Raw genomic sequence first — 144,179 nt, forward strand, 5'->3', positions numbered from 1 at the left:
CTTACAGTAACGTTAATAGTGGCGCACAAAATTTAGCGCTGACTACCTACTTAAGTAAAGATAGTGTTGCGGCGTCGCCGCTTCTCTTTATTTGGCATCAGCTTGAGTAATCCGATTTAACGAAGATAGTACTCCATTCGCGAGCTGCTAATGATACAGTATGACTACAGAGATCATCGTGCGGGAATTACATTAATTCTGCAGTGAATTGCTTAACAAATGTTACCCTCATCTATATAGCTGGAATGACTCATTACACAGGTACTCTATGTCGCACTTGGTTAAGTGATCGGTTCGCTGCAATCTTGCTTCTACTGTTCGTAAATTCTTGTATACTGACCATTCGTTATTTGACTAAATATGCACTACAATCTGATTGGGTTAGCGCCGTTACAAAGCAATGACTAAGGGCTGTATGCCGTTGAATTCCCGTTAATTGATGGCAAAACAAATGTTCGCAAATCCCCTCTATTGCATCAAAAAACAATTGAATCTTAAATATCAAAGGACCGAAGTCCACACTGTCACAGCGCGTTGAAATACAGCAACAACGGCACATGAAAATTTGTGACTGACTGGGCTTTGAACCTGGACCTCCTGCTTACTAGACAGACGTGCTGACCCACCAGGTAGGCGGAGGTAAGGAGGGCAGGGGTCGAAAATCCGAGGCCTGGCCACAATGACTTCCCCCATGCCTGTCATTAAGTGGCTGCATTATTCACATGTATTCCATGTTCGTTCCCATATATGCCTTAAATTGTAGAACAAAACTGAAGTAGTAGTTAAGGTAAAATAAATTACAGATTGCCGCCTCTAATGGCGTGCGTTCCTTGTAGAACATAACTTATAACAGTGAAAAGGGTGACGGAAAAATACATAACAAACATTCATTCAGAAATATATTAACAATTTAAGTTATTATGTACTGGATGCATATGAGGTCCGTAAGGAAGCCTTATGTTTTTCAACAAATGAAAGAAATTTCGGAGCCGGAGGAGTTTTCACAAATTAGAACAGTTCTGATTTTAGAGCCAACATAAAAGAAGATTCCAGGAATCAAAAAAAAAAGTGAATGAATAGAATTCTGCTTCTAATCAATAAAACTGCCCACCTCTTTGTAGCCCACAGAAAGCAATAGATAAAAACAATTTGAATCCATTCCTTATATTTGTTATTCTTTTTTATCTTAAAATGTTCTTCTGCAAAAACACAAACTGTCCCAGAAGCCACGAATAACTGTTATTCTTTGCGGAAGGGTAACATTTCCTGTCAGGTTGTAGAGCTCCAGTTATCGGTATAAGACTTTCTGCGGTTCTGTTGATAGTGTTAATTTCTTCCTAGTCCAGTTCCAAATTCTGATTCTATTCTCACATAAGATGATGTGCGCTACAGTTTCTACAAGCCGACATTTGCCGCAGTATGGAGATGGTGTCAATTTGATTTTCATAATCGTTCCGGTGTGGGTATGGTTTCGTTTACAAGTCATACCACACGGTACTGACTCTAGTTGTTAGAATTTTACTGTTGATAGTTTTACAGACGTTCATCCAGTTTTTAGTAGGTTAATATACCGGAATTAGGTTGTGAAGACGATGTCTGGTAATACAATCTTGAATGAGAATTTCACTCTGCAGCGGAGTGTGCGCTGATATGAAACTTCCTGGCAGATTAAAACTGTGTGCCCGACCGAGACTCGAACTCGGGACCTTTGCCTTTCGCGGGCAGGTGCTCTACCAACTGAGCTACCGAAGCACGACTCACGCCCGGTACTCACAGCTTTACTTCTGCCAGTACCTCGTCTCCTACCTTCCAAACTTTACAGAAGCTCTCCTGCGAACCTTGCAGAACTAGCACTCCTGAAAGAAAGGATATTGCGGAGACATGGCTTAGCCACAGCCTGGGGGATGTTTCCAGAATGAGAATTTCACTCTGCAGCGGAGTGTGCGCTGATATGAAACTTCCTGGCAGATTAAAACTGTGTGCCCGACCGAGACTCGAACTCGGGACCTTTGCCCCCCCCCCCCCCCCGTCGCCCACGTTGCCACGTTGTCGTCCATTGTCCATTATTCCACTCTGTCGTGGCCAAACTGTATTCCCGCAAGGGTTCGGACGATGACGTGCGGCTAGCACTGAAAACTTTCGATGACCCATCGAGACCCGAATAATTATACAGGATGTTTCAGGAAGAATAGTAAATATTGTAGGAGGTGGCAGTATAGACAAATTGCAGAAAAAATGCCATATAACATATGTCCAATTTTTATGGCGTACGTATAGCTGGGTTCAACGCATTTTCGTTTCGTATGTTGGTACTTACAGGACCCAGTTGTCTACACTTGCTTGAAAATGAGCTTCCAGCGTTATTGGAAGAGGTTCATTTTGCTACAAGAATGCTTATGTTCCTCCAGCATGACGGTGCTCCTGCACATTCTAGTCGTCAGGTGACACATTATCCAAACCTAACATTTCCCTGAAGATGGATCAGTAGATACGGGCACTTTTCTTGGCATTCAAGGTCCCTAGACCTTATCTCTTTGGATTTTTGCCTGCGGGGATGGTTAAAGGCGAAGTCTACAAAGAAAAAGTAAGCCCAAGTGCCGATTTGATCATTCGGATTATGAATAATGCAACCCTCACAAAAGAACGCAAAGACTACATCAAAGAGCTACACATGGTGTTATCAAGAGAAGTCAAATGTGCTTCGAAGTTGGTGGGGGAATTTTTGAAAATCAACTTTTAACGTCCTCATTTGCCTTTGCTTTCAGTTTGTTAGGGTTACGTACTAACAGCTGTATCTCTGTGCTCAATTAAAAGTGGACGCGTATATATGGATTTTCTTTAATGCAATTCGTCTGTACTACCACCTGCTAAAATGTATTCTATTCCTCCTGAAACACCCTGAATATGGATATATGTGTTGTGTCTGTTCTTTCGGACATGTCTGAAAGAAAAGACACTACGAATCCTGGTTCGAACCTGGTCAGGTACAAATTTTCATCTGACGCCGTTGTTCTATTTTAACGCCCATGACAGCCTGGACATCTGTCCTTCGATATTCAATTGATTAACAAGGCTGTGTATTTCGATTCGTAGTGTCTGTTCTTTCGGAAATGTCCGAAAGAACACACACACACACACACACACACACACACACACACATATTTTTATCTTAAGTGCTATTCGGAAAATGTGATTGTGCCGGACTGGAGCTGCAGCAACCTACTCATTTCACTAGATATAGTTGTAATTTTCTGAACAATTCCTGTTCAATAACTGACAGCGACAGTGTCTCTCATCGTTTAATTTGTTGGAAACCTGCGTCTTTCTGCCCTAGCCTATGCTATAGCAATGAGTGATTGCTCACATTCTTGATACCTCACTGGACGTGCTACTGCAACTGTATCCAAACATTCAAATCCCGCTGGAAAAGTATGTTTCAAGTCAGATGGTTTTGGTCCTCCCCTACTGTCATTGAAAACGATCGCAACGAAATTAACTATAGGAATCCTATGAAACCCATGAGTTCATACTGCGGTGATGTGCTGCATTATCAGATGACAGATGGAATTTGTCAGGTTCCACTAATTATGACTGCATTATTAATTGTTTGTTCACGGGCGCTTTTCTGCCGCTTATTGTAATTGTTTTTTGAATGTTAGAGCTGGAAGAATAGAAACATCAAATTTTCGCCATATGGAATGTTCGAATTCACCTTAAGTCTCCACGTTTCGAGCAAAGTCAGAGTATCCGTCAGAAAAGCTGACAACAATAAGCCAGGAAATGCCTGCCTTCTGGCGGATGTGCCAATGACAGTGATCTCAATAACAATATTGTACAACAAAGATATATTGCTAACTCAACCACTAGAGAAGCTCCAAAATTGTGAATCGCGTCTGGTGAATACGCTTTCAAGGTTTCGGTCCGATTAAGACAGAATAACACAAATTATTGTCGCAGTTATTAATTTATGACATTTAGTATGCATTCAGTGCATCGGTGTATTACAAGTAATTGCACTCTAGCACCTAAACCTAGTTACAGAAATGCGAATAAGGCTCTTTGACATATAATGAGGATCTTGCGGCCCTTGCCACCTGCTACTTTGAAACGAAGCTGTAGTCACTTCCGAGGTCACTCACAGAACACATCAGCTGGTATCCTTCGTGGCAGTATAACTAAAACTTGGCAACAGCGCAGAGTATGTTTGGCAACTCTGTGACCGACGAGTTACTTCCTTGATGTCACAGAACTATCCTGCTAAATTCACTTGATATCATCGTGTCATTTCAATTGAATACTGTGAGTGATTTTCTCTTGAGATATGACATAAATATATCAGTTAATGCCTTTGAGTCAACGAAAGTCGTTCCACACGTGAGATACAACTACTCTCGTCTCTTATGTTGCGATTTATCTGCCATAGCGGCTACTGAGCTAATAAGTACGCCAAAAACACCGCACCTGTTTGTTATCTCCTAGGTAACGTTCTTGCCTGTAGGCGCGCGCTGTGGTTGTTCGCCTTTCGAGACTCGCTAAATGTTAGATTTTTAATTCTTTTGTAGCAGAGCTATAAGCAGGCAGACACAAACTCAATACGGCAATCTTAAGACAACGTTCGATCAAATTCGTCTTGCTACTTTTAGTAACCCTAAGTGTCGAAGCGAAAACCTTACAGTACTGCGAAATTCATAAAGCCACTTTTGTTTTCTGCCGACATATTTTTTTGTTGTTGTGAATACGTAATTTTATCTATGATCTGCCACATTTTCATAATACTTACGAATGATACAGTAAATGAAGTAAATACAGAACTTTTTGAAGTCAAAAGTCGGTAATATACTAGTAATTCGTGTTCAAATAGGTTCAATCGTCTTACAAATGGCTCTGAGCACTATGGGACTTAACTTTTGAGGTCATCAGTCCCCTAGAACGTAGAACTACTTAAACCTAACTAACCTAAGAACATCACACAGATCCATGCCCGAGGCAGTATTCGAACCTGCGACTGTAGCGGTCGCGCGGTTCCAGACTGTAGCGCCTAGAACCGCTCTGACGGCACAGTCGTCTTACAGACACTTGAAGCTTTATTAAGATAGACTGCCGTCGTGACGTGTTTGTAGTAAGCTGAATTTAATTTGTATTAGAGAAGTGTATATTTTAATTGCATTTTCCATTAGTTTACTGAACGCAACAATAATCATCAAGGAGAAATTAATCAGAAGCAGAATTTTCTTTCACGATATCTAAAACAACCTAACAATGCTAAAGTAGTTTACAAATTCTATGCCCGTAGAAACCTACTGGTTCTAACGATGTCATTAAACCAATGTAGTTTTAAGAGTATTTTCATCTAGAAATGAATTGCATGACGGTTGATCGATCAAGAGCAGGAAAGGTAAATTTTTACGAGTATATGACGAGAGGGACATGTACTTGAGAGAGGACTTCCATATCAACACACATTCCTATCAATCTCCTGGATAATTTTGTTTCTCAAATCAACAGAGTGCGTTATCATGCAGTAGCACAGGCGATGTAGTTTTGTTGCTCGATTTTCTTACACTGCGACCGAAAGGTGTCTCAGCTGTTGGCAACAAATTCCAGCTGTGATGCACACACCCGTTGAGACAAAATTCTTAGCCCAAAACACGCTTTTGGAGCTATAAGACGTAAAATATTATGTTCACACTACTCTTTGCTCGAGTGTACCTCTTTTGGTGGGGCTCAGCCTTTCATTTCTTCTTAGGAAGTTAACGATAATGGCCTCATAACACATCACCAGTAACAGTACTGCATAGGAATGCTCAATGAGCGACCTGATGACGTTCAATAATAGTCACTCCGTTGATTTTTGTTGTTTCCTATTAGAGCACGCAGTACTCCTACACCAGAATTCTGCACTTTGCCTGTTGAATGCAAATGCCGCATGATGGTTAAATGGTAATCCATCACATATATCAGTAGTCGAGACTTCCTTAATGTGGAAAATTATTCATGCCAGAACTATCTGGCGTATTTTTCCCAAAAGCACTCGCGCCACTCACAGTTCAAATCTTTCCAGCTGCCTCCTCTGCATTCACCCCTCTGTTATACCAAAAGTAACTATTGTGTTGCTGGTGTTACACCTATTTTCAAGTATGCAAAATCCAATGCTTAACAGCAAGATGATAACTAGCGCTTCAAATTCGAAAATGACAGATGATAGATACACTGACAGCGTTGCTTTGGTTTCACCCGGGCGGCGCCGGATTTCAGGCGGCGGGTGGCGTCTGGCCGGTGGCCGGTAGGCACTGCAGCGCGCGGCAACGCTCGAGCGTAAGCTGTTACGATCGCGACGCAGCCATGAGCTGTCCTGCGGAATTGTTTCTGATAGTACTTGTTATTGCTGGTGGTCAGAATGGGAAGCGAATTATCTTCGATGGTCAATCAGACTCATAACTTTACACGAGGGCCGAAATGTTGTAAGAAAAAAAAAAAAAGTTTGTCGTGAACACGCGACTCTAAGTTGAGAATGCACGATGATTGCCACCACACCACTGGCTCACACAACGTGACAACATCTCGGAAGTAGACAACACTTTCTCTTAACAAAAAAAAAAAAAAAAAAAATGGTTCAAATGGCTCTGAGCACTATGGGACTCAACTGCTGTGGTCATAAGTCCCCTAGAACTTAGAACTACTTAAACCTAACTAACCTAAGGACAGCACACAACACCCAGCCATCACGAGGCAGAGAAAATCCCTGACCCCGCCGGGAATCGAACCCGGGAACCCGGGCGTGGGAAGCGAGAACGCTACCGCATGACCACGAGATGCGGGCTCCTCTTAACACTTCCACGTCTTACAGTGTTGCCATATTGTGCAGATGGCCGTACTTGTCAGGGGTGGTCAGTTTCATTGGCCACCGTAAGTGAACGACTCGGACTTAGTCTCTGTGGCGGCCGAGCGGCGGTCAGTTATTATGTCTAAGACTGTACGTTCTCGAAACTTCAACAAAAGCCCGTACCGAGCTACTGGGTGTCTCTCTTTCTCCTCCTATTGCTAAAATATTTTGTTGACCCAGACCTACACAGATAGAAAACGATCATCAATAAAATAAGGGAAGTCAGAGCTCACACGGAAAGATATATGTATTTGATTTTTCTGCAAGCGGTGCAAGATTCGAATAATAGAGTATTATTGTGAAGGTGGTTCGATGAATCCTCAGCCAATTACTTAAATGTGATTTTCATAGTGTCCACGTAACGGTACATGAACTAATGAACCCTAGGAGTGTCATGTAAGGCATATTTTACGTGTTTTTAAAAAACACATAACCGTAGCGTGAGCACCATCACATCTTCAATGTCCCACGTACACTTATGTCTCATAGGTACGAAATGAGGGTTATTATAATTTCAGCTACTTGGTTTCGATTACTTTTCCAGTCCACCTGACTACCCACTTCCCATACAAGTAGAGTACCGTAAACAGGAGTTTTCTTAGGATATCGGTCGGCAGAGAATACGAAACAAATATTTTGTACAAAACCTTTACTGAATTCTACATAAACATTTACACAGAGAATAGAAGTCTTTCTTTATTTTTGATTTGTACAGTTTTATTAAAATACAGCTTAAATTTTAACACGTGGTTGCATTACTATATACAAGCAGAAATGCGGCATTGCTATGTGGTGTTACACAAAGCAGGCAGCCACACCACCAGCTCACTCGTTCACACATCTCGCGTTGCCTCGCACTCATAACCTCAGTTATGTGCTAAAAGAACTTTACTTGCAGCTCATATGTATTGCAGGAGAATATCGCACCACTCAGCATCCAAATAAAGAGTGTCACACTTTAAGTAGCCTGTTTGTATGTTCGTATGTGGGCAGCGCTATAGACTGTGTTTATATCGCTGACACCGCTGTTCCAAGAGATAAATCCATAACTTAATGGACATGAGGCACTCATAAGCTCAAGCGCATGCACACAAACCCCCGCGCCCCATACAGGTGGAAAATTCACTTCAAGACGCGTCGAGATCGCGCCTCCTCTTCCTTCCTGGGCCTCAGACGGCCTCTGCCCAGACACCGTCTTTCCTCACACAACCCACCCCCGCTTCCGCTCCCTCCGCAGACCTCCACGCGTTCGCCGAACCCGTAACCCTACAGCACCCTCTACGGAACTCAATGTGGAGCAGCCAACTCAGCATGACAGGGCGGACAATTCAGACACTAACGAGCCGACTCGGTTCAACCATGGATAACTTTTCTTAGGGCTGAACTTGAAATATATTGTATAGTAGGTAGAGTAATCAAGAACACATCGAATTCTGACAGAAAAAGTTCTTTCCAAACGAATATTGATAGTTTTTGAATTTCAAAAATCTTAATGGTCACCGAAGGGTCTCCAATATTTCTGCTAAACCGTATTTTCCCTAAAGCGGACTGTATAAAGCTACTCAGGAATAGAAGTCAGTCCAACGAGCCGGCAAATATTTTCATACTTGAAATACGAGACATCAACGAGATACTACTATGAATCTAGAAGACCGCAAGTGGTTTCGCAGCAACACAAGTGCTAGGAAAGGGACGTTTCGTAACGCCAGTTAGTCTGTTACATGAACTGTGTGGCCATTTCCCTTGGCTACACTGCAGCCCATCGTTCCAGCGTTTCCGAGTTTTGTGCAGTCTTGTTTTGCAGACAAGTGCAAAATGCTCATCCTGATTACATCTAAAACAGATTCCTCTTATCCAGTTCACTTCCCGATTCCCAAGATTTTTAGGAACTGTGACCTCAGGATATTTCGCTATATGTTTTGATTATTTTCTTTGTTGAAGGTATATACGAGTTATATCAGTATCACGAGTAATTTCACTGGATACAAAAACTTTCAGATCTGTTTCTGAATACCACCCTACAGTGACCCTCAGGTCACATGCTATGAATTATGTTTTCAACTATCTCTCTTTCGCTTGCCTCAACGTAAAATGAAAGCTGGACATTCTGAATACTTTAAACATAATCAAAAAAGGTACCTGTAAGCCTTGCACACGAAAATATTTATCATTTTCCAACTTACCGCATTAATTTTTCTGAACAGCTCTAATTAAATCACTCAATCTGCCCCTCCTCTGGTAATCTAGTCTATAATGTTATATTTAGATTAAAGTTCAGTCTTGATCACGTTATGTCTGTTTTAATGAGTAACCGGTTTCGGTTTTTTCTATAAAACCATCTTCAGACCCATTGGCTCCTTTGGGCTGGTAGGTGGAGCTCTCCTTGATGCTGTGCAGTCAACTTTATAGAAAAAACCGAAACCGGTTACTCATTAAAACAGACATAACGTGATCAAGACTGAACTTTAATCTAAATATAACAATTAATTGATCACTGTATTCCAGAAATGTTTACCAAAATAGTCTATAATGATTCTGAAATGACTCTTGGGAAAAGGAAACACAATTTGAGTAATCAAAACATCAGGAACTTTAAACAGGGTAACAAATGTTGCTTATCATCAGTAAAATAAACTAACTGTACAATCTGGGGGGCTAATATCAATGGACAGTTGATGAATACTTTGTTAAATGGCGGCGATTAGATATGGGCTACAATTAAGAGGATGCCACCTATACTTCACCAGCAAATCAACAAGGTGCTACAATTCACTAAAATTTTCAAGTAGTCCCTTTCTTAAGGGAGGATGTAATGAATTTTGGTGCAAAAAATCGATTTTTTTAAGTATTATTTTATTGATCTACACAGCTTAACCTGTGTTGAGTGTGAATGTTATCGTGATACCAGCTTTTGAAATGCCTTTAAATAGTTAAACTGATAAACTGTGCTCTGACGGCCACTCCCACCTTTTCCGACAGTTGGGATACTGCTTGCCTCAGTGGAATTTTTATCAATGTGAAGGATGTTTCCTCTCTATATCTTTGGCTGACATCTATATCATTCGCTGACATCTATATCTTTGCCTGAAAACTTTCTTGCACGTTGTTTAATTACGTTTTGCCAACACTAACACATACTGGTAGGTGGAAGGTTGAATTCACAAATCTTTAGGTGTAAGTCAAGATTTATGCATAATGTGTGGTGGAAAAACTGAGTGTAGGAAACGGAGGTTTCATGGAAATCGGTTTACCAACAAAAAAGAGGAAGCAGCTCGAAACGAACATAAGCTCTCAGCTTCAGCATCGAAATTTGGGACAGGATAATTGTACAGGTGCGTGAGTGGTGTGATACGAATTCCACGGGATTCAGACTTATTGATTTACGCTATAAAGTTTTCATGTTCATGTGTTAGGTGTGGAATGTATGATTGTTGTTGAAGAAAGAAGAGTAAGAATAGCTTGTGATTTTAAATTAATTTGTAATAGATGTGGCTATGAATTTTCATTTTCCTTCTCCAAAAAATCTGACAGTGCTACCTATGGAAGCAATTTTAGGTTAGAATATGTTCTGAGATGCCTTGGACAGGGCAGGAAAGGAGGTAATTTATTGTGTGGTTTTCTGAACATGCCTCCACCTTGTGCAATGTTTCAAAAATTAAATAAATAAATGTCTGATGCCTTATGCAATACTGCCAAAGTTTCTATGAAAAAAACAGTGGAAGAATTATTGGAAATAACCCAAAAAGAAACGCATCCTGGGATAGACATTCATGACAGTGAATCTCCCACAAATGTTACTGACCTGTGTGTATCTGTAAATGAGACATGGCTGAAAAGGAGTCACACATCTCTGTATGGAGTTGCATGCGTTATTGGTATTGACTTAGGCAAAGTTTTACATGTAGAAACTATGTCTAAATACTGCTACCCGTGTGCAACAAGTACAATGTCCAACAATCAAACAATGAGAAAGTTTGGCAAGAAAAGCACGCAGTAGCATACTCTAAAAATTATAGTGGTTCAAGTGGGAACATGGAGGCTGATGCAGCTGTAAGGATATTCCCCAGATCTGAGGACCAGTATGATGTTAGATATACTAAACACCTTGGTAATGGGGACTCCTCTTCGTTTTAAGCTTTAACAGATAAAAATCCGAACAATAAAACAATAGAAAAGTTTGAACGTGTTGGCCACATTCAAAAGAGCCTTAGTGGTGGGCTTCGTCACTTGCTGAAAGAGAAGAAGAGTGACGTACTTAAGGATGGGAAACCACTAGGAAGAAAAAGGCAGGCTTACTCTGTAAGGAATTGAGTTTCTTCAGTTATTTCACGGGAGAGCTACTAGGAAAAACACATATAATTTAGAGGCAATGAGGCGTGCTGTGTGGGCAATTTATTTCCACAAACTATCCCCTAACCAAACACCAACGCACAATCTGAATCCGAAAGACGATTGGTGTTAGTTCAACAACAGAAATGATACGTATTCACACTAACACTCATTACCAGAACCTGCTATTAATGCGATTAATCCCACATTCAGATTTCTTGCAAACCCTGATTTATTGAGCAAGTGTCTTCACGGAAAGACACAAAATGCAAATGAAAGCCTCGATAATTTAATTTGGATTCGATGCTCAAAAAGAACATTCTGTGGACGGAAGTACTCGAAATAGTTGTATATGATGAAGTTTCATGTTACAATAACGGAAATCATGGCAGATTTGAAGTGCTAAAGAGATTTGGTATAGACCCTGGTGTGTTTACAACAAAAGGATTTCTGCACTATCGACGACAATAGGGTGAAGAAAGCTAACAGATCAGTGTCTTACCTACAAATACAGGCCAGGCAGATTCGAAAAGGAGAGAAGAGAAACCTGGAGGATGAGGAGTATTAGTATGGAGGATTTTAAAATTGAGGTAAGCTTATCACACGTAGAAGTACGAGAAGAAGGTCTTTGAAACTCATTTTCTCTGTTTCTCATTTTTTAAGTTATTAGAAGCTTTTTCTCAAAAAGTATACGCGCTAATGCTGTGAAATTTTCAGGAACTGTTCGTAACGTGTAGGTGTCTCCCTGAAACTAAAAAATGCGAGATCCTGCAATTGCATTCTTTTTTAGATGATTGTACGTAGAAAAACAGCTAATTTTGGATACGCCAAAATTAAAAACTCTGTTTGTGATACAATTTGGACCATATATTAATACTAAACTACAATATCATTTTCAGATTAATTGCATAATTATAATTTGAGTTGTGGCTTTTTACAAAAAAGACGATGAAATAAGTAAAAAATTCAGATTTCTGGCAAAATATGAATCGTGCATATTTTACTATACTGTATTTGCCGTTAAAACAAAGCTCTTTTGATTTACACATGGAAAATTTTAGATTTGTACATTAATAAATAAGGTAACAGTGATTTTTTAAATTAAATGTTTATATTTTCCATTAGATCTCCCCTTAGGGGTATCTTCCCTTACATCACTTATTCAGTTACTTGTATGCTGAAGATATGCATTTGCTCTAAGCAGCTGAGATTGCGGTTGGGGTGGGCTATTTTGCAAAAGATCCAAGTTATTCGGTACACTGCTGAGATACTCACGATAAATACGGAGAGTATCGCTTACCTCGCCAAGGACAGCGTGGATAAACTGTACTGGGCAGGTGACTGCACCCTTCATGTAATCGTTCACTTCCGTAACGCTTCCTTCTGTAATGCACTTACGAATTTCAAGTTTGTAGACCACCTGCATCTTCTTGAGATGCCCAAGTCCTACAACAGAATGAGCCCCCAAGTTGGGATTCTGTCTGTGAACCAAAATCAGAAAAGGGTACACAGGGTTCGTACAATCGTTAAACAGTTTTAAATTGACTTTCTGCGTTCCTGGTCTCACCGTTTACTTGCCACATTGCTTCCGTAGATATGTAGGAGGCTGTTAGGAAGTAGTAATGTGCCACGAATACCTCTGACACTGAAATTAGTTGAAAGTACTATTAGCTGAGTCTCGCCCCAAGATAAAAGAAACTTATAATTTCTTAGGAGACACATAGCCCTACTTCATCATAAAAGACACGTTACTTGATTCATGTTGAACAATATCTGTGAGTGAAATGAAATAATCACTCTGCACTAAATGTTGCACTGATATGAATCTTCCTAGAAGATTGAAGTCTTCACCAGGCTGGGACTCGGAACCTTCGTCTTCCGTGAACAAGTGCTCTACTGGATGAGCTACCCAAGTGTGACTAACAACCCTCTCCTCACAGCTTTACTTCCACCAATAATTACATCACAGTCAATAAAACTTTCGAGGTCTCTGATTTCACTAGTACTTCCACGCTGAACAATGTCAATAGCCAACCAACTGCCAACATGAGACAGTTAATCAGCCTTACTGATAGTAAAATTCGGCACTCAACGAAAACACAGGGACCATCCGTAGCAGTACAAGATCCAGTTCCCATCAACTTAACTTTATACTTGGTGCCATAGTCCTTGTAGTAATTTTTATATCATCTATAGCTGTTTGCATCGTGGCACATAAGCGCCAACTCCACCTATAATGACACAACTCGTGGGTCTTTCAAAGCAGTTGCCTGAGAAGCAGCTCGGTCCAGACGGGAAATTCAGGCAAGAAGTCCCATAAGTTGTACAGTTTGGCATGGACTTATCAAACCTTGGCGGCCGGGCAGAACACAGTACCTTAGGCGTGCCTTAGGTCACTACAGCTGAGTGTTGCGCAACCATGCACACTTCATGTTCGGCTCACAGGGATGCACAGAGGTGCCTCGCACTGAAGGCATCCAAGAGAGCGCCTGAGAGCTACAACATCAGCTTCTAGGCTTTTGGCAAGATCAGTGTGTGGATTTTTTTTCATGGTCAGTAACGTTATTTAAGAAAATATTGAGTCAAATCACGGTAAAAATTACGTTTTCACACACAACGTGTCCTTTACATCATACATAAATTGCCCCATTACGGCCAACCTTACATCCACCGCAGGTTCTTGCAATGAAATGCATTGTAACATTGAAATGAGAAGTACCTGTAGCTGTGTTATACACTTCAAAAACGTAGAAAGTACAATAGTCAATTACATCAAGATCACTAAAACTTTCGAGTCCACCGATTTCACTAATACTTATACACTAAACAATGACAAAGGTCAACAAACAGCTTCCATAAGGAAACGAATCAGCTTTACTGACACTAAAATTCACTGCTCCTGTTATAAAAATGCAGGGACCTTCCATAGCACTAAAGTGTCCTATTCCTTTCAACTTGACATTATTCTTGGTGACCATAGTCCGTGTCGTAATGTTAACACTATCAATAGCTTCATAGACTGTAGTACAGTTTTAATCCTCCCGGAAGCTTAATATCTGTAAGAATAATTTAAGGATAAAACCGTTTCATTACGTTAATCAATCAAAAATCTATTACTTTAATGAAGGAGTAGGTGCTTCTGGTTACCTAGTATTGACAAAACCAGCCCCTGGCGCCTTGGAATAGTAATATCAATTATTCAGGATACAAATAATGCAGACCTGTAACACCGAGAAACACACATCACTAAAAACAGCATTTTTAACGTTCAAACCCCAGTTTGAACAAGCGATCTAATACAGCTACTAAAATATGCAAGATTCCAATTATATACTTTGAAACATTTATGAATTACAGCAAATATACGCAAAAGGGTTCACGTTTAATCGCTTCGGAAATCATGTTCTCCATTGGAGCTCCAGGTTCCCAGGGCCAGCTGTGAAAATTGCCCATATGCCGACAATTCCTACGTGAGCTGTTCCTTTCTCAACCAAGTGACACATACCAGTCGCCATGACGGAATCAACACACAGGAAAGCAATGCGCAGTCACTAATTTAGAAATTAAGGCTCTCACGCGATGCCCCTGCCTCCATCAAGCACAACTACGCTCTATATCCAGAACGATGCGTGGGATTTACATGCATTAGGGTACCCACTAGTTGTGCAGATGGCGGCTCAGTTTTAATAACAATTCTTTAACATGCAGAATGCTGAAAAACGTAAATCACTCAAGCAAAACAATTAATTCTGTGCAGCCTGATTCAACCTTAGTAAGGCTCAAATAAATCACATAATATCATTCTCAAAATAATGAAATCCATTTTCTTCTGTCTGACGGTTTGATGCAGAATTTATTTTCTGTGACAACGTCTTTATCTCTGTGTAGCACTTCACCTTACAAATCTGAAGCATTTAATGGACGTAATTCCGTCTTTGACGTCCCCTACAGTTTTAATTCATTACAGTTCCATCTTTTAAAATTGAGATTATTCCCTCGTTTCGTAACACATATCCCATACGATGTCCTTCTTCTAGTGAGTATTTTCCACATGTTCTATTCTTCGTCGATTCTGCGGAGAACCTCTTCATTCCTTATCTTACCACTCCACCCAGTTTTAAACATTCTTCTGTAGCACCGCATCTCAAACACTTTGATTCTATTCTGTTCTGTGTTTTCAGTGTCTGTGATTCACAACTATTCAATTCTATTATTAGAAACTTATAACTTAGATTAACGTCTGTGTTTGATATCAATAGACCTGTCTCGGACAGGAATGAACTCTTTGCCTGTGATAGCCTGCTTTTAATATCCTCTTTTCTTTGTCCCTCGTGTGTTACTCTGCTTCCAATGTAGCAGAACCCTTAACTTCGCCCACTTGGTAATCATCAATACGGGTGTTAAGTTTCTCGATATTCGCACTTTGACTACTTCTCATTACTTTTCTCTTTTTCCAGTTTACGGTATGTAAGACGTGTATATTTCTATTGTCTATTGTCCAAGCACAATTTATGAAAGATGTTTATATTTTATTAATAGGATTAAGTAGGAATAATTAATATCTGTCATGTTGGAAATAATTGTGGTAGCAGGGAATGCCTGCCTGTTGGCAGGAGAGACCGCACATTGATATAATTTTAAAAAGGGCGGGAGGGACCGCGTATGGATACATTTTTAAGAAAGGAGCGGGAAAGGTTGCGCATTGATACATTTTGCAATGGTAGCAGTGATTGTCTGCACCATAAAGCATTGTTGGTGGGAGAGACCGCACTTATGTGTTCGTAGGAAGTCAGCAGTAAGCGAGATGTGAAGCGAGTCGGTAGCAGATCTGAAGCGAGAGGTTGAGAGGAGCGGTGTGCCTGACAGCCACCAGCTATGATTTGCAAGAGATTATAAACGGATGTAGAGAGACATCAGGTAACTATTATCATAAGAGGAACTGATATTATTGCATTTTTTTTTTTTTTTTTTTTTTTTTGAGAAACTCCAGACTACTAAAGGTATGTTTGCGCAATGATGTAAGATTACTGCAAAAAGTAAGTCCTATTTGAACGTTTGTAAAACCATTTCATTCAGAATATAATTAATTTCTGTCAGCAATATTGTGTTACTGATTATAATCCATCCCAAAAACCATCAACGTAAAACTTTGCAAAAATTTATTGTTGTCAAGAAAAAGTTTAACTATGAATTACGTAACTTCAGTCAAATTAATTAAAGAATAACGTCAGCTTTGCTATTAAAGAATAACGTCAGCTTTGGTAATAAATACAGCTACTTATTATGACAGCCCACCTGCAGCTAATAGAGTATAGTAAAACAGAATAAGTATATTCATGTCACAGTTCGATGTAGCAGTCAGATGGCAATCCAGTAACAGTAAAAAAGGTAAGGAGCAGTTTTGGGTTATGGCAGGTAACAACTGAGGGCCACGATGACGACACATTCTATGTTTCGTCGAAATAATCAGAAAATCACTTTTAATAAGCAGCATTTAAAATTGTATGCGAAGATTGAGAAAGAGAATTAATTTCAAAGGGAAGATTTGTTATTATCAACAAAGAGATAGAAATCCTAAGGGAAGGTTTCACAGGTTATTGTATAAGGGAAGGTTGTGTAACAAAAGGGATATAGAGGAGACAGGAAGGTTTCACGGTCACTTCATATTCTGTCCTCATTAGAAAGTTCATTCCACTCAACAGAGCCTGTAATTCTTCTTCACATTCACTATCCAAGTACATAAGTCTATATCTCAATGATCAGTAATCCAGCTGCTCATATAATAAACCAGTCACATAATACAGTACCCCAACTGTCAGTACACTTTATTGAACCACGAATAGAAGAAACTGAAACAATTTCAATTCTCATTTAATCAGCACAGTCGCATAGCCAGTGTATGTTGACTTTACTGGCTTACTTACTCACGTAACATTCACTATCACACGTCCCACGTGTAACTCATAAACAAGACATTACAGAGCGCTCACTATTTTCCGTAGTACAGTGAATTAAAACTGAGAGCACATAATTCACATGCAGGCAGTTGTACTGAACACTGTAATTTGACTTAAACCCAAGCTCACCAGGATATCCACATTAACTCCAAGATGAACCTTACTGTGCTCCTTGTAATCTGCTGAAGCCGCTCCTCGCCTTTAGTTTAGTGTTATCCGTTTAAGTGGAGCAGAAAGCACTTGCTCCCTCAGGTTGCTGTCCACACGACCGCCGTTGACGCTGACCACTGTCCATCTGGTATCACTCTGTGCCAACTCCGCGAGGCCCTTTGGAATTAGCTCAATGCAGTGAAGCGTTGTTTTTGTCCCTCCTGGACCAGACAGAGACACTGTGCATCCACTCCTAGCTGTACAATGGCGGCGCTCGTTGTGGTCACACGTCTTGCAGCTGCTGCACTCTAGCGGCGCCATGCCGCATACCAAAGAACATGTTCGCTGGCGCCAGAAAAAGAACCACGCCGTTCTGTGGAGTACAAACAATAATGGGTACAATATGGCTAAAGGCCATGTCAACAGAAACAGTTAACCGAGATTACGATAAGAGATATATTTATAAGAGAACCTACAATATAGAAATAGCTATGAATTTGCGAAAGATATTAAAGATATACCAAACCCTGCTGGACAGATGTTGATATGCTAAGATATTATAGAACCTTGATTATCATAATAAGAAACTAGTGAACCCACCATAATATTAAGTGGATTAATAGACCTCCTGGAGGTTGTTATAATTTATATTCTCTTTTAAGTAATTATAAGTTTTCTTTGTTAGAAAGACTGGCCCGCGATGGGCAACGGTTTGACAGGCAGTTCGTAAGGCCTGCTGTGTTTTAGATATGGAACACTGTGTAAGTCCTAAGATAGCCTTAATTAAGAAAAAAATGTCCCTAAAGTACAACGAAATGACTCATTTGTCAAATAAATAAGGCGATCTGACTGTAAGAGTGTGTTGTAAATTATGTAGACAGTGCACACATTCATTCTTTACACAGCAACGATTTGTAGTAGCCATAGCAAAAGAAAGTTACGTAAATATGAGTAATCGAAACAATTATCTCACCAAGAATATGACGTGTAAAGCAAAGTGGCTTGCAGCCCAATGTAGAGAGCCCCCTACTTATACCTCCTGAGGAGATCACGAATGTAAAATTAGAGAGATTAGAGCGCGCACGGAGGCTTTCAGACAGTCGTTCTTCCCGCGAACCATACGCGACTGGAACAGGAAAGGGAGGTAATGACAGTGGCACGTAAAGTGCCATCCCCCACACACCGTTGGGTGGCTTGCGGAGTATAAATGTAAATGTAGATGTAGATGTAGAGCAGTGCACATTTAGTCCCAATTTGTTACAAGAATTCACGGATACAAAGCTTCACATAAGCACTCTTTGCGTAGAATACTGTGTCGGTGCTGGCATCGACAAAACAAACACCTACAATTTCTTCCAAAAGGCATGCAAAGATATGTGCAAGAACGGTAGTCATTACGAATACTAGTGTCAGAAACTAGTGTCAGAAATAGCTGAATGTTTTCCCAATTGCTGAACAATTGAAATCAAGTTATCGCATACCAACTGCTCATTGCAAGTCAGCATACTGGTCTGATTAGCAAAGCGCGTGACATGGTATATGAATTAGCTGGATTATGAGAACGTAAATCCATGAAACCTACTCCTAGTAAGTAGCTCACATTGGTACACCTAACATAATTGCTCAAAAAATAGTGGCAAAAGGGTTCATAAAATCAAACAAAATGTAGTCCTTACAAATCGGAAAACACTGACAAAGATTAATGAATCAGAAGTTTGAAAAAACTGGCTGTAATACCATTCGAATGAATTAACGGCAAAGAGATTTTGTACCGAGCCTCAAAACACGATCTCCTCACAAAAACCGAATTTCCATATTTGAGTCACGCTTCAGACCCGTGGGAATTACGGTAACTTCACGAGGTGAAACAAGAAGATAGTTAGACAAGAGCCACGTGCTTGATACGAATGGTTAGGAAGATCGTAGCAGGCGTGCTCAGCTAGCACACAACCAAGCTGCGTAACACCACATTTCCATACAACAACACAACAACCAACGTCATCAGACTCCAAAATGCCACCAGTCTTGCGCTCGCAGAACACGAGAGTACTTCCTTCAAGCTCGTGCCCCACCAATCTCAGTGAGGCGGTCTGTGAGTTGTTTGACCGGCACAGCTGAAACACAAAGGTTACTTCCTGGGTACATCACAGACTAACCCAAAGATAACATTATTCGTAATCGATACAAGGTGCGGATTGCACTTTTGCAATAAGCCTGTAGTTATTTGTAAGCGTAATAGCCGAAACGAAAAAAAATGATAAATTAAACACCGAAAATTGCAATGTAAAAGCCAACTTCCAACATGAGAAGATATCTTGGGAAAGCAGGCAGACTTTTTGAAGAGAACCCCGAAGTATGCAAGGAACTCATCTGCACTCACGCTCACAAATTAAGGGTAATGCTGACAGATGGTGAAACAACGCTCTGGTGGGTGGTTTGCGGGTTTAAATCACCTCGGGGTATGACCATGCGGTGCATTTGACCTGCGGTCGTCGCACGGTGGCGCTGGCATCAGTCCACAAACGCGGAGGTGTGTTGGTGCATGTCAAAGTACGGTGCAGCGAGTAAGTGTGCAGACGTTCCCAGACGTGCTAAAGTTGACGGTATGTTGAAAATGGCTCAAAGAACACATATTGATGACGTTATGAGGCGGAGAATACTAGGGCGACTGGAGGCTGGTCAAACACAGTAGGTTGTAGCACAGGTCCTCCGTGTGCCACAAAGTGTCACCTCAGGATTATGGCAACGATGCCAGCAGACTGGAAACGTGTCCAGGCGCTACGGTACGGGACGTCCACAGTGTACAACACCACAAGAAGACCTATATCTCACCATCAGTGCTCGCAGATGGCCACGGAGTACTGCAGGTGGCCTTTCTCAGGACCTAGCCGCAACCACTGCAACAGTTGTCTTCAGACTCAAAATCTACAGATGACTGAACAGTCATAGTTTATCCGCCCGGAAACCTGTAAGGTGCATTCCACTGACCCCTGGTTACAGGAGAGCCCGTAAAGCCTGGTGTCAAGAATACAATACAAGGTCACTGGAACAGTGGTCCCAGGTTATGTTCACGAATGAGTCCAGGTATAGTCTGAGCAGTGATTCTCGCAGGGTTTTCATCTGGCGTGAACGAGGAACCAGATACCAACCCCTTAATGTCCTTGAAAGGGACCTGTACGGAGGTCGTGGTTTGATGATGTAGGGTGGCATTATGATTGGTGAACGTACACCCCTGCATGTCTTTGACAGAGGAACTGTAAAACGTCAGGTGTATATGGACGTCATTTCGCGTCAGTACGAGCCGTCATTTCTGTGGTGCAGTGGGTTCCACATTCCTCCTGATGGATGAGGGGTAGCCCCACCGAGCTGCCATCGTGGAGAAGTACCTTGAAACAGAAGAGATCTGGCGAATGGTGCGGCCTGCCTGTTCTCCTGACCTAAACGCCATCGTGCACGTCTGGGATGCTCTCGATCGACGTATCGCTGCACGTCTTCAAAGCCCTACGCCACTTCAAGACCTCCGACAGGCACTGGCGCAAGAGTGGGAGGCTGTATCCCAGCAGCTGCTCGACCAACGTATTTAGAGTATGCCAACCCGTTATGCGGTCTGTGTACGTGTGCATGGTGATATTAACCCATATTGATGTCGGGGTACATGCGCAGAAAACAGTGGCGTTTTGTAGCACATGTGTTTCTGGACGGTTTTCTCAACTTATCAACAATATCATGGACTTACAGATTTGTGTCGTGTATGTTCCCTATCCCCCCATGAACCATGGACCTTGCCGTTGGTGGGGAGGCTTGCGTGCCTCAGCGATACAGATGGCCGTACCGCAGGTGCAACCACAACGGAGGGGTATCTGTTGACAGGCCAGACAAACATGTGGTTCCTGAAGAGGGGCAGCAGCCTTTTCAGTAGTTGCAGGGGCAACAGTCTGGATGATTGACTGATCTGGCCTTGTAACATTAACCAAAACGGCCTTGCTGTGCTGGTACTGCGAACGGCTGAAAGCAAGGGGAAACTACAGCCTTAATTTTTCCCGAGGACATGCAGCTTTACTGTATGATTAAATGATGATGGCGTCATCTTGGGTAAAATATTCCGGAGGTAAAATAGTCCCCCATTCGGATCTCCGGGCGGGGACTACTCAATCAAGAGGACGTCGTTATCAGGAGAAAGAAAACTGGCATTCTACGGATCGGAGCGTGGAATGTCAGATCCCTTAATCGGGCAGGTAGGTTAGAAAATTTAAAAAGGGAAATGGAGAGGTTAAAGTTAGATATAGTGGGAATTAGTGAAGTTCGGTGGCAGGAGGAACAAGACTTTTGGTCAGGTGATTACAGGGTTATAAATACAAAATCAAATAGGGGTAATGCAGGAGTAGGTTTAATAATGAATAAAAAAATAGGAGTGCGGGTTAGCTACTACAAACAGCATAGTGAACGCATTATTGTGGCCAAGATAGACACAAAGCCCATGCCTACTACAGTAGTACAAGTTTATATGCCAACTAGCTCTGCAGATGATGAAGAAATTGATGAAATGTATGACGAGATAAAAGAAATTATTCAGGTAGTGAAGGGAGACGAAAATTTAATAGTCATGGGTGACTGGAATTCGTCAGTAGGAAAAGGGAGAGAAGGAAACATAGTAGGTGAATATGGATTGGGGGGAAGAAATGAAAGAGGAAGCCGCCTTGTAGAATTTTCCACAGAGCATAACTTAATCATAGCTAACACTTGGTTCAAGAATCATAAAAGAAGGTTGTATACCTGGAAGAATCCTGGAGATACTAATAGGTATCAGATAGATTATATAATGGTAAGACAGAGATTTAGGAACCAGGTTTTAAATTGTAAGACATTTCCAGGGGCAGATGTGGATTCTGACCACAATCTATTGGTTATGAACTGCAGATTGAAACTGAAGAAACTGCAAAAAGGTGGGAATTTAAGGAGATGGGACCTGGATAAACTGAAAGAACCAGAGGTTGTAGAGAGTTTCAGGGAGAGCATAAGGGGGGGGAAAGAAATACAGTAGAAGAAGAATGGGTAGCTCTGAGGGATGAAGTAGTGAAGGCAGCAGAGGATCAAGTAGGTAAAAAGACGAGGGCTAATAGAAATCCTTGGGTAACAGAAGAAATATTGAATTTAATTGATGAAAGGAGAAAATATAAAAATGCAGTAAATGAAACAGGCCAAAGGGAATACAAACGTCTAAAAAATGAGATCGACAGAAAGTGCAAAATGGCTAAGCAGGGATGGCTAGAGGACAAATGTAAGGATGTAGAGGCTTGTCTCACTAGGGGTAAGATAGATACTGCCTACAGGAAAATTAAAGAGACCTTTGGAGGGAAGAGAACCACTTGTATGAATATCAAGAGCTCAGATGGAAACCCAGTTCTAAGCAAAGAAGGGAAAGCAGAAAGGTGGAAGGAGTATATAGAGGGTCTATACAAGGGCGATGTACTTGAGGACAATATTATGGAAATGGAAGAGGATGTAGATGAAGATGAAATGGGAGATAAGATACTGCGTGAAGAGTTTGACAGAGCACTGAAAGACCTGAGTCGAAACAAGGCCCCGGGAGTAGACAACATTCCATTAGAACTACTGATGGCCTCGGGAGAGCCAGTCATGACAAAACTCTACCATCTGGTGAGCAAGATGTATGAGACTGGCGAAATACCCACAGACTTCAAGAAGAATATAATAATTCCAATACCAAAGAAAGCAGGTGTTGACAGATGTGAAAATTACCGAACTATCAGTTTAATAAGTCACAGCTGCAAAATACTAACGCGAATTCTTGACAGACGAATGGAAAAACTGGTAGAAGCGGACCTCGGAGAAGATCAGTTTGGATTCCGTAGAAATGTTGGAACACGTGAGGCAATACTAACCTTACGACTTATCTTAGAAGAAAGGTTAAGAAAAGGCCAACCAACGTTTCTAGCATTTGTAGACTTAGAGAAAGCTTTTGACAACGTTAACTGGAATACTCTCTTTCAAATTCTGAAGGTAGCAGGGGTAAAATACAGGGAGCGAAAGGCTATTTACAATTTGTACAGAAACCAGATGGCAGTTATAAGAGTCGAGGGGCATGAAAGGGAAGCAGTGGTTGGGAAAGGAGTGAGACAGGGTTGTAGCCTCTCCCCGATGTTGTTCAATCTGTATATTGAGCAAGCAGTAAAGGAAACAAAAGAAAAATTCGGAGTAGGTATTAAAATTCATGGAGAAGAAGTAAAAACTTTGAGGTTCGCCGATGACATTGTAATTCTGTCAGAGACAGCAAAGGACTTGGAAGAGCAGTTGAACGGAATGGACAGTGTCTTGAAAGGAGGATATAAGATGAACATCAACAAAAGCAAAACGAGGATAATGGAATGTAGCCAAATTTAATCGGGTGATGCTGAGGGGATTAGATTAGGAAATGAGACACTTAAAGTAGTAAAGGAGTTTTGCTATTTAGGGAGTAAAATAACTGATGATGGTCGAAGTAGAGAGGATATAAAATGTAGACTGGCAATGGCAAGGAAATCGTTTCTGAAGAAGAGAAATTTGTTAACATCGAGTATAGATTTAAGTGTCAGGAAGTCGTTTCTGAAAGTATTTGTATGGAGTGTAGCCATGTATGGAAGTGAAACATGGACGATAACCAGTTTGGACAAGAAGAGATTAGAAGCTTTCGAAATGTGGTGTTACAGAAGAATGCTCAAGATAAGGTGGGTAGATCACGTAACTAATGAGGAGGTATTGAATAGGATTGGGGAGAAGAGAAGTTTGTGGCATAACTTGACTAGAAGAAGGGATCGGTTGGTAGGACATGTTTTGAGGCATCAAGGGATCACAAATTTAGCATTGGAGGGCAGCGTGGAGGGTAAAAATCGTAGAGGGAGACCAAGAGATCAATACACTAAGCAGATTCAGAAGGATGTAGGTTGCAGTAGGTACTGGGAGATGAAGAAGCTTGCACAGGATAGAGTAGCATGGAGAGCTGCATCAAACCAGTCTCAGGACTGAAGACCACAACAACAACAACATGTTCCCTATGTGTCTATGGTATTAGCGCCAGTTTTGTGTAGTGCCACGTTGTGTGGCACCACATTCTGCAGTTATCCTTAATTTATGAGCATGAGTGTAGTACAGACTGCAAGTGGGCGACGTCATTTTGCTCTGTGAAGGTGATTAGATATTCATTGGCAGGAAGAAAGAGTATGATGCATGAAACAAATTTAAGTTTGTGATGTAACTCGAGAAAGGAGTAACTAAAAGCTTTCTGAACCTCAAGCTATCAGAAAAAGGAGACAGCGATGCAATTTGCTTATTTAGGAAGCTGACGGGTGCTGACACTTCTCTAAATCTGAAATACTGTCACCCTAAAAAGTGTAACTGGGTGCTTTTGGCAACCACTAATAAGATGACATTAACGCTTACAAGCGACCAAACCGACGCGGTGCAATACGTAGCCAGGGCGTCGACGTCGTTGTGTCAGAATACTGCTTATGGCCGTCAGTCATGTTATCCATATTACGGGGTCCATCGTTCAATTTTTCTTTAGACCTGATTTTTAGTCGTACTGTAACAATTATTCATCTTAGATTTTGTTTTAACGGACTTGATGCTGACTGAGCTCCTGATCCGTTAGTTTTGTAAATCATAGAGAGTGTTCGGAAATTGCCGTTAGAAAATTCTAGAACTTGCATAGGGGCCGGCCGAAGTGGCCGTGCGGTTAAAGGCGCTGCAGTCTGGAACCGCAAGACCGCTACGGTCGCAGGTTCGAGTCCTGCCTCGGGCATGGATGTTTGTGATGTCCTTAGGTTTAACAAGTTCTAAGTTCTAGGGGACTAATGACCTCAGCAGTTGAGTCCCATAGTGCTCAGAGCCATTTGAACCATTTTGCATAGGGGCCTGAGTACTTATGATGTTGAATAAGAACCCGTGTCCGAAACGTACTGTTTCGCTTCTACAACGGTTTCCATTGATATTTGTAACGCTTCTACATCGGCTGAAGGAACGAGAAAAGTCGGCGTTGCATGTCCTAACACACATTAACAAGGGGAGGCCGCCAATTGTGAAATTCAGATTCGATTCACACTGCGCATAATAAAAGCTCATGGCCAGAGGTGTAATGTGGCAAAGCACTAAGATGCACTTCTCAGCCGTTGTCGAGAAAATCGACAGTTAAAAGAAACCGTTGCGGCGAAATACTCTCTCCGATTAATAATCTTCTGTAGCGTCGTGGCGCAGCGGTAAGCACTCGGGTTAGTAATCCAAAGGTCGCCGGATCGAGTCTCGCGCCATGCAATTTTTATTATTACTTTTTTGTAATTCATATATATATATATATACTATTAATGAATTGCTTATGCATGTTGGTGAAGGCGGATCGCTCTCCAATTGTACCGCCTCCATTTTTCCGTTTTTTTAACAGGGTGTACCAAAGCTCTCCCGTCCACACTGATTTTCGACGATGTTATAAGTTGCGCTAGGGACCGCATCTACCTTCTTTCGAAGTTAGCAGGTAACTACGATGTTATACAGAGGCTCGTTTCGGCCCATTCAACTGTCCTTCAAGAGTAACGAGCGAGTAACGGAGTTTATATTTCATACCCGCCACAGCAAATTTGTGTTCGTAGGGTCTCTATTCTAATTCCAACGTTTGACATACGCTATACGTATTCGTTTCGGAATATCGTCTCTACGTCTTCCGTTAAGTATACATGGTTAACATTATGAAGACAATTAATAACATTTGTGAAATGCAACTTTGTTTGCGGAAAACATAATGATGTTCTAAGTCGCCAGTTTTTCCACGACAAACGACTTTCAACAACTTATTATATGCATTACTATATGCATAATTGTTGCAACTGATTGCCAGGAATTATATATATATATATATATATATATATATATATATATATATATATATATACAGATTTGAATTACAAAAAACAAATACAAGAAAAAAAGTTACATGGCGCGAGATTCGATCCGGCGAGCTTCGGATTACAAACCCGAGCGCTTACCGCTGCGCCACGACGCTGTAGAAAATTATTAATCGTAGAGAGCATTTCACCGCAACGGTTTCTTTTAACTGTCGATTTTCTCGACAACGGCTGAGAAGTGCATCTTGGTGCTTTGCCACATTACACCTCTGACCATAAGCTTTTATTATGCGCAGTATCAATCGAATCTGAATTTCACAATTGGCGGCCTCCCCTTGTAAGATAGACAGGATGACGTGTACTAAGACAGACAGTCACCTCATGTCTCTTGATGTCTGTCTTGCTGCGAGACCTGTATAACACCTGCGCGCCTCTGAAACGTAAACACGGTTCGGTACACGTTTTCGGAATACACAGACACGCTCCTTTTGTATGGCGATGCTCGACGTAGTGGAACAGCTACTAGTCGGCGATGTCACGAACGTTTTCCGCAACTAGCGCGCCATATCATAAATTTTTTGCCCAATTTCCGAAGCGGCTCCGAGAAACAGGTATCTCCACCGAGGAGAGACAGGACTGTGGTGCTCCGTAGCAACACTAGCAACGCTGCACGCCCAAATTTGAAGAATAAGTACTGCTTCGCGATGAAAAGAACTCGGCAACGAGTACGCGAACAACTGCCTATGAAATGGGTGTTAGCCACAGTATCGTCTGGGACGTTCTCCGTGAGCAACAATTACATCCGTAGCGCTTACAAAGGGTACATGTAATGGATCCAGCCGATTTTCCACAATGCGTTGCCTACTGCACGCGGTTCCTGTATCGTTGCTTCTACAAACCAATGTTTCCTTTTCGAGCTCTGTTCACTGATGGATGTAAGTTCACTAGTGACTGTGCCCGGAATTAGTGAAACAGCCATGTCTGAACAGACGAAAACCCTCGTGCCACGCATGTTCAGGGATTTCAGCACCGCTTTGGTATTAACGTGTGGGAAGGTGTTGTGGAGGGCCATATAATTGGGCCATTCCTCCTTCCACTCGAGCTACATGTAACTCTTCCTGCATACTTGGTCTTCCAACAAAACGTATTGGATTGGTCCTTGGAAGCTATGCTACTCAGTGTCCGTCAGGAAATGTGGGTTCAGCATGATTATGCGCCACCTCACTTCTTACGTGCGGTTCGGAGACATCTCAAGAGACAATGTGGCGAAAGATGGATAAACCGTGGTGGTCCAACCGCGTGTACGCTGCGGTCCACGAATTTATCTCCTGTGGAGTACTTCTTGTGGAATTGTAAGCAAAGTTTAATTTCAAAAAAAAATGGTTCAAATGGCTCTGAGCACTATGGGACTCAACTGCTGAGGTCATAAGTCCCCTAGAACTTAGAACTACTTAAACCTAACTAACCTAAGGACAACACACACATCCATGCCCGAGGCAGGATTCGAACCTGCGACCGTAGCGGTCGCGCGGTTTCAGACTGTAGCGCCAGAACCGCTCGGCCACCAGCGGCCGGCCAAAAGTTTAATTTACGAGACTGCATAAGAGACAGATGAAGATCTGCCGGCACGAGTTCTGGCCGATGCACCGGAAACTGAAGAGACACCAAGTGGGATGGACAGTGTCTACCAGCACATACTTCGTGGGTGCAACGTCTGTGACAGCGGTGGTGGTCGCTGCACTGAGCCGCTGTTGTAATGTATCAGTACTGTTCTGTACGTACGGTATGTTGGGTTCTTTTATATTCGAATAGCGTAAAACAAAATTTTTAAGTACTGATCCAAACAAAGTGCTCACCTGAAAAATGAATGTTTCGTAATTTTTCCTTTCTAATAATTGTGATGTGTCGCGCCTAACTCACTTTCTAAACAGAAGTGGACGAGCCAAGCGTTTGAAACGAAACTGTCGCAGAACGGAAATGGTACGTCTTTGGACACGGATTCCTGATCAAAATATATGTACTCACTCCCCTCTACAAGTTATACAAATCTGTAACGGCGATTTCCGAAAATCCTGTATAATAAATTGCGTTCAGGACGGACGGTTAATCGTAGAGTGGGTAGTGGATGGTCCAAGAATCTGTTAGCCGGTTTGTAAGAGGTAAGAAAACACAAAAAATGTGACATAATGTAAGAATGCATTGGGAAACACATAGGACTAATAAGGAGGAGTAGTAGCTGAAGACCGCGTTACACGGAAAAATCGAGAGCAGATCTGTATCCACTTGAGGATGACAAATGGCTGATGATGATAAAATTGTCCATTTATATTGCTTCGAATCATGGAGTTCGCAGTCGATCGCCGAGAATTTCAATCATGTGGAGCTGGGAAAAACGGGATTAGTTACTATCGTCGTTCATCCGTGCTAAACACATACTCAGATGGGATGAGCTGATTATTCTTTCAGAGCACAATTGTCTATTCAAATCTACCTCCTGTCTATGATTTTCCAAGTCACAGAGGCACAAAGCAGCAATCCAAATGTGATTACTCAGATACCTAGTGTAAGCTTTCAATTCATTTCCACAAAATCATGGACCAAATTCTACCTGTCCATTACCGTTTCGTTAGATGTCATTTACGAAATGACGAGATATAGTGAACTCTGACGTCTTCGTCAGAGGAAGACTAGGTAACGATTTGGCTACGTGTTGCAGTGTTCGGGTCACATAACTTTTTCCGCGCTGGTAAGTGACAGACCCATGCACAGTGACTCATTTAGGGCAGACGTATTGATTCCGAGGCTTACGGTGTCGCAAGGCAGACCAAGTTGACTGGCAGGCAATGCACTATGTATTGCGGGGTCAGAAACCAATTCCATGCTCCTGACCTCTCTACAGTCGCCCTTTGAAAAGAATTTCCGGTTGAGCTGTCTGGAAAAAGATTCCCCGTAAATTCTACATGGCAATTAATTGGCAGCTTTATGACGACAGTATTTTTTCGGAATCCAACATAAATACAGTAATGCAGTCGATGCGAAAATATTTCTTTTTCTAATTTAAGTCGAATATCCCTTTTAAGTAATATGTATATGGAGTCACTGGAGTGTCTCACAGGCGAGACATTCAGTTAACTCAAAATAAATACAAACGAAATTCCTAAAATACATTAGCCATTACTTTTATAATTTACACAATATTATAAGGGTCGCAAGTTGTTTTATTAATCAATACGCCTTACAACATTTCTCAGCCATCTACGTCATCAGATTTGTATACAAGAAAAAGCATCAAAGGAACTAATAACAGCAAAATAGTACAATCTATTAGACTGATTAGAATAAGGCATAGTAAGAGGACCAGTATTTACATAATGAAGGATGAGAAAAATACAAGAGCTTAGATTAGTGCTAAAAAACATGTTGAGAACTGAACAAGTGTGTTTATAAAATGTCACAAAGAAAACAATTGAGTGTTACGAAAACAATACATTAGCTGTCCTTGGCCAGAACGTACATAACGGAAGGTACTTTAATAGTGCAATGGATATAGAAAGTTTTTTTTTAGGGGGTGGGGGGGTTAAAGAAAAGCATCGACCAATCGTCGGAAGAATAAAACGAGAGTGAAACTACATTTACTTTTCGTTATTTGTGAGTTGTAACAATGTATTAAATATAAATTTAATTGTTTAAAGATATTTAAGGAAGTGAGAGGAGGGGTTAGGGTTCTGAATGAAACGAAGGAATTCAATCAAAAAATGGTCCAATTGCTCTGAGCACTATGGGACTTAACATCTATGGTCATCAGTCTCCTAGAACTTAGAACTACTTAAACCTAACTAACCTAAGGACAGCACACAACACCCAGTCATCACGAGGCTGAGAAATTCCCTGACCCCGTCGGGAATCGAACCCGGGAACACGGGCGCGGGAAGCTAGAACGCTACCGCACGACCACGAGTTCCCGACAAGGGATTCAATCATTAGGCGTAACAGATTAAAAGGAAAGAGCATAATTATGAATATGATCATAAATTAGGAAAGCCGAACTGGCTTGTATCGCCGCCTAACGAAAACTAGTTCGTTGTACTCATATTTTTATGTTACTTCATTAAGGTATGTATCAACTTTCATGCTGTCTGAGTGCCTCTTCCGTAGAGACCTGACGAAGGGCTGTTGCTGGAACATGTCATCAAAAAATTGATAAGTAAACTTAGCTGTCTAGACAACATCGTGTGCTGAATCTCGATCAGACACTAAGACCCACGACAATAATATATTTAAGGCAAGGGTGTTGCTTCCACATTGTCATACTGGGCAGGTGACAAAAGTTAAAAATAAACAGAAGTGTGCATCGATTCAAAGGTACTGTTGATGTGAAAAATTTAGGAATAATATATTTTAATGCTGTAGGAAAAGTAGGCAGTGGTACTGAATTACTGACCACTACATTTTACACCACAGTTAGTGGTAACAAAATTGTACGCCAGAGTCTGGGATTAAATTTGATTCATCTTTGAACCAACTTATGAAAGGAATGTAAATCTGAACGCGTCCAGTGCGTCAGACGGGTATAGAACAATCTGAATCACTCATGGTTCTTTCCAGAAGCCATTGTGGATCTTACTGTTATTATCTTTCACTTTTCGTACGTGTGTTGTCAAGGTCAAGTTTTACTTGGACGGTGCAACTTAGTGGTGACTGGAGTACAAATGGAAAAGGTAAAGAGCTGGTAGCAATTTGAGGTTCAAATTAATAAATCGTTTGGTGGCACCCAGCAGCAGCTCTATTTTGTCGAAGAACAACGGAAGAACCACGCCCAAAGTCAGAAGGAGACGATCGTACACAAAGGATACTTCGTCGCTGGGTTACACAGTTGACTCTAACATTACGACAGGCGGAAGTTTCAAACCGAGTGAAGGGTGTGATATACCAAGTGTACCAAGAGTTTCTTTTGATATCATCACAAAAGATGACTTCATCATGTGGTACCTAAACTTGAAGGCAAAGCACTGCGACAAGTCAAAAGTCTTCCAAATTTGGTACCGATAGTATTCAGTGAAGACCTTGCGTCGCTGATACGGCAAAGACTAACAAAATAAATTCCAAGGCCTGTGATGATTGTTAATGTCTAACTAAGAAGATTGGTCGTAGGCATCGTTGACAGACAAACCCTGCTAGAAGGAGTTCATCTTCACTTCCAGAGATTAGGCTAAATGTCTGTCCATGTCCAAAGGTGATGGTGATTTTTATACTCATTAGACTTTGGGTTTCTTCTTCCTCTCGAAACGTATCTCAATATTTTTTCGCCTTCTCTTGCTGTGCTCATATTCTCTTTCCACCTGTTTCTCTATTGTCTTGTTTGCCCTTACTATTCATATCTTCTCTAGTTTTTTCATTCGTAATCAGTCTTGGCATCTGGAGCCTTCCACCGTTCTCAGATAGCCCATTTCAAAGGCATGTATTTAGGGTGTATCCCTCTTTGTGAAAAACGAAATTCCGCACCTGTACAGCACAAAATGTCACAATCACAGCTTTATCAAGTTGTATGTTTGTTGCCCTCTAACTCTGTTCTTTTAAGTTTAGTTACTAGTGCTACATATACAATGAAACTGGTGTAACTTGTCTTCTGTATCTATATTATAATGGTAGGTTATTTGGTTCTTAAATAATTAAAACTCTTAACTTATTAAATTCTGATGTTATTTCCAACAACGTTTGATCTGTTTGACGCATCTTCTTCAAACGCAATAACCTTCGTTTTATTAACTGAGGTTTCCTTATTGTATTCTTTGTCCAGGAGATTCCGCACTGCAGTTTCGTTTCATTATCAAATTCAGTGAATAATAGTGTACCAAATGGCAGGTCTTTACGGCTGCTTGCTGTCGTACCTACAACCCAGGATGCACTTCTTGTTTCCGTCTTCTTCATATTTCGTCAATGCGCATCTTAAATAATGTTGGTGATAAAATGCACGCATGTGTTACACCCTGGTTCACGGGTACCTCAGATTTCTGCACCTGTTTCAGGTATTGTTTTAGTGTCGGTACTTATCTTTCAGAACTTTTATGATGTAAGAGTAACCACGTTTATCTGACATGCTGTATAGTATTTGCCTTATTTACGCGGGCGAATGCTTTTGCGCAATCCAGGAAGGCTATATGCGCTGTTAGCTGTTTCATAAAAAAATATACACTATCACTGCACGACCTAGCCCTACTGAAACCATTTCCTTCTTCTAAGATGGATGTCTCACGTGTAGCCTGTAGTCTCTTACCAATCATTCTAGCGTACACCTACTACGCTGTGCTTATCAAAACTATTCGTCTAAAATTATCACAGTTATTCCGTTTTTCTTTTTAAAATGTGGGATGACAACTGACTTCCTATATGCACTTATTAAGAGCTCATTCAACCAACCACTCTTACGCACATGGAGCATATTTATTTTGGACAATTAACACCACATTTTGTAAGCTTTTTGTTTAAGCCATCCATCCCAGGCGCCCCTCTATTATGTGTTCCTGACAGCACTTCATCAAGTTCTTCATACATGAAAAGATTGCCCGAGTTAGGTTTCTCTGTCACTTTCTCTACCGATAAGAGATGTATGTCTGAGGATGATGTTCGTCGGTCATTACCACATACCTACTGAAGACAAAGTAAAACTGAGGACTCGATTCGGTAATCCAAGACTCATACCGCCATTTTCAGATGACATCTAAGATCAGGATCCCTCATAATTGTGACAGCCACCTAGGAATGCATATTTGGAGAATGGAGATCCATTCAGTGGACTGTTTCCGCTATGAATTCCCTAGCCAGAGTGGTAAGTAACTCTGAAGAAAAAAATGTCGTCAAACAACACCACCGGTATACGCACTCCACGTACCTGCACATGACTACACCCCACTTACGGGACAACTTCAATGACGTACTCTGTTCGAGGTCGCTCGCCAATCCGCCATATTCTTTCCCCGTCATCATACAAGGGCTCCAAACCGCATTCCCAGACGTTTAAATCACAGAAACTCTACGGGACAACCGCCTATGGTGTTTATCTTGCAGATGAAAGTGTTCTTACGAACAACACAGATGTGGGGAGATCTCATCATCGATGAACTTGCTCAATCACATGTCGGCTCTACAGCAGCTTGACATTTGATGCCAGTTGAAGAGCACACCACGAGAGCCAGAAGTTTTGCTATTGCTGAAGGCTGCAGGCACATATTAGGTCCAGCTGACACGAACCACTGTTGTAAGAATATCAGTTTACGTAAAACCCCTTTGAGTTTGTGGTATTCGCAGAAAGTACAGGGGAAAGCTGAGTGAGTCACTCCAAACATCGAAAGGACTTACACAGAGTTGCAGTAGTCGCCGACACTGTTTAAAATACATATGAAGTACGCCTGGAACGGTGGAATCAGTCGTGCAGAACTTCTGGAATTCCTTTCCGGCACCGAACTATCTACTCGTTAATATTTACCGACGATCTTGCATTGATAGCATAAAGTAGGGAGAATGTCAAATTTATAAAGAAATTAAGGGAAGCATTTGAAAGAGGCGATCTCAGAGAAACTACGAAGGTTGGATCTTAAATAGTGGCAACTATTTATTCACAACCGATACAAAGGGGTTACATGTTTGCACCTGTTACTGTCCTTCGGACCAGTCACCAGCGTCGTGTAGAACCCGTTGCCAGGGATGTGGAAGGCGTAGTATACCGTTAGCAGAGCCTGTTCTGTCGATGGTGCGAATGGAACGCTCTAAAGTTGTGGTGATTCTCGTGTACAACTGTGATGGTGTTATCCTAACGCATTACGTTCCTCCACGGCAGACCGTCAGTGCACAGTATTACTGTTCGTTTTTGGAGCATCACCTGCGACCAGCTTTGCGAATGAAGCTGCGACACTTTCTGCGAAACCCACCCATCATATTGCACGACAATGCGCGGGCGCATACAGCGCAAGCTGTGGCTGCTCTGTTCGGTCGATGGGACTGGGAAGTACTGTACCGTCCACCATACTCCCAGTACTTAAGTCCTTGTGACTTTGATTTGATTCCGAAGATGAGGGAACCACTTCGCGGCATTCGCTTCAGAACTGTTCCAGAGATTCGACAGGCAGTAGACCGCTCCATTCGCACCATCAACAGAACAGGCTCTGGTAACGGTATACTACGCCTCCCACATCGCTGGCAACTGGTTCAACACAACGCCGGCGACTACTTTCAAGGACAGTAACAGGTGCAAACATGTAACTCTTTTGTATCGGTTGTGAATAAATAGTTGCCACTATTTAAGTTACAGCCCTCGTATAAGCAAATCGGAGTAATTAATACTGGGAGAATGTGGGATACAGTAATGCGAGAAGGAGCTCCTGGAAGAGCAGAACAATTACGGTAATTCCAGTGTTACATTGTTGATTTTCTTTATTTAAACTTACGACTTGTCGCCTGAATATGTTTCTTATATTTCATTTTATCTGTTTCTACTATCGTGCTATAATTTCATGTATTGACTCGTTCCATGACCATGGAGACCTCTCCTTAATTTGGTCCCACGGAACAATAAATAAGTAAATAAATAAATAAACTATTACAATAGTAAAGCAGTTAAAATGCTTAATATTGATTATCCATACCTTGCAAGCAAGGCAAGCACTCCGTCTTCCGGCCACAAGTGGCCCATCGGGACCATCCGACCGCCGTGTCATCCTCAGAAGAGGATGCGGATAGGAGGGGCGTGTGGTCAGTACACCGCTCTCCCGGTCGTTATGATAGTTTTCTTTGACCGGAGCCGCTACTATTCGGTGGAGTAGCTCCTTAATTGGCATCACGAGGCTGAGTGCACCCCGACAAATGGCAACAGCGCATGCCGGCGGGATGGTCACCCATCCAAGTGCCGGCCATGCCCGACAGCGCTTAACTTCGGTGATCTCACGGGAACCGGTGTATCCACTGTGGCAAGGCCATTGCCATCCATACCTTGGGAAGCTGTGAAACAGATGAAGGCTCGATGCATCAGACAAGAAAGATCACGAAGGTGTTAATGGAGTTCTGTAGATGATGGAAACATGTAGAGAAAAAAAGAAGACGATTCTGTACATAGTGGCTGAATGCACACAGTTCTACGGTGAGAAGGGGTGGACCCTAGCGGAACGGCAGAGACGTAGAGTACAGGCAGTGGTGATCGATGGAATAAGGAGGGCAGCCACGGTTATGCAGAACAGAGAGGAGAAGAAGTGAGGAAATTAAGGAGATAGTGGATGTGCAATAACCGGTTCTGCAAAGAACTGAGGAAAGCACAAATCAGCGGTATGGTGGTGCACAGTAACTGGAGCACGAACGATAGCCAAAATGAATCCTGGAAATGTCACAGCCGGGAAAGGCGAAATGCGGACGGCCCAAATTACGAGAATGGATTGATAACTCTGGTAAATTTTCATAAAAGAATGGAACAGCTTTGTTGTACCCTCACGTGCCAAGGATCCCATAAAAAAATTAAACATTGTGCAACGTTCATTGTTGACAACTAACTGAATTGGCCAGTGCATCCACTGCTACTGAGAATGGCGAAAACCGAGTTCGTGCTGTTATTAACATTTTTATTTGAGGAGTTCGACTGTCGCACAAATCAAAATGGAACTGAATGGAATTCACGAGTACTCTGCATCGTTATCGAAGGCCGTTTACTTTGGACTGTTGGATTTAAACGTGGCAGCACAAGCACCGAAGTCGAAGCGCGCTCCGCCCGTCCAATTGACGTGATAACAAAGGAAAAAATTGAAAAAATCCAGGATATGCTAACAAAAGAACGTCGAAAGAAATTCTTGAGATTTCAGAGACTGTAGACATCTCAAATTCGGAACAGCATAATATCCTGCACGGAGAACCGGATGTGAAGAACCTGCGTGCGAGGTGGGGGCCACGATTGCTCACAGTCGACCAGAAGCGCAACCGGCGCAACATTTGCACACAATGTTGGAATACACAAGACTTCTCGCGCCAATTTGTGACTATTGATGAAACCTGGATCTATCATTTCACTCCAGACTCTAAATGGCAATCACAATAATTGCCAGAGAGTGGTGATAGTGCACCGAAGAAGGCAAAGACAGTTTAGTCAGCTGCTAAGGTGACGGGCAACATTTTTTTCCGGTTTCCTAAGGAATTGTCCTCCTAGATTACTTGGAGAAAGGCAGAACAATAACAAGAACCTTTTATGCTTCATTGTATCTTACTTTTGCTAGAAACAGACCACTGTTGGCATGAAAAGGTGTGCTCTTTCACCAAGATAATGAACCATCACACATTTCAGAGATAACAATGGCAAAAGTGCATGAACTGGGCTTTGAACTGGTTCGTCATCCACCCTATTCACTAGACGTAGTCGCAGGTGAGTTCTTCCTGTTGCCTAGCTTGAAACTTTGGCTCTATGGGAAGATATTTCCATCAAATGAGGAAGTGATAGCTTTAGTCAGCGATTATTTTGCAGAGTTTGACAGATCCTGCTCGTACTTTTCCGATGGGGTGAAATGCTGATGGATCGCCTGATAAAGTGTATATCTCTCAGAGGAGACTATGTATAGAAGTAACGTGAGTTGTTAATGAATATTTTCTAGCATTTTTACCAGACAGCTACATCTACATCTACATATACATGGTTACTCTATAAATCACATTTAAGTGCCTGGTAGAGGGTTCACCTAACGACCTTCACAATTCTCTATTATTCCAATCTCGTATAGCGCGGGGAAAGAACGAACACTTTAACTTTCCATAAGAACTCTGATTTCCCCTATTTTATCGTGGTGATCATGTCTCTCTATGTAGGTCGGCGTCAACAAAATATTTTCGTATTCGGATCAGAAAGTTGGTGATTGGAATGTCTGAAAACATTCCACCGCAACGAAAAATTATTTGTTTTAACTATGTCCATTCCCAGCCCTGTATCATTTCAGTGACACTCTCTCCCCTATTTCGCTATAATACAAAACGTGCTGTCCTTCTTTGAACATTTTCGATGTACTCCGTCAGTCATAACTGGTAAAGATCCCACATCCCGCAGCAGTGTTCCAAAAGAGGACGGACAAGCGTAGTGTAGGCAGTCTCCTGAGCATATCTGTTGCATTTTCTAAGTGTCCTGCCAGTAAAACACAGTCTTTTGTTAGCATTCCAAAAATATTTTCTTTCTGTTCCTTCCAATTTGCCGGCCGGAGTAGCTGACCGGTTCTAGGCGCTTCAGTCTGGAACCGCGCGACCGCTACGGTCGCAGGTTCGAATCCTGTCTCGGGCATGGATGTGTCTGATGTCCTTAGGTTAGTCAGGTTTAAGTAGTTCTAAGTTCTATGGGACTGATGACCTTAGATGTTAAGTCCCATAGTGCTGAGATCCATTTGAACCTTCCAATTTAAAATGTTTGTAATTATAGTTCCTAGGTATCTCATTGAATTCATGGCCTTTACATTTGACTGATTTATCGTGTAACCTAAGTTTAACGGATTCCTTTTAGCACTCATGTGGAGGACCTCACAATTTTCTTTTTTGTGGTCAATTGCAAATTTTCGCACAATACAGATATCTTTTCTAAATATTTTTGTAATTTGTTTTCATCTTCTAATGACTTTACTAGTCGAAAAACGGCAGCGTCACCTGCAAACAGCCTAAGAGGGCTGCTCAGATTCCCTACCAAATCGTTTATATAGATAAGGAACAGCAAAGGGCCTATAACACTACCCTGCGGAACGCTAGTAACAAATTACGTTTTACTCGATGACTTTCCGTCAATTACTACGAGCTGTGACTTCTCTGACAGGAAATCACGAATCCAGTCACGTATCTGAGACGATATTCCACAAGCACGCAATTTCACTACAAGCCACTTGTGTGGTACGTGTCCAAAGCCTTCCAGAAATAGAGAAATACGGAATCAAATTCAAATCCCTAGTCAATAACTTCAACGCTTCATGCAATTAAAGAGCTAGTTGTGTTTCACAAGAACAATGATTTCAAAATCCGTGTCGACTGTGTATCAATACACGTTTTCTTCGAGGTAATTCATAATGATCGAACACAATATATGTTCCAAAATCCTTCTGCCTATTGACCTTCATTATATGGACCTATAATTTAGGGGATTACTCCCACTACTTCTTATTCTTCTGTAGTGGTCAATCCAAGGATTGGTTTGCAACAGCTACAATGGCAGCTTGTCTCCATTCTGCGCGTGTTTCAGCTTTTGTCTCCATTTCTTAATAGGTGTTACATCCCACATCTTTCACGATTTGATCCATGTACCTCAGCCGTGGTCTTCCTCTTGGTCTTTTTCCCTCGACATATCCCTCTATGATTGTGTTCAGCCGGCCGCGGTGGTCTCGCGGTTCTAGGCGCGCAGTCCGGAACCGTGCGACTGCTACGGTCGCAGGTTCGAATCCTGCCTCGGGCATGGATGTGTGTGATGTCCTTAGGTTAGTTAGGTTTAAGTAGTTCTAAGTTCTAGGGGACTTATGACCACAGCAGTTGAGTCCCATAGTGCTCAGAGCCATTTGAACCATTTTTGATTGTGTTCAGGAGTCCTTTATGTCTCAACAGATGGCCTGTAAATTGCACTCTTCTTTTAACAATGAAACTCTAGAAGCTACTCTTCTCACCTGCTCTTTCCAGAACCACTTCGTTTGTGACCTTGTCGATACATTTTATTTTGAGCATGCGTCTATAGCACCGCTTTCCAAAAGAATTTAGCTTCTGGTCTTCCTCTGTCCCAAGAATTCTTGAATATTGGTGCGAACTGAGAAACTTTCCAGTCTTTAGGAACGGATGTTTCGTCGAGCGAACTTTTGTATATGATTGTTGAGTATGGAGCTAATGCATCAGCGTACTCCGAAAGTAACCTAACTGGTATACATTCTACCAGGTAGACCAGGAGAATTGCTTTTATTAAGTCATTTAAGTTGCTTCACTACTCCGATGATATTTACGTCCACGTTACTCGTGTTGGCAGGTGTTCTTGACTCGAATTTTGGAATATTTACTTCGTCTTCTTTTGTGAAGGCATTTAGGAAGGCTGTGTCTAGTAACTAAGCTTTGGCAGGACTGTATTCGATGTTATCTTCCCTGCTATCGCGCAGTGAAGGCACTGATTGTGTGTTGCTGCTAACGTATTTCACATACGACCAGAAACTCTTTGCACTCTCAGCCAATTTTTGAGACAAAGTTTCATTGTGGAAACTATTACAAGTATCTCGTATTGAAATGCGCCTAAATTTCGAACTTCTGTAAAAGATTTTGTGTCTCTTTTAATTTTCTTCGTTGTCTCTGCAACAGTGTCGTGACCCACTTTGTGTACCAGGGCGGCTCAGCTTCGTCGTTTGTTAATTTATTTCGTATAAATATCTCAATTGTTGCCTATGGTATTCACTGAATTCAACCTAGATCTGGTCTACACTTACATTGGTAATTTGGAAGGAGTGGAGATTGTCCCTAAGGAAGGCGTCAAGTGAATTTTTATCTGCTTTTATGGTCAGGTATATTTTTCGTTCATTTTTGGAGGATTTAGGGGTGACAATATTCAATCTCGCAACGAAAACCTGTGTTCAGGAAACTCTGTATGAGGTTTGATGCTCGTTATTAACTCAGGATTATTTGTTGCTAAGCGGTCAAACGTATTTTCACATCCGTTTACTATACGTGTGGGTTCATGAACTACCTGCTCTAAATAACTATCAGAGAATGCGTTTAAGCACAGTTTCGGATGATGTTTTATGCGTACCTCCGAAATTAAACATGTATTTTTCCCAACATCTCGAGGATAAATTAAAGTCACCACCAACTATACGAGACTGGAATAGAAGGGAGAACCGATAGAGGTTCTCAAAGTACCCTCCGCCACACACCGTCGGATGGCTTGGGGAGTATGGATGTAGAAGTAGATGCAGATGAATTATAATTCCACGAGTTGGGCAAGTGTTTGAAATCAGACTCAAATTTTCTTTGAACCTTTCAGCAACTGCATCATCTGAGTCGGGAGGTCGTAAAAGGATCCAATTATTATTTTATTCCCGTTGCCAGCAATGACCTCTGCTCATACTCACTCAGTCCGCAGCTCGTGGTCGTGTGGTAGCGTTCTCGCTTCCCAAGCCCGGGTTCCCGGGTTCGATTCCCGGCGGGGTCAGGGATTTTCTCTGCCTCGTGATGACTGGGTGTGGCGTGATCTCCTTAGGTTAGTTAGGTTTAAGTAGTTATAAGTTCTAGGGGACTGATTACCATAGATGTTAAGTCCCATAGTGCTCAGAGCCATTAGAACTAATCACACTCACTCACATCAAACCACCGTTGTATCACATAGAACGGGAATGATTGAAATAATTAGGAAGAGGTGTATGAAATAGGAAGGCAACTGTTAAAGAGCGGAGAACCCATTAAAAGTAAATGCAGCCATTGTGTTATCTTTGGATAGTACTTCTTGCAATCAATATTTTAGTCCCATATACATAAGTGTGATGACTTTACAAAAGGCTGTAATTGTAATCTTGACACGTAGTTACTGCTGTTTGCAATAGCTGCATTTTTCATTCACTTATGTCGTATGGTATTATGTTTTGTGGTAACTCTTCCCATTCTAGAAGGATTTTCGTCTCAGAAACGGGCGGTTGGGGCAATAAGTGGTGTGAGTTCACGAACCTCTTGTCGACCTTTGTTCACGAGTCTGGGTATTTTGGCAATGGTCTCTCAATATGTATACTCCTTATTGTAGTTTCTTTTTACCAATATTACTTTATTCCCAAGAATAAGCAGCTTTCACTCTGTTAATACTCGGCAGAAATCAAACCTCCATTTCGATCGGACTTCCTTAACTCTAGTGCAAAAAGGTGTGCAGTATACTGCTGCATCCATTTTCAATACGCTGCCACTCGAATTCAAAAATCTTAGTAGTAAACCACGCGCTTTCAAATCGAAACTGAAGAGTTTCCTCATGGGTCACTCCTTCTATTATGTCGAGGAGTTCCTTGAAAAATTAAGCTGATTCTTTTGTAATGCTGATAGCGTTTACTTAAACTTATGGACAGACTTTTTTTCCGGTTCATGAACATTTATTTTTATGTGTTATTACTTTTATGTTGTAAGTCCATGTACTGACACGTGCCATGACCTTGGAGACATGCTCATCAATTTGGTCCTACGGAACTTGACGTGCAAATAAAAATAAATAAATAAATAGAATGGAGAACATTGTACACTGCGGTTTTTCGCCTCCGTGCTTTTCACACAGAGCTGCGCTGAATGGCGTCCAGTACTGCAGCAGGAGTACGCCATCCCTCGGAGCCATGTTGTGGAGAATCGCACGCGGCAGAAGCGGACGGCACCGCTGCTCACACGGTTGGTGCCTTTTCAGCTGACCTTTTCCTGGGCGGGCGTAACGAATTTGCTGCCGGCTGCCCGCCTGCCGGTCTGCCCGTGGCTCCCGCGACGACAGTCGACAGTCGCGGCACTAACGACCTGCCCGGAAACGGCTCCAGCTCCAGCGACAGCGACAGCTCTGGACTTCATTAAGGCTGCCCCAGCAGCCACCGCCTGTATCGTCTGCTCGAGGACCTCCAGGCGGCTCCAGGCACGCTCCGAAAAAGACTGTCACTGACCCCAGGTGCGGCATGCAGCTACTGTACAGTCCAACACGTCTAACGAGCTCTTATCTGCTGACGGTGTAACTGATGTTGGATATCGAAAGCTGAGTAAAAAATCTTGACTAACAGTACAGTGCCTTCTTCCAAAAAAAAAAAAAAAAAAAAAAATTATTCGCATCAGACAAAGAAAGAAGCAGGCCTTATTATTGGATACAATGGCAAGTCGAGAACAAAACCGAAGGATGCAGTAATGGTGTGATTTAACGAAATCATTTGGAACAATGAATTGATTCAACCTACGGAAATATACTGAAGGCAGTATTCCCATTCCATTTCTAACGACTGTGGTGGCTCCCTTTCTTAAAACTGAAATGATTATTGGATTCAGTTACATGTTATTCAATATTTCCTGCTTATTCAGACTGCTGCGGTTCAGTAATAATGTACTTTTGATGGGCTGCATCATACAAATGGTCAATGAAAAAAAAAGAAAAAAAGGATAATTTAAATTACCATTATCCTATTACATTCACAACTGGTATTACCCCATGTCATTTAGTTCAATCATGTTACACCATTTGAGGCGTAGCGCCGTATTCAGATCCTGCCTTGGAGGCGGTTAAGTGGGAGATGTGTCTTAGATCTGGATAGTGACAGATGGTGACGCGAGACTGGACGCGCACGTAGTTTATGTACCAGCCGAAACACGACAGTATTGCATAGGGGACTGTGATTTAGTTTCGATTGTGCCCACTAGAGTGCACTAAACTACACTCCTGGAAATTGAAATAAGAACACCGTGAATTCATTGTCCCAGGAAGGGGAAACTTTATTGACACATTCCTGGGGTCAGATACATCACATGATCACACTGACAGAACCACAGGCACATAGACACAGGCAACAGAGCATGCACAATGTCGGCACTAGTACAGTGTATATCCACCTTTCGCAGCAATGCAGGCTGCTATTCTCCCATGGAGACGATCGTAGAGATGCTGGATGTAGTCCTGTGGAACGGCTTGCCATGCCATTTCCACCTGGCGCCTCAGTTGGACCAGCGTTCGTGCTGGACGTGCAGACCGCGTGAGACGACGCTTCATCCAGTCCCAAACATGCTCAATGGGGGACAGATCCGGAGATCTTGCTGACCAGGGTAGTTGACTTACACCTTCTAGAGCACGTTGGGTGGCACGGGATACATGCGGACGTGCATTGTCCTGTTGGAACAGCAAGTTCCCTTGCCGGTCTAGGAATGGTAGAACGATGGGTTCGATGACGGTTTGGATGTACCGTGCACTATTCAGTGTCCCCTCGACGATCACCAGTGGTGTACGGCCAGTGTAGGAGATCGTTCCCCACACCATGATGCCGGGTGTTGGCCCTGTGTGCCTCGGTCGTATGCAGTCCTGATTGTGGCGCTCACCTGCACGGCGCCAAACACGCGTACGACCATCATTGGCACCAAGGCAGAAGCGACTCTCATCGCTGAAGACGACACGTCTCCATTCGTCCCTCCATTCACGCCTGTCGCGACACCACTGGAGGCGGGCTGCACGATGTTGGAGCGTGAGCGGAAGACGGCTTAACGGTGTGCGGGACCGTAGCCCAGCTTCATGGAGACGGTTGCGAATGGTCCTCGCCGATACCCCAGGAGCAACAGTGTCCCTAATTTGCTGGGAAGTGGCGGTGCGGTCCCCTACGGCACTGCGTAGGATCCTACGGTCTTGGCGTGCATCCGTGCGTCGCTGCGGTCCGGTCCCAGGTCGACGGGCACGTGCACCTTCCGCCGACCACTGGCGACAACATCGATGTACTGTGGAGACCTCACGCCCCACGTGTTGAGCAATTCGGCGGTACGTCCACCCGGCCTCCCGCATGCCCACTATACGCCCTGGCTCAAAGTCCGTCAACTGCACATACGTTTCACGTCCACGCGGTCGCGGCATGCTACCAGTGTTAAAGACTGCGATGGAGCTCCGTATGCCACGGCAAACTGGCTGACACTGACGGCGGCGGTGCACAAATGCTGCGCAGCTAGCGCCATTCGACGGCCAACACCGCGGTTCCTGGTGTGTCCGCTGTGCCGTGCGTGTGATCATTGCTTGTACAGCCCTCTCGCAGTGTCCGGAGCAAGTATGGTGGGTCTGACACACCGGTGTCAATGTGTTCTTTTTTCCATTTCCAGGAGTGTAATAGAATGTTTTTCATAAACAGTTCTAGTATTTTCATAAAGTGTTATCATGTCTTTTTGTGTATGTGAAATGTTATAAATGTTTTTTAGCACTATGAATGATGCGTGAGTGTGGTTTAACGTGAATGTGGAGATAATTGTTTAACGAGTTATATAGTGGGATTTAATGTGGGAACATTTCGAAGAAGTATGGATGTGGACAAAGGAGATTTTTGTGGAATAGATTTGTAAAGTAAGTTTATGGTAAAGAGAAAGTTAATTCAGGTATAAATAACAATAATAAATAACTTTATGCATAAAAAGAACTTCAGCGTATTAGATAATTACGTCGGTAAAAATTTCAGTCGTTAGGTTTACTATTTTGCGATTGGTTATTGATGGAAAGCGCGGACTGACAAAGGAGAATGTTGTTTTGCTATTGGCTGTTGAGTAACCTGACCAGTGGTAAATCAATATTCTTCGCGCGCCTTTCTGTGCTGGTAGAGAAGACTTAGACTACTCTAGAGAGGAGTCATACCCTAGCCATGAAACAGTTCGGACGTGTGTAGTAGTAGTTCCGATGGAAATGATAAGTTGCCTGATCTAGCAGTGTTTCATACATCAAAAATGTTGAAAAGTGACGGCATAATTATTCCGATAGGTGCGTAGAAATTTCGGAATTCTTAGGTCCATTTTGTGACGAGAAAAGACTGTGACTGCATTAGGCATCGACAGACTTAATATTTGTCGAGCATTCTCAATCAAAAACAATCCGTATTTTTTTAGCTATTACGTTTTCTGGAAATGCAACACCATATACTTGCTAACGTGAGTGAAAGCGATTGTGAGTGACTATGTTAGGACTAGCACGGGACTGGCAGTGATATTTGTTCACCTAAGTTTCAGAAAATTTTAATTAAGGACAACATTTCCAACCTTTCATTTCGTGTGAAAACATTCTCCCGAAACGCAGATAAGTGGTTCACGTCAAAGTACAGTAGGTTTCACTCGGCTTCCCTACTGATGATCTGCTGAGACAATGTTCACAGGTTCGTCGTAAAGGGACGGAAAGAACCGCGCCGCCGCACATTGAAGGCTCTACCAACAACCAAAGGCCTCCAAATAATGAAACAAAAAGCAAATATGTGTCTTATATACACGCAGCAATTAACGCTGCTGTTCTGTTCACTTTTAATACACAAATATACTGTTTACGTCGACGTGTCTCGACATTAAAATAATGCTATAAGTTATAGCAAACACACATTTCCCGTACAGTTTTAGGCATCCTTATATTCTGTTTTGGTGTTGAAAATTATAATTTTAGTAATCACAATCTTAGGTTTGAAAATTCGTGTAATGACACACAAAACTTCAATTCAGAAAGTGTCTTACTTTAGTATTAGCACAAGGTAAATTAGAAACAAACCTCTGACACTGTTTTATAAGGTGTTCTTCTCGTAAAGCATTAAATTATATCCCTTTACTTCCTTTTGTTATTTTACTTTCTTGTTACTTTACTTCTTGCAATTTGGGCATTCGTAGTCACACGAATATCGACAAAATATATGAATATCAAACAAAAGTTTCCAGTACAGAAAATTATTAATGTTTGGACACAAGTTGGTAACTTGTGTTTTGCAAACATGTTTATCACATTTTCAACTGAATATGTTTCTTTAATCGTCACTGCTTGCCGGAAAGAACTTGCAGAATGCCTGTTTAGTATGTTTCCTTATTCTTATTGATTCCGACATACTTGACACACCGTCAGAGGATTTGATACTCCGAGCTATTCTCAAAGAATTTTCTATTCTTAAAATTGTGGTAAATGTGCTCTTGATACAATAAGGCCTCAGGCCTCTTACTAGTTACTTTTCAAGTACCTCCAAGAATATTCGCCTTCTCATCAATTTCCTTGCATTCGAATTAGGATCGACCTATGCCCACAATAGCCAACGCCCTTGCCGCAATGGTAACACCGGTTCCCGTCAGACCACGGAAGTTAAGCGCTGTCGGGCTTGACTAGCGTTTTTATAGGTGACCATTCGTGTCTGCCGAGCGCTGTTGGCAATCGGGCTGCACTCAGCCCTTGTGAGGCTACTTGTCTGAGATTACGAAAACTGGCAACAGCCGGAAGAGCAGTGTGCTGGTCGCGTGCCCCTCCATATCCGCATCCAATGTCGCCTATCGGCTGAGGATAAGACGGCGGTCAGTCGGTGTCTTTGGGCATTACAAGGCCTGTTCGCATGGAGTTTTTTAGTTACAGTCCACGATTCGTAACTGAGCATTATAACCAGTAAGATCGTGTATATTGTAGAGAACTGTCACTGATCGCCTATTAGTTTTTCGTTTGCGTATATATGTACCTGTTAACTGATTATGTTTACAGCCTTATTTGTTGAATAAGAATCCAGAATCGTTTCTCGGTTCTTATGAGCCCTGTTCCTCATTTCATTGTTAAGGTGGAGTCTGTTTATTAGTACAACATTATTATTTCTCTTACAATAGATGTGATTAGTGTCATTTGTCAAGCAAAATGAAGAACTATGAGCCTTCTCAGTTTTCGTATTTTGCTGAAACTCTCGTTATTTATTCATGTAGTTCCCAAAATTGCTAATTTCCTTTCCAGGAGCAGCTGCTTCAAATTATAAGAAGCTTGTCACATGTAACGGTCTGACCTTTCAACCGAGAAGTGAGATCAGACAACAGATTTTTTTCTGTTGTCATTACGCTGTACTTTGCTATAAGTTTGGGCTTTCAGTATGTCAGAAGATTTAATGTCACAAAGTGTCCATAGTACGCCCCAATATTTTTCTGATTTACTTGAGATACACCGTTTCACCCCCCCATGAACCATGGACCTTGCCGTTGGTGGGGAGGCTTGCGTGCCTCAGCGATACAGATAGCCGTACCGTAGGTACAACCACAACGGAGGGGTATCTGTTGAGAGGCCAGACAAACGTGTGGTTCCTGAAGAGGGGCAGCAGCCTTTTCAGTAGTTGCAAGGGCAACAGTCTGGATGATTGACTGATCTGGCCTTGTAACAATAACCAAAACGGCCTTGCTGTGCTGGTACTGCGAACGGCTGAAAGCAAGGGGAAACTACGGCCGTAATTTTTCCCGAGGGCATGCAGCTTTACTGTATGATTAAATGATGATGGCGTCCTCTTGGGTAAAATATTCCGGAGGTAAAATAGTCCCCCATTCGGATCTCCGGGCGGGGACTATTCAAGAGGATGTCGTTATCAGGAGAAAGAAAACTGGCGTTCTACGGATCGGAGCGTGGAATGTCAGATCCCTTAATCGGGCAGGTAGGTTAGAAAATTTAAAAAGGGAAATGGATAGGTTAAAGTTAGATGTAGTGGGAATTAGTGAAGTTCGGTGGCAGGAGGAACAAGACTTCTGGTCAGGTGACTACAGGGTTATCAACACAAAGTCAAATAGGGGTAATGCAGGAGTAGGTTTAATAATGAATAGGAAAATAGGAATGCGGGTAAGCTACTACAAACAGCATAGTGAACGCATTATTGTGGCCAAGATAGATACGAAGCCCACACCTACTACAGTAGTACAAGTTTATATGCCAACTAGCTCTGCAGATGACGAAGAAATTGAAGAAATGTACGATGAAATAAAAGAAATTATTCAGATAGTGAAGGGAGACGAAAATTTAATAGTCATGGGTGACTGGAATTCGAGTGTAGGAAAAGGGAGAGAAGGAAACGTAGTAGGTGAATATGGATTGGGGCTAAGAAATGAAAGAGGAAGCCGCCTGGTAGAGTTTTGCACAGAGCACAACTTAATCATAGCTAACACTTGGTTTAAGAATCATGATAGAAGGTTGTATACATGGAAGAACCCTGGAGATACTAAAAGGTATCAGATAGATTATATAATGGTAAGACAGAGATTTAGGAACCAGGTTTTAAATTGTAAGACATTTCCAGGGGCAGATGTGGACTCTGACCACAATCTATTGGTTATGACCTGTAGATTAAAACTGAAGAAACTGCAAAAAGGTGGGAATTTAAGGAGATGGGACCTGGATAAACTGAAAGAACCAGAGGTTGTAGAGAGTTTCAGGGAGAGCATAAGGGAACAATTGACAGGAATGGGGGAAAGATATACAGTAGAAGAGGAATGGGTAGCTTTGAGGGATGAAGTAGTGAAAGCAGCAGAGGATCAAATAGGTAAAAAGACGAGGGCTAGTAGAAATCCTTGGGTAACAGAAGAAATATTGAATTTAATTGATGAAAGGAGAAAATATAAAAATGCAGTAAATGAAGCAGGCAAAAAGGAATACAAACGTCTCAAAAACGAGATCGACAGGAAGTGCAAAATGGCTAAGCAGGGATGGCTAGAGGACAAATGTAAGGATGTAGAGGCTTGTCTCACTAGGGGTAAGATAGATACTGCCTACAGGAAAATTAAAGAGACCTTTGGAGAGAAGAGAACCACTTGTATGAATATCAAGAGCTCAGATGGCAACCCAGTTCTAAGCAAAGAAGGGAAGGCAGAAAGGTGGAAGGAGTATATAGAGGGTCTATACAAGGGCGATGTACTTGAGGACAATATTATGGAAATGGAAGAGGATGTAGATGAAGATGAAATGGGAGATACGATACTGCGTGAAGAGTTCGACAGAGCACTGAAAGACCTGAGTCGTAACAAGGCCCCCGGAGTAGACAACATTCCATTGGAACTACTGACGGCCTTGGGAGAGCCAGTCCTGACAAAACTGTACCATCTGGTGAGCAAGATGTATGAAACAGGTGAAATACCCTCAGACTTCAAGAAGAATATAATAATTCCAATCCCAAAGAAAGCAGGTGTTGACAGATGTGAAAATTACCGGACAATCAGTTTAATAAGCCACAGCTGCAAAATACTAACACGAATTCTTTACAGACGAATGGAAAAACTAGTAGAAGCCGGCCTCGGGGAAGATCAGTTTGGATTCCGCAGAAATACTGGAACACGTGAGGCAATACTGACCTTACGACATATCTTAGAAGAAAGATTAAGGAAAGGCAAACCTACGTTTCTAGCATTTGTAGACTTAGAGAAAGCTTTTGACAATGTTGACTGGAATACTCTCTTTCAAATTCTAAAGGTGGCAGGGGTAAAATACAGGGAGCGAAAGGCTATTTACAATTTGTACAGAAACCAGATGGCAGTTATAAGAGTTGAGGGACATGAAAGGGAAGCGGTGGTTGGGAAGGGAGTAAGACAGGGTTGTAGCCTCTCCCCGATGTTATTCAATCTGTATATTGAGCAAGCAGTAAAGGAAACAAAAGAAAAATTTGGAGTAGGTATTAAAATCCATGGAGAAGAAATAAAAACTTTGAGGTTCGCCGATGACATTGTAATTCTGTCAGAGACAGCAAAGGACTTGGAAGAGCAGTTGAACGGAATGGATGGTGTCTTGAAGGGAGGATATAAGATGAACATCAACAAATGCAAAACGAGGATAATGGAATGTAGTCGAATTAAGTCGGGTGATGTTGAGGGTATTAGATTAGGAAATGAGACACTTAAAGTAGTAAAGGAGTTTTGCTATTTGGGGAGCAAAATAACTGATGATGGTCGAAGTAGAGAGGATATAAAATGTAGACTGGCAATGGCAAGGAAAGCGTTTCTGAAGAAGAGAAATTTGTTAACATCGAGTATAGATTTAAGTGTCAGGAAGTCATTTCTGAAAGTATTTGTATGGAGTGTAGCCATGTATGGAAGTGAAACATGGACGGCAAATAGTTTGGACAAGAAGAGAATAGAAGCTTTCGAAATGTGGTGCTACAGAAGAATGCTCAAGATTAGATGGGTAGATCACATAACTAATGAGGCGGTACTGAATAGGATTGGGGAGAAGAGGAGTTTGTGGCACAACTTGACCAGAAGAAGGGATCGGTTGGTAGGACATGTTGTGAGGCATCAAGGGATCACCAATTTAGTATTGGAGGGCAGCGTGGAGGGTAAAAATCGTAGGGGGAGACCAAGAGATGAATACACTAAGCAGATTCAGAAGGATGTAGGTTGCAGTAGGTACTGGGAGATGAAGAAGCTTGCACAGGATAGAGTAGCATGGAGAGCTGCATCAAACCAGTCTCAGGACTGAAGACCACAACAACAACACACCGTTTGAATGGACACCGACCGCTAAATGGTACAGTCAGCTCGTCGACAGTAACATTTTCTCGTGGAATACATAGATTAGCAAATTTATCAGTATGCCATCTTTCCTCTCTAGTGGGTTTATTATCAAATCGTATGACACTCGATAGCATACAGAATCTTTCATTGCTTATAGTTGCTTCAAATAACTTCTGGCCAGTATGCTCATCCCATAAACCGTTGTAGATTCGCCATGTGATCCATTTACATTCGCAGGGAATAAGAATCGTAAGTAAGCGTGTAAAACCGAATGTTTTTCCCCTGTTGAGCATTAAATCAGAGCCCCTCGGTATTTATTGCCTCCATTTCGTTATTATGAAGTGCTGTATAAAATGAGCAAACCAAAGACTGCGATTCATTGTCAGAACACTTAGAAGGTGCGCCGGCCTGAGTGGCCGAGCGGTTAAAGGAGCTACAGTCTGGAACCGCGCGACTGCTACGGTCGCAGGTTCGAATCCTGCCTCGGGCATGGATGTGTGTGATGTCCTTAGGTTAGTTAGGTTTAAGTAGTTCTACGTTCTAGGGGACTGCTGACCTCAGATGTTAAGTTCCATAGTGCTCAGAGCCATTTGAACCATTTGAACCACTTACAATGTGCAACAGGTCTATCCCAAGAGACAGCTTACAATACGCTTGTAAGCCCTATTCTGGACTTCTGCTGTGCGGTGTGGGATCCGCATCAGGTGGGTGTGACGGATGACATCCAAAACGCACATAGAAGGACAGCTCGTTTAGTATTATCGCGAAATAGGGAAGATAGTGTCTTAGACATGATACGTGAATTGGAGTGGCAATCATTAAAACAAAGGCGTTTTTCGTTGCCACGGGACCTTCTCATGAAATTTCAATCACCAGTTTTCTCCTCTGATTGCGAAAACATTCTGTTGGCACCATCCTTAATAGGGAGGATTGATCATCACGATAAAATAAGAGAAATCAGGGCTCGTACTGAAAAATTTAAGTGCTGGTTTTTCCCGCGTGCCGTTCGAGAGTGCAACGATAGAGAGAGAGCATGAAGATGGTTCATTGAACCCTCTGCCAGGCACTTTATTGTGAATAGCAGAGTAATCACACAGATTTAAATGGAGATGTACTTGAAATGAAGATTTAACGTCATTTATTCTGTTGGCTGCATACCTGGTCACACCTCATGTTCTTTTGATGTCTTTCGAAGCTTACAGGTGGCTGCGTTGTGCTGATGGGTGTATCTGTCATTCTGCATTTTGGTTCTAGAGAGAGAATACTCTCCATTATCTTTTTTTGTACAGGATGTGGAGTGTCTATACTTTCATATGAACATTTTTTTTTTCTGATCCGTTACTGATAAGATCACCAAACTCGGAAAGTATTCCTTGATCTTGTGGGTTAACGAGCATTGCGCTCTCACTTATATTGCCGAAAGAGTCAGACTACAGGAGCTGTGAAACGAATCCTGTCGTCCAGGACAGCGTGCCACAAAGGGCGCAGATTCACCACGAGAAGGGGAAATTCACAGGCGTCTATTGTCTGTTGAGGCCTAAGCACTGTAGGGTGTGAGTGAAACAGACGAGAACCTACGTCATAGGGAAACCCGGTAAAAGCCTTTTGCGGCCAAGGAGACGTAGCGGTGTTAAATATGGCTGACCTAAGATCGGTCATAAAGGAAAACATTTATGAAAACTATTTAATTCTGTAGTAGTGCAGGGGATAAAGCCACAGTAATTTTAATCTGTCATCCTCCATAAATTTTCATGGTGATCCCAATGAAACTGGAATATTGATCATATCTATAATAATTTTGGATGTACTGTTAAAGTGAAATTAACGAGTTTTGTCACAAAGACCTGAATGCTAAAATCTGAACGCTTTGGTCGATCTTAACGATCGACATTTCATATAGAAGCGCATCATTAAAATGAAAAACATTGTAAATATAAACTCTGTAACTTTATTTGTTTAGAAGATGTAGTAAGTTTAAATTATCATTATTTACAGTTAAGCATCAGATCATGATTTCCTCCATCTAAAACACACTGAACGATGACAGCATGACACCTTATTGAATCATTTGAAATAGAATATTAGATGTAAAGTTTAGTGCATAATACTTACTTTTGTTCGTTATTATTTATCAGAAAGCACATTGGTGCAAGGCTACTGGCCGTGACATTCAAAGTTATGAAGGAAATTGTATTGGTTTTATATAAACGAATTTAACAACGAATATTATTGTTACTTTATTTAGAACGTGAAAGTGGTCAAGCTTCGATTATTTAAATACGTTAATATGTAAGATAATGTAGAATAAGCTGTACCTAATCATATGGACTGCTTCAGGAAAGGGAACTACGCTAGTCAGTTGAGCGAAGGTGTTCGGAGCGCGGGAAACGCGGCCGGGGACGGGCAGAGAGTCAGTTATGGTCTAGACACCAAAGAGGACAATTCGGCTGGATACACCAAAGGGGACAGTTCGGATTGAGACGCGAAAGCGGACAGTCGGTCTTTAGCCAGCTATGAAGTGAAACTACTTAGAAAACGTCCCGTTGTGTGGTATCGCGGGACTTAGTCTCCGAACGGTGCGCAGCCGCGCGCCTGGTGTGAACACTAACTTTTCGTGTAAATGACGATGTAGAGTATAGTACTTGTGTTTCTCGACGAGATTGAGAATGATCGAACTGTTTCAAATGCATATATGCTTCAGTGTAACAATAACTCTATATACGACCACTTTCGCTATTAGTTTGCTTTCTAAATAAACATTATTTTAACCAAATCGCAACTTAGTGGCCTACATGAGTTATGGCTGATTAATTTAGTTCCCGATATTATTATTACTGTTATTATGTCTTGTGTTAACTTTTTGTTTCGGAAACTTGTCATCAGCCAGAAAATTTAAGTAAAGGGTCACAAGTGTCTAATTTAGGGCGTGTAACGCTACGCGTGCAGTTCAAACCCTAGCCGAGTTTGAGCCAAGACATTTCGACGATGAGGAACCGCATGTGAGCCCAAACAACTATGGGATGTTAGCTCGCAGTCTGTTGAGGAATTTACTATTACTTCTAACGAAATGTCAATTACTGATCTACCTACCATTGTGTCAATATTCAAACTGGCAGAAACAAAAAAAATTCACTTAATTGAGAAGTGGTAAACTGTTTTTGGAAAATGCAAGAAACAAACCATTGATGTAATCGCAGAGGCTGTGTTGATTGTTCAAAGCAAGATGGGATGATGAATATCACAATTAACGTAAAGCGTAACAGAAAACTTAAAAATGTTCCACAACCGCATAATCGTTTTTATCCGATTAGGTATGTGTCACTACTAATGTTTACGACCAAACTACTTAAAATATTTTTAAAAAGTATGTACACATATAGCTCATGCATTTTCAGACAAAGTCACACAATTTCATAAAGTTATATTAATATATAATATGAAAAAAGAAACTGATATCAAGTTTGGGTCATTTAGACCCAAACAGAACGTAAGAATTAAAAGTATATGCACTAAAGTTCTGAAAACAACGATGAAACATCTTTCACTTCATTTCATTATGTTAAGTTATACCCAGGATCACTGAATTAAAAAAGTTCACATTTTTCAAATAAAATTGTTAAGTGCTGTACCGTGTAGTGATAATTTGCCAAGCTTCCTTAAATAAATGTTGATAATAACTGAAATATCCCCAGCCAGGTAAATCAAGAAAGAATCCAGTACAAGCACTGACTGATACAATGTCCAAATTTTCTTCTTTCTGTGAGACAGCTGGAGTTGAGGATTCCGTTCCTCTTACAGGGGGACCACACAACAGTCGGATTTTTGAAATTTTTAATATTAATGGTACGAGAAGTTCAGAACTTAAGTATTACTCACCCAAAATAGTTCGATGCAACTATCAAATATTCTCCAGAAAATCGTTTTTTGAAGTTTTCCGGCCGTATTTATGGTGTTAAAGAAATGTCAAATGTTCTATAGGCGGTGTGTCACTGTAGTAGAACAACTAGTACGTGAGTGGCACGCCTTGAGTTTCTAGCCCTGCCAAAATATCATACAAAGATGGATGTTCTGAAACATTTACATGAAGCATAAAATACATAGGATGAAAAGTAATTTAATTTGAAATGATTTTTTAAGTCTAAACAATCGTTTATAAAACACCAGGAACTAAGAATTTATATTTGGAATGGAAACGATTTTTGAGTGCGATATGTAATTACAAATAAGAAGACGTACATTTTTTATAAAAATACCAATTATGTATCTGTTAATGAGCATACCCTTCATGGAATTTTCATCTAAATAACGTAGTTATTCGAACCCAACGAAAAATATAATGACCGAAACGAGACGCGAACCAGCGATTGAGTCTCGAGGGCAAATAACTTTTCCATCTTCATGTGTTCGAAACGTCATGGATTTGCTTTGCAAGTCCAAAATGAAAAGTTGCATCAGTCCGGAATCGAACCTAGAACTTCTATGTAGCCGGCGACCGTTCTGCCACACAGCCACATGATCAGTCGGCAAAAATCAACATTGCTTTGGCATACTGAAGACGGTCGGAAACCTTGAAGGCGACTTTCAAGAATATTTGAGAGTTTCGTCCAACTCTTTTCGTTGATTAATATTTGATATCGGGGCTTCACGCACCACAAATAAAAAAAAATCGGCCTGCTGTGTGGTCCCCTTTGCGGCGGGGCGGGGTGGGTCGTCTGCGTTCTCTCTTTCACTTATCAAGAGTCCACCTACCTCGATATGCTTCTTCCTGACGTCCATTCACTCTGTAGTAGAAGATACGTGATAGGCAGTGTAAAGCAGCGTTGATGAAACCTACCTAATACCTACCACACAGAGGCAACGTAACTCGAGTTGAAAGTCAATTCTTGAAAGTTCATTTTAAAAAATCGGGCATTCGGAGGATGCATTCTACTTGCTGAAAGCATTTAAAATTGGATAGAATCTGCCTTTTATTCAAATGAAAAACATATGAAATGGCTATCAAGTCTGTGTTTAATACCGTAATACTCTATCGTTCAAAGTTCACTGACCGTACAACATAGTTTCACTCGAAAAGCAGCCAGAATTTTAGCAAGCCAGACCCGATTAATTTTCACGTTCTGCCAGGTACCGACCCACAACTATTCGCGAGTTAAACATTCGGTCGTTTCAGTGATCTTCTTCGAAAGAAGTGCTCGCCAAAGTATTCCGTACAGAGCACGAAACATGCCACGCGGTATTGGTACTACGACCAGAAAGCTCACACGCTCCCCTAACTCTCCAACTATTTAATTTAGAAACACCAAACTTTCATTAAAATTTTCCTAACTCCAGTCGCTTCAGTCAAGAAGGATTTGAACCGCAATTAACTCAATATTTCATCATTTTTCAGAATATTTTTACGGAGTTATCTAAGATGGTGTTATCTGTAGGCCGGTTAGCAAGCGACTGCAACCCAGGGTAAATTCGAAGCTCCAGTAATAGGCAACTAGCGGAAAGGTGACGAAGAGCGTAGCGGCAAAGGAAGTTCTAAGACCGCGGTCAGGGCGAACATCAATCATCGGGAGTCGGAGTATGCAGGACCGATGACTCGTTCACGTACTAGGAGGATGTAACAGCGAGACGCTGTTCTCTTAAGGACGGAGCAATGTCGCCGAAAATGCTGAGTTGTACAGACACTGTGGTGTAGCGGTTATGATACTAGACTGCTGCATGAAGGGTCGTAAGTTCAAAACTCACGTGAACTGTAAGATTTTTAATGTCTATATTTGGTTCGAGGACATTCTAGAAGAATGTTCTGTAACTGTTTACATACCATATGTGTTCTGGATGGAGGCAATTCGTTCCGCTCTCTTGTGTGCGCAAGTGCTGAATAAACCTTCGTTAAGTGAAGTTAGTGTTCGTCATTCATCTTATTACACCTTCTTCTAAGTGACAATATTGCTCCAGGGTGGGAGACGATAACTAAGTGACATCAGTAATTAAATGAAATCGAACACGAAAGGTTAGGAAATTAGGGTGCTCTTGCAGCCGAAGCAACGTTATCATGGTGACGGAAGGCAGATGTTGGCGATGGATGGAAGAGCCCCAACGCCCTCTTGCTTCCGCGCTGTCTCAGCAACTGTTTTCTTCAGTTGTCCACGATCTCCTCAACTTCGTCGATGTCTTTACCACCATTTGTGTTGTTAAGTTTCTCGATATTGTCATTTTTGATACTTCTATTACTTTCGTCTTTCTTCGGTTTAGTCTCAATCCATATTCTGTTCTCATTAGAATGCACATTCCATTCGGGAGCTCCAGAATTTTTTCTTCTTTTCAACTGCGGAAAGCGACGTCTTCATCGAATTTTATCACTGACGTCCGTCTCCCTTGAATTCATTCACACTCATTAAACTTTCTTTCCTTTCTGTCATTGCCTCTTTGACGTCTATATTGGAGAATGTACTTAAATAATAAATTTGAGGCTACTGGCATTTTCTGTGACCTATCTAAAGTCTTTGACTGTGTGAACTACAGCATTCCCTTGAGTAAATTAGGATGTTATGATATCACCGGCAATGCTGCGAAATGGTTTGAGTCATATCTATCTAACAGTAAACAAAGGGTGTCGTTGTGAAATACCTGTGCAGTAAACAGTCAGTCTTCATCTCACTGGGAAATAATTACATGTGGTGTTCCTCAAGGTTCCATCTTTGGTCCATTGCTTTTTCTTGTGTACACTGTCACATGCTAAGTTTGTTTTGTTTGCAGATGCTACAAACATTGCAATAAGTAGCTAGTCAAGTACAGATTTAGGAATAGTTGCTAATCATAATTTCACTTACATCAATAAGTGATTTAAAGGTAATTCACTGTCACTAAACTTTGAGAAGACCCACTATATGCAGTTCAGAATTTGTAAGAGATTTCCTTCCAGCTTGTGTATAACATATTGAGACATGCAGATCGAAGAGGTTAACAGTGTTAAATTTCTGGGATCACTACTCGATAATAAGTTCAGTTGGGAAGGGCATACCACAGAACTGCTTAAGTGCCTAAACAAGTGTGTATTTGCCGTGAGATTGATGTCAGATGTAGGAGATATAAGTATAGAAAAACTTGCATATCTTGCTTACTTTCATTCTATTATGTCATGTGGGATCATATTCTGGGGCAACTCATTAAACCGAGCAAAAGTTTTTAGAGTGCAAAAGTGTATGATAAGAATCATTTGTGGTGTAAATTCAAGAACATCATGTAGAAACCTGTTCAAGGAACGTTGTATTCTAACCACTGCTTCTCAGTATAATCATTCCTTAATGAAATTTGTTGCAAGTAATACATCTCTAGTTCCAACCAATAGCTCAATACATAGAATCAGTACTAAGAATAAGAACAATCTACATGAAGACCTAAGATCACTTACCATGGTCCAAAAAGGGGTCGAATATTCAGGAACACACATTTTCAATAAATTGCCAGCAAGCATTAAAAACTTGATTTCAGATAAAGTACGGGTGAAACAGAGTTTGAAAGAGTTTTTGATAGGCAACTCCTCCTACTAAATTTACCACATTGTATTCAGCTATATATACAATCTCCTGAAAAATGATCAGGGTAGGAAGTATTATATGGTTCAAATGGCTCTGAGCACTATGGGACTTAAGTAGTGAGGTCATCAGTCCCTTAGAACTTAGAACTTCGTAAACCTAACTAACCTAAAGACATCACACACATCCATGCCCGAGGCAGGATTCGACCTGCGACCATAGCGGTCACGCGGTTCCAGGGTAGCGCCTAGAACCGCACGGCCACTCCGGCCGGCAGTAAGTATTATATTCAAATATTTAATGTTTTATGTTATACTTTCTGACATATTCCAGGCCCACGAGAATCATCCCATTTTTTGGGTCTAAGGAACGAAAACGGAATCTAATCTAATCTAACAGTAGATACGAAAGCCAGCATCCCGGTCTTGCATCCTGTTTTATCAGAGCAGTTCATTCTTGCTCTTCTAGTCTTATTGATCCGTGATGGTTACTGTACATCTGATATAACCTTTCTTCCCTGTAGCTTGCACCTATTTTTCTCAGAATTTCGAACATCTTTCATCATCTCACACCGTGAAACGCTCTTTCGACATCGACCGATTCTATGAGCGTCTCTTGAATTTTCTTCAGTCTTGCTTCCACTAAAGCTCAACGTTGTAACTGCCTCTGTTGCCTTTACCTTTCCTAACGCTAACAGACCGTCATCTAACAGCTCCTCAGTTCTATTTTCGAATCTTCTGTATACTGTCTTGTCAGCAGATTGGATACACTTGATGTTAAGCTAATTGTATGATAGTTTTCGCACCTGTCTGCCCTTTCTGTCTTCGGAATTCCGCGGATGACATTTTTCCGAGTCGCAAGCCTCATTGATTCTACATATAGATTTGAACAGTCGTATGGTTGATAATTTTCCCGATGATTTTGGAAATACCGATGGCATGTTAACTATTCATTCTGCTTTATTCCGTCTCAAGTTTTCCAGGGTTTAAAATCTGACTATAACACTGGATTTCTTATGTCTGCAGTATCGACTTCGGTTTCTCCTTGTATCAACTCGTCAGAGACGTACTTTATCTCATTGAGGCTTCAGTATACTCCTTTTACCGATCAACACTTTCCTCTGCGTTTAACTGTGGGATTCCCATTGCACTCTTAATATTACCACTCTTGCTTTTAGTTTTACAGAAGGCTGTTTTGACTTTTCTGGATGCTGAGTCATTGCTTCCGACGATTATTCCTTTGTAATTTGTTCAAAATTTCCTACATCCTTTTCGCTTTGGCTACCCTGCAGTTCCTATTTATTTGATCCCTAACGGATTTATATTGCTGTATACGTCTCTTCCATGTACATTTTCTCGCATTCGGGAGGACGACGGTTCAAACCTGCGTCCGTTTATACTGATTTAGGTTTTCCGTGATTTCCCTAAATCGTTTAAGGTAAATGCCTGGACGGTTCCTTCGAAAGGGCACGTCTTGCGCTCCGTCTCTAATGATCTCATTGTCGACTGGACGTTGAACATAAATCTCCTCCTCTTCCTCCTCAACATTTTTGTACTTCCTCCATTAGTGGAACAAATGTAATAATTGTTACATGTCTGTTAACTAAGGTGTCTTCGGACTTATCTTTCTTGTTCTGTCTGAAATTTACTGCAGAACTCAGAGAACTCAATTAGTCTTTCTCCTCTCTCAGTCCTGCTGCCTACACCATATTCTCCTATAATCCTTTCTTCTGTTCCTTCCCCTAAAATCGCATTCCAGTGCCCCATCTTTATTAGATTGGCATCTTCCTTTACATACTCAATTACTTGTTCAGCATATCCTTTCTCTATCACCTCATTTTCTGTTTCCATCATCGGCACGTATACCTAAACTATTGTTGTAGGTGTTGGTTTACTGTCGACCCTGAACTGTTCACAACAACACACTCTCTGCCCTACCTTCCTATTCCTAACGAATCCTGCTCCCACTATTCCATCTTCGGCTGAATTTGATATTACTCTACATTCATCTGACCAGAAATCCTTCCTTCATTCCATTTCACTTCACTGACACCCACTGTATCTAGACTGAGTCCATTTATTTCCGTTATCATACATTTAACTGTGTCACTACGTTCATACTTCTGACATACTGTGATCCGACGTATATAATGCTATTCCTTCATTGGTTATTCCATCTTTATCATCTTTCTCGTGGTCACCTCCCCTCTTGAGCTCCCTCTTGGGGATCTGAATTGGAGACTAATCCGAATTCTGTTGCCAATTGACACTTTTTCAGTTAATGGCAGCATGTTTTGTGGTTACACACTGCGTTTCTTTAATGTATGATCTCCAGTGCCTTGTGCAGCCTCATTCTGTTGATGATGGTTGATTATGCCACCTTTTGGGGGCAGTTTCCCACCCCTAGGGCAAAATAGTGCCATGAACCTCTGTCCACTCCTCCACCCAATTTGACAAAGGCCGTTGGCTGGGAGCCGCTTCTGGATAGACGAATGTATAGGGTGCGCCACTGCTGACGGCAGGTGAAAGTCACGTCTACAGTTAGCGTTCTTAAAGTGTTATATTGATGTCACATGTATATGTAAGTAAGAGCCAAGTCACCCCCTGGACCTGTGCTGATGTGATGCCTCTCTACCTGCAGTCCAACGAAGACCTAATTGCAGAGCAACTCACCCTCGCAGGTGAAGCAGAAATCTGTTCCAATGCTTTCCAGAAAAGCACTGGCTGTATTGTTCCTAGCTATTCTAACAAGACATGCATGTTGCGTCTAGCCATGCACACGTTTAATAGCCATCATGGATGACACACCGCTGTGAAATGCTGGGGCAGCTACATCCCATTGCAAGTGCATCTAAAATATTCTCAATGTTATACTGAGGTCACATGACTATGTAAGTAAGAGTCAAATCGACATCTCTGAAAGTGTATAGTGGCCCAGAAATAGTTAATTCCCGCTTTTGTAGGGGCTTTAGTGATGTCTCAGCTTGTCTCCTAACAAAAATTGTTTACGAAAATCGCGCAGAATAATGCCCAATGGATTTCTCCTGACGGCCCTAACGTGGCATCCCATCCATCGCGTGCTACCCTGCCTGGAAATCGTTATTTCCCACTTTCAACAAACATCTCGAAAACATAAACTTTCTTGCCGCTATGTAGAGGCCCCTGAGTCCTGGCATAAAGGATGTCTTGTGAATGAATGGAGCATTATGATTGGCTTTGACTGAATTTACCCACTAAATTACTGATGCTGCCAGTATGAAAGCACTGTCCGCCTTTCCTATTTTTCTTTCTGCTAGGGAGACACTCAGCGAAAATCTATTTTGTACAGGTTGAAATATTGCACTGACAATTAAACACTGCAAAGTGGCCTACATATCGTAAAATACAGAAAGACTCTTACTCAATTACATTGCTCTGCCACTGAGGATGGAAGCTTGAATATTGGAGTGTGAAACCGATCTCCAACCCGACAATATATTACCACATACCATGTTGATGTAGTAAACACACAATTCGTATCCTGCGCCATACAAAATCGACCCTTTTGCATTATGCATATAGCTATCAACCGCCAGACACTCGTGCATGTACCATGATGACAGACAGCATAAGCACATGCACCATTTGTACACTCCTCGCTGCACTAGATGTTTCCCGCGACGTTGGGCGGTCATCCACTCCTGGCACGTGACCAGAGCGCCCATAGTGGACTGAAGTCACTCTCTGAACTCTTCTACAAATTCGGGGTAGGCCCCCTTGGTACAAAGGCTTTAATATTTCTGACCCCGACCTGCTTGCTGGCCTTCTTTTAACATCCATCTCCTGAAAAAAACGGCTCTGAGCACTATCGGACTTAACTTCTGATTTCATCAATTCCCTAGAAATTAGAACTACTTAAACCTTACTAACCTAAGGACATCAAACACATCCATGCCTCAGGCAGGATTCGAACCTGCGACCGTGGCGGTCACATGGTTCCAGACTGTAGCGCCTACCGCTCGGCCACACCGGCCGGCCATCTCCTGACTCTGGGACTACATGAAAATATGTAATTTCACGTTTTCTCCCAGATTATCACGCCATTTTCGAGAGAGACTCGTACATATACAGCGAAGACTGTTGTGGAAAGGCTGGGTCAGTTCCCCTTGGCACAAAGGCGTTACCGTTTCTGGTTCTGACCTGCCTGCTTGCTTCCTTTCTACACCAATCTCTTGACTCTGGGATTCCAAGAACACATGTATTTTCACATGGTTTGCCAGAATATGATACCACTTACGCCATACTTCTCGATATCAAGCACAGATCAATATCGCTTGCATAGCAGTATTGCCTACGCAACATAATTCCGAAGATATAGACTGGACATTATTTCCCTAGAAACCCGACACTTTAGCGAGGTGGGGCATGCCATAAACCACTGAGTAACTAGACACTTATCCCGTCTGTGAAGACCTTTAAGTGAAAACTCGAGAAAAAAATAGAGGAAACTGATATTTCCACTGGGAAATACCGATGGTGGTGATGTAGCAGATTCCAAATCATGCCTATAATTTACAAAGTCATCTAAGGTGTTTCACATGTCTAGAGAAACAGAAAACGTTTCTTGCACCTGTCTTTCACCTGCTAGATGCACACACCACAATCGATGTTCCCTCAACTAAATGTGAAGAAACAGTCAACTGGACAGCTTAAATGGGAGGGAATAATGATCGAGCGCAAACATACTTCCATATTGAATCTTGTCAAATTTCCACGCAATCACAAAAGCTGTCCAACATATACTAAGTATTATTTCGGTATTCGGCCATCTAGAGGACAACACAGTTAAGTCAGCTACATTCCTGCACCCCAACAGGCCTCTCCGTTTGGACCACGCCATGCATGCATAGACAGAATCATCCTAGAAAACTGGCCAGAAATATATTTTATCACTGTACTTACAATTAAATATTATAATCACGGTCTCAACCGACGACATTGGACATTGATCGAAGTATCACCCTGCTGACGGCTGTGGCTCTGGAAACAGAAATATCTGTATCATTCTTATGACTTGACATACTCTTCCCTTTCCTATCACAGTATTCCACGTCAAATCCAGACCTTCCTTACCACTGGACATAGTCATTTTATTTGCACATGTCGGAACACACACACACACTTTATAAGCCTGATGCTCAAGGCGAACCTATCACACATCCTCTACTACTACGTATAATACTTGGCCAGTAACTGGCTGCTGACGATGCGAAATAATACTGATCGAAAATCAGCGATGGGTGAACATGTCTCATAAGTTTTTCTTGCGAATGGTACCACTGTGCTTAGAAAGAGAGACGTAACCGTCTTACAAACCGTCAGATGTTAAAATAACACGACCATATTACTGCACAAGCAGTCTTGGCTCTACAGGTGCATACAATATCCATGTTGAAACCTATACCGTCTCTATAAATCGAGGTATGGCATTACCTACGAATGAAGTGGTTTTTCCAGACAAGTACCACAACACTGAATATAGACAGTGATCTCCGGAGTGTAAATTATCAGGCCAACAGTACGGTTCCACGTCGCCTACGTTGCCACCTCGTAATGAAGTTACTGCAATTCGAAAGTGATTCGGCTACGGATCATGGTATGAATCCGGTATTTGCAACTCCCTCATGCCACCACTACATATTTCACCAGTATTTGTAATGCATTCCATCTCAGTGGCATGTCAGAGGTTCTGCAATATATCTACAGGATTATAGGTGAAGGTTGATTGGGAAGGATCACAAATAGTAGATGGTGTGCTGACTGAGGTCGTAAGAAAAGTACACGGGTTTTTCATGTCATTAGTGTTACACTTTCCGCTAGAAATGCTGTCTACGGTTTGGAATCAAGTCTTTCCATTTAATCCCATACCAGCCTTGGATTCTATGGAGAAGCCCTTTAATGATTACAGCCACTAGTGAATCATATTTCTGGCACTCTCATATCTCGAAACAAGTCACCTTTCTCTCACCTATCTGCTACAGTAGAATTCCAATGTCGTTTTAGGTAGTCCCTAAGCCTCTTCCAACTTTGTGCAAGTCGTTGTTCCGATTTAAGTCGGAAGTGAGCAAAATTCAGAAAGAGCTATATCCACCACCTTCTGCAACCCATGTAAAACAAGAGTGGCCTGAGTTAGTGTAACAGAACCGTGTTTCGTCCATTCGGTGGAAATGGGAACAAGTTGTTGTAGCTCCACCAGCACTGTACTATGTGTAAGGTCAGCGCAAAACGAAGCCTGCTCCTTCAGTGCAAGATAATAGGAAATGCAGTACGGGAACTGAGAGAAGGACGAGGCTTTTGATACAGCATTATGGTGCATCCACAAACTACATACAGATACTGCAGTCCAAAGCAGAGCCGCGTCCCTCAGGGCCCATTCACCTCTATCACTCCAACATGCCATCATCGCTATTCTGTACCATCCAACAGCTATGAAAACTCCACTAAATTCATCCGATTGAGAACTCGATAAGGGTTTTAGTACATATCTCTCTTCACATATATCGAAAACAAATACCGTCTGTATTCCGGCATCGAGCACATATGACGATCCTATTAAATATACAGGTATTGATGCACTGAACAGACCAGTTTAAAGCTGCATCGTCTATGCTGTAGGAGGATGACTGTATCCCACAGACTATACTGTAACTCACAAGAGACGCTCCCCATGACCCTGTGTCGTTGTTTGAAACATTGCTTTTTTTACTGTAACACGCTTTGTACACTGCCATAAGTTTTGTTTTTTCGACCATGACTTCGAGGTCTGTGTCAGGTTCTAAAACTGACATTAATACATTTTGATCCATTGCCTCTCGCAGAAAACTAGACGTCGCAAGGTGTAAATCATGTGGTTACTGCTTCTACTATACCAGACCTTACACACTGGATGATTTTAAATAAAAAACAGTTACAACATAAGGAAACTGAAAGAGTTTGGCGGTGTTTTGGAGCGTTTCCTCACTGCAGTTCAAAGGTGATTGACGACCTCCCCATTTAAACTCATCTGTCACAGTGACAGAATAGCTGATGGCTCTGCATTCCGTTCCAAGTGATTCCTCATAGTTCAGTCATGTACGCTATCACTGTTTCTGCACTAGCCATCCCTAGAAGGTGTAGCCACTCCACCAATACCCTTACCCCATCTCAAAAAATGATGTCAGTCATACATTATGTGGCGACCAACAGCGTACTAGTGGATAGATGGGATGGAAGAGACACCATCGATTTACTGTTATAATAAGCATCACAGTTGATAGTGCGAACAAATTTAGCAACTTTATAGCAATGTCAACACCGACCAATGATGAGACAGCATGTTTCTCTATTCCAATACCATCGCTAAACCACCCCTTCTCTGTGTTCGGGAGTATCACTGCGAATGTAGATAGATGACTACACAGTACGTCCATTCACTGTTAATTCTCAAACATATACATCATCAAAGTACACCAGACAGCGCTCTACATATTTCTAGCACCTCTAGCATAGTGCATAATTTGCGATATATCTCTATGTAGATGGTAGTCACAGAGCATTCTCACAGTCTTAGGATAAAATTAGAAACTGAAAGACCCCCTCGCACTGTCTTTGATCAACCCACCCTGCAGTACCGTTACCGATTTAATCTGTAGCTGACACGAGGTAGACCGCTGCATTCCGCGTCTCGTGAATGAATGGACCTTGCCGAGTCCTCGCCCATTCAAGTACACAAGATTTCTGCAGATGCACCAATGTGGAGGAGGCTAGCATCCCTTACCCGTGTGCAGTAACAGATTTGAAAGGGTTGCAATAGCAAACGATTAAAAAGAACAAGAAACGGGGCGTTTTTATGCATGAGGGAACTTCAGACGGATCGTGTTCGAAACATTTTACGTAAATCAACTACGCGCTGTCCGCCCCCGGTAGCTGAGTGGTCAGCGCGACAGAATGTCAATCCTAAGGGTCCGGGTTTGATTCCCGGCTGGGTCGGAGATTTTCTCCGTTCAGGGACTGGGTGTTGTGTTGTCCTAATCATCATCATTTCCTCCCCATCGACGCCCAAGTCACCGAAGTGGCGTGAAATCGAAAGACTTGCACCCGCCGAACGGTCTACCCGACGAAAGGCCCTACTCACATGACATTTACATTTAACTACGCTATCGAATTTAAAGTATTGTTCTAGTGTTTGGGATCAGTATCAGGAGGGTATCGGTAAGAGACACCATAAACACACGCACTCCTAAGGCTGCACGATTATGCACTTAAAACAGGCTATGGTGATAGATCTCTTCAGTTTCCGACCTATACGTCATGTGGAATGCAACCCTTTTTATATCCCACTGTGAGAAATACATTTCCAGCGCATGACATGCACCCTTCTTGCAGGTTTCACTAAGATAAACAATGGTAACAAACATTAAAATGAAAAATCTACTTCATTAAAACAGCGGGTATGTGTGATACATGTGCAATATAGATTTTCAAAGATGTAGTGTGTCCACTGCTCACATCCGATCACGGTTCAGAAATTATACTGTGTCTGAATCAGTCTTATACAAAATGATCATTAGTAACGGAGAATACCTCTTACAAGGAAACAGATGAACAGATAGCAGCGACGTCCGACACGTGAAATTACACGTCGTGCAGCCACTAATTCTGTAAACAGCACATCTGTCAAGCAGATGTATACACGGGGATTGCAGTGTCTGACCAACACGTATCGCTAACTTAGAATCATCTTACTTATGAAACAGAAGTCTCGATCTTATACCCAAGTTGCGACAGGGTAATTCAGTACATCGTATAAATCTTCGTTCGTTTAGAGGAATGTTTCGAAACAGGAGTGTCAAAACACATGAGATGGAAGTCCTCTGATGACCAAGAGGTTCGCTGTTATCGATCGCGAGTACACAGCGCTCTAAGTCACATACAAGACACGTGGTTGTATACGAGTCGAATGCAGACTATGTCACGCGACCGTTGCGTCCTGCAGAACAGCGGACAAAATGACCTGCAGCAGCATCTCCCTCTCTAGAATGCATCATCAGTCTGCCATTATTCCTACCTTGTTAGAGCTCCATCTTAAACGATCACTTCATCTTCTCTCTCTCTATTATCCTTTAACACAGATGCATTTAAGTTTAGAGGCAGATAGTTATCTGTTTTCCTGAAAAGCGTCAAATGCAGTAGTCAACTCATGGGTATCACTGTTATCTCTCTCGGGATGTATTTTTTTGGCATCTTGAAGCTCTGGCAATTGTTATACTATACATAAAACATAGATTAGTTGAATCTCTTTGGGATAAGCGGATTGAAAATGAACTGTCCCGAGTCGCGGCCATCCTTCGGGAAAACTGGCCATCTGGACCACTTTTCCCGATCTACAGTGTGGCCAATTTTCCCCATCGGACGCCTTGTCTGTATCAGTGGATCATACGCGAAACAATACAACCGAAGGAAGCGACCATGACTTACGTGTATTTGTTAGCCAAAAGGCAATGCGTGAACCATGATATCGTAGGAACCTATTGCTCTCCATAAAAGTGAAGCTACTGAAGTAATGTGAGTGACGTAGTTTACATCGAACTACCGGAAAACCTAAACGTTTTCACAGAAACATAATGGAGCAAGCTTCCTTTGTAAATGTCAGTGACAACTCTAATGGTGTCGATTATACCTAGTTTGGCTACTTCTCAGTTGGAAGAAGCTTTGTTGAAGACGTCATATAAGCAGTGGACTCTTTTCCCAACCAAGGAGCTTGCCATTCTTTCCTCTTCACATGTACTGTGCCCCGGAGGATGTAACTTCGGCTGGTGTGTTCTACTGCTTATTTGCACTCCCTTCTTACTTCCATATTTAGTGTTGTTAGGTATGAGCACTGGTTGGGTATATATTAGGCATCTGTAATCTGGGATAACCTTAATTATTGTGTGGTTCCTTGTTCTTACGTTACTGTTGTGTCATTATTTTTGAAATAATATCCTTGGCTCCCTTTATTGTAAAGGCGAATAAATTCGAAGGGGGGAATTAATTTAGTCTTTTTATTGTGTTAGAGTATACAATTTTGTAAACTGTGCACGGAATATCTTATTTGTGCCGTCTTACGTATGCGCTCGGAGTTGTTGAAATAAGTTAATAGAAATTATGATCTTTAAGTATTGTTAAGGAGTTACGACCACAGAACCCCCAACCACTTTCCATCCCTCCTGTTTCCTGCACAAAGGGTTCAGTTTGACATTTTCGACTTTGTAATTAAAACCTTACCACGATTTCTGGTATGTATCTTGTTTTGCATTAGGCACAACTTTCTTTCTTGATTATTTTACAAATTCGTACAGTCCCACTGTATATATTTAGTAACTAATTATTTCTGTGAATGCTATTTCTGCCTTGTTCTATCACTGTATCTTTTTCCGATGCATTTAACGGATAATTACTGCGCACATAACACACAGACACACACACTGACACACACACACACATACACACACACACACACACACACACACACACACACACACACATGTACGCCCTGTTAGGGGGCAATTCATGTTAGGCTGTCTCTCAATCGTAGTTCGAGTAAAGAGCGTGAGTTATTTGATCTTGACAGCTTGCCTGACTACGAAGTCTATTTTTGAAACTTCATACGGTTTTTTCATGCCGATGAGTGAGATTGTACGACTGTCTCATTAAATCGCGTGACCGTTCCGATCAGTGTGTGGCGTTAAATATGCTTTAAATATGTTATGTGTTCTTTATTAAATGACGGGAAAGGAGTAACCTGTCAGGTCATTCCACCTTAATAACGACTGCTTCAATTTTAATTTTAAAATACGTGTTATTAGAGAAGCTCTGTGATGCAGATTATGTCTATTTCCCATGATGCACACAGCAACGCAAACACTGTGACGACGACAACTAAGTTATGGATATCATATATTTTTAGATTATGACCTGTTCTGATGAATGTTTATTCACCTTGATAAAGACCACACGACCGAAGTTGCAATAGTCTTATGTAAGTCTACAGGCTTCCGTGGCCGTTGTCACTGAAGTTAAAATCTTCTGAGTTATTAGGCAGCGTCATGTTTCTTCTACAATGATCGACGTTTAAACCCCTCTGCTGGGATCTTCCTCAGAATCTTCTGGTATGCACTACTGCTGCGGAAGATCCAAGCAGAGGGGTCGAAACGACGATGATTTTAGAAGAAACATGACGCAGCCTAATAACCCAGAAGATCTTAACTTCATTGCAATAGTCTGTCGTACAAACAAATTATTTCAATCAAATGCAGCCATGGTGTCATCTACAAAATTTGGCATACCAGTGAACCCTATTTAATAGCAGTCAATTACCTAAGTATGTAAACCGACCATGCTAAAGGCGCAGATCCGTCTCACTCCCAAATCCCATAAAAACATTTGCCGACATCCCCACATTTAACGTGCAACAGAAGACTATGGTTTTAATAATAATGCCAATAAAATTATGTAATGCACTCATGACAATTTGTTTACATCAGTGGTTCCTTCCGTATTAATGTCCGCCCCTGGTAGCTGAGTGGTCAGCGCGACGGAATGTCATCCTAACAGCCCGGGTTCGATTCCCAGCTGTGTTGGAGATTTTCTCCGCTCGGGGACTGGGTGTTGTATTGTCCTTATCATCATAATTTCATCCCCATCGACAAGCAAGTCGCCGAAGTGGCATCAAATCGAAAGACTTGCACCAGGTGAAAGGTCTACCCGACGGGACGCCCTACCCACACGGCATTTCCATTTCCGCATTAATATCGTATAAGCCCCACTGAAGTTTCACAAAACAGTAGCATCACCGATTCCTATATGTATTGTATTATATGTTAACCGGGGACCTAGAAACGACGGAGAGGCTCCGTCCCCGCCGCAGCCGCAGTGGTCCACAACCCCACGACGACTACCGCAGTCCACTTCACCCCTCCGCCGCCCCACATCGAACCCAGGGTTATTGTGCAGTTTGGCCCCTGGTGGATCCCCCAGGAAACATCTCACACCACACCAGTGTAACCCTTATGTTTGCATGGTAGAGTAATGGTGGTGTTCGCGTACGTGGAAACTTGTTTGCGCAGCAATCGCCGACATAGTGAAACTGAGGCGGAATAAGGGGAACCAGCCCGCATTCGCCGAGGCAGATGGAAAACCGCCTAAAAACCATCCACAGACTGGCCGGCTCACCGGACCTCGACAAAAATCCACCGGGCGGATTCGTGCCGGGGCCAGACGCTCCTTCCGACTGCGGAAAGCCGTGAGTTAGGCCGCACGGCCAACCGGGCGGGCTTTACCGATCCTTACTAACATAAGTGTAGCAAGGGCGACAGTAAGACACCCGGACCGCAGAATACAGGACCAAGGTCGGCCGCGGTGGCCGTGCGGTTCTAGGCGCTGCAGTCCACAACTACGCGGCTGCTACGGTTGCCAGTTCGAATCCTGCCTCGGGCATGGATGAGCGTGATGCCCTTAGGTTAGTTAGGTTTAATTAGGTCTGTGGTGCCACCGCCAGACACCACACTTGCTAGGCGGTAGCCTTTAAATCGGCCGCGGTCCGTTAGTATACGTCGGACCCGCGTGTCGCCACTGTCAGTGATTGCGGACCGAGCGCCGCCACAAGGCAGGTCTAGTCTAGAGAGACTCCCTAGCACTCGCCCCAGTTATACAGCCGACTTTGCTAGCGATGATTCACTGTCTACATACGCTCTCATTTGCACAGACGACAGCTTAGCATAGCCTTCAGCTACGTCATTCGCTACGACCTAGCAAGGCGCCATATTCAGTTACTATATTACAATCTTCAAGAATGTATTCTGAACAGATAATATTGTGAATCATGTACCGTCAAGAACGACGTTCATCCTTCATGGATTAAAGTTAAGTATCAAACTAATTACGTCCGCTTTCTAAAGTCTCATTCCTTGTCCTTTTCCAGACCTCACGTCAGTATAGTTCATCCCTCCTGACGCCAACGTGCGTGAGCTTAAACGTGTGCATTTCTGCCTCCACTCGTAACACGGTGTTGGCTCTTCTGCTAGCACAAAAAGTTCTAAGTCTAGGGGACTGATGACGTCAGCTGTTAAGTGCCATAGTGCTTAGAGCCATTTAAACCATTTGAACAGGATAAAGGTATGAGGTTCCTAAGACGAGTGGAACGATGTACAAGAGAAAATCGTAAAGGAAATGGAGATGCAAGGAAAGATTAAGGAATATATAAAATAAGGGAAAACTATGAAATAAAGTAGGAGATAAGAGCAACAATATGTGGACCATGTGGTTGGATAAATATTTCCGGTAGTGGCTATCAATTACAAATGCGCTTGAGGAAGAAATGTAGGAAGGGTATGCAAGATATGGGGTACCATAAAAGGCAATTTGCCTAATACGTGAAGAAGAAAGAAGAAGAAGGAGAATCAGTGGTTAGTGCGGTGCTCTTGACTTTTTATGGCGGCTTGGAGTAATGACCCCGTGACCCGCCTCCACCACCCTCCCTCGGATCCACGCCTGCAATGCTACCCTGGCGAGTCGCAATCTGTCACCAAACAAATGCCCCGTGCTGTAACCTGATCGCCGCGGCGCAGCCTCGCAGCGCCTCCGGTGCGACGTCGCAGTGCCTTGCGCGACCGGATCATCTTCTTTTAACGATGAGTAACGGTTATTGCTTTCCGGGCCGGCGCTGCGGCCCACGCTCAGACAAAGAGGCCGGCAGCGCGCCCTTCCTTATAACTGCCACTGCCGACCTCTCCCTTTCTTCCCGTCGTCCACGGCCAGCAGCGCGCCGCGGCGGGGAGGGACGTCCCCCAATTACAGCGCAGGCGCTGCTCAACGCCCCGGCTAACACCAAACACTTGCTGCGGCCGGCCGCCGGCGGTTAGCACCCCGCACGACTCAGAGACCGCAGAGGCGACAAAGAACAGGTGCCGTGCCGATGAAAGTAATGACACACCTGCACGGCTGAGTTTCACATGGCATTTTGACCTCGTTCAGCATTCATTTCTGTTACGATTGACATGTCACCCATACAAGAGAAGGAATATTATTTAATTTCGCCCTGTTTTTATGTTTATCGATTTTTTCAGATGAAAATCAGAAATTCACGTAGATTATACGACGTCTGTTCAAAAATTCATAATGTCACGCCTATGGTGTATTGGAGCGAAATGCGGTTCGCATCCCCGCACACGCCTGTGTTTACTGTCTAACTGCTAGTAGTTTCATTGTAGTATGACTCTTAGCTACACTACTGGCCTTAAGAATTGCTACACCACGAAGATGGCTTGCTACAGACGCGAAATATAACCGACAGGAAGAAGATGCTGTGATATGAAAATGATTAGCTTTTCAGAGCATTCACACAAGGTTAGCGGCGGTGGCGATACCTACAACGTGTTGACAAGAGGAAAGTTTCTAACCGATTTCTCATACACAAACAGCAGTTCACCGGCGTTGCCTGGTGAAACGTTGTTGTGATGCCTCCTGTAAGGCGCAGAAATGCGTACCATCACGTTTCCGACTTTGATACAGGTCGGATTGTACCCTACCGCGATTGCGGTTTATCGTATCGTGACATTGCTGCTCGTGTTGCTCGAGCTCCAATCACTGTTAGCCGAATATGGAATCGGTGTGTTCAGGAAGGTAATACGGAGCGCCGTGCTGGATCCCAATGGCCTAGTATCACTGGCAGTCGAGATGACAGGCACCTTATCCGCATGGCTGTAACGGTTCGTGCAGTCACGTCTCGATCCCTGAGTCAACAGATGGGGACATTTACAAGACAAAAACCATATGCACGAACAGTTCGACGACATTTCTGGCAGCATGGACTATCAGCTCGGAGACCATGGCCGCGGTTACCCTTGACGCTGCATCACAGACAGGAGCGCCTGCGATGGTGTACTCAACGGCGAACCTAGGTGCACGAATGGCCAAACGTCATCTTTTTGGATGAATCCGGATTCTGTTTACAGCATCATGATGGTCGCATCCGTGTTTGGCGACAACGCGGTGAACGCACATTGGAAGCGTGTATTCGTCATCGCCATACTGGCGTATCACCTGGCGTGATGGTATGGGGTGCCATTGGTTACTCGTCTCTGTCACCTCTTGTTCGCACTGACGGCACTTTGAACAGTGGACGTTACACCTGGAATGTGTTACGACCCGTGGCTCTACCCTTCATTCGAACCCTGCGAAACCCTAAATTTCAGCAGGATAATGCACGACCGCATGTTGCAGGTCCTGTATTGGCCTTTCTGGATACAGAAAATGTTCGACTGCTGCCCTGGCCAGCAATTTCTCCAGATCTCTTACCAATTAAAAACGTCTGGTCAATAGTGGCCGAGCAACTGGCTCGTCACAATACGCCATTCACTACTCTTGATGAACTGTGGTATCGTGTTGAAGCTGCATGGGCAGCTGTACCTGTACACGCCATCCAAGCTCTATTTGACTCGATGCCCAGGCGTATCAAGGCCGTTATTGTGGCCAGAGGTGGCTGTTCTGGGTACTGATTTCTCAGGATCTATGCACCCAAACTGAGTGAAAATGTAATCCCATGTCAGTTCTAATATAATACATTTGTCCAATGAATACCCGTTTACCATCTGCATTTCTTCTTGGTGTAGCAATTGTAATGGCCAGTAGTGTATTTTTCAGTGCTGTATTGAGTAGAAAGCTGTGTTGTATAGTTTACGAATTTCGACATGACAGTATTAGAGGAGCAAAGTGCCTGCATTAAAGTTTGTGTGAAACTCAAGAAAACGTTTACAGAGGTACACCAAATGATACAGGAAACCTACGGTGATGAATGTTTAAGCTGTACTCGGTGTTACGAATGGTTCGCATGGTTTAAAAATGGCCGGACTGAAGTTAAAGGTGACCCTTTTCTTTTCAGACGCTCTTCGACGTCTGCTGACGATTATCATGTCATGCGCATGCAAATCGAAGAATGACTGTCCGAGATACTGTAGAAGAATATTGCACTGCAATTGGACCATGTCATGAATTCCTGACACAGCGTCTTGGAATGCATCGCGTTGCCGCCAAGTTCGTCCCACGGCTCATGAGTCAGGAGCGGGAAGACCTTAGCCTCGCAATCTGTGAAGAACTTTCGAATCGCGCAAATGAGAACGAGATGTTACTTAACAGCATCATACCTGGTGATGAGACGTGTGTAAGATAGCAAGAACTATGCCCCTTATATGAAGTCATTAAAGATCACCGAACTCACGTTGAGCGAACAGTAGGGCTGAACAAAAATGACTGACAAGGAACAATGCATCTTGTAGAGGGTATAGTATGGACGTATTGGAATAATTAATGTTGGGTGATGGTTTTAAAGTAATTCACGCGACATGAAAACTTTGTGGAAACGCGTCGATTTACTGGAGGCTAGTTTATCCCAGGGAAGTATTCAGAGTTGACCGCGGCCGAATGGCGAAGGGAAGCGACAATAGGCAGCTTATGGCGGCTCAAACTCTAAGAAAGAGGTAACGGGGCGCGGCCTCCAGCTGCCTTAAGATGAGTGACTGTGAGAGGTTGGTTGACCCCATGCTGGTGTATCGGGAAGCAGACGGAGAACTTATATGCCTGTTGATAAATGTCCGTCGTCCCATTCTCAGTGAAACATGCGAGAAAGCTGCGCAAAGCTACGGTGGAGCGGTCAACAGAGGCCGAAATATGCGTGTTCGAGACTATAGCAACTTCACGCTGAATTCACAGTCCGCAGAGTCTGCAGTAAATCAGGGGAAGAGCGACAGAATGAGATACACCGGCCTCCGATGGGAACGTGGGACCAAGGAATTAGAATTACTCTCCTGGAAGTCAGAATTTCGGAAAAATTGGTGTTTTATGCAGATGCTAACCTTGATGGGGACCTGGGAGGAGCTAAATAGCAGAAGTTGAGAGAAAGGGAAATTTTGTGGGAATTTGTTCACTTCCCAGAGCAGACATTGGTCGGCGCTGGGAAGCGACGCATAATTAGCGCTACTTGCGCTGCAATTGGCATAATTGATTTTGCTGGAGGGGAAACCGAGGCGAAGAGCGGACTGGGAGAAGTCTCTGTAGAGGTCTTCCGTTCCCAGATTGCCTAGAATGTGGACATGGCGTTCTTTACTCAGCTTGCCTGAGAGAGAGTGAGCGTCTCTGCAGTTTAGGACTTAGCAAATGGAACGATTGAGATTGGAGATAGAAAGTTTTCGTTCAGCTATGTACTGAGCAAGATAGCCTAGGAGTGGATAGACGAGCGCAGCCTTGCAGCACCAAGAGGCCGGCCGACCTCCGCAAAATGACATCCCTCTACGCTGAATTCGGTGATATTGCGCCCAGTCCGGCTTGAGTTAGGCCACTGATTAATTTGTTGGATCACACCGGAAAAGTTTCCACGACGATTTCATGGGTCGTGTATTGGAAAATTCTTCTCGCACTTCGCATTGCGCCTGGGTCAGTCGATAGGAATTAATTTTGATTTATCGCGGTTTACTCCACGTAAATGCAATTTATTCCAACTGCCTGTTAGGAGAGTCATGTAATGTGATGATTGAAGGTCGTGAGTTAAACTAAATTTGTGCTAATCGACTGCATCTGTTTTCAATCAAGTAGTTGAAATCCCTAATCACTTTCTTAATTAATTTTATGTTCAACATTTGCATCTGGTATTCAATAGCTGTATATAACATCAATGTGCACTCCTTTTTAATTAAAAAGGGATCAATTCTGAATCAAAAATGGTTCAAATGGCTCTGAGCACTATGGGACTCAACTGCTGAGGTCATTAGTCCCCTAGAACTTAGAACTAGTTAAACCTAACTAACCTAAGGACATCACAAACATCCATGCCCGTGGCAGGATTCGAACCTGCGACCGTAGCGGTCTTGCGGTTCCAGACTGCAGCGCCTTTAACCGCACGGCCACTTCGGCCGGCAATTCTGAATCAATTAATGTCAACACTGCCACCGCAGTTCAATCAGCAGTCACAGGGCCTTATTACTTTCTTTGCATTATCCAATATTGGGGCAGTTTTGCACACACTGTTGATCTGTTAGTCAATAAGCTGGGGTGAACACACGCCAAAAACAGATAAGTGACGGTTGGGGTGTTACACGTGGGTTTACGGTTATGATGTTGAGGTTTAATCATCACAGTGGGTCTGGAAGGGTTCTCCAAGACCAAAAACAATCCTAGTCAGGTCATTTCAAATGTCAAAGCCATGCTGATAGTTTTCTTTGACTATGAAGGATTATTTCATCATGAATTCGTGCCACAGGGACAATCTGTCAATAGATGGTACTATCGGGACGTTTTGCGACCCCTGCGAGAAAATGTCGGAAGGAAACGGCCTGATGTGTGGCGAGACAATTCGTGGTCTTTGCAATCACGATAACGTACTAAAAATGGCTCTGAGCACTATGCGACTTAACTTCTGAGGTCATCAGTCGCCTAGAACTTAGAACTAATTAAACCTAACTAACCTAAAGACATCACACACATCCATGCCCGAGGCAGGATTCGAACCTGCGACCGTAGCGGTCACGCGGTTCCAGACTGAAGCGCCTTTAACCGCACGGCCACACCGGCCGGCCAAAAATGGCTCTGAGCACTATGGGACTCAACTGCTGTGGTCATCAGTCCCCTAGAACTTAGAACTAGTTAAACCTAACTAACCTAAGGGCATCACACACATCCATGCCCGAGGCAGGATTCGAACCTGCGACCGTAGCAGTCGCATGGTTCCGGAATGCGCGCCTAGAACCGCGAGACCACCGCGACCGGCGATAACGTACTCCCACATTCATCCATGTTGCTGGTGACCACCGCTCAAAAAACGAAATCACTGCGCTTCCTCATTCTCCATACTCTCCAGACCTTATCCCTGCGGAAGTTTTTTAAGTTACAAAGTTGAAAACTCCGTTTATACGAGGAAGATTTGCAACTGTAGACGAAATAAAAAAAATTTAAAAAAATTCGGAGACGGTGCTTCGCGCGATCCAGCAAGAGGCGTACCAAGACTGATTCCGGAAGTGGAAACGGCGTCGGGAGCGGTGTATCAATTGCGGAGGAGTGTATTTCGAAGGAGACCATTCACAATACGTAAAAGGTAAGCGCAGAAAAATTTTGTGTACAAAGTTTCGCGATTTTTTGAAGAGACCCCGTACATAGTAAAGACATTTCCCTCTTTAAGAATTTCTTCATTATAGATGAGTTATCAGTTAAGTGGGATGTACGGTATCGCCCACTACCCGGTCGGCCGCGCTTTCAAATTCGCGCGCCGTCAGTTACAACGCCGCCGTGTTCACTGCGGGCGCCACTGAGGGACGAGGGCGCTGCCACGTACGCTTACGCCGCTGCAATGGCATGCAAGGATGCGCTCTCCGGGACTCCAGCAGAGGGCGTTCAAATGTTCGAACATTCATACCCTGAGCCCATTTTATTGATTTTGCCAGCTGAATAAATTTTACAGCTTACCTAGTGGCTAGGCTGCGATTCTGTACTGATGAGTGAGGGATTTATACACTACTGGCCATTAAAATTGCTACACCAAGAAGAAATGCAGATGATAAACGGTTATTCATTGGACAAATATATTATACTAGAACTGACATGTGATTACTTTTTCACGCAATTGGTTGCATAGACCCAGAGAAATCAGTACCCAGAACAACCACCTCTGGCCACAATAGCGGCCTTGATACGCCTGCGCATTGAGTCAAACAGAGCTTGGATGGCGTGTACAGGTACAGCTGACTATGCAGCTTCAACATGATAACACAGTTCATTAAGAGTAGTGACTGGCGTATTGTGACGAGCCAGTTGCTCAGTCACCATTGACTAGACGTTTTTAGTTGGTCAGAGATCTGGAGAATGTGCTGGCCAAGGCAGCAGTCGAACATTTTCTGTATCCAGAAAGGCCCGTACAGGACCTGCAACATGCGGTCGTGCATTATCCAGCTGAAATGTAGGGTTTCGCAGGGACCGAATGAAGGGGTCGTAACACACCTGAAAGGTAACGTCCACTGCTCAAACTGCCGTCTGTGCGAACAAGAGGTGACCGAGACGTGTAACCAACGGCACCCCGTACCATCGCTCCGGGAGATACGCCAGAATGGCGATGATGAATACACGCTTACAGTATGCGTTCACCGCGATGTTGCCAAACACGGATACGACCGTCATGATGCTGTAAACAGAACATGGATTCATCCGAAAAAATGACGTTTTGCCATTCGTGGACCCAGGTTCGTCGTTGAGTACACAATCGCAGGCGCTCCTGCCTGTGATGCAGCGTCAAGGGTAATCGCAGCCATGTTCTCCGGGGTGATAGTCCATGCTGCTGCAAACGTCGTCGAACTGTTCGTGCAGATGGTTGTTGCCTTGCAAACGTCCCCATCTGTTGACTCAGGGATCGAGACGTGGCTGCACGATCCGTTACAGCCATGCGGATAAGATGCCTGTCATCTCGACTGTTAGTGATACGGGGCCGTTGGGATCCAGCACAGCGTTTCGTATTGCCCTCCTGAACACACTGAGTCCATATTCTGCTAACAGTCATTAGATCTCGACCAACGCGAGCAGCAATGTTGCGATACGATAAACCGCAAAGTCGGAAACGTGATGGTACGCATTTCTCCTCCGTACACAAGGCATCACAACAACGTTTCACCAGGCAACGGGGGTCAACTGCTGTTTGTGTATCAGAAATCGTTTGGAAACTTTCCTCATGTCAGCAAGTTGTACATGTTGCCACCGGCGCCAACCTTGTGTGAATGCTCTGAAAAGCTAATCATTTGCATATCGCAGCAACTTCTTCCTGTCGATTAAATTTCGCGTCTGTAGCACGTCATCTTCGTGGTGTAGCAATTTTAATGGCTAGTAGTGTAGATCTTTTGTATCTATACATAGTTTTACATTCAGATCGACTCTAAGCAACTGACGCTCCTGCTTCAGAAACAAAGCTACGTATTATTTTTACTATATGATATTAGATGTTGAGTAAATTAATATCTGAGTTCTCTGTTCATGAACGGTATCTGTTCATCGCTTCCGTATCCACTAAAGTACCACACAGCGTGTGAATGAAAGGATGGAATATACGAGGCCGGATGCTGTGCCCGCGGCGCGGGCAGCAGGAGGTCCGCAGCAAACGTAGTGCGGTTTTTCGCGTACGTCATTTCTAACAAAAATAACATAAACCCTTAATAAGAAAATGCTCCCCTTCGTTGTTCAGCCATATCCGACATGTGCTTAGGGAATTCATCATTACGTTCTGCAATTCCCTACGAGAAATGTCAGCCACTTCTTGACGACTATTGGTTCAAGTTAATTTAAAGTGCTGAATTTGATTCGTACACTTTCGCTTTTACTACACCCTATGACAAAAAGCGCAGAGGGTTCCATGTGAGTAACGAGAAGGTCAAACGTTGTTAGTGATAACTGCATCTTGAAGCACATCGTGCATTTCCTGTAATGCCAAGTTGGGTGTAAGTGCCATCGCAGAATCCTCTTGATAGGTCGCAAGAATACTCTCTCTCTTTTCTCTCTATCTCTCTCAATTAATTCGCCAAAAAGTCCGCAAAATGTTTTCAATATATCTCTCGCTGTTAATTGTTTCCTGCAAAATCTAGAGCCAAAGTAAAGTTCTATGTACTGACTTGGCAGAAAAGCCTAAGAAATTTTGGTCTTATGTCAAAGCGGTAGGTGGATCAAAACAAAATGTCCAGACACTCTGTGACCAAAATGATACTGAAACAGAGGATGACAGACTAAAGGCCGAAATACTAAATGTCTTTTTCCAAAGCTGTTTCACAGAGGAAGACTGTACTGTAGTTCCTTCTCTAGATTGTCGTACAGATGACAAAATGGTAGATACCGAAATAGACGACAGAGGGATAGAAAAACAATTAAAATCGCTCAAAAGAGGAAAGGCCGCAGGACCTGATGGAATACCAGTTCGATTTTACACAGAGTACGCGAAGGAACTTGCCCCTCTTCTTCCAGCGGTGTACCGTAGGTCTCTAGAAGAGCGTAGCGTGCCAAAGGATTGGAAGAGGGCACAAGTCATCCCCATTTTCAAGAAGGGACGTCGAACAGATGTGCAAACGTATAGACCTACATCTCTAAAGTCGATCAGTTGTAGAATTTGGAACACGTATTATGTTCGAGTATAATGACTTTTCTGGAGACTAGAAATCTACTCTGGAGGAATCAGCATGGGTTTCGTAAAAGACGATCGCGTGAAACTCAGCTCGCGCTATTCGTCCACGAGATTCAGAGGGCCATAGACACGGGTTCCCAGATAGATGCCGTGTTTCTTGACTTGCGCAAGGCGTTTGATACAGTTCCCCACAGTCGTTTAGTGAACAAAGTAAGAGCATATGGACTCTCAGACCAATTGTGTGATTGGACTGAAGAGTTCCTAGATAACAGAACGCAGCTTGTCGTTCTCAATGGAGAGAAGCCTTCTGAATTAAGAGTGATTTCAGGTGTGCCGCAGGGGATTGTCGTAGGACCGTTGCTATTCACAGTATACATAAATGACCTTGTGGATGACACCGGAAGTTCACTGAAGCTTTTTGCGGATGATGCTGTGGTATATCGAGAGGTTGTAACAATGGAAAATTGTACTGAAATGCAGGAGAATCTGCAGCGAATTGACGCATGGTGCAGGAAATGGCAATTGAATCTCAATACAGACAAGTGTAAAGTGCTGCGAATACATAGAAAGAAAGATCCCTTATCATTTAGCTACAATATAGCAGGTCAGCAACTGGAAGCAGCTAATTCCATAAATTATCTGGGAGTACGCATTAGGCGTGATTTAAAATGGAGTGATCATATAAAGTCGATCGTCGGTAAAGCAGATGCCAGACTGAGATTCATTGGAAGAATCCTAAGGAAATGCAATCCGAAAACAAAGGAAGTAGGTTACAGTACACTTGTTCACCTACTGCTTGAATACTGCTCAGCAGTGTGGGATCCATACCAGATAGGGTTGATAGAAGAGATAGAGAAGATCCAACGGAGAGCAGGGCGCTTCGTTACAGGATCATTCAGCAATCGCGAAAGCGTTACGGAGATGATAGATAAACTCCAGTGGAAGACTCTGCAGGAGGGACATTCAGTAGCTCGGTACGGGCTTTTGTTGAAGTTTCGAGAACATACCTTCACCGAGAAGTCAAGCAATATATTGCTCCCTCCTACGTATATCTCGCGAAGAGACCATGAGGATAAAATCAGAGAGACTGGAGCCCAAACAGAGGCATACCGACAATCCTTCTTTCCACGAACAATACGAGACTGGAATAGGGGGGTGAACCGATAGAGGTACCCACGGTGCCCTCCGCCACACACCGTCGGGTGGCTTGCGGAGTATGGATGTAGATGTAGATGTAGAATTATTCTCTCACTACTAGTAGCGCACAACACGCCAACTTTTTAGAACGTTTAGGGGTTCCTCTTATCTTAGGTAAGACTTTTCAGAACTCAACGCTTATTTTGTGAATCAAAGTACCAAATTACATGGAACCATGATTCATCCTACAAGAAACTGAGTTGATTACCAATTTCTGCGTCAAGCACTCTATTCAAAACCCATTGACGAAACCATAACCTTTATGCAGAGTCACTCCGTTTAAATCCTTGAATTGCAGCTGTTTTATAGGGTGTAACTCCAGTAACTTTGAAGCCATTTGAACAGAGCCATTGACAATTCCCATTTCCTGAAAAAGCTGATTTTCTAGGAGACCTTTCCAGAGCATGCCGAATGTTATCCAGAGTTTTTCTATGAGTACTGTGGTGTCACCTCCAGACACCACACTTGCTAGGTGGTAGCCTTTAAATCGGCTGCGGTCCGGTAGTATACGTCGGACCCGCGTGTCGCCACTGTCAGTGATTGCAGACCGAGCGCCGCCACACGGCAGGTCTAGAGACACTTCCTAGCAGTCGCCCCAGTTGTACAGCCGACTTTGCTAGCAATGGTTCACTGACAAACTACGTTCTCATTTGCCGAGACGATAGTTAGCATAGCCTTCAGCTACGTCATTTGCTACGACCTAGCAAGGCGCCATTATCATTTGCTATTTATCTTGTGATGCATGTACCGTCAGACCGATGTTTACCAATTATGGATTAAAGTTAAGTATTCGAGAAGCTACGTACTTTTTTTTACTAGACTCAACTCCTTTAACTGTTCCAGACCTCACGCCAGCCTGCGCGAGCTTAAACGCGTGCCTTTCGGCTATCTCATAGTGGCTTGGCTGTCTTGCCAAGTCACAACAGTTTGGCGACGAGAATTTTGCGGTCGTATTGATTTACTTGTGTCATGGCTTCGCCACAATCTCCAGATGTACTGTCCGAATTTTATCACTTGCAGAATCAGCAGACGCAGGCCTTATTGGATGCCCTTGGACAGCTCGTCCAGGGTAAACGTGCACTGCAAAACGATGCGGCAGCCGCCGCTCCACCGCTACCGCAGCCACAACACGCAGTTGCACCACCTTTTCGTCCTTTTGATGCGGCACTGGAAAGCTGGACGGAGTGGTAACGCCAATTTGGATTCCATCTCGCCGCCTACAGAATTCAAGGTAACGAGCGGCAGCCTTTCTTATTATCGTATATCGGAGTGACCACGTATCGTGTGATAGTGAAATTATTTCCCCGACGCGACGTAGCCACTCTGTCCTAAGAAGAAATTTTGTCTGCATTACATGCATATTTCAAAGAATCAGTCAATGTAGTTGCCAAACGGTATACATTCTTTTGTACAAAATGTACGGCCGGTCAGACTAATAGGGAGTGGGTTGGAACTTTGCACGGCCTTACTAGGGATTGTGCTTTTGAGTGTGAATGTGGACTTCCTTATTCAGATACAATGGTACGTGATGCAATTGCACAGAACGTTTCTGATGTTCGTATATGGGAACAGATTTTGAAACTAGTCAATCCCTCCCTTCAACAAGTGATAGACATATTGGATCGGCAGGACACACTTGACTTTGCTCAGGAATCATTTGAAACTTCACCAGCCATGTGTCACATTAACCGGCCCGCCGGGCGAGCTACACGGAACAGTAAACAGCCCTCGCGCCCGTCCGCGCAGCTGCCGCCAAGCTCTCCGCCACGTGTGCTGCGCAAGCAAGCAAATGCAGTGCTAAAATCATGCCCGCGGTGTACTACTAGACATTCGCGTGAGAATTGCCCGTCATGCCAGGCTATTTGCTTTTTCTGTAATAAAAGAGGACATGTTCAAAGTGTTTGCCAGAAAAAGCTCCGATCGGAAGCTCAAAACCATTCCAGGCCCTTTGCTTCACGCCCGAATCGGCATCGAACCAAGGATACTCGGGCTCGTGAACCTTCACCCATGGACATTCATGTAGTTCATTCCACTCCGCCCAGTGCCACTCTCTCTAACGGTGACTGTGTTCGTCCCACAAATAGTGTGCGTCGACATCGACGGAAATCCCGTCACGTTGCAAGTGATTCTGTACCAGTGTCAGTTCACGTTACACGAGACAGTCGCTCTTGTCGTCAGCAGGACAATAAACTTTTTGTAGACTTGGACATTAATGGCAACGTGATACCATTCCAGCTCGATACCGGAGCTGCAGTTTCCTTGACCAATCAAGACACATACAAACAGCTGGGCACACCTCCGTTGCGTGCCGCAAATGTTAAGTAGTTATTTAGGACAAGCTATCCCTGTGTTAGGACAGTGCAACCTTCTTGCAACATACAAGGGACAAACAAAACTTGTGTCATTGCACGTCCTTCGTTCTTCTTCTGCAGTGAACTTGTTTGGTTCAGATTTATTTCAGTTGTTTAACTTCTCTATAGTCAATCAGGTCCTATCAGTGAACCAGACTGTGCCTTCAGACAGTGTTTCTCGTCTATGTGAAGAGTTTGCAGACATTTTTGCACCGGGCCTCGGTTTCGCTATGAATTATAAAGCACATTTGGAACCGAAAGTAAATGCGCAACCGAAATTTTTCAGAGCGCGCAATGTTCCCCACGCATTGCGTGATGAGGTCGCAAGAACATTACACGATTTGGAATCACAAGGAGTAATTGAACGTGTGCAGGCTTCTCTCTGGGCATCACCCTTAGTAATTTTGCAAAAGTCTTCTGGAAAATTGAGACTTTGTGTGTGGACTTCAAGGCAACAGTGAATCCACAACTAGTGATTGCAACTTTTCCTTTACCCCGCCCGGAAGATCTTTTTGACAAACTGTGCCCAGGTAAATATTTTTCGAAGTTGGACCTAGCACAAGCGTACTTGCAAATACCGCTGGACGAAGACTCCCAGCGCGTTTTGGTGGTTAACACGCATCTTTGTTTTTTATCGATTCAAACGACAGCCATTCCGGTGTGCATCCGCCCCTGCATTGTTTCAGCAATATCTACAAACTGTTTGTGCGTCGGTCCCTACTGCAGCAAACTATCTGGACGATATTGTGATCTCCGGAAAGACAGAAGAACATTAGGAAATCTCAGAACATTATTTCAGGTTTTGCGACAAAATGGTCTTCGCTTGCGGAAGGACAAATGTGTGTTTTTTGCTCGGGACTTACCCTATCTGGGCCATGTACTCAATGCCCAAGGCATACATCCGAGTCCAGAGCACCTCCGTGCCATACAAGACTTACTTTCGCCGCAGAATATGAAGCAGCTACAGAGTGTGCTGGGAAAAATAAATTATCATCGCTATGTGCGCCACGCCTCTTCCATTTCAGCTCGGCTTCATCGCTTATGCCGTAAAGGTGTTCCGTTCGTCTGGACGACGGAATGCGAACGCGCCTTTCACCAGTTGAAATCGGCGTTGCTTTCCAATACTTGCCTTACGCCATTCGATCCCCGGAAGCCCCTTTTGTTGATGGTGGATGCATCGGATTTCTGGATCGGTGCTGTGCTTGCGCACAAAGACGGTTCGCACGATCGCCCTATTGCCTTTGCGTCCAAATTGGTCTCGTCTGCACAAAGCCATTATTCACAGATTGAGAAAGAAGCTTTGGCTCTCGTATTTGGTGTTACAAAGTTTCATGATTTCTTGTATGGTCGTCACTTCACCATAATCACAGACCACAAACCTCTGACATCGCTTTTTCATCCGACCAAGCTTGTACCTCCACGTACAGCGCGGAAATTTATTCGCTGGTCTATTTTCCTCTCGCAGTACCGCTACGAGATATTGTATCGGTCCACTGCTAAGCACGGAAACGCCGATGCGTTGTCCCGCTTGCCTGTTGCTGAGGATAGGGCATTCAACTCCTCCTAACCTGCTTGCATGTTCATTGATGCGGAAACCGATGACGTGGACGAATGGTTTCCGATTGATTTTCGTCGTGTAGCTACAGCCACAGCTGCCGACCCTGTCCTTGCTACCGTTCTGCGTTTTGTTGCTATGCAATGGCCCTTGTCAAAGTCATGGATCGAGGATCCGTTGGTTCGCCAATTTTTTGCTCTCAAGGAGAGACTTTTTGTACGACGTGGTGTTTTGCTGTTGCGTTCTGATAATGATCAGTCCAGGGTCGTGGTCCCACGTTCGTTACAGTCCTCTGTCTTACGGCTTCTCCACCAAGGACATTGGGGTATAGTGCGAACGAAACAACTTGCTCGTCAGCACTGTAATTGGTTCTGAATCGATGCTGCGATTACGCATATGTGCTCTTCTTGCATGGCGTGTGCCGAACAACAATCCGCACCACCGCGGAAATTCTTTGCGTGGCCAAAAGCCACTTCCCCTTGGCAACGCTTACACATCGATTTTGCTGGTCCATTCTGGAATGCTCGATGGTTGGTTCTGGTCGATTCATTCAGTAATTTTCCTTTTGTTGTCCGGATGTCTTCCACGACATCATCTGCTACCATCCAAGCGTTATTCGCTATCTTTTGCGTTGAAGGTCTTCCACAGACTATTGTTTCCGACAATGGCCCACAATTCATGTCCGCAGAATTTCAGTCATTCTGCGAGGCCAATGGTATTCAACATCTGACGTCCGCGCCGTTTTCGCCGCAGTCAAACGGTGCCGCTGAACGATTGGTCAGGACTTTCAAGTTACAGATGTTGAAGCTGCAAGAGTCGCATTTTCGGGAGGACGAGTTGTTGCTCTTTTTGTCCTCGTATCGCTCTCAGCCCCGAGATGGTCGCTCGCCGGCTGAGTTGCTCCACGGTCATCCTCATCGAACCTTGATGTCTTTGCTACATCCGCCGCGTCAGGTTCCTGTGCAGCGGCAGACACCTGCTTTTGCCCCAGGCGACGTTGTCTACTATCGTAACTATCGAGGTTCACGGCGCTGGCTCGCAGGGCGCATTCTTCGCTGCCTCGGCCGCGCTATGTATCTGGTTTTGGGGGCCTCTGGTGAGGTGCGTCGGCATCTCAATCAGCTGCGCCTCTGTTGTCGCACCGGTTCTGCCGCCCCCGTCTGCTTTCAGCGACGGTGCCGTCCGGTCAGCGCCCTGGGGACCCATCTACTGGCTCGCCTCAGCCCCAGGTGTTACCGACGCTGCCTTCCATTTTGCCCCATGGCGACGCGCCGCCAACGCCGCCTCCGCCTGTTCTCCCACTGGCGACGCCCGCAGTGGACGCGTCGCTGCAACCGCCGGGCGCCTCCCTGGGTCACGCGCCGCCGATCGCTTCCCGTGACCCGTTGTCCTCCGCCATGGACTTCTTGCCCGCTCCGGACCATAGGACGTCTTCGCCCGCCGGGTGCCCCGACCCGATGGAGGTCGACCCTTCGGCCCCTCCTGTCTCTTCACGGGCGCATACACCGCGTGTTGGCGTGCACCCTGGACTAGGTTTTCAGGCGTTTCCTAGCTCCCCTCGGACCGAATGGCAGGGTGCGGGTGGCACAGCCTCGCCTGTTGTTAGGCTCCCCACCTCGTCGCATACGTCACCATGGGGTCCTCCCCACGGCGGGCGGAAGCCTTATAACACAACCGTACGCCGATTTGCGGGGGAGGAATGTGGTGTCACCGCCAGACACCACACTTGCTAGGTGGTAGCCTTTAAATCGGCCGCGGTCCGGTAGTATACGTCGGACCCGCGTGTCGCCACTGTCAGTGATTGCAGACCGAGCACTGCCACACGGCAGGTCTAGAGACACTTCCTGGCACTCGCCCCAGTTGTACAACCGACTTTGCTAGCAATGGTTCACTGACAAATTACGTTCTCATTTGCCGAGACGATAGTTAGCATAGCCTTCAGCTACGTCATTTGCTACGACCTAGCAAGGCGCCATTATCATTTGCTATTTATCTTGTGATGCATGTAACGTCAGACCGATGTTTACCAATTATGGATTAAAGTTAAGTATTCGAGAAGCTACGTACTTTTTTTTACTAGACTTAACTCCTTTAACTGTTCCAGACCTCACGCCAGCCTGCTGAGCTTAAACGTGTGCCTTTCGGCTATCTCATAGTGGCTTGGCTGTCTTTCCAAGTCACAACAAGTACTGCATGTCGTTCTCTACGTTTTCTGTCAAGAACACTCGCCCATTCACAAAATTTAATTATCTGTCGATGAACTGTACTCTGTCTAAGAACTTGAATATCAGGAAATTCCTCTGTAAATAGTCTCCTTATTACACACGCTAATTCTCTATGCACATATAAATCATACATGAATACTCTCTGCCAAATAGAATACTTCTATTTCATCATTTCATATGAAACACTTCCACACAGTACAGTATATTGCATCGCCTAACAGAAACGTGGTACATGCTCAACGTTTCTACAAAGGCCTCGTAGCAATGGGGTGAACAAGAAAAAACGGCCAGGTAGTTACATTGAGGAATCACACAGTAGTTCGTTCAGTTATACACTGACCAGTCTGTACGTCCACCCTTGGCTCGGATAACAGCGGCGACGCATCGTGGAATGGTACCAATGAGGTCTTGGTAGTTCGCTGGAGGGAGGTGACACCACATCTGCGCACACAACTCACCTAATGCTGTAAATTCCGACAAGCCGCGTAGTTTCCAAAATGCTCTAGCCGAGCCTCCGGACCATTATAATCTGACACTGGTCAAACTAGGATAGATCGCGTGCCTTCCCTATTCCACACACGGATAGCACTCTCACTGGTAGTATATTCACCGTGTGCGATGTTTGGCCAGCAGTCATTCGTCGCGAGGTGACGCCGCTATCACCTGGACGGGTTTATACAGATATTAGGTCTGTGGTCTTGATAGTCTGGCTGATCAGTGTATATTGGGCAGCAGCATAAGTTCAGACTGTATGGTAAACATACCGCAACAGAACTCATAACCCACAAGAAGTCATGCTATCCAAACGTTCACAAAAACGCATATTTTCACTCAGTGCTTCATCGAGATGCTAGCATTCCATTAGAAAGCCATGAGGCAGATGAAGAATAGGGAATTGTACGAGAGCTAGCGATAAACAACAGTTTCAAACAACAAATAGTAGAATGCTGGAGATAAATTAAAGAAAAATATAGTGACAACTAACACGTAAATTATCTTGCTAAACAAGATGTTCTAGTGAGGAGAACAAAATCCGCCTCGATCCTAAACATTGATAGAATTTTGTACTGAATCGCGTGTGGGTGGAGGGGTGGGGGGACATGCTAAATATCGGTTTCAGTACTGAACATACATTCGATAGATTGTCGAGCCACGCAAAAGTGGATCCCTTTCAAGGATTTAGCATCTACAAAATTGACTGTGACGAATGGGAGAAATTTTGTGTAGGTCACACGGCACATGTGACGAACCCGTATATAAAGACTGCAGTTGGTTTGAATGAGACTAATAGTATCACAATGGGTACACATTTGAAACAGACCGCTCATACTACTTTAGAGACCATCGAAGCCCAACAAATACAACATACAAAAAGGAAGGACTAGTTATGTATGCAATCGAGGAAATTCAGTATCATCGCAACTATAACTGAGTGGGATAGTATGTTGAACGAACAAACAGAATTACTTAGAATATGATTTTTGTAGAATTGTAGCCGAGAATTTTATGAAATGAAACGGTATAAATTTTACATCAGAATGCCCCGATAGTCTACAGTCAAATGTGTGATTTTCATGACGACTTACCACCTCGTAAAACTGTAAGAGTTTTATATTTCAACGCCTGAAAACGTTAGGTTTTTAATGTTTTCATTTCATTTTATACAGTAGAATGAATTACTGTATGACATTATGTAAGTCCGAACATATTTTTCTATGATGGATAGTACACAAATATGATAAAAATTTTGAACATGTCAACAAGAGATATATAACAATGATGCACCACGAAACCGACACTTCACGTATCGAAAGGTGTGATCAATTGGGCAATGGTTGCTGTTCCGATGTACAGAAGCGTGAATTCTCTGAGTTCACACAGTCGAACTGGCCAAACCAAGACTCATCTGAAGAAGTGAAAAGTTGAGGCTCTGAATACCTCGACAGCAGTTCAGTGAGAAACCACTGTGGGAACGGATCACTTGCAGGTTGGTTTGGAATCATTGGTTCACGCGCAACAGAAAATTTGCGAAGGTAACGACCCAGATCGTTTACAATAACATTCTGACGTGACTACTTTTTTCACCGGCGGTGCGATTTTGTCGAGCTTTCTTCCAAATCTATTTCCATCCGTGCTATACTTTCTAGCGTTCTGACACGTATCAGATGGATTTCCAGTTATGTGTTCTTCTGGTTAAACTACGTAATTATGAAACAAGTTGATTAAGGAACTCAGAAATAAATATGAAATCAATACAGTGCCAGTTAGACCGTCAGAGAGAGCGCATCGTTAGCTCCTGCTACTACTAACAAGGGAACCTCCCCATCGCATCCCCCTCAGATTTAGTTATAAGTTGGCACAGTGGATAGGCCTTGAAAAACCGAACACAGATCAATCGAGAAAACAGGAAGAAGTTGTGTAGAACTATAAAAAAATAAGCAAAATATACAAACTGAGTAGTGCACGCGAAGATAGGCAACAGCATGGACAATCCGCGATAAGGGGCGCCGTGGTCCCGTGGTTAGCGTGAGCAACTGCGGAACGAGAGGTCCTTGGTTCAAGTCTCCCCTCAAGCGAAAAATTTTTCTTTATTTTAGCAAAGTTATGATCTATCCATTCGTTCATTGACGTCTCTGTTCACTGTAATAAGTGTAGTGTCTGTGTTTTGCGGCCGCACTGCAAAACCGTGCGTTTAGTAGACGAAAGGACGTGCCTCTCCAATGGGAACCGAAAACTTTTGATCGCATGGTCATAGGTCAACCGATTCCTCCACAGGAAAACACGTCTGATATATTCTATACGACACTGGTGACGGCATGTGCGTCACATGACAGGAATGTGTTGTCGACCCACCTAACTTGTACACTTGGCGAATGGGTAAAAAGATTCTTCTACGTTGCCCGATTTAGGTTTTCTTGTGGATGTGATAATTACTCCCAAAAATGTGATGAAAACATAAGAGTTTGTCACACAAACTGCAACAAATGAATCCAAAAGTCTCACACTCGCACACTTTTCCCTGTGCTGTGTCAAAACATGTTTTTTTACGTTTACAAATTTTTCCGTGTGTAGACCGTCAAATCCTGCATATGTCCAAGCAAATCTGGTCCTGGAATTTTGGAGAGCGAAGTTGATTATGTGTGAGTGCCTGAACTTTGATAATTGTCTGAAAATAAAAAATCAAAGTTATTGTTGGAAGGAAGACTTGAACCAGGAACCTCTAGTTTCGCAGCTGATCACGCTAACCACGGGACCACGTCGCTTTTTATCTCGGAATGTCGATGATGTTGCCTGTCTTCGCGCGGACTACTCAGTTTGTATATTTTGCTTACTTTTTCATAGTTCCACACAACTTCTTCCTGTTTTCTCGATTGATCTGTGTTCGGTTTTTCAAGGCCTATCCACTGTGCCAACTTATAACTAAATCTGAGGGGGGGTGCGATGGGGAGGTTCCCTTGTAAGGCGAGTACACCGTTCGCTTTTTACATATTTTTACGAGCTTCAAACAGGAGGAGTGCAGAAACTGTGATTGTTGTGTACAGATGCGACCCTTCGCTCACAGTTCAGGCTGCCTTGGCATCCGTCACACAGCTCGAGGCTGCTGCCAAGGGGCGTCACTGTGGGGGATCGGACGCGGGGATGCGAGGGACGTCGAGCACGTCCCACGTGTCCTCCGATTTGTCCACTGCTGTGACCTCCCCGGGTACTGCCTACACTGAGGTTGACCCCTCACCCGTGGGCGAGTGGGAGATCATTCCAAAGTCTGGCAGGCAGCGAAAACCTCTTCGTGGGGCTGATGGTAGGGCTTCCCCGGTTCGTTTCACCAACAGCTTTCAGGCGTTACCTGTGGCTGACGATGTCTCTGAGCTGGACGCAGTCTATAACAAGCCTGTCAGCTACTACTGTACCACAACCTTAAAGTTGTAGGCAGGCCGTGAAATAAGACTATCTTGTTAAAGTAATTATGGTATAAAGCAACAGAGCAGTGTTACCCTCTGAGAGGAATTTTATTATGTTGACCGTATTGTACCTAATGGAAGTGGCTTATCGGAAGTGAAAGTCAGAATTACGTAAACATTTAAACAGTAACAAATAATATTTTACTTAGCTATACTGTTTAGAGAGTAAAGAAAACAGTCGACAGCCGAATTAGGCAAGAGAATGAATAACATTCTTGTTTAAGAAATTAGGTATGATTAACGGATAACACAACCTATAATTTGGCCACACGCGAGTGCAATGAACTCTGACACCTGCATATGTTAACGTTAAGGTTGGAAGAAACAGCTAGAGCAGCACAAACTATTTGCATAAATATAACAAATAACGAAACACACTATTACTTTCAGTACTTATTCGTACTGAATGGTCTTTATAACGTTATTATTACTATTCACTGCAGAATCATTAATTGGACATAGGTTACGTCTCTATCAGTTAAATACTTTACTATTTAGAATGAAATTGAAATGGAATTCACTAACAGGTTACTTTTCACTGACTTTTGAATAAAGAAATTATTGTTTTCTTAGCCAGCCGCTGGTGGCCGTGCGCTACAGTCTGGAACCGCGCGACCGCTACGGTCGCAGTTTCGAATCCTGCCTCGGGCATGGATGTGTGTGTTGTCCTTAGGTTAGTTAGGTTTAAGTAGTTCTAAGTTCTAGGGGACTTATGACCTCAGCAGTTGAGTCCCATAGTGCTCAGAGCCATTATTGTTTTCTTAAATAGTGGTAAAGGATGACCTGTGGATCTTATTACACTATTAATATGCACTTTCAATACCCAAAAGAAAAACGTGCTTAGCATGTATGATTGTTTAACTTTCCATAAATGCAGTTCACGACTTTTACTACAGTTAGACACAATGTTGACAAATTTGCGAGATACTGACGCACCTTCTGCTATTTACAACAGGCAGAAAAGTGATTATTTACTAAGCAAAACTTTATAAGCCTCAGTCTTAAGAACTTTTAATTTTGAAGTTCGCAACAACACTTCAATAAGCAGTTTTAATAGGAAAATTATTTTCAGTAAGCATCATTTACTTTAACTCACTCTCTTGCCACATTAACGTTAACTTTCTTTTTACTATGTTCAAGAGGCATTAATCAGCAAAACACTGGTCTTTAATGTTCTTTCAGTAAGGACACTCGGTAATCACTTTAGTTTAAACGGAGAGGAACCTGAGAGGTGTTATGATAAGGATAAAATTAAGGTTGGTACATAAATTCAGTTATAAGTTACCTTATATTTGTGCACACTAAATCTCCCAATAAGCTGATCCTTCACTGTAGATTATTATAGTACTCTTTACAGTGATTGCGCAATGTGGTGGCGATTGCGTGTTGGTAGGTAGAATTGCAGGTAGAATTGCTGGACTCTGTCATTTCTTGGTGGCGAAGATAGATACCAATTCCAGAATAATTCCAGCTATATATCCATCCATCCGACGCATTGGTAAGTAGCAGAAAAAGCCTCTCTCGGAACCAGCGCACTATAAAACTTTTATATGGCAGTGCACAGTTTGGTAGCTCGTCCCCGACTGACCCTTGGTTCCACCTTTTCTACCTAGGGCGATCACAATTTGCGCGCGCTACACAGTTCCGTTCCCGAGGGGAACCACAACAACTTTTACATACAGAATAACTAAGAACCCTAAGTGAGGATCAGCAGTTTACATAACAGCAAACAAACATTTTAAATAAAACTAAACATTTGTGCATATTAGTATTTCACAAAAAATTATTCACACAGATATTACAATTATATACAGTAAGTCTTGTTTCCTCCAAATGGGACAAAGAATTTAAATGACAGATATACTACATTGCATAGAATCAAATCAGGACATCAAAGTTTTAACAAAGGAAGGAGTATACAATTTCGTGTTATCGATTCAATCAAACAAGATTTACAGAAGCTCAACGATGTAACATTAAATAAAACAAAAGCAAAATAAATCAGTAGAGTATAAGAGCTATGGTGTAACAAGTCGTCCACCCCATTCCAGTCGAAGCTTCTCGGCCCGCTAGGTCTGGGCATTCACAGAGGGTGGGATTAGTTGGAAGGTCCGACGTTAGGCGCGTAATGGGGCCCCTTAGGAACATGGCTGCCAAGGAGGGGAGGGAAGCCAGTGTGCACTCTGTGTGCATTCCGGGGGAGTCATTCCGGATGTGGAAAAGGTGCTTCCGGATACCATGAAGAGTAGGCTACTGGGTGCAGCCAACTGTAGTTCGTGGCTCATGTCGGTACCAATGACGTGTGCCACTTTGGATCGGATGAGATTCTGTCTGGTTTCGGGCGGCTAGCGGAAATGGTAAAGACTGCCAGTCTTGCTTCCGAAATTAAGGCGGAGCTCACCATCTGCAGTATCGTCGACAGAACCGACTGTGGTCCTTTGGTGCAGAGCCGACTGAAGGGTCTGAATCAGAGGCTCAGGCGGTTCTGCGACCATGTAGGCTGCAGATTCCTTGACTTGCGCCATCGGGTGGTGGGTTTCCGGGTTCCGTTTAATAGGTCAGGAGTCCACTACACACAGGAGGCTGCTACACGGGTAGCGGGGGCTGTGTGGAAGGGGCTGGGCAGTTTTTTAGGTTATAGGGTCTCAGGGAACCACAGAAGGGACGTCCGTCTAAAAGTGCGCACGTAAAACACATTAAGGTAGTTCCAGAAACGTTCGGTATTGAAGTTGTAAATTGTCGTAGCTGTGTCGGGAAAGAACCAGAGCTCCAATCCCTTATAGAAAGCACTGAAGCTCAAATAGTTGTAGGTACAGAGAGCTGTCTAAAGCCAGAAATAAGTACAGCCGAAATTTTTTCAAACGATCTAACAGTGTTCAGGAAGGATAGATTAAATACAGTTGGAGGTGGAGTATTTATTGCTGTCAGAGGTAGTTTCCCTTGTATCGAAATTGAAGTAGATAGTTCATGTGAAATAGTATGGGTAGCGGTTGTACCTGACAATCGGACTAAACTATTAATTGGGTCGTTTTACCGACCCCCCAACTCAGAAGATATATTGCTGAACAGTTCAATGAAAACTTGAGCCACATTTCAAATAAGTACCCCGCTCATACAATTATAGTCAGTGGTCACTTCAATCAACCCTCGATATGCTGGAAAAATTATACGTTTAAAGCCGGCGGCAGTCATAAATCATCATCCGAAATTGTACTGAATGCTTTCTCAGAAAATTATTGTGAACAATTAGTTCATGAGCCCACTCGAAGCGTAAATGGTTGCGAAAGCATACTTGACCTTTTAGCAACAAATAATCCTGGACAAGTAGTGAGTGTTGTGACGAATACAGGGATTAGCGACCACAAGGCAGTTGCCGCTATGCTGAATACCGTAACACCTACAACCAACAAAAAGAAACGCAAAGTAAATCTATTTGAAAAAGATGATAAAAATGCTCTTAACGCCTTTTGAAGAGAGAGTCTTCACTCCTTCCGATCTAATCGTGTAAGTGTAGAAAAGTTGTGGAGTGTTTTCGAAGAGACGGCATCGAAAGCAATTGAGAGATATATACCACATAAACTGGTAAGTTACGGTACTGATCCCCCATGGTACACCAAAAGGGTCAGATCGATGTTGCAGAAGCAACGAAAAAAGCATGCCAAATTTAAAAGAACGCAAAATCACGAAAATTGACAAAGTTTTACAGAAGTTCGAAATATGGCGCGTACTTCAATCCGAGATGCCTTTAATAATTTCCATAACGAGATTCTGTCTCGAAATTTGGCAGAAAACCCAAAGAGATTCTGGTCATACATGAAGCACAACAGTGGCAGGACACAATCAATACCTTCACTGAGCAATAGCAACGGTGAAGTCACTGATGACAGCAGAGTTGGTAATCACGGTTTTCCGAAATTCCTTCACCAAAGAAGACGAAGTAAATATTCCTGAGTTCCAATCAAGAACAACTGCCAAGATGAGAAACATAGAAGTAGATGTTCTCGCCGTACCAAAGCAGCTTAAATCACTTAACAAAGGCAAGGCCTCCGGTCCAGATTGTATACCAGTCAGGTTCCTCTCAGAGTGTACTGATAAAATAGCTCCATATTTAGCAATAATATACAACCACACGGAAACAGAAAGATACGTACATCAAGAGTGGAAAATTGCTCAAGTCACACCAATACCCAAAAAGGGAAGTAGGAGTAATCCGCTGAATTACAGGCCTATATCACTGACGTCGATTTGCAGTAGGGTTTTGGAACGTATACTGTACTCGAACATTATGAAGTACCTCGAAAAACAAACGATTTATTGACATATAGTCAGCACGGATTCAGAATATATCGTTCTTGTGAAACACAACTAGCTCTTTATACTCGTGAAGTAGTAAGTGCTATCGATAGGGGATGTCAGATTGATTCCATATTTTTACGTTTTCAGAAGGCTTTCGACACAGTTCCTCAAAAGCGTCTTCTAATCAAATTGCGTGCCTACGGAGTATTGCCTCAATTGTGCGGCTGGATTCGTGATTTCCTGTCAGAAAGGTCACAGTTCGTAGTAATAGACGGAAAGTCATCGAGTGTAACATAAAGAATATCCAGCGTCCCCCAAGGAAGTGTTATAGGCCCTCTATTGTTCCTGATCTATATTAACGACATAGGAGACAATCTGAGTAGCCGTCTTAGATTGTTTACAGATGATGCTGTCATTTACCGTCTTGTAAAGTCATCAGATGATCAAAACGACTTGCAAAATGATTTATATAAGATATCTGTATGGTGCTAAAAGTTGCAATTGACCCTGAATAAAGAAAAGTGCGACGTTATTCACATGAGTACTAAAAGAAATCAGTTATTTTCGATTACGCGATAAGTCACATAAATCTGAGGGCTGTAAGTTCAACTAAATACTTAGGGATTACAATTACGAATAATCTAAATTGAAACGATCACATAGATAATATTGTGGGTAGGGGAAACCAAAGAATGCGATTCATTGGCAGATCACTTAGAAGGTGCAACAGGGCTACCAAAGAGACTGCTTACACCACGCTTGTCCGCCCTTTTCTGGAGTACTGCTGTGCGGTGTTCGATCGGCATCAGGTGGGACTGACGGATGACAACGAAAAAGTGCAAAGAAGAGCAGCTCGTTTTGTATTATCGGGAAATAGGGGAGATAGTGTCACAGTCATGATACATGAATTGGATTGGCAATCACTAAAACAAAGGCGTTTTTCGTTGCGACGGGATCTTCTCATGAAATTTCAATCACCAGTTTTCTCCTCCGATTGCGAAAACATTCTATTGGCACCCACCTACATAGGAAGAAATGATCATCACGATAAAATAAGAGAAATCAGGGCTCGCACGGAAAAATTTAAGTGCTCGTTTTTCCCGCGTGCCGTTCGAGTGTGGAACGGTAGAGAGACAGCATGAAGGTGGCTCATTGAACCCTCTGCCAAGTACTTTATTGTGAATAGCAGAGTAATCACGTAAATATAGACGTAGATGTAGATTACTCTTGTCAGCAACTTGGATGCATGAGCTGTTAAGCTGATTGTGCGATAATTCTTGCACTGCACGGGAACTTGAGACATTCGGGCAACCCTTTCATCCTTACTCTGGGGAACTATGATCACAAGCATAAGAGGAAGCATAAGCCACCAAAGACACTCCTATCTAGGGTATAACCACCCAAGGCGAGCCAATTCCCTACTCACAAGCAAACTCCTCGATGAGCCCCGGCACAATCGCAAACTGACTGGATATGCCAGCCGCTATCACAGCCGACCCACAGGCAACAGAACGGAAGCAGATAAGACAGCCCACTAACCCAGAAACAAACCGCCAAGATCCTAGCTACCTCCAGATGAGCGCGTATTAACGATTAATCATAACACGTCAGCCGCGCGTGGTAGCCGTGCAGTGTGAGGAGCCATGCCACAGTTCGTTCGGCTGTCCCCGTCGTAGGTTCGAGTCCCCCATTGGGCATGGGTGTGCGTGTTGTCCTTAGCGTAAGTTAGTTTAAGCTGGATTAAGTAGTGTGTATGCCTAGGGACCGATGGCCTCAGCAGTTTGGTCCTATAGAACTTACCAAAAATTTCCAATTTTCATAACACGTCGTGCCTAAACATCCTGCAAAGATCTCGCTTAGGAAAACAATCCACTATGTACAGATGGCAGTAGACCTTTTGTGTTGGTCATCATGCCGGTCTGGGCGCGGAGGGGCTCAATCATACATTAAAAATCGACCGCTTGATGGTACCTCGCCAGTCTCATACATTATACATACGAATTGGGAGTGGAATTCCGCTGGATCCCTTCTACCTCATTTGATCCCAAGTCTTCCAGTTCCTTTAAATTCTAATACTGGGCCCCGTATGCCTTTCGTTGCGACTCCAGATTCTTCCCTTATCATGTCGTCAGGCAAGTCCAACCCATCACACAGCACTTCAATTTCCTTTTTCTGTCAATTCCCTCTCTGCTGTTGACAATGGAATTCCCATTGCAAACTTTATTTTACCACTTGCGCTTTTATTTACGCCGAAGGTTGTTTTGATTTTTCTGTGCGCTGAGACAGTCGTTCACGCGATCGTACCTTTCTCGATTCCTTCACGTTTTTCCTGCAGTCTTGTCGCCTTAGCTTTCCGGCACATCCTGTTTATTTCATTCCTAATTAATTTATGTCGCTGTATTCCTGTCTTCCACCGAATGTTTCTATACTCCCTTCTTTCCTCTGTCAACTCAAGTATTTCTTCTGTTGCTCGATTTTTCTTCGCAGTTACCTTCCTTGTTCCTATGTTTGTCTGTCCAACAGCTGTGATTGCACCCTTTTAGATATGTTCACTCCTCTTTACTTGATCTGCCTACTCTGGTATTCCTTATCGTAGTATCTACGTCCTTAACGGACTTCAAACGCGGTCTCATCGTTTCTCAGTAGAAACAGGCTAACAGCCAGCATACGTTGCAGGAATCTGCGCACCACCCACCTAGACTTCGTGCCGTATGCAAGGCGGCGAGCAAATAACAAACAGTATGAGATTTTCACTCTGCAGCGGAGTGTGCGCTGATATGAAACTTCCTGGCAGATTAAAACTGTGTGCCCGACCGAGACTCGAACTCGGGAACTTTGCCTTTCGCGGGCAAGTGCTCTACCATCTGAGCTACCGAAGCACGACTCACGCCCGGTACTCGCAGCTTTACTTCTGCCAGTATCTCGTCTCCTACCTTCCAAACTTTACAGAAGCAGAGATACTGGCAGAAGTAAAGCTGTGAGTACCGGGCGTGAGTCGTGCTTCGGTAGCTCAGATGGTAGAGCACTTGCCCGCGAAACGTAAAGGTCCCGAGTTCGAGTCTCGGTCGGCCACACAGTTTTAATCTGCCAGTAAGTTTCACTTCAGCGCACTCTCCGCTGCAGAGTGAAAATCTCATTCTGGAATCATCCCCCAGGCTGTGGCTAAGCCATGTCTCCGCAGTATCCACCTTTCAGGAGTGCTAGTTCTGCAAGGTTCGCAGAAGAGCTTCTGTAAAGTTTCGAAGGTAGGAGACGACACACTTGCTGAAGTAAAGCTGTGAGTACCGGGCGTGAGTCGCGCTTCGGTAGCTCAGATGGTAGAGCACTTGCCCGCGAAAGGCAAAGGTCACGAGTTCGAGTCTCGGTCGGGCACACAGTTTTCATCTGCCAGGAAGTTTCAAATAACGAACAGCCGCTCGGCACTCTGACACTGACCGACGGCCGCGCCTTAGTAACTCCGTACGCCTGCCGGCTGTTCTCCAGTGCAGCCCTGCCGCAGGTTTGTTGTCTTCACCGTCCACAGGCCGGCTGTGACTGAGGCTCTGCACTAGCCGAAGCTGCTTCACTTCCGGTCACAGATTACACTCGACACGTACCAGTTGCAGCAGACCGTGGAGGTAAAAGAAAGAGGGCGGCATTACGTAAGAAACTTGAAATCGATGTCCGCCATCTTAACTAGCCCAAAACATTAGGTTCACCACATTCATACCACCATTGTTCACCGCGGTGGCACTTCCCCGTGACGTCGCTCTCAATGTATCGTGTTACTAGAGCAAAACGCATACAAGAAAAGAAAAACGTTCGAAATTGCCTTCCTGGCACTATGTTATTCATGTAAACTCTATAATTTTTAATATTTGAAAGAGTTATTGCAGGCATACGGCAGAAATAATGAACAAGAAGCACTCTGATAATATTTTGGGCTATTTAAAAAGGCACCCACTCTGTCTGTTGTGACGCCTCCCTCCTTTTTGTACCTCCATGCAGCAAACCCCTCTGGTATCGATAGCAGAGACGTTCCGGGAAGGGCTCAGCTTAAAGATTATTCCATGTCCGTAAGCTTTAAGCTGATTGCGGAATCTATTCGTTGTTACTTTCTTCCATATCTTTTCCACTGTCTGATTATCTTCTCCTGCAATAATATTAGTTTATTACTTCACTGGAAGACGTGTATACAGAACCCATTTTTCAAAGCTTTGGCTATGACTTCCATCCATGTCACCTGCACTGAAAATCCATGTGGTTTGATAACCAGTCTGCACAAAATGAGCCGGCCGTAGTGGCCGAGCGGTTCTAGGCACTTCAGTCTGGAACCGCGCGACCGCTACGGTCACAGGTTCGAATCCTGTCTCGGGCATGGATGTGTGTGATGTCCTTACGTTAGTTAGGTTTAATTCACCTAGTTAGTTCTGCTCTTCCTGAATCATTCAGTTATTAGGCGTGAAGAATATGCTGGCACCATGTGACGCCATTCGTTCGACGCCATTTGCTACGTCCCTTTAACTATTAACACATGTACGAATTATCAGGTACTTAAAAAGTACACAACTGATCCACCTCAGTTAGAATAGATAACTTTATCTGTTCATGAGTGACTTTTACGAGAACGTAAAGGTAAGTTATGGTTTCCGGCTCCGAATTGTTGATTGGAGTGGTAGAATGTGCAGCGTGTGTGTTAAGGCAGCGACGAAGTAATTGAAGTATCACGTGATGGTGATGCTTTCCCCCAATTTTCAATAGCAAGTGCAGAGTTTATCTTTCAACTTTGATATGATTCTGTTCGTTTGTTGTAGTATCGCAGTGATAAATCTTTTCGAGTCTAAGTGACGGCCGGCCGGGTTGGCCGAGTGGTTCTAGGCGCTACAGTCTGAAACCGCGCGACCGCTACGGTCACACGTTCGAATCCTGCCTCGGGCGTGGACGTGTGTGATGTTCTTAGGTTAGTTGGGTTTAAGTGGTTCTAAGTTCTAGGGAACTGATGACATCAGCAATTAGGTCCCATAGTGCTCAGAGCCATTTGATCCATTTTAGAATAATGTTTATTCAGAAAGCAAACTATAAGTTCTAGGAGACAGATGACCTCATAAGTCCCACAGTGCTCAGAGCCATTTGAACCATTTTCTAAGTGACGAGACGTCGTCGTTGCGCTGCATCTAGCTTTAGATTGAATATAACCACATTATATCGTTTTTGGTTGGACTTTTATGAGCATTTACCCAATGTTACTGTTATGTACATAGATATGCAAATCCCATCTGCTATTGCGCGAATTTATGTAGGTGTTTGTATCTGTGACTATTTCTTGAATTACTTGTGGTCAGAGGGTCTCTTCAGTTCAATACTGGGACGTGAACTTTAATAACACGACATAGCTTTATAAATCAGGGCTTCATCTAATTATACGTAATAGTAGGTCCACTCCTTTAATACGCAGCACACAACAATTTTATATACTTATGGAGACAAAATCATAGATCCAAGAAGAATTTGTGTGACATAATGAATGTTGGTATGGGTGTCTCTACATCTGAAAGATGATGGCTAATCAAATTTCGCATCAGTCGCATAAGAGTGGCGAAAGTAGCGCCATTATGACCAACAAATAAGGTTTGCCTTAAATACAAGCTGTAACGGTCGTGAGCCTTAGTTAACTGTGAGATTGGCCGTGGTGAGTTGATGCTAGTCAAGGATGCTTTCAAGGCGATAAAGACGCCATTATCAACACCTTATTGAGTTTTTACGAGGCCGTGCAATATTGATTCCTCCTGCAACGTAGCAAAAGGGCGTAGCAGGAATTTAGCCATTGTAAATGATTGCTGACTGCGAAGCTCAAGAGGTTGTACGGCTGCAAGATGACCGGTCTCTCGACTACCACATGGCGTTACCGAGAGGGAAGACCATTGTGTTCGGCATATGACTATGGCCCATCGTACTGTATCTGCAGCAGCAGTTTGAACAGCATTTGGCACCACAGCAACATAAACTGTTAGAAATCGGTTATCTCAAGGGCGCCTTGGCGCCCCGTAACGTGCATTCCGCTGATCCCAAACCACCGCCATTAGCTATTTTAGTCATGTCAAGCGAGAGATATTGGAGGTCAGGGTGGAAGTCTGTCGTGTTTTCTGATGAAATCTCGTCCTGCCTCGGTGACGGCCGTGTATTGGTTAGACGGGAGTCAGTTGAAGGCCTGCAACCAACTTGTCTCTGTGCAAGGCACACTCGACCCTACTTCTGCAGTTATCGTCTGGAGTGCAATTCCGTATGACAGCAAAAGCACTCTGGTGGTCATATCACGTGCCACGACTGCAAATTTGTGTGTCAGTCTCATGATTCGACCTGTTGTGCTGCTACTCATGAACACCATTCCAAGGGCTGTTTTCCAACAGGATAACACTCGCCCACATACCGCTGTTGTATCCAAACATGCTCTACACTGAGTCAACATGTTGGCTTCGCCTGCTTGGTTACCAGATCTGACTGCAGTGGAGCCCATATGGGGCATCCAATTGAGCACATATGGGACATCATCAAACAATCCAACTCTATGCACAACCCGGATTAACCGTCCCTTTATTGACCGACCAAGTGCCACAGGCATGGAACTCCATCCCACAAACTGACATTCGGAACCTATACGACAAAACGCATGTACGTTTGCTTGCTTGCGTTCAGCATTGTGGATGTTACGTCACCGAGCAAGGTGGCGCAGTGGTTAGCACACTGGACTCGTGATCGCGAGGACAACGGCTCAACTGCGCGTCCGGCCATCCTGATTTTTCCCGTCAATATACATTATTCGTGTGGAAAGTAACAGATGTATGTGAAAAGCGAGGTGAAATTGTGCTACATGTTTTGATGAGAGTCATGGAATTTCGAGGGCTGGAAACAGAGCTGTTTTGGTTAGGAAAGGTGGTCTCATTTCTAAGCTATGTAAGGGTGAAAGACTATGCACCTATCCGTCACTGCATCAAAGACTTTAACCAACTAACCAAGCTTATGACTCCATTCATCGAACCTGTGGCTAGAAAGTCCTCGAACAACTTGAGAAAACAGTCTCTACCTTAACACAATCTATGCCACACAAATTGATTTCCTTTTCCAGGAAAACAAACAGTCGCTCCAGGTAGATAATATACAGTGTGATACCAAGATGATGTCACGAACTCAGAAGGATGAAGAAGAAGGGCAACTGTATAGATGTGATGTAAGGGACCACGACCTGGATATGACCAAGTCGATAGTTAAAAACGGAAATCGTTCTGATACCTCTGACAGTCACATGTACTGATACTGCGCTTGCCAAGCTTGTAGGGTATCCAAATTTCAGAGTTGGATAGTATGGACCAAAACGAGAAAACATCGGCTATAAACTGCATTCTTCAGAAGCTATGTGCACATGTTTAGTAGAACGGTCGTGTTTCACAGTAGCGAAGATGAACGAGTGATCATAGCTCTTAAGGTATGCGTTTTATAGCCAGTGTTTACTGGACACCAGCACATAGCACGAACTAAATCGGTGTTTTGGTTCATAATGTATCGACATAACAACATTTGTACCGATCAGAGTGTCTGACATCTGGAGGTTTGGTTGTCAGTCAAGTCATACAGCGAGCGAGGGGAGGAGCTTTCTTTTTATAACGCGTAGAGTTTTGTCGCTGTTTACCAGTTATCAGTGTTATACTCCCACGCTTACCAATGCTCCAGCCGTCACCTCTGTTCACTATCTGATGGTATGAAAGTTTTTATTTTATTTAATTTCTCTATCCATATTTGTTATGTAGATGAACTGTGTAAATTCGACTCCTGTTTCCATCTAAAGAATATTATTCTTTAAAGTTTCATAGACATTGTCGGAAGACGATTTTTGATAAAAATCAACACCGGTTACCATTTTGCAGTGTGATTATTAAATTTCAATATCTCCATCAAGACAGATTAGTATTTTAACTAGTTATCTGATCAATGTTATTTTTCCTAATGTTATCAAAAAATATTTTCTTCTTTGTTTCGTCCATACCACCACCGCTGAAAGTTGCCCACCCGAAATTTCAACAAGAACAGTATGCAACAGTACTTTCGCGTTCTCATCAGTACGGTACCAGAACATTTAAGTTCTAGCTCTGTAAAGACGGAAGATCCGCGATTCGGAATGTCAGAACTGTGCAGTAAGTAGTGGCAGGAACACCACCACAAAATCACGCAGCACTAACACTCCAAACCATCGATTCTCGGAGAGAGATTTTAACCGTGTTCAGCCTAATGGTAAAGTATCGAACTATTTTTCTCCGAATCATACAGTTTGGAGACCTTTTATCAGACAAAGGCTGTTACAACGATAAACTGTTTCGCTTAATAAAACGGCCGCCAGATCAAATCGAGCACAGTGTCTACACAAAAAGATGAAGTCAATTTTCGACACTGAATAAGTAACTACTTTCACTTACTACGGTCACTTGGCAATAAGTACCATTAATCCTACTTTATGTTACTTATGGAATTTATCACTATACTTCAGTAATTATTTAAAGAAGACACACATATGTTTCAACAAGGATACAAAAAAATATTAAACTTATAACTATCATTCATATGACCAAAACTGTTATCTAACATGACTAAATTTCATTTCCTTAGGACTGTTATTTGTCAACGTTTTACTAACACCAATATTTGTCTGGCTTTCTTTGACATGGAGAAGGAACACGAACAATTACTGTTAAGATTGTTGCAGTTAAACAATTATGTTACTTTATTTTCAGGAATACTATTGAAAACTTCTCCTCATGGTCACGCAAAGCGGTAGCCCTGAAACTAATACGTGCAAACTTTAGTATTTAATAATGATTTTCGGAATTTACTACCAAAACAGTACTATTGCCAGTAATTTACTATTATTTAAGCGTGAATAAACATCAGGATACTCGAAATAATTTCGTTTAAGTAAGGATCCTACTGAGGTAAATGACACAGGAAAATTACGGTTAAACACAAAGGTACATTTAACACTTATATTCCACTGATTGAAGAAGGATGGTTCATACTGTGATACACTTATAAATAAAGTACTTTGCCTATTACTGATGTCGAAGGTGGCGTGAGGCGGTGCTGCGTAGTAACATTGCGCAGGTATGGCTCTTGATGTACATAGCTCTGTCTTCCTCTTGGTGGCGACGATAAAATTGCAAATTTCTGAGCTATTAATGTATTGCCGTACTGCACCAATCACGTAGAACACGTCCGACGCCAAAAACCCAGTCTTGCAGGTAAATTCGAGGCCTCTAGTGCTTGACCAACGTAACGCGTGTTCACCACTTGCAGGGCGGCTACCTACTGTGTGAGCCACTTGCGCGCCAATTCTCACTCGCGCGCCACACCACCTTTTCCATTCCACCACAGAACGGAGTTCCGTTCCGCCTATGAACCCTACACCTTTTCAATTTACACTTCTGCTTACAAAAACCCTAAGTATGAACCATCTACAATTGCATGACAGTATATACATACAAAATTGACATTTTGAATTACAGTTGTACTTGAAATATTACGTAATTATTTACAAAATATGTTTTAATACATTTATTCCACCTACGTCAAAGAGGTCATTTTAAATAGATAAACTACAGTTAACAAAAGCTTACTCTCGTTATAGAATTTTCTTAATTTTTCAAAATTATTATGGAACAAAAAATTTTAAAATATACAGATTAATGACAGTATTATATTTACAATAGCATTACAAGTACCGGTACGTGTATTCCATTGTCAGAGGTATCAGAACGATTTTCGCTTGTAATTTTTGTCTCTCTCGTTTCCGGACCAAGGTCCCTTCTCTTAAAGCTTGTAACATCCTCATGGAGTCACTTTGTATACCACAAGGGTTGGAACTTAAATAGTGGAAACTATTTATTCACAACCGATACAAAAGAGTTACATGTTTGCACCAGTTACTGTCCTTCAAAATAGTCATCAGAGTTGTGTAGATAGAACCCCTTACCACCGATGTGGAAGGCGCCACATCTCACCACATCTCAAATGCTTCGATTCTCTTCTGTTCCGGTTTCCCCATAGTCCATGTTTCACTACCATACAATGCTGTACTCCAGACGTACATCCTCAGAAATTTCTTCCTCAAATTAAGGCCGGTATTTGATATTAGTAGACTTCTCTTGGCCAGAAATGCCATTTTTTGCCATAGCGAGTCGGCTTTTGATGTCCTCCTTCATGACCCTCAATCCTGATGTTAAGTTTCTCGCTGTTCTCATTTCTACCACTTCTCATTACCTTCGTCTTTTTCCGATTTACTCTCAAACCATACTGTGTACTCATTAGACTGTTCATTCCGTTCAGCAGATCATTTAATTCTTCTTCACTTTCACTCAGGATAGCAATGTCATCAGCGAATCGTATCATTGATATCCTTTCACCATGTATTTTAATTCCACTCCTGAACCTTTCTTTCGTTCCGTCATTGCTTCCTCAATGTATAGATTGAAGAGTAGGGGCGAAAGGCTACAGCTTTGTCTTACACCCTTCTTAATACGAGCACTTCGTTCTTGATCGTCCACTCTTATTATACCCTCTTGGTTGTTGTACATATTGTATGTGACCCGTCTCTCCCTATAGCTTACCCATACTTTTTTCAGTATCTCGAACAGCTTGCACCATTTTATATTGTCGAACGATTTTTCCAGGTCGGCAAATCCTATGAAAATGTATTGATTTTTCTTTAGCCTTGGTTCCATTATTAGCCGTGACGTCAGAATTGACTCTCGTCCCTTTACTTTTCCTAAAGCCAAACTGACAGTCACCTAGCGCATTCTCAATTTTCTTTTCCATTCTTCTGTATATTATTCTTGTAATCAGCTTCGATGCATGAGCTGTTAAGCTGATTGTGCGATAATTCTCGCACTTGTCAGCTCTTGCCGTCTTCGGAATTGTGTGGATGATGCTTTTCCGAAAGTCAGATGGTATATCACCAGACTCATATATTCTACACACCAACGTGAATAGTCGTTTTGTTGCCACTTCCCCCAATGATTTTAGAAATTCTGATGGAATGTTATCTATCCCTTCTGCCTTATTTGACCGTAAGTCCTCCAAAGCTCTTTTAAATTCCGATTCTAACACTGGAACCCCTATCTCTTCAAAATCGACTCCTGTTTCTCCTTCTATCACATCAGACAAATCTTCACCCTCATAGAGGCTTTCAATGTATTCTTTCCACCTATCTGCTCTCTCCTCTGCATTTAACAGTGGAATTCCCGTTGCACTCTTAATGTTACCACCGTTGCTTTTAATGTCACCAAAGGTTGTTTTGACTTTCCTGGTTCAAGTGGTGGTTCAAGTGGCTCTGAGCACTATGCGACTTAACTGCTATGGTCATCAGTCGCCTAGAACTTAGAACTAATCAAACCTAACTAACCTAAGGACATCACACACATCCATGCCCGAGGCGGGATTCGAACCTGCGACCGTAGCGGTCGCTCGGCTCCAGACTGTAGCGCCCAGAACCGCACGGCCACTCCGGCCGGCTGACTTTCCTGTATGCTGAGTCTGTCCTTCCGACAATCATATCTTTTTCGATGTCTTCACATTTCTCCTGCAGCCATTTCGTCTTAGCTTCCCTGCACTTCCTATTTATTTCATTCCTCAGCGACTTGTATTTCTGTATTCCTGATTTTCAAGGAACATGTTTGTACTTCCTCCTTTCATCAATCAACTGAAGTGTTTCTTCTGTTACCCATGGTTTCTTCGCAGCTACCTTCTTTGTACCTATGTTTTCCTTCCCAACTTCGGTGATGGCCCTTTTTAGAGATGTCCATTCCTCTTCAACTGTACTGCCTACTGCGCTATTCCTTGTTGCTGTATCTTTAGCGTTAGAGAACTTCAAACGTATCTCGTCATTCCTTAGTACTTCCGTATCCCACTTCTTTGCGTATTGATTCTTCCTGACTAATGTCTTGAACTTCAGCCTACTCTTCATCACTACTATATTGTGATCTGAGTCTATATCTGCTCCTGGGTACGCCTTACAATCCAGTATCTGATTTCGGAATCTCTGTCTGATCATGATGTAATTGAAATCTTCCCGTATCTCCCGGCCTTTTTCAAGTATACCTCCTCCTCTTGTGATTCTTGAACAGGGTATTCGCTATTACTAGCTGAAACTTGTTACAGAACTCTTTCTCCTCTTTCATTCCTCGTCCCAAGCCCATATTCTCCTGTAACCTTTTCTTCTACTTCTTCCCCTACAACTGCATTCCAGTCGCCCATGACTATTAGATTTTCGTCCCCCTTTACATACCGCATTACCCTTTCAATATCCTCATACACTTTCTCTATCTGTTCATCTTCAGCTTGCGACGTCGGCATGTATAGCTGAACTATCGGTGTCGATTCTGATTAGAACAACCCGGTCACTGAACTGTTCACAGTAACACACCCTCTGCCCTACCTTCCTATTCATAACGAATCCTTCACCTGTTATACCATTTTCTGCTGCTGTTGATATTACCCGATACTCATCTGACCAGAAATCCTTGTCTTCCTTCCACTTCACTTCACTGCCCCTACTATATCTAGATTGAGCCTTTGCATTTCCCTTTTCAGATTTTCTAGTTCCCCTACCACATTCAAGCTTCTGACATTCGGCGCCCCGACTCGTAGAACGTTATCCTTTCGTTGATTATTCAATCTTTTTGTAATGGTAAGTTCCCTCTTGGCAGTCCCCTCCCGGAGATCCGAATGGCGGACTATTCCGGAATCTTTTGTCAATGGAGAGATCATCATGACACATCTTTAATTACGAGCCACATGTGCTGTGGATACACGTTACGTGTCTTTAATGCAGTGGTTTCCATTGCCTTCTGCATCCTCATGTCGTTAATCATTGCTGATTCTTCCGCCTTTAGGGGCAATTTCCCACCCCTAGGACACGAGAGTGCCCTGAACCTCTATCCGCTCCTCCGCCCTCTTTGACAAGGCCGTTGGCAGAATGAGGCTGACTTCTTATGCCGGAAGTCTTCGGCCACCAATGCTGATTATTTATCAATATTTAGGCAGTGGCGGGGTTCGAACCCGGGACCGAAGACGTTTTTGATAATGAATCAAAGACGCTACGCCTAGACCACGGGTGGAAGGCGTAGTGTACCGTTAGCAGAGCCTGTTCTGTTTATGGTGTGAATGGAGCGGTCTACTGCCTTCCGAATCTTTGGAACTGTTCTGAAGGGGATGCCACGAAGTGGTTCCATCATCTTCGGAACCAAATTAAAGTCACAAAGACTTAAATCCGGGAGGTATGATGGATGGTACAGTACTCCCCAGGGCCATTGACAAAACAGAGCATCCACAGCTTGCGCTGTATGCACCCGCGCATTGTCGTGCCAAATGATGGGTGGGTTGCGCAGAAAGTATCACCGCTTCGTTCGCAAAGCTGGTCTCAGATGATGCTCCAAAAACGCACAGTAATACTGTGCATTGACCGTTTGCCGTGGAGGAACGTATTGCGTTAGGATAACACCATCGCCAGCTGCTGTGACCGAGCGGTTCTAGGGGATTAAGTCTGGAACCGCGCGACCGCAACGGTAGCAGATTCGAATCCTGCCTCGGGCAGGGATGTGTGTGATGTACTTAGGTTAGTTAGGTTTAAGTAGTTCTAAGTTCTAGGGGACTGATGACCTAGGATGTTAAGACCCATAGTGCTCAGAGCTATTTGAATCATTTGATAATCCCATCACAGTCGTACACAGGAATCACCATAACTTTCGCCGTACTGGAGTTCTGACGCACTTTCGACTTTCGCGGCGACCCGTAATGATGACATTCTTCGGATTTGCGTTTGAGTTGCGGCTCGTACGATGTGCTCCATGTCTCATCCAGTGTTACGATACGGCGTAAGAAAGTCACTCATTCGCGTTCATAGCGCTCCAAGTGTGTCTGAGCAGCGTCGTGACGCATCCATTTCTGAATTTCCGTCAAGTCACGCGGAACCCACTGTGATGCTTGATTTGATTCCGAAGATGAAGGAATCACTTGGTGGCTTTCACTTCAGAAGTGTTCCAGAGATTCGACAGGCAGCAGACCGCTCCATTCGCATCATCAACAGAATAGGCTCTGCTAACGGTATACTACGCCTTCCACATCGCTGGCAACTGGTTCTACGCAACACTGGTGACTACTTTGAAGGAAAGTAACAGGTCCCCCCCCCCCCCAAACACGTAACTCTTTTGGATCGGTTGTGAATGAATACACTCACGCTCATATATTAAGGGTAATGCTGATACCTGGTGAAACAACGCTCTTGTGGGCCGTTTGCGAGTTTAAATCACCTCTTGGTATGACCATGTGGTGCATCTGACCTGCGGTCGTCGCACGGTGGCGCTGGCAGCAGTCCACATACGCAGAGGTGTGTTGGTGCATGTCAGAGTAGGGTGCAACAGATTCTCGCTGGGTTTTCATCTGGCATAAACCAGGAACCAGATACCAACCCCTTGATGTCCTTGAAAGGGACCTGTATGGAGGTTGTGGTTTGATGGTGTGGGGTGCGATTATGATTGGTGCACGTACACGCTTGCATGTCTTTGACAGAGGAACTGTAACGGGTCAGGTGTATCGGGACGTTATTTTGCACCAGTATGTCCACCTTTTCAGGGGTGCAGTGGGTCCCACCTTCCTTCTGACGGATGATAACGCACGGCTCCACTGAGCTCCCATCGTGGAGGAATACCCCGAAACAGAAGATATAAAACGAATGGAGTGGCCTGCCTGTTCTCCAAACCTAAACCCCATCGAGCACGTCTGGGATGCTCTCGTTCGACGTATCGCTGCACGTCTTCAAACCCCTACGATACTTCAGGAGCTTCGAGACTGGGAGGCTCTACCCTAGCAGCTGCTCGGCCACCTGATCCGGAGTATGACAACCCATTGTCCGGCCCGTGTACGTGATCATATCCCGTATTGATGTCGGGGTACATGGGCAGGAAACAGTGGCGATTTGTAGTACATGTTTTTCGGGATGGTTTTCTCAACTTATCACCAATATCGTGGACTTACAGATCTATGTCGTGAGTGTTCCCTATGTGCCTATGCCATTACCGCCAGTTTTGTGTAGTGCGATGTTGTGCGGTACCACATTCTGCAATTATCCTTAATTTATGAGCCTGAGTGTTGCTGCCATTATTTGAGTTCCAACTCTCGTATAATTACCACGCAGAGAAAATTCACTTACGAAAAACTACGAATAGTGTTTCCAACATGGTACTAGCGAGCAGTGCCACACATTTGGCTCGCGTGATGGTGTAGTTTGTTCCTAGCAAAGATAATCTCGTGCCGTAACGACGGATGACGGTACCTTCCGTTATGATCCGCAGATGCGAGGGAGAATGTGCACAGTGCGGACCTCAATTACGGTTCTGTGGCAAAGGGATGCACGCGTCTGACCACGGCGCCCGCGCCCGTCTGATCCGGCCGGAGCGCCGGCCCGGCTGCAGCGACGCTGGCCGCAATATTCGAGGATATCGGCGTCGCGACGCCGGCGACGGCCGCCCGCCGCTGGACGTCACACAGGCGGCGCCCGGCGGCTCTGCAATAACGCGGGATCAAAGCGAAGCGGGGGCGGGAAGACTCGCGTGCAGCCATATCTCTGGCAGCGCACACGTAAGAGCGCAGTGTTGCCGAGCAGCGACACGCGGCCCGTGAGGATGTCACGGATCTGCGGCCACGCCACTTGGCGAGCAACTGTTGCTCTAGGTGCACCCTCTCATGCTAGTAGCAGCTGCCTCAGTGTTTGGGGAAGGATTCGTTAGAACAGAATAAACTTCAGTAGGGTTAACGCTGAATCAGGAGACGCTTTTCAGACTTTCGGGTCTAACCACCCCTGTAACAGAGGTTTAATATACAACGACGGGGCGCAACACCAAACAATAATTAATGTGGAGTGCTGATATTTGACCCGTACCATCGGTCTGGGGGTAGTGTATTTGATTACTGCGAGGCGTGTTGTTTTACGTAATTTTATTTTTACATCAAAGCCTGTACCTTAATCTACCGGGTGATCAAAAAATGAGTATAAATTTGAAAACTGAATAAATCACGGAATAATGTAGATAGAGAGGTACAAATTGACACACATGCTTGGAATGACAAGGGGTTTTATTAGACCCAGAAAAATACAAACGTTCAAAACATGTCCGACAGATGGCGCTTCATCTGATGAGAATAGCAATAATTAACACAACAAAGTAAGACAAAGCAAAGATGATGTCCTTTACAGGAAATGCTCAATATGTCCACCATCATTCCGCAACAATAGCTGTAGTCGAGGAATAATGTTGTGAACAGCACTGTAAAGCATGTTCGGAGCTATGATGAGGCATTGGCGTCGGATGTTGTCTTTCAGCATCCCTAGAGGTGTCGGTCGATCGCGATACACTTGCGACTTCAGGTAACCCCAAAGCCAATAATCGGACGGACTGAGATCTAAGGACATGGGAGGCCAAGCATGACGAATGTGGCGACTGAGCACACGATCATCACCAAACGACGCGAGAAAGAGATCTTTCACGCGTCTAGCAATATTTTTTTTATTCTAACAAAACCCCATGTCATTCCAAGCATGTATGTAAATTTTTACCTCTCTATCTACATTATTCCGTGGTTTATTAAATTTTCAAATTTATAGTGACTTTTTGATCACCTGGTACTTTTCTACATAGTTTCCGTCAATATTGAAGCACTTGTCGTAAGTTTGTACCAGTTTTTGAATACCATCCTAATAGAAGTCTGCCGCCTGACTTGTTAACCACTGCATCACCACTGTTTTGACTTCATCGTCTCGAAGACGCTGACCGCCGAGGTGTTTCTTCAAGTGCAGCTACAGATGATAGTCACTGGGCGCAATATCGGGGCTGTGCGAAGGATGATCTAGAGTTTCCCATCGAAAAGATGTGATGAGATCATTGGTCTGATTCGCCATATGAGGATGGGCATTGTCTTGCAGCAAAAGGATGCCCTTGCTCAATTTCCATAGATTGTTGCTTTGAACCGGCCGGGGTGGCCGAGCGGTTCTACGCGCTGCAGTCTGGAACAGCGCGACCGTTACGGTCGCAGGTTCGAATCCTCCCTCGAGCGTGGATGTGTGTAATGTCCTTAGGTTCAAAATGGTTCAAATGGCTCTGAGCACTATGGGACTTATCATCTGAGGTCATCAGTCCCCTAGAACTTTGAACTACTTAAACCTAACTAAGGACATCACACACATCCATGCCCGAGGCAGGATTCGAAGCTGTGACCATAGCGGTCGCGCGGTTCCAAACTGTAGCGCCTAGAACCGCTCGGCCACTCCGGCCGGCGATGTCCTTTGGTTAGTTAGGTTTAACTAGTTCTATGTTCTAGGGGACTGATGACCTCAGAAGTTAAGTCCCATAGTGCCCAGAGCCATTTCAACCAAGTGTTAGCTATGATTAAGTTATGCTCTGTGCAAAATTCCACCAATCGTCTTCCTCTTTAATTTATCACCCCTATTCCATATTCACCTGCTACGCTTCCTTCTCTTCGTTTTCCTACTGTCGAATTCCAGTCACCCGTGACTATTAAATTTCCGTCTTCCTAAACTATGTGAATAATTTCTTTTATCTCATCGTACATACATTGCATCAATCTCTTCGTCCTCTGCGGAGATAGTTGGCATATAAACTTGTACTACTGTAATAGGCGTGGGCTTCGTGTCTATTTTGGCCACAATAATACGTTCACAGAGCTGTTTATAGTAGCTTACCCACGCTCCTATTTTTTATTCCTCATTATAGCTATTCCTGCATTACCCCTTTTTAATTTTGCTTTTATAACCCTGTATTCACCTGACCAGAAGTCTTTTTCCTCCTGCCACCGAACTTCACTATTTCCCACTAGATCTAACTTTAACCTATCCATTCCCCTTTTTACATTTTCCAACCTACCTCCCAGATTAAGGGACCTGACACTACACTTTCCGATCCGTAGAACGCCAGTTTTCTTTCTCCTGATAACGATGTCCTCCTTAGTAGTCCCCGCTCGCAGATACGAATGGGAGACTATTTTACCTCCGGAATATTTTACCCAAGAAGACGCCATCAGCATCTAACCATACAATAAAGCCGCATGCCCTCGGGAAAAATTACAGCTGTAGTTTCACCTTGCTTTCAGCTGATCCCTGTACCAGCACTGCAAGGCCGTTTTGGTTAGTGTTACGAGGCCAGATCAGTCAATCATCCAGACTGTTGCCCCTGCAACTACTGAAAAGGCTGCTGCCTGTCTACTGATACCACACGTTTGTCTGGCCTCTCAACAGATACCCCTCCGTTGTGGTTGCATCTACGGTACGGATATCTGTATCGCTGAGGCACGCAAGCCTCCCCACCAATGGCAAGGTGCATGGATCATGGGTGGGATTTGCTACATAGGCAACAAAATAACCAATAACCGCCGGAGTAACGAGAACATCATATGAAGACTAGCACTGGCAAACAGCGCATTCCTGGCCCAGAGAAGTCTACTAGTATCAAACCTAGGCCTAATTTGACGAAGAATTTTCTGAGATTGCACGTATGGGGTACAGCATTGTATGGTAGTAAAACATGGATTGTGAAAAACCGGAACAGAAGAGATTCGAAGCATTTGAGATGTGGGACTGCAAACGAATATCGAAAATTTTGTGTACTTATAATGTAATTAATGAGAAGGTTCCGTGGAGAACCGGAGAGGAAAGGAGTATGTGGAAAACATTGACAATGACAAGGGACAGGATGGTAGGACGTCTGTTAAGACATCAGGGGTTGACTTGCTTGGTACTAGAGGGACCTGTAGAGAATAAAAACTGTATAGGAAGACAGAGATTGGAATACATCCAGCAAATATTTGATGAAATAAGTTGCAAGTGCTGTTCTGAGATGAGGAGGTTGGCACAGGAAAGGAATTCGTGGCGGGCAGCATCAAACCAGCCAGGAGACTGATGTTGTGGAACAAAATTAAGTGATTAACATTCCAGGATCACAAGTTAGTGTAACTGCTAGGAAGGCGATTGATAATGTTAAATGCTGGTACATTAATAACCACTGTAATCCACAGAATGTTGAATGAAAGTATGCAAAGGTGAATGTATTGCGTTCTACAAGCGCTGTATGTTAGTTTGTGGGATGGAGTACCATGTTTTGCTGCACTTGGTCAGTCAATACAGGCACGGATAATGCTCTTTGTGGAGAACACTGTAGTTGTCCTCCAGCGAATTCCAACACTCGTGTGTGCTCGACTGGAGAGAGACCTGTTCATCGAGCAGGCAAAGCCAACATCTTGGGTTACTACAGCGGTGTGTAGGCGAGTGTTATCCTGTTGGATAACACCCCGTGGAATGCTGTTCATGAATATTAGCAGAGCAAGCCGAATCGCCAGATAGACGTACAGGTATCCAGTTAATGTGCGTCGGAAAACCACGAGAGTGCTCCAGCTGTCATATGAAATTGCACGCCAGACCATAACTGAAGATGAAACTTGCTGGAAAATTAAAATTGTGTGCACGGACCGACACTCGAACTCGGGACCTTTGCCTTTCGCGGGCAAGTGCTCTACCAACTGAGCTACCCAAGCACGACTCACGCCCCGTCCTCACAGCTTTACTTCTGCCAGTACCTCGTCTCCTACCTTCCAAACTTAACAGAAGCTCTCCTGCGAACCTTGGTAGAGCACTTGCCCGCGAAAGGCAAAGGTCCAGAGTTCGAGTCTCGCTCAGTGCACACAGTTTTAATCTGCCAGGAAGTTTCATATCAGCGCACACTCCTCTGCAGAGTGAAAATCTCATTCTGCATAACTGAAGATGTAGGTCGAGTGTGTCTAGCACATAGGTTGGTTAAGAGTCGTCAACAGGCCCCCATCTATCCAACATATGGCCATCACGGTGCGCCTGCTTAGCTGGGTGGTAACGTGCTCGCCTCCCATGCAAGCGCACACGGGTTCGTTTCTCGGCCGGTTTGGAGATTTTCTCTGTTAGTATACTGTGTGTTGTGTTGTCCTCATCATCATTTCATACTCAAGACCGGCGCGCAAGTCGCCCAACGTGGTGTCGAATGAAATAAGACTTGCACTTGGCAGCCAAACTTCCCCGAGTAGGAGCCTTCCGGTCAACGATTCCATACTCTCATTTCCATTTTTTTATGCCCATCACTGGTACCGAGGCAGAACCAACTTTCATCAGAAAGCACAACGATCCTTCACTCTGCCCTCCATCTTGACACTATTGACATCACAAACAGCAGTGGCTCACGGGCAGTGAAATAGACGCTACAGGTCGTCCGGCACTGAACTGACCTTGAAGTAACCGATTTGTCATTGTGTCATCGTGGTGCCAACTGCTGCTCAGACTGCTGCTGCAGGTGCTGCACGATGCGCCAGTCACCGCCCGAACACGATGGTCTTCCGTTTCTGTTGTGCCGTCCGGAGCCCGGTCTCCTTGCTACCGAACATTCGCGTGAACACCGCTGCCAGCACCTATGTACAGTGGCTACATGCCCGACAAATCTTTCCGCGGTATCGTAGAGGAATATCTAGACTGTCGTAGCCCTATTACTTATCGTTCAGACTCAGTGAGTTGCAGATAATGGCGTCTTTGTCGCCTTAAAGGCATTCTTAACTATCATCAGTTCTGCATGGCCAATCTCAAAGGCTACTAGCGCTCACGACCGTTACAGCGTGTACTTAAAGCAAAGTCGATTTGCGTCCTCAGTATATTTTCGTACTCCATTTTCAAATGATAGCCTTCATTTTATGTGTGATAACTGAAGAAAACTCCAAAAGGTCAAGATCGATAAAACAAATATTTTGTTGGATGACTGGTTTCGACAGAGCTATGCTTTCCCCTTCTGATCCTGTCTTAAAGTCTTTGAGAGACATTGTTCACCAGTGACGCAAAAATTTTAAAGGATAAGATCCAATAATGGCAGCATATCTCTGTCGAGAACGGTCATCCAAGAAAATATATTTTTGACGATTTTGGCTTGCGAAGTTTTATTCGCTTATTACATATCGCTTATCCCCAATAGGCCGACAATATCAGGACTATATAACATTTTATGTGTCTTGCACGCTTTTTCTGAAATTACAAATATTACACCGGAAAAATATCCGCCGTATTTTTAAGAGGGAAGCTGCTAGAATTTACAACAAGCTCATGCACCTATTAACAAATATTCCATTCAAATTTAAAAGCGTTTGAGTGTAGAAAAGCTAGTCAACATACAAATTTTTAATATCCTATCTGTTACATTATTTCCCTACGACAGGATCGACCATGGCCAACGTTGCTCCAACTGATACCAAAACCTGAACATAACAGAAAAATAGGTATAAAATCCTGCAAAACTATGATCTTTTTAGATTTTTGGGGTCATTGATTACGAATCTGATGTCGGAATCACAAAACTCAAAATGACGGAGCCAACTCTCCGGATCCGCAATTATAAATTTAGCGGGTTCGATTAAAACTTCGCGTATAAATTACGTATTTTGAGGTCGCCGATAGTGAAGCGGAAGTGGAATTTCTCTTACTGATATGGTCTGCTCTATATTTTACATTTATCAATAGAAATTGTAGTCACATTCGCTGCTTGCATAGTTATCATGACTGTCAGAAGGTCAGGGTGTGTCTTTTAAATCAGGTGGCACATGGATATCATCTTCTGTTCTCATTTTCTGGAATCTCTGGTTGAGTGGATCCGTCGATGGCAAAGCTGATCGAGTACGTTATGAATCTATTCACACGGGAAGATTTTCGTGTAAAATGTTCTCGGTAACTTCGGATATTATTCTGAGGCTCTTGCGTATCTTCAGGCAGACAAACATTCGGCAACGGAGCACCTTTACTTAAGGCATATCCGTGCATCAAAACTACAAGGACTGTTGTCGACATGGGCATAATTGCAGAATATTGTGCATTATTGCACAATAATTGTCTACCATATGGTACTGCCACACGGTAGAGAAATGATAGTCCACTAAAAACGCGGAAGTGTGCGCACGCAGAAATATTTGAACTCTTTAAATATCCTATTAAAGTAGTAGGAGGCTCATTTACGAAATTGGAGTCACGCAGAATATTTTTGTAGGCAATTATTTCGGATAAAAGGCCGGTCGGGGTGGCCGAGCGGTTCTAGGCGCTGCAGTCTGGAACCGCGCGGCGGCTACGGTCGCAGGTTTTGAATCCTGCCTCGGGCGTGGATGTGTGTGATGTTCTTAGGTTAGTTAGGTTTAAGTAGTTCTAAGTTATAGGGGACTGATGACCTCGGGCGTGGATGTGTGTGATGTTCTTAGGTTAGCTAGGTTTAAGTAGTTCTAAGTTATAGGGGACTGATGACCTCACAAGTTAAGTCCCATAGTGCTCAGAGCCCTTTAAACCATTTCGGATAAAATCGATATTAGTTTAGTATTAAATGGATGTAATGTTGCGTCCCACCGTGCACTTTGATTTTATATACAGTTTATGTTGCATAGCACTTTAAGTAAACTATATGTTGATTCTTGCTGCGAACACAAAAGATGAAATGCGGTTCTCGCTACTGGTTTCTGTAGTTGAGAATTTTAACTTTGTGCCCTCTGATCTATTATGTGGGGATACGTACAACACTCAAAGATCTCCTACTGAGAATGTATGATCTTTAATTTGCACGACTATGTTGTACTTCTGATCTGGTTTGTTAGAAATGGAACACTGCATCATCACTGTAACTGATTATGAAATTAAATATGTCTTTCTCTACTTTCGTCTCTGAGATGCACTGAGAATTACTCTTATTATACATACAGAAGGTACAGTGTGCAGTTTTCGCCAAACATAAAAGTTGCAGTGCATTTTTTAATATTTGAACACTATTGACTGCCACGGCTAACACGAGAGCATGAAACTAAAAATGAAAATTGATTTTAATATTATCAACCAGACCAGGTTTCAACACAGCAGTCTTTGATATCACAAAAGTAAAGTTTTAACACTCTGATTTACTTAAATTATTTAGGTCTCTTATATAGTACTAGGAGTTGCCCATGTCCATCTGAAAATAACATAATAAAATCTTCAGTTCGCCTCTGGGGTCTCCGGGAAGGTGAAAGAAACAATTTTAATGTACCATTACCTGCCCGCTTGGTTGCGGGAAACTGCTTTCATTCTATTCAATCGCTTTCATTGAATTTGCTGCGGCAGCGGCTTCCGCGATCGTGGCGCAGCACTGCGTCACGGAAAATTCTAAATTCACTGAAAACCGCTAAAAATATGGAATGAAATACTGGGCAAGCTAGCTACAAATTATTGCAAGAATTTTTGACCGATGACCGTGGCAGTCTGGTCCCTTTAATCCCACAAACCTATTACAAGAATTTTTAACAATTTCTACATTCAAAATCAACATAAAAATCAAATTACACACCTTTCTTATACATCAGTATCAAATAGCGTCTTTCTCGATAAAAGAACAAAAGAAAGCTAACTAAGCGTTCGGGAAAGCCTCACAGGCTTTTACAACATTCACGGCTACAAGACGACATAGAGAGTAATGTCTAAGTCTCCGCTATTTATAAGTAATTTAATATGTTAATATATATCTTTGTTGTATTTTTAATTATCATTGTCTGCTTCGGTTTCCACAATCGCCGACCACAGACGTTATTTGCAAAATGATCATACATAATATTATTGTTGTTGTTGTTGTTGTGGTCTTCAGTTCTGAGACTGGTTTGATGCAGCTCTCCATGCTACTCTATCCTGTGCAAGCTTCTTCATCTCCCAGTACCTACTGCAACCTATATCCTTCTGAATCTGCTTAGTGTATTCATCTCTTGGTCTCCCCCTACGATTTTTACCCTCCACGATGCCCTCCAATACTAAATTGGTGATCCCTTGATGCCTCAGAACATGCCCTACCAACCGATCCCTTCTTCTGGTCAAGTTGTGCCACAAACTCCTCTTCTCCCCAATCCTATTCAGTACCTCCTCATTAGTTATGTGATCTACCCATCTAATCTTCAGCATTCTTCTGTAGCACCACATTTCGAAAGCTTCTATTCTCTTCTTGTCCAAACTATTTACCGTCCATGTTTCACTTCCATACATGGCTACACTCCATACAAATACTTTCAGAAATGACTTCCTGACACTTAAATCTATACTCGATGTTAAGAAATTTCTCTTCTTCAGAAACGCTTTCCTTGCCATTGCCAGTCTACATTTTATATCCTCTCTACTTCGACCATCATCGGTTATTTTGCTCCCCAAATAGCAAAACTCCTTTACTACTTTAAGTGTCTCATTTCCTAATCTAATACCCTCAACATCACCCGACTTAATTCGACTACATTCCATTATCCTCGTTTTGCTTTTGTTGATGTTCTACACAAACATAAAAACGAAAAATAATTATTACCTTTTTTACAGTATCCACATAATCTATAACTGTTCATACAGAAATGAAATATAATAACACTAATAAATGTTTTTTTTTCACTTATGTTACACCGATTTTACAAATGTCTTGCCAGGAGACGTAACAGGTCCGGACTAGAATAATTAACGACGTATCTGGAGGAGCGTTCCTGAATCGATGTTGTCACACTCAAGACTAAACACAATGGAACTAATGTGAAGGTAATGACTCAGACACGAAAGGCACCTCATAGGCAGATCGAGATTTTCAATAGTTGTGGTGATTTTTTGGTACCGCACACTACTGGAAGCAGCAGTACGTAGTGCAAATTATGTTTATTGATCTTGATTGCGATGATATTCAAGGTCTGTTGATATTGGCATCAGTTAAATTTCACCCAAAATTGTGCACAGATTCATAACCTACCTTCAAAATTTTCTCAGCTATTCTTTCCAATTAATTTTTCCAATTAGTCAAGCAATCCTCATCCAGCGTGAATTAGCGACTTGTGCAGCATTTGCCTAAAGGTGCGTGGAAAACTAACTAAAAGCCACACTCAGACTGTCAAACTGGGAGGTGCACCAGCCATGCTCGTTAATCCGCAGCGTGATCGGAAGACAGCGCGCTCTGCGTACGGTATATGAGCAGATCAGTTATTTAATTTTGATCATCAGAGTGGATTTAATAAAGGCAAATGGTGACACGTTATTCATGACTAAGATCTATTTCAGGCGTGTCTGTTGTGTGTATTAAACTTACGGAAAAGTGCTACGAATTGTGCACCACCACAGTAGTGTATTTTCAAATAAGTATGTCTGCGCAGCAGCAGTTTCATTCCTCCTGATTTTCTTTTCCCTTAAGAACTTAACTACAGTTCTCGCTAGATTAAGTCGCTATGCAGTTTGATTCTTCGTCTAACGTCCTCAACAAAGCAGAGTCTATGCGTTTCATTACCTTCTGACTGAATCCATTGGTTATCGATGGGAGTTAATTTGCGTTCAGGACCTCTAGTTACTGCTTCTCCAAATGAAATGAATGTCAAGAGAATACGTGTTCTAAATGATGAGGTAAACTCATGTATTATACATACATTTCATTATAGGCTAATAACGCATTTACATGCTGACATATCTGTGTTTGTTTATATATCACGCGTCAAAACTGTCAACTGAATGGCGAACAATATTACTAATTGCGTGTGGCAGTGACAATCAAATACTCCGTAATGTCTCTGTCTTCACAACGAACAATTTGATTGTAAAGCACAGTTCTGAGAATATCGACCAGATTCTCTTGTCTTGAGATGCTCCGTTTTAATAGAATAGTGGCTTATTTTTCCTACAAAGTACGTAAATATTTGTTTGCTAATCAAAACACTGCCATTCCGAGATATCATTAAAAAAAGAAGAATTAAACTGAAACCACCTGAAGCGCTTAAATAGCTAGGATATTCCTTAATTGGTTGTTTTAAAAGTGTGGTTGCTAATTTTTCTTAGTAAACATGTACTCCTACACTCTGTATGATATTATCAGAAATTTCATTTGAATTTTTTGCCGATGTTATTTCCGTAATTAACTATTTTTTAACTTTTGTTTTACTAAGTGTGGCATTCTAACTCTGGAACATGTTAAAAGTCACAAGTCCATTGATTTATTTCAATAAAACTGTTTCAAATTTTCATTTCTGTTCACTAGGATCCTATGTTTTAAGACATTCTCAAATGCTTCGATCCTGTAAAAGAAGTTACGGAACAGTGATAAGGATTTTTATCGATTTTCAGGATGGGAAACAAATGAGTACAGCTGCATCATTAATGTGTTGTATAACATGTTACTTTCATTTTTCACATGTCTGAACAAGTTATTGCTTCTTATAGTAAATTTTTGTACTGAAATACGATTTTTTTAGAAGTTTTACTGACGAACATTGTAAGAGAGAATCTGCCAGATGATGAAAAGTAAAATTACACGTTTATGATGTTATTATTGCTGTTTCAGTCACCTTTTACCTACATTTATTAGCAAGACGGAGTTTGGCAGCATGCAGCCACACAAAGTGCATTATAATTACATGTACATCAATATAAAGTGTGACGAGGTGTATTTTCTAGGTGTACCAGTTTGGTTATGTACTGAAATTTATTTCGTTGTCGCCTTAAGTCTATTTCAGGTTCAAAGATCTCACTTTAGCCTTTACTTACATTTTGCTGGATATAGAGTTATGTGTCACGCACAGCACAGTAATAACCGTAATTCTACCGCTTAACAGATTCACACTCAGTTGTTTACATACCACTCCAAAAACAGTTAACTGTTAAGACAACTTATTTCATTCGCTAAGACAGTACAAATAATGAAGACGCAAACTTTTTCATTAAAAATATTTACATTACGGTACATATTAGAATATAGTTATTTAGTATATCTTGGTTATTCAGTAATGTTAAGAGCTTCTTTCCAGTGAGTACTTTATGTTAATAAAACAAGAATTCCTCAATGCAGATTTTTTTAAGAATTTTACGTTGTCACTTCATAGTTTATAACATTGCAGTCTTTTGTCATGTGCTGCTCAATAAATGAAACTTTCTAGGTCCTCATACAAGACCATTTCGCGTCCTCCGTACAATTTATGTAGTGTGTCAATTTCATTTGCGAGATCTGGGAATGGGTTTGCTGGTGTTCTTAATGTGAACGGCTACGCGTACTTGTTTGTGGAATAGATATTTATGTATTCATTGCAACCTTCTTGCCTTACATAAAGGGCTTTGCGTGTACTACAAGCTATATTCTGAATGCCTGATTGTGTGTGTTTATCTGTCTGTGTATTCACATTGTATGTCAGACGTGTTGCAGTTTGTTTATTCATCGTGAAAGCGATGTTAATGCCGTGTAATCTGAAAATATTTACTATTTCATAGCAGGGTTTTCTTCTGAATGGTATGCAACGGTGGATTTATTTTATTTTATTCTTAATTTTTATATGATGAAACAGGTACTGCAACCTCAACCAAGTCCATACAACATGGATATATTTAAAAGTAAACATAGTGCGCACCATCTTCGTATGGACGGTTATGTTCGCTGCGGAAGCGTTGTGACAGAGGAATGCTTATTGGAAACGAAAAGAGAGCTTCCACTGGTGTCTTAATTTAAATCGCCAGACTGTCTATAACGTAAATTTCAACAACCCTTCAGCATGCTGAGGTAAAAACAACAACGTTCTCCAAGGTAGCTCGATTTTGCTGACACACACACATTTAAATGGTTACAGATATATTGACTCTAAGTGTTTTTCTGAATTTGTTGTGGTATATGTTAGGTTGTATACTTAACAGCGTTGTATTCCATTAGTAGAGCTAATACGCCGGCTTCATACTTTAAAGCACTCAAAAGGATTAATTTCCTAATTGTAAAAGAATAATTAGGTAGATTGTTAGCCTGATTAGCGGGTAAACAATCACTAGTCTTCTGACTGGTTTGATTCAGTCCACTGTGAGTTCCTCTCCTCCGCCAACCTTTTCATCCTAGAGTAGCACTTCAGCTCTACGTCCTCAGTTACTCTTGTACGTATTGCTATATTGCGTAAGCCCAGCAGCGTTTACCATCTACAGCTCCAACTAGTTCCATGGCAGTTATTACCTGATGTCTTTTGGAGAAACTCATATCACCAATCCACCAAATTTTCAACATTATTCTTTAGCACCGCAAATCAAACACCCAGTACCTTCCAGGTTTTTCCGCAACCCATAACCAACAGACGTACCATACTGTACTCCAGACACAGATTCTCAGAATTTCTTTCTAGCATTCTTATGAAGCAGCATTTTTTTTCATGTACATGTAAATTCTACGTGTCAGTGCTGCATCATTCGTTTACGTTACACCAAAATTGAAGAACTATGCATCGATTGATTTATATTGGATTTTATCTTACATCGCACTTACTTTGCTCCGTAGCTATAGTCTATTAGATTGATAAGATCTTCTCAATATTTAAGCTAGCGACAGCACCTTCATTGTATAAAATATGATGTAAGAAAACCTTCGTACTCGAATTTATACAGTATCTTTAACACCGACTTCAGTGTGCTCAGAACAGGCGAAAGGAGAGAGCAGTTGCACGGCGTATTCCATTGCGACACAGATAAGCCGCATACAGGAGGTAGCGAGTTTTTCCATTTTACAGAGTCAGTTACCAATGTTGAGTTTAAATATTCTCATTAAAGTCCAGCGTGTGTGTGTGTGTGTGTGTGTGTGTGTGTGTGTGTGGTGGTGGTGGTGGTGGTTAGTGTTTAACGTCCCGTCGACAACGAGGTCATTAGAGACGGAGCGCAAGCTCGGGTTAGGGAAGGATTGGGAAGGAAATCGGCCGTGCCCTTTCAAAGGAACCATCCCGGCATTTGCCTGAAACGATTTAGGGAAATCACGGAAAACCTAAATCAGGATGGCCGGAGACGGGATTGAACCGTCGTCCTCCCGAATGCGAGTCCAGTGTGCTAACCACTGCGCCACCTCGCTCGGTGTGTGTGTGTGTGTGTGTGTGTGTGTGTGTGTGTGTGTGTGTAAGAGACACTGTTGGTTCATGTAGAGTATATTACATATTTACTTCCTCGCAGTCAGCTTTGTGTCTCGTTCTCGTAGAGAAAATGTTTCAAATGGCTCTGAGCACTATGGGACTCAACTGCTGAGGTCATAAGTCCCCTAGAACTTAGAACTACTTAAACCTAACTAACCTAAGGACAAGACACACATCCATGCCCGAGGCAAGATTCGAACATGCGACCGTAGCGGTCGCGCGGTTCCAGACTGTAGCGCTAGAACCGCTCGGCCACCAGCGGCCGGCTTCTCGCACACAGATTTAGTTCTTAACTGTGAACGTTAGGTTAGCTTACGCACATATTTCTTTTATATGAATGGAATTTTTTGGTTCATAAAGGGACTATACATTCAGAAAGAGATGATCCGGAAGTAAAGCAAACAAGTGCAGATTCACATAATCTTCTTTACCTTTTTCTATTTAGTAAGATAAATTTCAACACCTGCCTACTCCTTATGGAAGACGCATATACTGATCCCAGATGAAAACCACTTTGCTCGTCCAACACACAGGGCGCGAACGTGATCTACTCGACTACAACAGACAACAAACATCTTAGCAAAGCACATTCTGCGTGGTTCAAGCCAGCGACCTACGCACGTCTCCGCAAGAAGATGACTCAAAGTCCAGAAAAACGAGATAGCAACGCAACTAATCTTTAAGGTGAACCAACCGAAAAATACTACTAATCGTGTGGTAGCATTCTCCTACTGACCGCTGCACTGGCTCACAGACGACCTGACGAAGCCTGCGAGACAGCTCGAAACTTCGCTAACAGCGGCCCATCTATGGACAGCCACTGCCCACGACACCTACTCCCTTACGCATAGTATCCACTACGACTCAAATAGCAGACTGAAAAACAATACGCAATATCTTATACACAGTTCTAATACTATCGGGCTATGACCCCAGGGCACAAAGAATAACCTCACTCTGCCGTCAGTTGTGGGGTAGTTTATTGTAGGAATGCGCTATGGCTGGAAGTTCCGCAGACATGGGAATTTTTATTTTATATAACATCAACAGAAATGTTCAGCAAGATATATCTGTAGCTCAAAAAGATCAGCTCCAAAGAAGCAAAACAAAAGAATACAATCCAATGTTTACCCACGTAACTGGGTAAAAAGCGTCAACGATTTTCAATGCATAGCCCTCGAACTTAACCAGTCATATCTGAGACAACATCAGCATTAGAGTGTAAGGTGACAAAACAACTTTTACATTTAACTAGAATCATTACAACAACTACTATAAGTGACGATCTAAAAGTTACCGTTCGAATTCCATACAGTCCAAAATCGGTATGCCAATCAGGCAAAATCGCCGTGAACATTGGGGCATCGATGCACCAGGTTGAAGACACCTGTTTGGTAAAACACTATGTCCTGCTCCGTGAATAAGTCCATAAACGCCTGCTGCACATTGTGAGCTAACATTCCAAAGATGTCTTGGCTCAAACTCGTCTAGGAGTTAAACCGCAAGTGTCGCATTACACGCCCTAAATTAAACACTTGTGACCCTTTGGTTAAATTGTCTTCCTGATGGCAAGTTTCAAAAATGGTTCAAATGGCTCTGAGCACTATGGGACTCAACTGCTGAGGTCATTAGTCCCCTAGAACTTAGAACTAGTTAAACCTAACTAACCTAAGGACATCACAAACATCCATGCCCGAGGCAGGATTCGAACCTGCGACCGTAGCGGTCTTGCGGTTCCAGACTACAGCGCCTTTAACCGCACGGGATGGCAAGTTTGCGAAATATAAAGTTAAAATAACATATCATAACAATAATAATAATTAATAATAATATCGGGATCTAACTTAACGAACCATAAATGATGTAGGCCACATAGTTGCGATTTGGTTAAAATAATGTTTATTCGGAAAGCAAACTAATAGCGAAAGTGGTCGTATTTAGAGTTACTGCTACACTCGAGCGCACGTCCATTTGACACAGTGCGATCATTCACAATCTCAAGATAAATACAAGTTATCTACAAGAAAAGTTGGAGTTCACACCAGGGGCGCGGTTGCTCCCACGTTACCACACAACGCGAAATTTTCTAAGTCGTTTCACTTCCTTGTTACCTAAAGACCGAGTGTCCGCTTTCGTGTCTGCATCTGAACTGTGCCCTCTGGTGTCTCCAGCCGAACTGCCCAAAAAAAAAAAAAAAAAAAAAAAAAAATGGTTCAAATGGTTCTGAGCACTATGCGACTTAACATCTGAGGTCATCAGTCCTCTAGAACTTAGAACTACCTAAACCTAACTAACCTAAGGACATCACAAACATCCATGCCCGAGGCAGGATTCGAACCTGCGCCCGTAGCGGTTGCGCGGTTCCAGACTGTAGCGCCTAGAACCGCTCGGCCACCCCGGCCGGTGGCCGAACTGCCCGCTTTCGCGTCTGCACCAGCACTGTCCCTCTGACCGTCCCCGGCCGCGTTTCCCGCAAGCCGAATATCCTCGTTCAAATGACTAGGGCAGTTCCCTTTCCTGAAGCCGTCCATCTGATTGGCTACAGCCTATTCCACTTTGTTTTACAGTTTAACATATTTAAATAACCAAAGTTCGAACACTTTGACTTTCTAATTAAAGTAACAATAATGTCCATTACATAATAAACGTTAAATTCTTTTACATAAAACCAACACAATCTTCTTCTTAACTTTGAATATCACGGCCAGTAGCCTTGCATCAATGTGCTTCCTGATAAATAAATGAAGAACAAACGTAAGTTTGATGCACTAAACTTTACAGCAAATATTCTATTACCTAATGGTTCAATAAGGTGTCAAGCTGTCATCATTCGTTGTTATTTTCAGCCATAATGGCTATGTGTGAGATCAGTGACTTATCACTCATTGTGTTTTGTGTGGAGGAAATGATGATTTGATGCTTAACAGTAAATACTGATAATTTAAATTTACTATATCTCTTAAACAAATAAAGTTACAGAGTTTATATTTATAACGTCTGTCATTTTAATGATGTGCTTCTATATGAAATGTCGATCGTTAAGATAGATTTTATCATTTAGGTCTTTGTTATAAAACTTGTTAACTTCACTTTAAGAATAGATCCAAAACTATTATGGACATGATCAATATTCAAGTTTTATTGGGATCACCATGAAAATTAATGAAAGGTGGCAGATTAAAATAACTGTGGCTTAATTCCCTGAATTACTACACAATTAAATAGTTTTCACAATTTTTTCCTTTTATGACGCATCTTAGGTCCGCCATATTTAACACTGCTATGCTTCCCTGTGTTTCACTGTGACGTAGGTTCTGGTCTGCCTCACTCGCACGCTACAGCACTTAGGCCTCAATAGACAATAGACGTCTGTGAGTTTCCCCATCTCGTGGTGAATCTGCGCCCTTTGTGGCATGCGGTTCTGGACGACAGGGTTCGTTTCACAATTCCTGTCCACTGATTCTTTCGGCCATATACTTAAATCAGCGCCCAATGCTCGTTAACTCACGACATCCTCGACCGACAAGGATCAAAGACTTGGTAGTAGCTTGAGGAGAGATCAGGACCATAGGCCTGGTGCTCGAGGGTCTCCTGATTGAGTTGGCGTAACTTCCCGGTTACGATATTTGCGACATGGAGACATGAGTTATCATGAAGCAGCAGCAGCACCACTTGTCGCAGATTAACCAGAGGTTTCACCTTAATTGCAAGCTGCAATTTCTCCAGTGTTGCGCAGTACCACTCCCCTATGCTGGAGACACGAGATTCCTTTGACGTCTCACAATAAAACAAGGCGATAAGCATCACATTTCCATTCGATGGAAAAATTGATGACAACACTGCGAAGTCGTTGTTTTTGATTCTGGTTCCCAATGGTGGCACCATCTTTCGTCGCCTGCAACAGTACTACGCCCTAGGAAAGGACTGCCTTCAACTGTTAAGCCGGCCGGAGTGGCCGAGCGGTTAAAGGCGCTACAGTCTGAAACCGCACGACCGCTACGGTCGCAGGTTCGAATCCTGCCTCGGGCATGGATGTGTGTGATGTCCTTAGGTTAGTTAGGTTTAAGTAGTTCTAAGTTCTAGGGGACTTATGACCAAAGCAGTTGAGTCCCATAGTGCTCAGAGCCATTTGAACCATTTTTTTTTCAGCTGTTAAACGCATCACATGCTTCAGACAAGCAATCATCCCGTTTGCAATTTCTTCGAAATTCAGTGCCTGGAGTATCCAAAGGCTGCCGACCTAACGATAACCTAACCCCTACTGGAGGATGTGTTGCACGCTACCAAAGTTGAGGTCGAGATTGCATGCTAGTACACACAGATATTCATGCACTGGTCCACCCCAATCGCATCATCAACTGGTCGCTTGCTGTTCACCGTAACGGATGAGGCTGGCCTCCCAGAGGGATTAGCGTCTTGTGTCGAAAAGCGACCAGCTTGGAACTTAGAGGAGCATTCCAGTCGATAGACATTCTACGCCGCACAAATTCTTCATTCTTTAACGAATGTGTACTGGTACTCGTCCTTCAGCAGCAAAGAAAAAAATTACAGCAAGTTGGCAATGAAAGGATGAATTTGGTAATAACGTCGCAATTTCGCACGTTTCAGCATTTATCGCACGCATGTCGGAAAAATACTGTACGAATGCCATACTAATTTCTTACTAACATGCCAATGCTTATACCGCATCGGAGTCACGCTGTACTGCATATATTCTTTAGGAGTGTCGTCAAACCAAAACATTTTGGTCGCCATTATACTACTAACGTCGTCAGATACCAACGGCTACAGCAGAGCCACAAGTCTCTAACAAACTCTCTACTGACATTCCTTAATAACGAAAACTGATTATTCACACAGATTACGCAAAAAGGTGAGTTCTCAGCAGAATTGTGTCAACAACTGAGTCACGTTAAAAGCGAAACAGAAACATTAACATAACTAATTGCAGTATATACTTAACAAACTGAACTGCTCTCACTCACAGCATACACATGTACACTCATGTGTGCTTCCAATAAACAAACCTGATTTGTCACATGACAACTACAGACCTCTGCACAGAGTGCTGCCATTGGACAATACATCCAGTACACCGCTCTTATGCCACTTGCGGCGGCGTGCTTCCTTTTTTCCTGCACCTACCAGTGAACTCGTTGCCACAGATCGCTGATAGGAAAGCCGAGCAGAAATCTGCCGTACTACAACTTGCACCAGGCTGCATACAACATAACTATTCTAAGAATCGGGAAAAGGTCTTAATTTTGACTGAAAGGTGAAAATACAGGCAAAACTTCGGTATATTCTGCAGTGCAGAATTACAAGTTCACTGCCAAGCCCGTGCTAATCGTGACACAGTCATTCACAATCTCTTTCATTCACGTTAGCAAGTAATTCCCGAAATCTGAACAGCTAATAAGCACGGAATGTTCTTAAACGAAAATGCTTACCATACTATTAAGTTTATCAGTGTCTAATGCACTCAAGTTTGTAGTCACCCATCTGGTCAATATGCCACACGGAATTACTGTCTTTTCTCATACACAAAATTACTTAAAAAATCCCTACATTAAAAAAAACACATCGGAATAAATATGCCTTCACTTTATAGCAATTTTGGGGCATGTAGCACAATTAAAACCGGCTAATTATAACTTCCTTCGGAGCTCATACTACACACTACCGCACCATTGGCTGGGCTCCGACTACTCAGACTGCTATAAGCACTCTCTATCTCCAAGAGAGAAGACGCGCGAAGAATACTCCGTTCTAATTGGTCCGTTTTCTTTAAGGCCAATAGAAAAATGTTATTCTCTCGCGTTAATCCGCGCTTTTCATGACTAACCAAACGACATATAACACACTTTCGAACTGTACTTTTTCTGAAATAATTATTTAACATTATGATATATCCTTTAAACTTTACGTTGTCAACTATTTTCATTTGCATTCGAATTACCTTTCCTTTTGCCATAAATGTACTTAATATATCATGATAAAAATTCCCTGTCATGTGCATTCACACTCTTAAAACTTTCTCACACTGATTGTGGTAAGATCTTATGGGACCAAACTGCTTAGGTCATCGGTCCCTAAGCTTACACACTACTTAATATACTTTATACTAACTTACGCTATGGACAACACACACACCCATGCCCGAGGGAGGACTCGAACCTCCGACGGGGGAAGCCACGTGGACCGTGACAAGACGCCCCAGACTACAGCTTTCATTAGTAGAACAAAGATCTACATATTTACTTTAGACCACATTCGAGCATCATTCACTCTACTAAAAACATATACAAAACTGTACAAACATAAATAAACAAAAAAGCCTCCAAGAAATAAACAGAACAATTCACAAAAACATTCTCTTGACCCGTTTATTGAATGTTTCTGACCACTAATATACTCTGGTGGATGAAAGTTAGAACTACGTCCTCGACTGAAACCGCTTCACACCATCTGCCAGCCTCACATTCGGTATACTGTATGAATCATTAAACCACCGGTGTCCAATGAGCAATTAAGCCCCTGCAAGCTGGTTCACTGCCCACACTTAGGCTATAGTGCTGGCCTCTGAAAGAAGTTACTGGCTCATCTACGTCTTTTTCACCAGTTCGGTCGCAGAGGCGTTCACGGCACACACATTTCCGCGTCGTCTGCCATTTCGCGCCTTCAGTGTGAAACTACTCTGGAGGCAGAGAAAACGATCATGCCGTTCGATACGGCACTACGTGAATATTGGTGCTGTGTACGAGAATCTGCTCGTTTCTCCGGCAGCACAGAGGCATACAGAAGAGACAGGGCTCAGTAGGACCAAATCATCACTGGAACGCCGAGAGGCATCGAAAAGTGAGAGCAGTCTTGGGTTCCTGTGATGTCGAAGGAATGCTGCAGCGATGACACAGATACCAAATGCAAGACAACGAAGACCAAACGAATGCATTACGAACATGAATCACAAAGTTATTTAGTACCCAGTTTCTGTACTTTTTAGCCATACAAGCCGCGTAGATTTACTTGCCTCCGTGGGAAATGGTCTTTTCTAAGGTAACAGACTCCAAATGACATTTAAATGAAGTTTTCTTCGTAATGTTCACAGGGAAACTGACTGAGATGGAATTGCATTGACTGTGAAAGGTAACTCCAGACGAGTTGTAACCAATTGTAACTGACAACAAAAAATATGGCACCACTATTTAAACTTTTGTATAGGGCACAGTTTAACATTATGCACTCCACAGTTACCAGTGTGCTATTTTAAGCTAGACACTACACATCATTAATACCCATTTTCGTTAATAATATTTCTCTTTTCTTAAAAATCATTGTGATGAGCATGAATACATTACAATGACACCCTTTCGCAAAAACTCAATGTTCTAACATTAGTACCGGAAGGATTACGAAATTCTGGCGTGCCAGACACTTCATCGAGATTTGCAACATGACGTCTTTGGGTCGTTGCCTGCTAACAACGTCTCGCCTGCTGCCGAGGCCGAGTGGTTCTAGGCGCTTCAGTCCGGAACCGAGCGCCTGCTACTGTAGCAGATTCGAATCCTGCCTCGGGCATGGATGTATTTGATGTCCTTAACTTTAAGTAATTCTAAGTTTAGGGGAATGATGACCTCAGATGTTAAGTCACGCAGTGCTTAGAGCCATTTTTTTGAACAACTTCTCGAGCGTCTGGTTAGGTTTCACGAGGATCAACGCTCATGCATGCGCTAGAGCAAGGAAGTTGGTTGAGCATCCATCACAGTGCTGTGACTTTTGGGCAAAATTTTGCTGACGGCTCCGAGGGACTGGCTTCGGCAGTTGTGTGCGCTTGACGTATCGTCTCAAATGTGTCAACAGTTGAGGGGCGGCCACTCTGTGGGAAGTGGATGTTTTCTTTCTGCTTCTGGTAGCGGCGAATCGTGGGTTGAAGCCCGAGCTCCTGAATATGCTACTTTTCCTGGTGGGCAGGAGGCTTGTGGCGGCTTTAATTTCATCCCGGTGCCAGGGAAGGGAATTTTGGAAAATCCCTTTGTTCTGCTGTAAAGTTTTGCCAACCTGACTGTTGAGACGAATTGCGCTTTGATACTGTGTGGGCGTTTTGGTTATACTCCGTTGGTATAGTAAGCAAGTATGTTATTTCTCGTTACATTTCTATAAACTTATACCACACATTTGGCGGAGGGTTGCCTTGTCAATATACATGCAGTAAACTCGCGAGTGGACATTCTCTGTATGTTTATTTTATCTGTGTTTACATCTTATATAAAACTGCGTGAATCCGGTGGCACTGTCAGCACTGAAGTTCACATCTATTATTACATGTCTTTCGACTTGTTCTGTGCCACTTTGGCATTAACTGGTATTTATATTTTGAGTCTTGTGGCCTGTCGTGCTGGTGTGTTCTTTATTTTCTGTTTCAGTTTCTGAAGACTAAATGTTTGATTTGTTTTCTGTATTTTAAATTCAGAATTAATTTTGTATGTTTGTGAAAGTAATATATAAAATTTTCAGGACTTTTGGTGTACCTCAGAGAGTCGCTTACTGTTTATCGGCCTTGACAATCTAAAGAATTAAAGATATTAAAAGATAGACCCATGGGGGACCTTTTTTCCTAAAGGTTTGTGTACGAGGACTGCTTTCCAAGTTTTCGTAATTCATTTGAAACGTAGTTGGACACCTGAGGGGGCTGGTTAAATTCTAATGTTCTTTGGTGTGATAATTTATTCTGACTTCTGTTGCGGCTAGACGCCAAATACTATTTTTTTTTTTAATTTGCTTAACTTGGTCGCTGACTAATGCGAGCAGGTCATGGTAACTGTTTTTAAATTGTATTTAAATACACTGATCACAGAGAAGGCGATTAACTAATTACTGTGTTTCTTTACGTCAGGGGCTTTTAAGATTGCGACTAGTTGGAACTGTTTTTCGCATATTATTGCTTGTGCTTCGTAATTTCTAGTGTTTACCAGAGCGGAAGAGTTAATACCGTGTAAATTGCTTTCCTAAAGTTCCGCCTGGAGCATTGTTGTTTCCAGTGTTTGACCTTATTGTTAAATAAACTAATTGAAACGGGATTAATTTCTTTGATCCAGCACCTTACCACTCACCAACCAAACTCCCTACCGTTTATATATAATATATTCAGCAAACTGCTAGAGCGTGTAAAATGTCATGTAGATAATGTGATGGAGTTTATGACTGAATAAAGAATTTTTGGTTGACAAACTCCTTGTTCTCTTGAAGAATATCGTCACTGAAAACTATAAATTTAGTATTTTCGATTATTTCGTAACATAATTACCACTGTAATACCATAGTATTTTCATTCTTTTGCACATAAATTAAATTAAAATTACATAGCTGACAGCTTCCCTTATCCAAGATACAATCCTCCACGAAGTTTGCCGGCCGAAGTGGCCGTGCGGTTAAAGGCGCTGCAGTCTGGAACCGCAAGACCGCTACGGTAACAGGTTCGAATCCTGCCTCGGGCATGGATGTTTGTGATGTCCTTAGGTTAGTTGGGTTTAACTAGTTCTAAGTTCTAGGGGACTAATGACCTCAGCAGTTGAGTCCCATAGTGCTCAGAGCCATTTGAACCATTTTTTTCCACGAAGTTTATGGAATACGACCAAAGTAAAGTGATGTGATATCTGGTATAACAGGTTATTTGTAGATACAATATGGGACACAAACTCCTCTTTACCGCAATATTATGTCACATGTACCAAACATCCTACAAGCACAAGGTGTTTTTGTAAATACAGAAAAAAGTTGTATAACGGTCAATCTATATCCGCCATACATGAGCCTTCTTCTCCTCATGTAAAATGTTAGATTTAATGCGAATAATGGAAGTTCGCAATAAGATGTTTGCTGATTAATGTAATCACTTCTGTAAGTGGGAGAAAATTTTATTGACTATTTGGAAAATCTCTTCCATGCTGAGTAACGAGCGACTGTACAGTAGTTGAAACCAGTGGACTGGATATCTATATGTAGGAGGCATGAGTTGTGATGGAAACATAACAGTGGCCCAGACAGCAAAGAATATACAGGAACTATCGCCGAAATGAAGATTCGCCAATAAATTGATAGCGTTACTTTTTGCGTTCTATCCCTTTGTAACTGGATTTGACCTTTTGCCTGCGCCAGGTCAAGATAATACTGGACCGGCCATAAATCAGATGTCACAACCAGTCTGAGGTTCGTTGTTTGTTGTTAGCTAAGAAACAAGAATAGAAGTATGTACATTTTGCAAATATGGTGTAAACATAAGAATAAAAACAGTGAAGCGTACAATTTCATTAAGGAACGTTTTACAAACACCCAACGTCCATCTCGAGAAGGTATTCGTAGATTAAAGAACTGGAGAAATTGGTTCGAGAGCGAAGTTTACTCGTTCAGGAAGGCCAAAATCTGTTACTACAGATGCGAATTTAAGTTTTGTCGTGCTATATTTTGTGCAATCAACAACTAAACCTCGAAGAAAATTGTCAGGGAGTATGGAAGAGCAAGGATAAGCCTAGGAAGAATCCAGAAAAAGCTGAAATTGAGACAATATTGGCCTATTTTCGTTCAAGGCCTAAATGAACATGACCAAGATGGGCATACGGAATTCTCCCACTTGCAAACTGTGCGACAAGAAGCCGATCACAGGTTTTACGAAAGCATATTTTGGGGCGACTAAGTGACTTTTAAGATGAATTCAAAGTCAACGGACACAAGTGTGTCGAATGGAATTCCACACATTCTCCTGGCGTGAATGTGTGGATAGGGATTCCCAGCGGTTGGTTCAACGGGCCTTATTTCTTCAAAGGTACGATAAGTTCTATAAATTACCTAGATGTGCTTCAAACATGTTGGCAGAAATGGAAAATAGTCCACTGTTTTGAACATCTACAGTCGATTAAGGAACATCTGATACAGCAACAACATGAAGCATCTCCACATAATGGAGTTAAAAACTTTGTTGAATAGGTTGCAGACGACCTACTATTGCATGGCCTCCCCGATTTCCATATGTAGCACTCATGGATGTTTCAAAAATGGCGTTTATTCCGTTAATATTTGTGATTCTGGCCATTGGAAATAATGAATCTCATGAGACTTTCAGAAACCTACAGTCCCGGAAGATTTGCGTCAAAATTTGTAAATAATTGTTCAAGAGACGAAATGTATGCTTAGAATAGCATGTAAATCACTTTGCGCACTTTTTGTAGGTTTATTGAAATCTGCATTTCCTTCTGTGTTGATAATAAATTAATATTTTAATTTGTTCAGTATTATTCCACCGAAAGCAACCGACAACTGCCTAATGATCAACCTTATAGCTTCTGAGCTACATCTTAATATAAACTCATTCATGGAAGGATAGTTAGATATTACGGGACGCAATTGGATGTAAGTGGGATTTCAAAATACAATGTGTGATGTGAGAAAACAATATTTTATTCACATAATTCATCGTTTTCCTTGGTATACTGAGAATATGAATGACTGTGGGATAGCTTCTTTTCATTTTATTAGATGCACTGCAGGTTTTCTTAAGGGAACTAGAGAACGATTATTATTCCTTGGTTGAATAGATTATTCTCTGGACTGTAATGGGCCGCAAACAGCGGAAACTTAATTATTGTAGAAAGTAAGGGAATCCGCAGTCAGATGCAAATTTATGTCCCCAGGCAACTTTATGTATTGGATCCGTTGGTGCAATATCGGATGTTTATGTTACGCCCCTTTTTTTGGACGGATCACCAGGGACAGATCAGCAGAACTGATATCACGTAGGAAGTGAGCGCTCGGATTATGGACGTTGGAACTACTGACCCAGTCTTTCAGGCGTTAGAAGAACGGCCATAGTTTATGTCAATAAATAAACACATGTTAAATTCTCTCGGCCTTCAAGCTGCAACTAATAGTTTAAAATCTGCGAGCTTTCGGCCGAGTGCTCTTCGGCCATTGTCAAGTGGTGACTGTCGAATGATTACTACTGCTGTCCTTAAATAGCCGCACTGTCTTCTGTGAAGTCAATGGTGCTCGCTCCAATGCCGTATTGGTAATGTTGTCGTTGAATGCTTGCCGTGCCTGCTCCAACACACCAATGGTTGGGTTACGAGCTCTGCTTACCTGCACATCACCGCCTTTATTGACGGTGTTATCAGAAATTTTTTATCTCGATCGTTTCTTTAATGACTCTGTCTCAGAAACTACTAGTCCAGTACTAAAACGTGTATCAGCAAGTGCATTCCGGTGTTCAGTTTTTAGAGGATGTTTCGCTACCACTGTGGACAATTTGATATCGGACAGTCCGTACGAGCCGGCCAGTGTGGCCAAGCGGTTCTAGGCGCTTCAGTCTGGAACCGCGCGACCGCTACGGTCGCAGGTTCGAATCCTGCCTCGGGCATGGATGTAAGTGACGTCCTTAGGTTAGTTAGGTTTAAGTAGTTCTAAGTTCAATGGGACTGATGACCTCAGATGTTGTGTCCCATAGTGCTCAGAGCCATTTGGACCAAGCCAGTCCGTACGTACTATTGAACAGCTCTGTGTAGAACACGAGAGATGATTATACCTAAGCTGTCCTAAGAAATCAGGGGTAGTGCGACATGTTCTACAAAACCGAGACCATATTGTATTTTTTGAGACATCTGTTATTACATGGAAAAGTAGTTTTGGAACAGCGTCATATCGTAAGCGATAGAGATAAAAATTTCTGACGCTCTCAGTAATGACGGTGACCTGCAGCTAAGCACAGCTTGTAACCCGCCCATCGGAAGGTTAAAGCGAGTGCAGCAAGCACGCAACGAAAACATTATCATGTATGGCGCTGGAGCGAGTACTAGTGACGTCACTGTAGGAAGTGCGGCTATGTAAGGACGACAACAGCAATAATTCGGCAGTCACCACTTACAATGGCCGTGGAGCACTCGGCCGAAAGCTCGTGGATTTTTTACCACTTGACGCGGCTGGAACTCCGAGAGAAATTTATCGGTATATATCACCGTGAAGTTATATGTTCATGTAAGGCAGGGGCGGGCAAACGTTGCACACGGCTCATGAGCGCACAGCGCTGTACGTGTGCTGCTCGCGTGCAGGCGTCGACCGGGCCTGTGGCGACAGCCGGCAGGTTGCGGCAGTGTAGTGCCAGGCTAAGCTGCGGACGTTGATGCGAAGCGAGCACTATGTAGTGAACGTTGTATTTCAAGAAACGGAGAAGTGGAGATTTGCTATCTTTTAAAAAGTAATGGGAGAATCATTTTTTCTTTGTGCAAAAACGTGAAAATTCGAAATGTTTAATATGTGGCAGTATTCTCGCTGGTCAATGGAAGTTTAGTATTGAAGGCCATTATAATAAATTTCACAAGGACGAATAAAATTTATTGTCGGATTCTGAGCGGATGGGGAATTGACTGAGCTTAAGAAGACCGATCTGACGATACCAGATGAATCTGTAGTTGTTGGCCGGCCGGAGTGGCCGAGCGGTTCTAGGCACTACAGTCTGGAACCGCGCGACCGCTATGGTCGCAGGTTCGAATCCTGCCTCAGGCATGGATGTGTGTGATGTCCTTAGGTTAGTTAAACCTAACTAGTTCTAAGTTCTAGGGGACTGATGACCACAGCAGTTAAGTCCCATAGTGCTCAGAGCCATTTGAATTTGTCGTAGTAGTTGTTGTCACGAGAGATCTGCGACTTTCTCCCGTCATGTCTTTCATCTAACTGATCTAACATTTTATGGAGCACTGTTTTCAAGTTTCCAGGACGACAACAATAATAGCCCAGCGGTATGTCCAAGTTATAAGACTGCGTTTAATATAGCGAGAGCTGGAAAACCATTTGCTGAATTAATAAGTCTCGGTTAAGAGCAAACATCAGTGATGAAAATTTACGTAACTGTTTGTGTTTGTCTGTATGTAGAAATTTTGTTCCAGTTATTAAACGTATTGTAAACTCCACCTGAGATAATTAAATAAAACGTATCGTAGGTAATAGGTACTTTTTCAAACCATGATTTATTTCAAGCACTCCTACTAACCTTATTGATCACTCAATAAAGCAAGCTAGGAAACAAAACGCATTACAGAGGAAGGAGCGGACAGAAGGTATGGTGGGGACGGGAGATAAGCGGGTGGCCAGCTTGCCCCTGTGTGCACGCGGAACACCTGTTAACTGCACGCGTGCAAGTGCACCGCACATGTGCAGGATTCCTGCCCGCCCCTGATGTAAGGGATGAGATGTTTGTCTCTTCCGTGGGGTGAAGCTGCATATTGTTCTTGGATATGCTCCTCTTATTGGAGTGATAACAATATTTACTTAAGCCAATAACGACCTGAGCATTTCATAGAAAGTACTAAAGCAACACAGTAGACTATTAAATGCCTTAAGGTGGTCCGCTGTTAATCAGTAGGGTGGAGTGCCCACGGAAAGCCAAAGGCGCTAGCAAGGGCATCCACACTCGAGGACACGTGCACCGCCCGCGCCAGTGATCGCCTCTTAATCACGCGGTGCGGGCAGAAAACTCTGCTAGAGTTGCAGCAGGAAGCTCAGAGGGCGATAAAACGGCCGTAACGGCGCGCTGCCGGCCATTAATCGCGCCTTCCCGCCAGGGCAGGCGTGCCGTGCTACGCGGGGCTGCCTACCCGCCTACCCCTCTCCCTCTCCTCGGGCTGTTTGCGGCTTCCTCGCCGCTGATCGCTGGCCGGGACCACCACTCGCATCCGACGCCTCCAGCGACGCCGGGCGCCGCGTGTTTAATTAAACCGTATAGCAGGCACCGCCGGCGCCGGTCCGGTTAATGAAGCTATCGTTAGCAACTGCTGGCGCGGCGCAGGTGCGCTTCGCGACGAACAGGAGCAGTCATTGCCGCCGATTAAAGAGGAGGCTCTGGCACCTAGTCCGCGACATTACAGTGGTTCTCTCTGTATATACGAACCCAGCAAACACAAGGTGTGTGTAAAGGAAAGTAATGAGTCTGACAACACTGTTAGCGATCTGGCAACACTGTGTTTTTATGCATATGTGGACCGATGTATTCATTCCTTTCACATGCTGAGCCCTAGTTTCAGCTCCATACAGCCATCACGTGATTTTTGAGAGCGCCATCAGGGCAGATGTGTTTTTGTTGCGTGCTACTAAATAGGTACAGTGGAATTAAGAGCAACGATATGCCATCAGATTCTTGGCTACTCCTCGAGCGTGACTTTGAAAATTTGAAACAGGCCCATGGGAAACATTCCTGACCACGAGCACAATTTTTGATGGACAAATCATTTTTGGAAGGGCGAGAACACGTTGAATGTGAATCTCTCTCAGGAAGACTTTCAACTTTAAAATCCAACGACGACGTTGAACTTGTGTATGGTCTTGTGAGGTTGTTCCTGCTGGACAAGCGGTCAACCAAGTGTTTTAGAGAGAAGTTCTTCAACGGCGTAAGGAAAGGGTTAATCGAGAATGTGTTGCAGGCAAGTGGATGCTGCGTAGTGACAACACCCCATCTCACACGGCCAATTCCACCAAGGTGTTTTTGACCTCAAAAGGCATTCATGTTGTTTTGCCGGACTGAGTTCCTGTGACGTTTTTCTTTCCCCGAAATTGAAAATTGTCTTAAAAGGACACCACTTTGGGACCTGAAGAACATTTAATAGAATGTCCCCTACAAGATGCGAGTCAAATGTCGAGATATCTAGGCTATAATGAGGATCTTCCAGGACTCTCATCGAAATTTTTGAAGGAACTCGTGAGTGTTCTTGGTCATATGTGACCAAGCGTTGTCCTAAAGAAGCACTATAATATTCGGTAGATTGTCGCTCCACTTCTTCTTGATTATATTTTTGAGCCTCAGCAACGTGTTGCTATACTGTTGAGCATTAACTGCTCCACCTTGTGGTAGCCCCTACGTAGAGGTCCTTTTTCGCCGAAAAAGACACTTAGCATCACTTGTCCAGCCTTTCGAGCACAACGAGGGGAGGCATGCCACGACTCCATGCTCATCCTTTCGGAAGAATGGTCTAAGTAGTAACACCACGTTTCATCATATGACACACTCTGAGCAATGACATCCCGTTCCTTCATCAGCGGATCTCAACAGGTGCGTCAGGCAAACACATTTCCTCGCCGTCATTTGGATCTCTGAAACATGCTTCTGCACCCACTCTGAACAAACATTGCCATAACCAAGTTTCTCGTAGATTATGTAAGGCACACTTCCTTCGCTTACAGACAGTTCAACAGCAGTGTCACGTATGGTGCTCCGAGATTCGTCCGTGTGAACTCCTTCACAGCCGAAATCGTGATACCGGTGGTGACAACGTGCACTTGCCAAGGGCGTGGCATGTCATTAATGCTTACATGTCTCGTTTCATAATGCTGACACTACCCGTATGTTGTGTGCACAGTACGACACACTGCTATGCATACATCTTTTCCATCTTGGAATAAACTTGTGAAGCGTGCTCCCCTTCTGCGTGAAGAAATTAGATAAACGCTCTTTGTGTTGATCGGGAGGAAGCCATCATGCAGTGAATTGGGAAAACAACTTAACATAAATGAGGAAATTGCTTGTGCAACTGGGACAACCACCACGCCATTTCTCGACAAGCACATTCATCCACTGTGATTACAACGCCGCTACACCGAAGGTCTCTATTTCAGCAGGACATACCTAGAAACTTATTTATAGACAGATGGAGTGGAGCCTTACTTCTCTGCGGCAGTGGAAGGGGGAGGATGAAGGGCTCTACGTCCGGAGTGTTTTTGACCCGCGGGAGAAACCCATGTAATCATTTCACAGCAACCTGACGAGGGAACCTCCCCATCGCACCCCCCTCAGATTTAGTTATACGTTGGCACAGTGGATAGGCCTTGAAGAACTGAACACAGATCAATCGAGAAAACAGGAAGAAGTTGTGTGGAACTATGAAAAAAATAAGCAAAATATACAAACTGAGTAGTCCATGCGCAGGGTAGGCAACATCAAGGATAAGGTGAGCTCCGGAGCGCCGTGGTCCCGTGGTTAGCGTGAGCACCTGCGGAACGAGAGGTCATTGGTTCAAGTCTTCCCTCGAGCGAAAATTTTAATTTCTTTAGTTTCGCAAAGTTATGATCTGTCCGTTTCGTTCATTGACGTCTCTGTTCACTGTAATAAGTTTAGTGTCTGTGTTTTGCGACCGCACCGCAAAACCGCGCGATTGGTAGACGAAAGGACGTGCCTCTCCAATGGGAACCGAAAACATTTAATCGCAAAGGTCATAGGTCAACCGATTTCTCCACAGGAAAACACGTCTGATATATTCTATACGATACTGGTGACGGCATGTGTTTCACATGACAGGAATATTTTGTCGACTCACCTAACTTGTACACTTGGCGAATGGGTAAAAAGATTCTTCTACCTTGCCCGATTTACGTTTTCTTGTGGATGTGATAATCACTCCCAAAAAGTGATGAAAACATAAGAGTTTGTCACATAAACTGCAACAAATGAATGCAACAGTTTCACAGTCTCACAGTTTTCCCTGTGCTCTGTCAAAACATTTGTTTTTAACGTTTTCAAATTTTTCCGTGTGTAGACCGTCAAATCCCGCATATATCCAAGCAAATCTGAACATGTTCTGGAATTTTGGCGAGCGAAGTTGGTTATGTGTGAGTGCCTGAACTTTGATAATTGTCTGAAAACAAAAAAAAATTAACATTTCACTCGAGGGTAGACTTGAACCGAGGACCTCTCGTTCCGTAGGTGCTCACGCTAACGACGGGACCAGGGCGCTTCGGAGCTCACATTATCCTTGATGTTGCTTATCCTGCGCATGGACTACTCAGTTTGTATATTTTGCATATTTTTTTCATAGTTCCACACAACTTCTTCCTGTTTTCTCGATTGATCTGTGTTCAGTTTTTCAAGGCCTATCCACTGTGCCAACTTATAACTAAATCTGAGGGGGGTGCGATGGGGAGGTTCCCTTGTGAGTGGACTGCGGCCATCTTGGGGCGACTGGAGCGAGGTAAAATCTTACGTGACAGGAATACCTATTTACATAGGTAAATATAAGGAATGTTATTTTTCTGCAGACTTATGAATACGGTAAATATACTTACTTCAGACAATAACAGAAGAAAATTACCATTTCTTAAATATAAAATTATTTTTATCATATTGTTGGTGTAATTAAACCCACAGTGTACAAATCATTTTAAATAATTTTGCTATCAATTTTAGTTAGAGAGCTATAGGGTGAGTCACGTAACACCCGTTTTATCTCGTGAACGGTTACACGTATCGAAACGCGGATTTCGGCAAATGTTTAAGAGACAAGGGGGAAGTATGTTTGTGTTTGGATGATATTTCAACGCTGGTATCGGCTGAGATATTGAAGTAGGAACTTTTTTTTTGGTACTGGAACGGTGCACTTTTTACAACTACATTCAGTAGCTCTTCAGAAGACAGTTAAAGTGGCGTAGTGTTTATCAATGTTGACGTTGAGACCTGTCGAAAAAATTTCGAGAAATGTCCTAGAATGTGATACCTCTATGGCCGGAAATGAATTCATGGTGCAAACATTGCCAAGCAGGCGTCTCGGACCAGCTGCGCAGTTGTATACAGTAAGATAGGGCTGCGCTACGAGGGTAATGCTTTATTTCCCCTTGAACCAGATTACGACCTAGGTGCACGTTCACCTACAAATGTTGTATACGGAAATACGACATTGGCCATAATCTAGCGTATCACAAAAGTCTTAGGAAAACTGTTTCACATACTTGTAGTGTCCCAGATTTACGTCAGCTGATATATAGAGAAATCAACCGTTCAGTCTTCAAGAAATAAAGAGGTTTTATACGGGGCAAGAAGCAACTACGGTATGACATATCTAAAGCATAGAAGGAAGATTTCATTTACATTTTCCTGTACGTGCCTGTGTCCTTCTTAGAGGAAAAATACATGCTGTCTGACAACTGTCTCTACATGCACTACTCTGGATCACATCATATGGTATACATTCATTGTACTAAACATTTCATTAAAAATGCTTTGGTAACCACCAGTGCAACGTAAAATAAATATTTTCCTTGACGAAACGTCGTTTCATGCTGACTGTAAGAGCGTAATGGCAGTGTTGCCAGACAGGTACAATATACACTGTCGACCTACTTGAGATTGCAGTGCAATGTCGACCACACGTAAGTGAAATAAACATATACATATACATCTACGTGATTACTCTTCTCTTCACAATAAAGTGCCTGGAAGAGGGTTCAATGAACCACCTTCAAGCTGTCTCTCTACCGTTCCACTCTCGAACGGCACGCGGTTAAATGAGCACTTAAATTTTTCTGTGCGTGCCCTGATTTCTCTTATTTTATCTTGGTGATCATTTCTCCCTATGTAGGTGGGTGCTAACAGAATGTTTCCTCAGTCGTTGGAGAAAACTGGTGATTGAAATTTCATGAGAAGATCCCGTCGCAACGAAAAACGCCTTTGTTTTAATGATTGCCACTCCAATTCACGTATCATGTCTGTGGCACTATCTGTCCTATTTCACGATAATAGAAAACGAGCTGCCCTTCTTTGTACTTTCTCGATGTCATCCGTCAGTCCCACCTGATGCAGATCCCACACCGTACATCAATTCTTCAGAATAGGTCGGACAAGCGTGTTGAGCAATTTTCCAGTATTTCGTTACGGATCTTTCTGTAAGCGAGTGGTTGTTTATAATTGCTTAATAT

This window comes from Schistocerca nitens, chromosome 1, assembly GCF_023898315.1.
Source record: "Schistocerca nitens isolate TAMUIC-IGC-003100 chromosome 1, iqSchNite1.1, whole genome shotgun sequence".
Classification (NCBI taxonomy): domain Eukaryota; kingdom Metazoa; phylum Arthropoda; class Insecta; order Orthoptera; family Acrididae; genus Schistocerca; species Schistocerca nitens.